The sequence below is a fragment of the Raphanus sativus genome, chromosome 2, assembly GCF_000801105.2.
Source record: "Raphanus sativus cultivar WK10039 chromosome 2, ASM80110v3, whole genome shotgun sequence".
NCBI lineage: Eukaryota > Viridiplantae > Streptophyta > Magnoliopsida > Brassicales > Brassicaceae > Raphanus > Raphanus sativus.
Window position 1 is genome coordinate 3,661,415 of NC_079512.1, and position 144,179 is coordinate 3,805,593.

General features: G+C 31.2%; 17 protein-coding genes, 1 long non-coding RNA gene and 2 pseudogenes across 22 annotated transcripts in view; 8 read left to right on the top strand and 12 right to left on the bottom strand.

Annotated features, from left to right (window-relative positions):
- LOC108820614 (uncharacterized) overlaps positions 1-1,166 on the top strand; it is a 3,967-nt gene extending 2,801 nt beyond the window's left edge. The window contains exons 5-7 of one of the 2 annotated variants that reach the window (XM_018593605.2): positions 1-75; positions 180-261; positions 344-1,166. The exon at positions 1-75 is cut by the window's left edge and continues 235 nt beyond it. In XM_018593605.2, coding sequence (XP_018449107.1) covers positions 1-65 — 65 coding nt within the window. In that variant the 3' untranslated portion in view covers positions 66-75; positions 180-261; positions 344-1,166. The remainder of the gene's footprint in view (positions 76-179; positions 262-343) is intronic. The other variant, XM_018593597.2, reaches the window with a different exon arrangement.
- Positions 1,167-3,472: 2,306 nt separating this feature from the next.
- Positions 3,473-4,878, bottom strand: LOC108840915 (uncharacterized). The gene has a single exon (XM_018613717.2). It carries the CDS (start codon positions 4,815-4,817, stop codon positions 4,200-4,202), a length of 618 nt encoding a protein of 205 aa, XP_018469219.1. The 5' UTR covers positions 4,818-4,878; the 3' UTR covers positions 3,473-4,199.
- A 951-nt stretch (positions 4,879-5,829) lies between these two features.
- LOC130508466 (glutathione S-transferase T3-like) lies at positions 5,830-6,729 on the bottom strand. Its single transcript, XM_057003992.1, has one exon. It carries the CDS (start codon positions 6,727-6,729, stop codon positions 5,830-5,832), a length of 900 nt encoding a protein of 299 aa, XP_056859972.1.
- Positions 6,730-13,120: 6,391 nt separating this feature from the next.
- On the bottom strand, positions 13,121-13,963 carry LOC130508749 (kunitz trypsin inhibitor 2-like). Its single transcript, XM_057004409.1, has one exon. The coding sequence runs from the start codon at positions 13,898-13,900 to the stop codon at positions 13,253-13,255; it is 648 nt and encodes a 215-aa protein (XP_056860389.1). The 5' UTR covers positions 13,901-13,963; the 3' UTR covers positions 13,121-13,252.
- A 7,810-nt stretch (positions 13,964-21,773) lies between these two features.
- On the bottom strand, positions 21,774-22,598 carry LOC130499179 (kunitz trypsin inhibitor 2-like). The gene has a single exon (XM_056993147.1). The coding sequence runs from the start codon at positions 22,579-22,581 to the stop codon at positions 21,901-21,903; it is 681 nt and encodes a 226-aa protein (XP_056849127.1). The 5' UTR covers positions 22,582-22,598; the 3' UTR covers positions 21,774-21,900.
- A 3,986-nt stretch (positions 22,599-26,584) lies between these two features.
- On the bottom strand, positions 26,585-28,163 carry LOC130500294 (kinesin-like protein KIN-14Q). Its single transcript, XM_056995156.1, has 3 exons — positions 27,812-28,163; positions 27,597-27,722; positions 26,585-27,519 (listed from the first exon to the last, which is right to left on the bottom strand). The coding sequence occupies exons 1-3, from the start codon at positions 27,812-27,814 to the stop codon at positions 26,761-26,763; spliced, it is 888 nt and encodes a 295-aa protein (XP_056851136.1). The 5' UTR covers positions 27,815-28,163; the 3' UTR covers positions 26,585-26,760.
- Positions 28,164-31,075: 2,912 nt separating this feature from the next.
- Positions 31,076-31,914, bottom strand: LOC108842286 (kunitz trypsin inhibitor 2). Its single transcript, XM_018615152.2, has one exon. It carries the CDS (start codon positions 31,854-31,856, stop codon positions 31,209-31,211), a length of 648 nt encoding a protein of 215 aa, XP_018470654.1. The 5' UTR covers positions 31,857-31,914; the 3' UTR covers positions 31,076-31,208.
- A 3,975-nt stretch (positions 31,915-35,889) lies between these two features.
- LOC108850534 (protein POLLENLESS 3-LIKE 2-like) lies at positions 35,890-37,613 on the top strand (annotated as a pseudogene).
- Positions 37,614-41,947: 4,334 nt separating this feature from the next.
- LOC108842284 (kunitz trypsin inhibitor 2) lies at positions 41,948-42,761 on the bottom strand. Its single transcript, XM_018615151.2, has one exon. It carries the CDS (start codon positions 42,742-42,744, stop codon positions 42,064-42,066), a length of 681 nt encoding a protein of 226 aa, XP_018470653.1. The 5' UTR covers positions 42,745-42,761; the 3' UTR covers positions 41,948-42,063.
- A 3,985-nt stretch (positions 42,762-46,746) lies between these two features.
- Positions 46,747-52,069, bottom strand: LOC108843576 (kinesin-like protein KIN-14Q). The gene is made up of 18 exons (XM_018616805.2): positions 51,909-52,069; positions 51,763-51,825; positions 51,568-51,696; positions 50,926-51,482; positions 50,650-50,821; positions 50,446-50,513; positions 50,150-50,360; positions 49,997-50,073; positions 49,822-49,921; positions 49,632-49,730; positions 49,363-49,539; positions 49,005-49,290; positions 48,661-48,822; positions 48,366-48,581; positions 48,232-48,269; positions 47,974-48,137; positions 47,759-47,884; positions 46,747-47,681 (listed from the first exon to the last, which is right to left on the bottom strand). Exons 1-18 carry the CDS (start codon positions 51,970-51,972, stop codon positions 46,923-46,925), a joined length of 3,468 nt encoding a protein of 1,155 aa, XP_018472307.1. The 5' UTR covers positions 51,973-52,069; the 3' UTR covers positions 46,747-46,922.
- A 3,801-nt stretch (positions 52,070-55,870) lies between these two features.
- On the bottom strand, positions 55,871-56,567 carry LOC108840845 (uncharacterized). Its single transcript, XM_018613658.2, has one exon. The coding sequence runs from the start codon at positions 56,524-56,526 to the stop codon at positions 56,116-56,118; it is 411 nt and encodes a 136-aa protein (XP_018469160.1). The 5' UTR covers positions 56,527-56,567; the 3' UTR covers positions 55,871-56,115.
- Positions 56,568-63,460: 6,893 nt separating this feature from the next.
- LOC130508467 (defensin-like protein 7) lies at positions 63,461-63,633 on the top strand. Its single transcript, XM_057003993.1, is given in 2 exon segments — positions 63,461-63,560; positions 63,563-63,633. Coding segments are annotated over 2 exon segments (171 nt in total).
- A 4,118-nt stretch (positions 63,634-67,751) lies between these two features.
- Positions 67,752-68,874, top strand: LOC108840735 (uncharacterized). The gene is made up of 3 exons (XR_001947968.2): positions 67,752-68,186; positions 68,274-68,480; positions 68,577-68,874. It is a non-coding gene; the product is annotated as an uncharacterized LOC108840735 (long non-coding RNA).
- Positions 68,875-69,163: 289 nt separating this feature from the next.
- LOC108841728 (blue copper protein) lies at positions 69,164-70,447 on the bottom strand. The gene is made up of 2 exons (XM_018614484.2): positions 70,177-70,447; positions 69,164-69,673 (listed from the first exon to the last, which is right to left on the bottom strand). Exons 1-2 carry the CDS (start codon positions 70,328-70,330, stop codon positions 69,291-69,293), a joined length of 537 nt encoding a protein of 178 aa, XP_018469986.1. The 5' UTR covers positions 70,331-70,447; the 3' UTR covers positions 69,164-69,290.
- Positions 70,448-79,586: 9,139 nt separating this feature from the next.
- On the bottom strand, positions 79,587-80,369 carry LOC108841729 (uncharacterized). The gene is made up of 2 exons (XM_018614485.2): positions 80,244-80,369; positions 79,587-80,136 (listed from the first exon to the last, which is right to left on the bottom strand). Exons 1-2 carry the CDS (start codon positions 80,261-80,263, stop codon positions 79,743-79,745), a joined length of 414 nt encoding a protein of 137 aa, XP_018469987.1. The 5' UTR covers positions 80,264-80,369; the 3' UTR covers positions 79,587-79,742.
- Positions 80,370-83,107: 2,738 nt separating this feature from the next.
- On the top strand, positions 83,108-84,068 carry LOC130507854 (uncharacterized). Of its 3 annotated transcripts, none has more exons than XR_008942468.1 (3): positions 83,108-83,347; positions 83,436-83,596; positions 83,751-84,068. XR_008942468.1 is itself a non-coding variant. In XM_057002515.1 (3 exons), the coding sequence occupies exons 1-3, from the start codon at positions 83,181-83,183 to the stop codon at positions 83,821-83,823; spliced, it is 339 nt and encodes a 112-aa protein (XP_056858495.1). In that variant the 5' UTR covers positions 83,108-83,180; the 3' UTR covers positions 83,824-84,068. The 3 variants fall into 3 exon arrangements, 1 of the variants encoding a protein (XP_056858495.1); XM_057002515.1 differs by having other exon boundaries at positions 83,436-83,534; XR_008942467.1 differs by having other exon boundaries at positions 83,108-83,596.
- Positions 84,069-85,402: 1,334 nt separating this feature from the next.
- LOC108840357 (RING-H2 finger protein ATL54-like) lies at positions 85,403-86,797 on the top strand. The gene has a single exon (XM_018613190.2). The coding sequence runs from the start codon at positions 85,599-85,601 to the stop codon at positions 86,676-86,678; it is 1,080 nt and encodes a 359-aa protein (XP_018468692.2). The 5' UTR covers positions 85,403-85,598; the 3' UTR covers positions 86,679-86,797.
- Positions 86,798-98,899: 12,102 nt separating this feature from the next.
- On the bottom strand, positions 98,900-102,962 carry LOC108842283 (transcription factor bHLH96). 2 transcript variants are annotated; one of them, XM_018615148.2, is made up of 3 exons: positions 102,003-102,959; positions 99,894-100,295; positions 98,900-99,163 (listed from the first exon to the last, which is right to left on the bottom strand). In XM_018615148.2, the coding sequence occupies exons 1-3, from the start codon at positions 102,465-102,467 to the stop codon at positions 99,074-99,076; spliced, it is 957 nt and encodes a 318-aa protein (XP_018470650.2). In that variant the 5' UTR covers positions 102,468-102,959; the 3' UTR covers positions 98,900-99,073. The 2 variants fall into 2 exon arrangements, with proteins under 2 accessions (XP_018470650.2, XP_018470651.2); XM_018615149.2 differs by lacking the exon at positions 98,900-99,163 and adding an exon at positions 99,180-99,379 and having other exon boundaries at positions 102,003-102,962.
- A 25,075-nt stretch (positions 102,963-128,037) lies between these two features.
- On the top strand, positions 128,038-129,651 carry LOC108840559 (RING-H2 finger protein ATL11-like). Its single transcript, XM_018613398.2, has one exon. It carries the CDS (start codon positions 128,224-128,226, stop codon positions 129,433-129,435), a length of 1,212 nt encoding a protein of 403 aa, XP_018468900.2. The 5' UTR covers positions 128,038-128,223; the 3' UTR covers positions 129,436-129,651.
- A 2,585-nt stretch (positions 129,652-132,236) lies between these two features.
- On the top strand, positions 132,237-133,521 carry LOC108841348 (RING-H2 finger protein ATL11-like; annotated as a pseudogene).
- The last annotated feature ends 10,658 nt before the right edge of the window (positions 133,522-144,179 follow it).

A 144,179-nucleotide genomic window follows, 5' to 3' on the forward strand; every position in this document is an offset into this window, starting at 1 on the left:
TTTTTACTGCTTATTCCGACCCTGATTTGGTAATGTCCAAATATACCAAGCTCCTCGGTAACTAAGCAACAACTTGTAAGTTACCTCAATGCCTCTTATATGAAATATTTATAAAAATATTTAAAAACCAGGATTTCTAATACTCTATTTGTAAATATATTTTTTTCGGAACATATAAGTGTTATAAATGTTGTCGGGCATGCAGTAACTTCGAAGGACATCACGGGAATTGTAGAACTCAGCCGTTCGTTACCAGCTAGGGTATGTTGTCTTTATTTTCAGTTTAATCATCTACAGTCCCTGGATATACATTGTGAATCCATTTTTTTTTTTTGAAATACAGATTATTGATATCTTGGTGAGGTTTGTCCGCACCACATACAACAGGGCACCTAATTCTAGCTGTGAAAGGAGTCCCAAGTTTCTTGACACCAGATATGTTGTCTTGTTGCTGAAGCATTATCCAAAGTTTGAGCGTTCAAAATCACCAGATTCCTATAAATTCCCGAAAGATCTTGTTCAGTACCTTGGTCATGAGGACCCGACAATTCCTCATTTCACTCATTACTATTTTTCGTTTGATCTAGGAAACAAAGAATGGGTTGTTGTGTGTTTCGCCCGCTCCAAGTGGAAGTTAACTGTTCTTAACTGCAATATGCCGCTCCGTTCTGATGGTGAAATGGCCAAACTACTGCACTCCTTTACCCAGATGATCCTCTCACTTTTGAAGCGTACCGGACAGCTCTCTACTACTGCTTCTTATCCGGTGGTTGTGATAGATAAGCCTAAAGTGGTTCATCATAACAGCAACCGATCACATTCCGCTCTAACATCCATATGCAAACGCATGCAATGTTTGGGATTGACATGTGTAGGTATATCACTCCCACTCGTCTCAAGGAAGAAGCACAAAGACTTGTAGTGATGTTCTATGAAATACATGAGAAGCTCTAGACGAACACTCGAGTGAAGAGAGAACAACATCTGAACTGTCTCCGTTTTTCAAACTTTCCATCTAAGCTATGTTTATTTATCTACTTTTTATCTATGTCGTTGAATTCCACCAACTACGTTCGAAACCTGTGTTGTATTTGGAATATCAAACGTTTAATCGGTTTATTTAGTATTTTATTTAAAAAGCTGTTAATTTCTATGGCTTTTTCACACAGATGTGTAATGTTCTTTCTCTTTATGTAGTATGTAGTAGTAAGTCGTAAAGTGAAACACAATATAATCCCCCCTCTATTATTCTTTATAACTAGATGTTGTTTTATTTTTTCAGTAATGCTAAACGGAAAAAGCCGGTTTTTCATTTTTGGGACCGGGTATCAGTGAAAATTATCCAGTATCAAATTATATTCAAATAATATAAGTTCTCGATTATATATATAGGCTTAAGTAGGCCTAACAACTACAACATCAGTTTCAAATACTTCCAGTCTATTATATTTCGATTCTTCTAAGTGGTAAAGTGAAAGACAATACAATTCCAATCTATTATTTTTCATAACTTAGTGGGGTAATATCATGTCGGCATTTAAAAACGAAAAATCCGGTTTTAAATATTTTGTGCCGGATATCATCGACTATCATCCAGTTACAAATAGTTCTTCACATAATATAAGTTTAGATTATGTAAAAAATCCTTTTATAATCACGATATTTTGTGCCGGATATCGCAGATGAAACCCATAGAGCAGCTGTTATTATTTACGAGTTTTATTCCAAGCTATAGAAGGCCTTGTATTTTTTAACTGAGTAAACCTTATTGCTTGCTTCATTACCGGATTTAGTTATATCATCTGCAATGTTGAGGATTTACTTAACTACTAGATTTTGACCCGCGCTTTTGAAGCGCGGGATATTTTACGATGAAAAATTTTACTAATAATTTAAGAAATATTTTGGTTATTTTTAAAGAGTGTGTATTTAAAATATTTTTGCATTTAAATCAGTATTTTTAAATTCAACCTGATTGTGATTATACCGGTTAATCCGGAGATCTGACAATTCAATTTATGTTTTTAAAATATTCATATTAAAAAATAACTAAAACCCGAGACTAACCGATTGAACTGATGGATGACTGATATGTAATCTAATTAGATTTAAATTGTAATAGTTTCATAATTTGTAATCTTATAATTGAAATTTTAAAGTTCACTATTTTGCAATTTATGAAATTATGACGTTTTTACAAAATTTTAAAGAGAAAATGATAGATATAAAATAACTAAGATTAATTATTGTATTATTTGGAAACATTGATAGTAGTATAAAAATATATTGTTTGGAAACATTGATAGTAGTATAAAGAAATAAGTATATTGTTTGGAAACATGGATAGTAGTATAAAGAAAGGAACATTAGTGACTTAATGTATGTTTAACTATAAAGTATAAAGGTGTATTTAATTTAAAAACTTACAAAATAAATGTTAGGTCCAACAGAATGTTTCTGTTTTAATAAGATAGATTATCGTTTAATTTTCAGGTATGAACTCTTATATGTTATATATTGCTACCTAATGCTTATTTATAGGTCTATCTACTATGATTGCTTATTTACCTTTTTAATTTTATGAGTTATACCATTATTCCCGGTAATCATCGTTACTTTATTACACTTGATTTGTGTTTGTTTGGCTAAATTTATAATATGGTACTTAAAATGGTTTGAAACAGAGCAGTGTTCAGTTTTGATTTATGCTGGTAAAATAATTTTATTTGTTTCTTTTACTTTAAGTTATGAATGATCATGTTTCATTTACGTATTTTTTTTCTTGTTGTTGTATTTTACCGAGTTCCTCCCAACTATGCAAATAGTAATCTTTTTACTTCCATTTTTATAAAATAATTATGATAGAGTACTTTTTCCCAGTTATTATATTGTATAGATAAATGTCAACGTCATACAAAATTTATTGATGCTTGGCGAGATATTGTAGCTACATGTCCGCGTTGTTATAATGTTTAGTTACTCTAATTATTTTCTTTTTTCTTTTTTTTTTGCTAAAAAAGTTACTCTTATTTTCTTGCTATAGGTTGTGTTTATTTTGCTTAATAGGTTGTAGTAACTAAGCTAGTTATATTGCTTAACCTACTATATATTTATTTTACATTTCATTCACTATGTTTGTGTACTTAACAATGATTTAGGGTGTGGGACTGTGGGTTGTCAGTTGTTCTTTGACGGAGTGTTAGTAATTAATAACTTTTGCATATTTAAATTTGATAATAAATTGTTTCAAAAACTTGCACCTAAGAGCATCCTCAAAGGGGGAGCAATTAGGTGTGTGCTTAGAGTGAAAATAGTAGTATAATATTGTATTTAGGCTAGGAACATGGGACATCCTCAAAGGGAGATCACTTTTAAGGGTGTGCTTAACCAAATAAAATTAATTAAATAATGTAACAAAAAACTTATTTTAAAATTGATTCCAAAGAAAAAAAAAACAAAATACAATTGGAAATTTGTATGAAACAAACATATTATTTAATTAAACAAAGAAACATTATATTTAATTAATACAAAGTTTAATATCCAAATTTATTCCATATATTCTCAATCAAATCCTCTTTCAATTGGTGATGTGCTTGTCTATCACGAATCCTTGTATGACCATCACCAAAACCCTCGAGATTTGAAGCCATACTTACTGAAAACGATCGACCCGGAGTAGTTCCGGTTCCATTTTCTTGTTCCAATTCTTGTTCAAGAGTGGATGAATCTCGTTCATCTTCAACAATCATATTATGGAGTATGAGACATGCTCGCATAATATATGCTATTTTACCTTTCGACCATAAAAAAGATGGATTTTTAATTATCGCGAATCTAGATTGGAGGACTCCGAATGCACGCTCAACATCTTTTCGCACACCTTCTTGATGTTCTGCAAACAAACGATGTTTCGGGTGTTGTGGTCGTGGGATGGATTTAACAAATGTCGCCCATTCGGGGTAAATGCCATCCGTCAGGTAGTAAGCCAAATTATACTCCCTTCCGTTGACATTGTACTTCAGTTCGGGAGCTCGACCGTAAATAACGTCATTAAATACTGGTGATTGGTCAAGTACATTTAAATCGTTACAAGTACCTGGCGCTCCAAAAAATGCGTGCCATATCCATAAATCTTCTGAAGCCACCGCCTCCAAAACAATTGTTGGTTTATCGGTGCCTCGTGAATACATTCCTTTTCAAGCGGTTGGGCAATTTTTCCATTTCCAGTGCATACAGTCGATGCTGCCAACCATCCCGGGAAAACCCCGTCGTTCTCCATAAAAGAGTAGCCTTTGGAGATCATCTTCTGTGGGTCGGCGTAGGTATTCATCGCCAAACAAGTCAACTATTCCGACGACGAAGTGTTCCAAACATTCACGAGCCGTTGTTTCGCCAATACGTATATATTCGTCAACACCATCCGCCGCACCCCCATATGCTAATAGTCGAATAGCTGCAGTACATTGTTGTAACGGTGATACACCATCCCGGAAGGTTGCATCCTTTTTTGGTCGAAAATATGGAACTTCTGCAGTGAGACGATTGACAATACGCAAGAACAATGATTTATTCATTCGAAATCGTCTACGAAATAACTTCTCCGGGTAAGTCGGATTATCACTAAAATAATCGTTCCATAACCGATTGTGACCTTCTTCCCGCTTTCTATCGATATAGATACGCTTATTCTTTGGGGCCGGCATTTCCTCTGCAGCAGCTTCTAATTCTTTATCAAATTGCTCTTGAAAAATTTGATCTAAACTATCATCATTTGCATCATAATGATAGTGAAAATTGTTGGAAGAAGATGCCATCAAAGATAAATGAGAGAAAGAAAATAAATGAGAGAAGAGAATTGCTTTGGTTTCTAGAAAATGAGAGAATTGCTTTGGTTTGTAGAAAATATGAGAAGAGAATTGTATTTATAGAAGCTTATTTCGTTTATAAACTAGAATCCAATGGCATGTGACTCTGTCATTTTTTATCTTCTGAAACACAAAATACATGTGACTCTTGCTTTATAACTACAATCCAAGACAACTAGAATACCAAATTCATGTGACTATTGCTTCCAAAACAACCAACATAGCAGTTCACAAAACACAAAATACCAGTTCACAATATAAAACAACATACCATACACGTTCACAAAACACAAAATACCATACACGTCCACGTCCTGAGAGAAGCCATACAACATACCAGTTCACAAAATAAAACAACAAAGCAGTTCACTCAGCAACAAGCCTCTCGAGGTTCACCAACCTCTGCACATGATCAGGCTTTGGTTTCTTCTCACATAACTCAGCAACAAGCCTCTCGAGGTTCACCAACCTCTGCTCATGATCAGCATTTGGTTTCTTCTCACCTAACTCAGCAACAACCCTCTCGAGGTTCACCAACCTCTGCTCATGATCAGCATTTGGTTCAGCTTGCGCCTCCTCTTCAGAGCCGGTGTATCCAACCTCAGCAAGACCAAGTTGCAGAGCATAGTAACCGCTATCAGCCTCGTCTTCAGAACTATAGTCTAAAGGGCTGTTTATTCCGTAGTCGTAGATAGAGTCAAGTCCCATGTCTTCTTGAACCTGAAACCAAAAAAACAGATATTCTAATTAGTTTTTTATTTAGGATGTGCAAGACTGAAACAAAGCAATTAAAAAGAACCAGACTGAATTAATTATAACATACGGATTCATTAAAAACATAGGCGAACAAGGGTTACATAACTGATTCACTAAAACATACTGATTCATTAAAAACAAGGATTAAAACATAGTAAACACAGACTTAAACAAACTTAGTTTCTACTAAGTTAAAATAGACAGATCAAAGTTCCTTAAATAGTTCACGAATTAGGCTCTTTTTAATGAGTTTTTCATCTTCATCAAGAGTGTCTTTGCGGCCAATGAGAGTGTCAAGAAGTGACATTTTTTGGAGTTCTTTCTTCGCCTCCAAATCCTTCTGTTTGACCTCCCAGATCTCACTAATGTTTGCAGATGGTGCAACCTTGTCTTTCCCTTTGTTCCTTAATCTTTTCATTGCCTTTATACCCGGAGGCCTGCTCTCATGCTCACCAACAACAGATTCTGTAGATGGTGCTGCATCATCAGCTTTTCTCTTGTTAGAGCTGGTTGTCTTCGGAGTAGGGTTCATAGGAGTGTGGTCGCACCATTTCTGTTCAAAGCGCAGCACATTCCATGCATACTCCAAACCAAACTTCTTCTTGTACAGCATAGTGAAGAGTCGGTGAGCATTCTGCAGAATGTCCAAATCATTCATGCCACTAGCCTTCTCACTCTTTGCATCTGCATAAGTTCCACAGAACCTGCTCACTTCCCGGGAAATCTTTTGCCACCTATGTCTACAATGGTCCGGGTTTCTTGGCTGAGCACCATCAAGTACATGAGTACTCGATGCATAATAGTCTCCTATACGCTTCCAAAAGCTCCCAGCCCTTTGGTCATTCCCAACTATGGAATCCTTCGATGTGTTTAACCAGCCACTTATTAGGACTAAGTCATCTTCTGTGGACCATATCCTTCTCTCCCTACGCTCTTCTGGTGTGTCTTCTGGTTGACTCGGTTGGGAACTCGGTTGTGGACTAAGAAAAGGGGTTTCGGTTTGGGAAGAGGAGAAGTTTACACTGGGAGAGAATCTATCATAAGGGAAGTTAAGAAGACTAAAGTAAGGTTGAGACTGACTATTAGGATTATTGTTTGAATCCATAGGAAACAGATTCATACAAAGAAGAAGATGATGAAGAGAGATTGAGTATTGGTGTCGGGTATAAATGGGAGTAGTTGTAGTTAATTCTTACCTAATAACCATTACCTACTTCCATCAACTCATACACTTATTACAGACATTAGAGTGTTTTATAGCATTTACAATATCAGTAAAGTCAAAGTGTTGTTGCTAAGCTTTCATATCAATTTATAGTTTGATAACTAAACCATGTAACTAGGAAACAAAAAGTAAACCAGTAGTTAACTAAATCCAAACTGATATTTGAGAACTAAACCAATAGTGACTAACCAAAATACACTACTCAACTAAAAAAAAAATGACTAACCTTTTACTTTGGATAAAGGCTTGTTTGTTGTTGCTTATCCGGTTGAACTCTCGGCCTGGTTATCCTCAACTTCAATCCTCAGAAACAAAGGAAAAGAGAAAGTTAAGGTTATGTTCATGAGCAAAGCGCAAAGCAAGGGTTATGTTCATGAGCAAAGCGCAAAGCAAGGGTTATGTTCATGAGCAAAGCGCAAAGCAAACATAACACATTGTAAAGCAAGGGTTATGTTCATGAGCAAAGCGCAAAGCAAACATAACACATAGTAAAGAGACAAACCAAAGCAAAGCGCAGTATAATCAAACAGCAATGGATAACACATAGTAAAGAGCAAAGCAAAGCAAAGCGCAGTATAATCAAACCTTAAGAATCGACATCCTATTTTCCAAATAACCTAAACCAAGTGAAAATTGCATCGACTTCCTATTTTCTTAAGAACCTTAACCTAAATCTACGAACCTACATCGATGAGAACTATACACAAAAGAGACGAGGAAACAAGAGATGATGAGAACTATACACAAAGTAGACGAGGAAACAAGAGATGATGAGAACTATACACAAAGGAGACGAGGAAACAAGAGATGATGAGAACTATACACAAAGGAGACGAGGAAACAAAAGATCGGTGATACCTTGTTGTGTTTGCCGGAGATCTGAATCGATTTACTGTGTCCTTTGCTCGGAAATCGAACCGAACTCGGTTATGGTGATGGTCGCCGTTCGTGGAGTCGCGAGAGAGAAGAAGAAGAACAAAACCCTACTTCGATTTGGGATTTTCCAAAAAATGATATTCTTTTGATTTTCATCCACTTACGACGTGCCACGTGCTCAGCACTTCGACTTAGCACTGATCTTATTCAAGCAATATCGAACTGATCTTAGCCCACTTTACCATTTTATTCTATTATTAAAAGCCCAAGCACATCCTATTTGAGCCCCCTTTGAGGATGGCCTAACGAAATCTATGGGTTTTTAATGAACATAGAACTGTAAAAAAACTTCGGAGAAAATGACGTGAAAAGTAATAGTTTGAGAACTCAGACCTTGCTAAAATAACTATTTGCATTTAGGAATAGTTTGAAAATGACGTGAAAAGTAATAGATTGATTGAACGGGCCTTGTGGTCAAGTGGCAGTGGACGGGCCTGGGACGCTAACACGTTTCAGGTTCGATCATCCTGCTATGCGAAATTAAGTCACATTGTTCTGTTCACCTAACGCGGATATGGGTCCATGCTTTAGACCCATTTGAATGCCCAGGAGAAGGAGTCCATCCGCGGGCTTGCAACTCCCCCGGGGGTTAGGTCATGTTCCAATAGTGACCCGGGTTTAACCCCTTTTTACAAAAAAAAAAAAGTAATAGATTGATATTTACATTCTTGGCTAAAAATAATAATAGATTGAGAACTCAAACTTTTATTTTGTTGCTTGAAGTGGGTTGTTTCTTTGTTTCTTTCAATTTCCAGCTGTAATAAGTTGCTTGCAACATTCAAAAGTTCAAAAATGGTATAAATTTTAACATTTTACAAAAAAAAAAACACTCGAACATTGCTAGAAACTCTTGTTTAGCTACTTGGCTGTCTTTCTTTTGATGTTCGGCGAGAAGTTCCTTTTTTTTTTGTTTTGGACTTTGTAGTTAACCAAACAGCTATTAAGTCTACAAACTTGTATATCCCGTTATGGGCCTTTTCACCTTTTTCAGGTGATGATTAATGAAACTTGAATTTCAGAAAACCAAAAATTTCCATTTAACAAAGTAAAAGAATTTGTCTAGCTATCCGGTTTTCAGAAGTTTGGACACTACAACTTTGGGAAACAAAAATTTCCCCTTTTTCCTAGCTGCAACTGCAACCCAATGAGGTGATTGCACTGGTGAATTTGCTAAACCCTCTCTCTGAGTCGGTTAATGGAGGATCAGATAAACAAGGATTTGGGATTCAGCTGCCTCCTTCTACTGATAACAACGAACTGTCCAGCTTCTTTTTCATTCATGATTAATCATCACTGTAAAAAAAAATCATTATAGAGAAACTCATACAAAAGATTCAATAGACAAAGTAATGAACCTACACAGATACAGAAGCATGTCAAAAGTAGTTTATAGTTTTTAATACTTGCTTGCCCCCAAAACAAAGATTGTAGTCGTCGTGCATATTAGACTTCAATGCTCTGTTTCTTCTCGCCTAATCTGACATAATCAATAACATAGTCCCTGTTCCTGAAAAGATTCCAACAGAACTGACCAAAACATAGTCTGAATGAAAATAAACTAGACTCCCAAGAAAATCATTTCCAATATGTTAAGCTCAACAAGGCACAATCAAATCCATCTATACAGTAGGGATCAAATCAAATCAAATCACAAACGCACACATGAGGTTGATAAATTATCAATCATCCTCGAATAATTCTAACTGGATGAGAAGCTATCTCTAAGGTCAGATCCATCTCTCTTTCTCCTTCTGTATCTGTTTCAGTGGTGTCTCCTTTAATCCAGCCTTACGAGCATTGGTTAGCAAAACTCTGTGAGCTAACCTTCCTCTGCTTCCTATAGATAACCTAACTTTCTCCATCCCTACATTAATACCAACTCTTCTCAACGGCTGCTGTCTCTGGCAAGGTTTCATTTGCATTCTCTTTTGCATGCTCCGTCTCAGTATGCTGCTCAGCATCTTCCCGTTACTCTTAAGCAGCTTGGGGCTGGTGCGTAGCACCTGGCTAGTGCCGCTCTTTTCATGAGGTCTTGACGGTGAAGTTGATGTGATTGGGATGTATGGCGTTGGGGCAAGAGTACTCCTTCTTGGAGCTGGAGGTGGTAGAATACGTTTTGGACAAACGGAGAATCTCCTTGTGCTCTTGGATATTTGCAACCTCTCAGCCATTTCTGGATTGTTGTTCTCCTTCTCCGTGAGGTCGTTGTGCTCGACGCTACCGTTAGGTAAAGTAGGTAGGTCATGGCTGCTGCTGGTGGTACGTCACCAAGAGCTGATAATGATTTGTTGATGCTTTGGGTCTCCTTGAGCCTTTCTCCTTGCACTTCTGTCTTCGCAACCCGTTCACTTCCTGCTAAATCAACTAACCATAGTTTGCTTTTTGTGCATTCTCCAGTCAACAAATTCTCCCCTTTTACCATCACCAGAAACATTTTCTGAAAAAGGAGACTTGAGCTACAAACCAGTGAGATCGGCTGCTGTGCTCATTAACGTCGTTTGTCACAGTAACTAGAAAATATTAATCTTTTATTCGTGTTAAATAAACCCTTACATTTAATCAACTTTAACAATTTTTTGTTTGGTTTTTTTTCTTAGTCAAGTCACATTAGGATCATTCTCGTGATTGGTTAGTTTTGGCCGTGGGGGTTGAAATAAGGGCTCTTATCAATTCAAATTTTGATTTTCTGCACGAGGAACATGCAAACTTGATAATGTTAACAAACATATAAAGGATGGTCAAATAATTAATGGGAAGAAGAGAATACTTCTGATAGGGATGGGGGAACCAACGTACGAATGATTTAAACATCTCTGTGTCGTTATAGCCAGAGCCATTCTTTTGTAAGTAACTGTAAAGCCAGAAGAATAAGAAGAAGAAAGGGATTGATGTAAAAGTTGTCTCAGTGAATTATAGAGAAGTAGAGAGCAACACGCCGAAACACTTAGCCATAATATCTGATCATATTCTGTTTGGAACGAAAAATCCTAACACATATGGCCTCAAGAATTTAGAATTATAAAAACACGGACGTGTCCCCTACTATGATCTTCATTGGTCGAGTTAAAATCAAGAAGAAACACATAATTTTTCGTCAAATGGATGATTATATCCAGTTCTTAATTTGTAACATAAGATTATATTTATTTACTAAAAAAAACATAAGATTATATTTTTATGGCTGGACTGATTTACCCTAACCTTAGTCAAAGGTTTTATTTTCTATGTAAGGATACTACCGCAAGAATAGAAAATAAACTCTTCATCGCCTGTCCCTCTTTCAACTGATTCCCAAACTTCTGTATACCCGCAGTAACACCTCCATTTTCATCGCCCATACCGTGTAGTTCGTTGAAGATAACATCGGAAAGATCACTGTGGATGGCATGGCTTCTCTTGTCTTCGATGTTGATTTTGACTCACTCATCCTTCGGTGAAACTTCTTCGATGAATCAAACCTGGAGCTCTGATACCAAATAAAGTGATTTGAGAACCAGGAAGTATCCAAGCGAGTATTGCATTGAACACGCGATAGCTTTAACAAATAGTTCTTCCTTTATTAATGTTTAGAAAACTTCTCAAAAACTAAACAAGCTATTGTTCTTTTTATGATTAATATTATATGTTATGGTTTCATCACACACGATAACCATATATATAAGAACTAAATTTCTAGATTTCTTTTTCTATTCCTACTACACAATATATTAGGTATTTTTTTCCTAATATCAATAGCTTTTAGTTAATTATCCCAATTTCTTTGAGAATAATTTTATTTTCTATTTTCTAGTTACAATCATAATTCCTTTAAAGATAACTTTTCTTTTCATGACTTCTTTTTAGTGATGTTGTTGAAGTTTATCTCCACCATCTACGACGCCGTTAGACGTGCCCGACATGTGTTTGATCACGAAGCTGAACTGCTGGAGATATCAGATCCATGGAGCATGTCGAGAGGAAAGATTGCCTTGAGTACGCAGATGATTTAGTGCATCATTTTCAACATATATTACAAATAAGAAAGAAAAAAATTTTACTTTCTTATTTATTTTTAAAAGGAGAAAAATATTTAATATTTTCTATGGAAATCTAATTTTACAATGTGAAGTTTTATTTTAACTTCTTGGCTAAAAAATTTAAGTTTAATTAGTTTTGTAAAATAGTGTATTAAATAAAAGAGAAGATTAATTTATTAGGAACAAGAAAAGAAATCCAAAACCTCTTGTGTAATTAGAAAGAGAAGCAGTATATTTAGAAGGAGATTACTTTGGTGTTCAATTAAACTTTGATTATATATGTTCTACTAAAATATTGATTTAATGTATAGCTGTGTCTTACATATAAAACGTTGGCAAACATAATTTTATTTGATTTTTGTTTGAAAGAAAGAGCCGGCGGCTTAAAAAAAATTTTAGGTTAGGTATGGGAACTCTGATACCATATAGATTAGGGAATTAATTGATCTTATTAGAATGAGAGATTACAATATATATAGTGTACAAGAGAGTTTAGGTCTTAAGTATTTACTAATATATCCTTATATATACTTAGTCTCTGCACACTCCACGTTCCTCTCTGCGAATATCGTTTATCCGGTTACGAACAGTTCGATCCATGAAGGTGATGATAGTCGACTGGTTTTTTGGAGGTTCACCGTGTCTCCTACCTTTCTTTCTTGCAATAAGTGTGAATGAGAGATTGAAACACATATCGAAACAAGAAGGTTGTTGTCTTATCCTGAATGTCGACTTGAAACAGAGCTAAAACCTTATCCAAGCGATGTTAAATTAAACTTCGATTAGTTATGCTTATCAAAAAATGATTTGGAATCTTCGATGTTGTTTAGTTTTATTTTTGTATATATAATCAAATTCATTTCTAGATTCCTTCCCTTACATGACTAAAATTGATCTACATAAATCAATTTACGTAAATATTTTATCTTCTGTTCCACATTAAAATTTGTCTTACCAAAGATTAATTTTGGTGTCACTGAGATAGATGGATATGATGTGTTTGAACTTTGAGTTGAATCCAGAGATCTCAAACGTCGAGACAGAGATTTGGCTAAAGCAATTTTGGTATCTACCAATAAAGCAGTTTTTAACACAATTCGTTATTTATTTCAATCGACTAGTTTAACGTAAACTTTTGAATTTAGTACTTTTCACAGTTTTTGTATTTTTTTCTTCTGTAACTGAAGTTGTTGTATTTTTTCTTCACAAGACCGATATGATTGTGGAATAGATCAAAAAAAAACAACAACCATAATTTAAATTTTATAATTAAATTGGCAATAACTCAAAATCAAAGTTGTGTGTGTCCTCATAAAGCATTATAAAACATATATAATTTAATTTTATATATTCATGAGGAAAGTAAAGAAACATGCGTGCGGGTATTTTCTCAACCCCTTATTTTTGGCCATGGACGAGTCTTTAGGCTTAACATTACATTATCTTGATTATTAGAATGGGAACATTCTTAGACCGGACTTCTCAACACGAGAAGCAGATGTAGTAGCTTCATTATATTTGTTGAATTTGACGAATATGGTCTTAGCATCATCATTGGTGAGAACTAGTTTTGGTGCCCCAAAAAAACCCGGGACGCTTCCAACGGTCCCGTCTAAGCTGGTCAGCTTATAAGTGTTTTCTCCTAATCCTTCTCCGGCTTTCTCTATCTTAAACCGGCTATTTTGGCTCCCCGCTATACCACCGAGGAGAATTGCTGGCTCGGAAGCCGATGAGGACTCAACTTCCCATATAAAGGAAAATTCGTTGCAGAGTGGTAGCGGCTTGCTAGCGTTGAACTCGATGGTTACATCAGTAGATGTCTTAACGATGGGTTCTGTGACGGAGTCAGCAAACTGGAAGCTAAGCGGTTGGCCCGGTAGGAACGGAAAGAGTGCTTGGTTGATGCCAAGTGGACAAGGGGGAAATTTAATGGCGGCTGGAACAAGACCACCACCATTGAGGCTCGCAGTCTTGATCGGCCGGATGAAGTATTGCTGACCTGTCTCAAGAGAATTCCCGGCAGTGTCTTTCACCGGTTCTTGTCCGTGGGTGCAGGCCACTGTCGCCAAGAGGAGAGTGATGAGAAAAGAGATCTTCATTGTGATGATGATCTTGTGTTTTTTAGGTTTGGTCTTTGAGGTGTTTTGAGTGAGTTGAGTTATGGAGAGCAAAGACGTATATATAGGAAGCCTTTGCGGTTAAAAGTAAAACAACGTGTGACAGTAGAAAGAAAAGATAAACCTCTGTTTTTGTAAATAGAACCTAAATTTATTAGCTTTCAAAATGTTTATTGGCTCTTTCCTCACGTCACATCCTGATACTTATCGTGATGGGAGAGTACTTTTTTTCACTGGTTTCAAACTTTCTAGTACAGCCATGGTTGAAAATAGTGGATTAGACTTTAAACTCTATGGTAATCGGATTAAACTTCGATTTATAGCACGAGGAACATGCAACATGTTCATAGTAACTAACATATAAAGGAAGGCCAAATAATCCAAGGGAATAATTCAAGGGAACCCTAGTCAAAGGTTTTATTTTCTATGTAAAGATACTACCGCAAGAATAGAAAATAAACTCTTCATCGTCTGTCCCTCTTTCAACTGATTCCCAAATTTCGTGTATCCGCAGTAACACCTTCATTTTCATCACTCATACCGTGTAGTTCGTTGAAGATAACATCGGGAAGATCACTGTGGATGGCACGGCTTCTCTTGTCACTACAAGAAAAACAGGGAAATTCTGACGACCACTCCGACGGAAAGCGAAGTCGTCGGACCATTCCGACCACATTCCGACGACATACCGACGAAACCCAAAAACACGGGTTCGTCGGTATTTCGTCGGAACAGTCCGACGAACTTCCGACGAAGGGCGGTCGTCGGTATATTCCGACGACAATTCCGACGAAAGCCCGACAAAAATTATAACCGTTACGGTCGTCGGAATTCCGTCGGAATATACCGACGCCGTTCCGACGGAAGCTCTCGACCGTTGGCGAGAAAGAATATGCCCGTTTATAGCCGTTAGCCATTTTAAAAAAACCGACGGAATTCCGACGGATTTTTTATAATTTGTCGGAATTACGTCGGAATGGCGTCGGATTGCCGTAAGCATTTTCCTATAAATGCAACCTCTCCTCATTCATCTCATTCACTCCTCATTCTCTCTTCATTCTCTCTTATCATAAGAAATTCGAAAAAATCATGTCTTCTGGAGATTATTTTCGTTCGTGGATGGATAGACCTCATTTGGATCCCAACACCAATTTGCTTACAGAAGAATACGTTCGAGGTATTGGAGAATTCATGAAGCTTGTTCAACAGCACCCGGATGCAAATACTGGTATGGTAAGATGTCCCTGCTCTACTTGTAATAACAATAGAATTATAAAAGAATGGGAAGTTTGGAAACATTTGTATAGAAAAGGGTTTGCACGGAATTATAAAGTTTGGTATCTTCATGGGGAAACTGGTTTTGAATATGGTAGTAGTAGCGAACCTCAGCCTGTTAGCGAACAACCTCAGTCTTATGGTTGGTTAGAAGAACCGAGAATGGATGTAGATTATGGTGTAGGTACTGAGCAGATGGTACATGATCATTATAGAGGGGAAGAACCAAATCTCGAATCGGGGAGATATTTTGACATGTTGGATGCAGGAAAACAACCTTTGTATAAAGGTTGTAGAGATGGTCATTCACCTTTATCATCTGCAAGTAGATTGATGGGTATTAAGACAGATTATAATTTGGCGGAAGAATGCGTAGATGCGATAGCTGATTATGTTAAAGGTGTTCTGCCAGAGGATAATCTTGCACCGGGTTCATACTACGAGGTTCAGAAACTTGTTGCGGGTCTTCGATTACCGTACGAAGTGATAGATGTATGTATCGACAACTGCATGATCTACTGGGGAGCGGATAAGGATCGGGATAAATGCAAATTTTGTTGGAAACCTCGTCATCAGGAAACGAGGGGAAGAGTTCCGGTACCATTCAAAAGAATGTGGTATTTGCCTTTGACGGAAAGATTGAAGAGGTTGTATCAGTGTGAGCGCACGGCGAAGGCAATGAGATGGCATGCAGAGCATTCTACAAATGGTGAGATTAGACATCCTTCAGATGCGAAGGCTTGGAAACATTTCCAATCAACATATCCAGAATTTGCTGAACAGAGAAGAAATGTTTATCTGGGATTATGCACTGATGGTTTCAGCCCATTTGGAAAGCATGGAAGACAATATTCTCTATGGCCGGTGATTGTGACACCATACAACTTGCCGCCAAATTTGTGCATGCGACGAGAGTTTTTGTTCCTCTCCATTCTCGTCCCCGGGCCAGCTCATCCTAAGAGATCACTAGATGTGTTTCTTCAACCACTAATATATGAGTTACAACAACTATGGGCGGTTGGTGCTGAGACATACGATGTTTCGTGCAGAGAAAACTTTCATATGCGGGCAGTACTTATGTGGACAATAAGTGACTTTCCAGCATATGGTATGTTATCCGGATGGACAACACATGGCAGGCTTTCATGTCCATATTGTCAAGATAGCACAGATGCTTTCCAACTAAAGCACGGAAGGAAAACATGTTGGTTTGATTGTCACAGAAGATTTCTACCACCTGATCATCCATACCGTAGGAGTAAGACTTTGTTTACGAAGAACAAGCAGGTGTTTGATGATCCACCTACGGAAGTTAGTGGGAAAGATTTGGCGACACAGTTTAGGGATTTTGGTGCACAAAGGACGCCAGACGTAGGTGGACATGAAAACATTCCAGTCGATGCTGTTGGAGAGCTACATAACTGGCATAAAAAGAGTATTTTCTGGGATCTGCCATATTGGGAGAGTCATCTATTGCGTCACAACTTAGATGTCATGCATATTGAGAAGAACTTTTTCGACAATCTGATGAACACAATCCTCAACATCCAAGGTAAAACGAAGGATAATCTGAAGTCAAGGTTGGATTTAGTCGATATCTGTGATCGTTCTGAACTTCACGTTGATGAGAACGGTACGGCACCTTTTCCCATTTATCGGCTGGATGGTGCTGGCAAAGAAGCGTTCTTTGATTGGATTACAGATAAAGTGAAATTTCCAGACGGTTATGCATCAAATTTGGGTAATTGCGTTGACAGAAGCGAAGGAAAGTTTACTGGCTTGAAGAGTCACGATTGTCATGTGATTATGCAGCGGCTCCTTCCGTTTGCTTTTTCCGCACTATTACCACGTAATGTTCATGAAGCAGTTGCAGGGATAAGTGTTTTCTTCCGTGATTTATGCACCAGAGTAGTGACTGAGGAGGGTATTAGTACTTTGAAGGAAAACGTACCCGTTAGTCTTTGCAACCTCGAGAAGATATTTCCTCCATCATTCTTTGATGTAATGGAACATCTTGCTATTCATCTCGCAAGAGAATTGGAGCTTGGTGGTCCTGTGCAATACCGATGGATGTATCTTTTTGAGCGTTATATGCATCATCTGAAGAAGAAGATCAAAAATTTATATCATAATATATCTATATTTGGATACCGAAACTACTTTAATAACACATATTAGATGTTTAATATAATATTACATATCAACCGTTCGATTTTTACAAATTATTTAAATAATTATATATTTATATCATTGTTTTCATAACATCTCATCTTAATACTCATATACTTTCATTCATATTAATATAAACTTACACTACAAAACACAATTGTGTGTAAAAATTGGATTTGAAAACCTTATTATAGTTAATCTTTTTTAAATAGTCTATTTATTATCAAAGTTTTGGATTTGATCAGTAAGAAACTTGTTTTTAAACCCTAAACCCTAAGTCGTCGGAATTCGGTCAGAATATACCGATGGAATTCCGACGACCTGCCCCATTCCGACGGATCTATGTTCGTCGGAATTCCGTCGGTTTGTTAGTTTCCCGAAATTACAAACCGCGTGAAAATTTCGAGTGGACCGCGTGAATATTTCATTAAACCGCGCATTTAATATTTTATTCTTTTTCCGACGACATACCGACGGACACGGGTCCGTCGGTTCCTTTAAATAAAAACCAATCCTTCTTCCTTCTTCACCATTTTCGCCTCTCTCTCTCTAAATCTTCTCCGTTTTCTCTCTCTTCTCCGGCGATTCTCACCGCGAATCCGGCGTCCCCACCTCCGTGAATCCATCCCACCGGCGTCCCCACCTCCGTGAATCCATCCCACCATGTAAGTATCATCTCAATCTCTATCTTTTTCATTTTTTTTTGAGTTTAGGATGTTAGATTTTAGGATTTGAGGTTTGATTGATTTGCATGTTCGAAATTGAATGGATAGTTTAGGATTTAGGGTGTTTGATTTTAGGATTTGTTGTTTTTTCTTTTGGTTTATATATTGGATTTGTTGATTTTTTAAAAACGTTTTTCCTATTTTTAATATTTCTAACAACTTTTTTCTATATTTATAAAAGTTTATAAAAACGTTTTTATGCAGATAAAATATTTTTATGAAGATAAAAAACTTTTAATATTTTATATAGATAAAAACGATTTTTAATATTTTATATAGATAAAAACGATTTTTAATTATTTTTATGTATATAAAAACTATTTTTGATATTTTATATATATAAAAACGATTTTTAATTAATTTTATGTAGATAAAAACTATTTTTAATATTTTTATATAGCTAAAAACGATTTTTAATTAATTTTGTGTAGATAAAAATATTTTTAATATTTTTTATAGATAAAAACGATTTTTAATTATTTTTATGTATTTATAAAACCATTTTTAATTTTTTTATAGATAAAAAAGAATTTTAATTTTTTATATATATGTTTTGACTAATATATTAATTTTATTTTCTAGGTCTGATGATTCGAGTGTTCGTCGGCGTGTCCGACCTCGTCGTTCCGCACCCCGTGGCCGAGCTAGTTCGGTGAGCAGTTCCCGTGCATCGGGTTCGTCGTCTCACGAACAAAACTCGGTTCCTTTCGCTCCGGCTCCCGCTCCGGCTCCCGCTCCAGCTCCTGCAGCCGCTCCACATGACCCGGGGGTCATGCCAGTTGAAATATTGGTTCAACAACCAGGTCGAGAGCATCTCCCGGTTCTCGAACAATACCCACGAATGGGACACTCGACTTGGTTAGTATTTTTATTTCATTTGTACAATTATTTTTTTCCCTTTTAATCTAACATTTTTTTTTAAAGGTTCAACAAGTCGACCAGTGGGATTAGCGGGAGCATCACCCAGATGATGTATTCGATGCTCCAGACGGGATATGACAAGTGGACTTCGATCCCTTCCGCGGAACGCGAGCTGTGGTTTCGTCAGTTCGCGGTAACTATTAAGTTTTTTTTTAAAACATTTTTAATTTTTTTATATTTTATATGTACTAATCAAATTGTGTGTTTTTTGTAGCAAGAATTTACTTGGGACTCCGGCCTGACGGAAACAGTCCGTCAGGCATTCAGCCGCAAAGCCCAGACCGTCTACACGAAGCAGATCTACGAGTGGAAGCAAGTATGGCTGGATGAGAGGAAGCCCCGGTTACTTAGCGGGACGGTGTGGACCCAATTGATCCAGCACTGGGAGAAGGAAGAGACTATAGAGAAGTCTCTACAGAACTCCGCCAACCGGAACAGCGATCGTGGCGGGAAAGGTATTTACGTGCACAACCTCGGCGCTTGCAGTATGTCCTCTAAGGAGGATCAACTGGTAAGTTTTTTTTTTATTTGTCTTTCTAGTTACTTAAATAATTTTTTATATGCATTACCTAACACTTTTTTTTTTAGATTCAAGAAAACGATGGTAATCCCGTCGATCATCTCGTCGTCATTAAGGAGGCGTACACCAACAAAGGGACGGGTGAAATTCAGGATCCGGTGATCAGAGAGGTCATTGAGATGGTGGAATCTCAAAAAGAAGCTTTTCTAGCTTCTCAGCAGCCTCTTTCTGACGACGATTCTACGGGTGCTTCGAACAACATGTCCCGACTGCAAATCAACGAGCTGGTTGAAAAGGTAATTTTTTTTTTCTATTCTTATATTTGTTTTTAATACTTTATTTATTAATTTTATATTTTTTTCTATTACTATATTTTACTAACTTAAATTTTTTCTAGGCGGTCCCTAAAAAAAAGGGTCGTTTGGTAGGATTGGCCCGTCGTGCTTCTTCGTGTCCGACTTCTTCATCTCAAGTCCCGTACGCCGATCCATTGATTCTAGAGCAGCTACAGAACAAGGATCAACGGATTGGAGCATTGGAGGAGCAGAATGCTACAATCCTTGCTGAGTTGGCGGATCAGAAGAAGTCCAACCTCGAGATAATGCAGAAGTTGGATCGTTTGTTCCCGGATCAGTAGTTTTTTTTGTTTTTTAATTTAAAACTTTCTAAATGTTTTTTTTTTCAGATTGTATTAAAACTTATTTTCTATAATATTATTATTAGTTTCTTAATTTCAGTTTTTGTTTAAATTAATTTTAATATTTTTAAAAATTAAAAAATAATAATAAAATAAATTTAATTAATAAAATATATATATCAGAAATTCCGACGAAATTAGTCCGTCGGTATATTCCGACGACCCTTTCCGTCGGTATATTCCGATGAAACATGTCGTCGGATTATTCCGACGGATCCTTTCGTCGGAATATCCCGACGACGTTTTTCGTCGGAATATACCGACGACATGTTTCGTCGGAATATACCGACAACTCTTTTCGTCGGAATTTCCGACGACTATGTTCGTCGGAATATTCTGATGCATTTTGTCGTCGTCGGAATCATGAGTTTCCGATGAATACAGTGATCGGAATACTCCGACGGATTCCGAGGGAATTCCTTATCGGAAGGGCGTCGGAACTCCGTCAGAATCGGGTTCATCGCTATCCGTCAGATAATCGTCGGACTGTCTGATGGATTTCCGACGAACTTTTTTTTTCCGACCAACTGAAACCGACGACCACTTTCGTCGGAATGTCGTCGGAATAGCCCTATTCCGACGACATTCCGACGGTTTTGTCCGTCGGTATACGTCTGTTTTCTTGTAGTGTGTCTTCGATATTGATTTTGACTCACTCATCCTTTGGCGAAACTTCTTCAATGAATTAAACCTGGAGTTCTGATACCAAATAAAGTGATTTGAAAATACGAAAGTGTTCAAGCGATTATTGCATTGAACATGCGATAGCTTTAATAAAGAGTTCTTCCTTTATTAATATTTAGAAAACTTCTCAAAAACTAAACAAACTATTGTTCTTTTTATGATTAATATTATATGTTATGGTTTCATCACACACGATAACCATATATATAAGAACTAGATTTCTTTTTCCATTCCTATTGCACAATATATTAGATATTTTTTTTTCCTAATATCAATAGATTTTAGTTAATTATCCCAATTTCTTTGAGAATAATTTCATTTTCTAGTTATCTTAATTCCTTTAAAGATAACTTTTTTCATGACTTCTTCTTTAGTGATATTGTTGAAGCTTATCTCCACCATCTACGACGCCGTTAGACGTGCCCGACATGTGTTTGATCACGAAGCTGAACTGCTGGAGATATCAGATCCATGAAGCATGTCGAGAGAAAAGATTGCCCTGAGTACGCAGATGTTTTAGTGCATCATTTTCAACATATATTACAAATAAGAAAAAAAAAATTACTTTCTTATTTATTTTTAAAAGGATAAAAATATTTGATATTTTCTATGGAAATCTAATTTTACAATGTGAAGTTTTATTTTTCAACTTCTTGAATAAAAAAATTTAAGTTTAATTAATTTTGTAAAATAGTGTATTAAATACTGAGAAGATTAATTTATTAGGAACAAGAAAAGAAATCCAAAACCTCTTGTGTAATTAGAAAGAGAAGCAGTATATTTAGAAGGAGATTACTTTGGTGTTCAATTAAACTTTGATTATATATGTTCTACTAAAATATTGATTTAATGTATAGCTGTGTCTTATATATAAAACGTTGGCAAACATAATTTTATTTGATTATGGAAATTCAGGTACATGCACGAGGGTATTATCTCAACCCATCATTTTAGCTGGGCCAGGTACATTCCAGGATTATCAGATTGTTGACTAGTAGAATGGGAACATCCTTAGACCTAATTTCTCCTGACGTGAAGTAGAAGTAACAGCCGTAGTATCACCATTAACCTTGTGGAATTTGACGAGAAAGGTCTTCGCAGTATCATTGGTGAGAACTAGTTGTGGTGCTTTGTCCCAATGCCCTGGGGCGGTTCCAATGGTTCCGGTTAAGGTAGTCAACTTGTAAGCATTTCCTCCGTACAAAGGTTCTTTTCTCTCAATTTTAAACCAGCTGTTTCGTTCGCGCTTCTTACCACCGGTGAGTATCGCAGGCTCCTTGGAAGCCGATGAGGATTCATCGACTTTCCATAACTTGGAAAACTCCTCGCAGCCTGGCCATTCGTACCACTTAAACTCGATGTTTAATGCTATCTTTTCTTCAACACGGTGTTCCATGAGCGCGTATGGATGTGAGAAGCTAACCGGTAGGCCTGGTAAGGCTGTAATCGAGGATTGGCTGACGCCCAGTGGACAAAGGGGAAATAGTTTAACGGGGACTGGGAGAAGACCACCTCCGTTACTACTGTGGGAGTACGGTTGGATCTGGTATTGTGCTGTCGTTAGAACTATATTGTTGTCGGTGTCCAGCACAAATTCTTGTCCGTGGGTGCATACAGCTGCAGCCAACATGAGAGTGATGAGAAAGGAGACCAATGGGAATGATGACATCATTAATATTTGTGTTTCCTTTTGAGCTGAGTTGTAGAGAGCAGAAACGTTGCACCAGTATTTATAGGAAACTTCCGCAGTTAAATTCGCGTGTGACGGTAAAAAGAAAAGGTTGTCTCTCATTTCTATATTTTACTGAAAATTTACTACATAGGTTAACCGATTCAAACTTTGATTTTCAGCACGAGGAACATGCAAATTTTTTCATTGTAACTAACTTATAAAGGATGATCAAGGAATTCAAGGGAACTAGGCAAGATTTCAAACAGAAAGAGACGAAGGACTGAGCAACCAATGAATGTATAGATAAATTGTTTTTCTTCAAATTGTGTAAAATTATTTTATGGTTTTAAGATAGACTAAAATTATATCAATAATTTATTAAATATAGTGTTTTCAATTTTATGTTCAGTTTTCATGCAGCTAGAAATGTTTAATTTTCAATATTAAAATGATAGAAACTAAAATCTTATTTAAAGGGTTAGATCTATTCATTTTAGGGTTATAAATAATTCTCAAGACAAACATAAAAATTTATTCATTTGTTATGTTAAGCTTTAACCCGTATTAAAATGTCATATTCATCTAATAAAATAACCCTTATAATGTTATACATATATCATTTGTTTTTAATATTTTTTAGTTTACATTATAATATATTAATGTAAATATAACTTAACTAAAAATAAAACAGGGTAATCTATGTAATTAACTGTTTTGTAGTTGTTTTTATTTTGTCAAAATAAATAAAATGGATCGATCCATTTTAATGTACTTAGTTGAAATTTATTTTAATATTTTATAATAAAACGAACTCATATATTCGCTTAACTTGTCCCATATTCAATAAATATTTTGAATATATCTTCTATATACTATAAAAATAGAAGTCAGTTAGCGGTAGTGTGATTCACACTTGTTTTCTTTCCAAACATGTTTGCTTTCACAAACGTATTTTAAAACAACTGACCAAATCATGTAGTGTATATTTGAAAAGTGATTATTAATTTTGAAAAAAAATGATGACATAACACACTAACATTGATGACTAGCTTAAAGCAAATTATGATATGGACATTAAATATTTATTGTTGATTTTTATTTTAGATAAGTTTTTCAAAATATGGTAATAACTTATATATCATCATATAATAATAATAAATAATATAATAATAAAAATAGAAATATAATAATAACTAAAGTTTTGAAATATTATTTAGTTATATTTTTATAATTATATAAATTTTTATTACTAAAATAATTCTTCAAAAACGATGCATTTAAAAAAATACTAGATTCGAACCCGCATATCCGTGTGGATGTTTGTATCAATTGAGTAATAAATTTAAATTTGTATGAAAATAAATAATTTTGTTATGTAAACTAAAGTTAATATTTAGATTTGAGTAACACAGAACCGAAACTTACTTTTAGAGCATTTTATTTTATATTTATATTTGCATAAAATTTTATAAATATTTTCATGTTTGGTGATATATACTTATTAGTTGATATTAATATCAATTAAATATTAATTTTATTAATATTGAGATAATTAACAATGAAGTAAACATAGAGGTGCAAAGTATATGAGGTCAATGAGACTAAATAAAGTTATAGAGATATTTTTATTTCACTTTTATATGTGTTTAAATAAAGTTATATATATATATATATAATAAATCAATTATCAAATCTAGTAAATATATTTTAGAATCAAATTAAATAACAATTAATTAACTTTCATTAAATATGATCAATAAGGGAAGTTGTTTAGATTTGTTAGCCACATAAGGTGGTTTCATTGTTAATAGGAAGGATATGTTAATATTAATTCATTTTATTAGGCTACTAATTAGATGGTCTACCTATGATTTTTTTATAGTCGATAAAATTGTACTTCTCTTTTCAAATTATAACATGTACATTTACATTTAATGTTGATTTGTATTTTTGATAAGTTTCTAAACTATGGTAATAACTCATAGATCATCATTAATATAGCAATACATAATATAATAGTATAAATAGAAATATAATATTATTTAATTTTTTAAAATTTAATACTATTTTATAATTATATAATTATTATTAGTAAAAAATTCTTCAAAATTATACAGTTTTTCTAAATATAATTTTCTAATCCCAATACTATTAGTTTATTTTTAATATCAATAAATTTTAGAAATTTTATAGTTTTATATTTTGATAATTAAATACCTAAAAAAAATCTATTAAATTTACAGAATTTGATTTAATATATTTTTGAACAACTTGATTTAATATATTTAAACCAAAAGATATACATAAAGGAATATTTTCAAAATTGTAATTTTAAATATATACATATATTACTAAATATACATTTAATAAAAACTATTTATTTAATCTTAAGTTTTATATATGATTAAATTAAGATTATGTATTGTAAACAAATAAGAAAATAAAAATTAACAAATTTTTTATTTTAAAATAAATTTTAAATTTTAAAACTTTTATTTCTGTATATGGTGCAAGAAAACACCTAGTTATAAAAAAAAATTGTTTTAACTTATTTCGGATAATTAGTTGTGGAGGGTGGTCCCTGCAAACATAATTGTGTTTATCTAAATGATCATCAATCCATATAAATACAAATGTTCTACAATTATTAAAGTTATTCAGAAATAACTAATTATCCCAAATAAGTTAAAACAAATATTTATCAGAGATAAGTTAATATTTATATGGACTAGTAATAGATGATTTTTTAGCTGACCCAGGTCTCTATTGTTTCCTTATTTTTGAATCTCTTACTAAGCAGTAAGTAAAGAGCGTGAATCTATGTCCTATGGTCAGTAATGTAGGACTAGGTCCAGAGAGATATTGCCTCTCTTTTGGTGAAAGTTTCATATATTCATTACATCATTTAAAAGAAAAAATTGAAGAATCAAAGTAAAAGTCGTTTGATAAGAAATAGAGCCCTTAAACAAAGAACTACATGTAGAAAGCCTCCGAGAAGCATGCACACTTATGTATAAAAATGATGTTAGGATTTCTTTCAGGTTTGTAGACAATAAAAGAGCACATGCCATTGATCTTCTTGTTTCTATATTTAATTTGAACAAAAAAGCTTTTTGATTTACTGCTCAATTTAGTCTTTCAAAACCACTTGTACATATATAAAATGCTTTCATCTTCCCTAAGAGGGAAACAGTTCGGTGCTTATGGTTTTGTCCTTGAGTAACCAGCTAACAACAGAGGAGAAATCTTTCCTGTCTGTATTAAAGATCCGTACATGATCGTGGCATCCATCAATGAGGATTTACTTGATAATAACAATATGAAAATGCTTTTACAAAAAAAAAAACAATATGAAAATGAACGTCTATAAGCAGGGCTGACTGATAATAACAATATTAAAATGTACATTTTAATAATAAATGTTTAATTTAAATCAATTATATTTTAAAGCATTTTTGCAAACATAAAATAGTTGGAATTAATTGGTAACTTTTATAAATATAAGATATTATTAACAATTATTAACTGTTTTGGAGTAAAAATGAAGAAAAACCTTACCCTATTTTGGAGTAAAATTTGGAGTAATACATTGGAGATTCTTTAAAATTCTCTAAACTGACACAGTATTTCAGAGTATGGGACCTGACGTGGAGGATCAGATAAACAAGGTAGTAGCAGATTGACAAGGATTTGGGATTCAGCTGTCTCCTTCTAGTGATAACAACGAAGTGTTAAGCTTCTTATTCATTCATGATGAATCCTCACTGTAACGACAACGAAAGGTCATTACAGAGAAACTCATACAAGAGATTCAATAGACAAAGAAGTAATGAGTCTATACAGACACAGAAGCATGTCAAAAGTAGCTTATGGTTTTTGACATAGCTTGTAGTTTTCGTGCATATTAGACTTCAACGCTCTGTTTCTTCTCGCCTAATCTGACATAAGCAATAACATAGCCCCTGCTCCTGTAAAGATTCCAACAGAACTGACCAAAACATAGTAATGAAAATCAACTAGACTCCCAAGAAAATCATTTCCAATATGTTAAGCTCATAAGGGCCAATCAAATCCATCTATACAGTAGGATCAAATCAAATCAACAAACGCACACATGAGGATTATAAAATATAATCATCCTCGAATAATTCTAACTGGATGAGAAGCTATCTCATAAGATCAAATCCATCTCTCTTTCTCCTTCTGTATCTGCTTCACTGGTGTCTCCTTTAAACCAGCCTTACGAACATTGGTTAGCAAAACTCTGTGAGCTAACCTTCCTCTGCTTCCTATAGATAACCTAACTTTCTCCATCCCTACATTAATACCAACTCTTCTCAACGGCTGCTGTCTCTGGCAAGGTTTCATTTGCATTCTCTTTTGCATGCTCCGTCTCAGTATGCTGCTCAGCATCTTCCCGTTACTCTTAAGCAGCTTGGGGCTGGTGCGTAGCACCTGGCTAGTGCCGCTCTTTTCATGAGGTCTTGACGGTGAAGTTGATGTGATTGGAAAGTATGGCGTTGGGGCAAGAGTACTCCTTCTTGGAGCTGGAGGTGGTAGAATACGTTTTGGACAAACGGAGAATCTCCTTGTGCTCTTGGATATTTGCAACCGCTCAGCCATTTCTGGATTGTTGTTCTCCTTCTCCATGAGGTCGTTGTGCTTGACGCTACCGTTAGGTAAAGTAGGTAGGTCATGGCTGCTGCTGGTGGTACTCGCTGAGAGTGGTGGTCGGGATAGATTCACGGTTTCTTTCGAAGTTGAGGTTTCGTTTGAGCTCTTGATGCTTCCCAACGGTATGGTTGCAAGTGGTGGTCTCTTTGATGGGTTGTTTTCATCTCCGTAAGGTTGTTTCATCTGCTGCTCAGCAATCTTGGTCTCTACATGTTGACGAGCCAGCTTTCTCTCTACCAGCAGTTGCAATTCGAGTTCTTTAACCTAGCAAAGTGATATATGATGGTTTCAACCAAAATGAAAATGTTTGTTCGTGTGGTTATGTTGAGTATTGTTTTTACCTTGTCTTGAAGGGCTTTGTTCTTTGTGTCTCGTTCCCTAACCTTTGCTTCTAAACCGAGCATCGTTTCCTCCATTTTCCTCATCTGTTCGTCTTTTACTTTCATATCTTGCTTCCATTTTTCAGCCTAAAAGGTTAACACAACCCATTTCAACACTTGAATGATTCGATATACATGAACACATGTGGATATGCCAACTTGAATGTCTAGCTTACCATTTGCTTGTATTTCAAGAGTTCAGTATTGTCTAGCTGCTTCTTTGCAGGCCCCAACTCTATACCTCTAACTCTGCTAGCAAAATTCAATGAGCATAGTGTTTCTGGATTGTTGTTCTCCTTCTCCGTGAGGTCGTTGTGCTCGACGCTACCGTTAGGTAAAGTAGGTAGGTCATGGCTGCTGCTGGTGGTACGTCACCAAGAGCTGATAATGATTTGTTGATGCTTTGGGTCTCCTTGAGCCTTTCTCCTTGCACTTCTGTCTTCGCAACCCGTTCACTTCCTGCTAAATCAACTAACCATAGTTTGCTTTTTGTGCATTCTCCAGTCAACAAATTCTCCCCTTTTACCATCACCAGAAACATTTTCTGAAAAAGGAGACTTGAGCTACAAACCAGTGAGATCGGCTGCTGTGCTCATTAACGTCGTTTGTCACAGTAACTAGAAAATATTAATCTTTTATTCGTGTTAAATAAACCCTTACATTTAATCAACTTTAACAATTTTTTGTTTGGTTTTTTTTCTTAGTCAAGTCACATTAGGATCATTCTCGTGATTGGTTAGTTTTGGCCGTGGGGGTTGAAATAAGGGCTCTTATCAATTCAAATTTTGATTTTCTGCACGAGGAACATGCAAACTTGATAATGTTAACAAACATATAAAGGATGGTCAAATAATTAATGGGAAGAAGAGAATACTTCTGATAGGGATGGGGGAACCAACGTACGAATGATTTAAACATCTCTGTGTCGTTATAGCCAGAGCCATTCTTTTGTAAGTAACTGTAAAGCCAGAAGAATAAGAAGAAGAAAGGGATTGATGTAAAAGTTGTCTCAGTGAATTATAGAGAAGTAGAGAGCAACACGCCGAAACACTTAGCCATAATATCTGATCATATTCTGTTTGGAACGAAAAATCCTAACACATATGGCCTCAAGAATTTAGAATTATAAAAACACGGACGTGTCCCCTACTATGATCTTCATTGGTCGAGTTAAAATCAAGAAGAAACACATAATTTTTCGTCAAATGGATGATTATATCCAGTTCTTAATTTGTAACATAAGATTATATTTATTTACTAAAAAAAACATAAGATTATATTTTTATGGCTGGACTGATTTACCCTAACCTTAGTCAAAGGTTTTATTTTCTATGTAAGGATACTACCGCAAGAATAGAAAATAAACTCTTCATCGCCTGTCCCTCTTTCAACTGATTCCCAAACTTCTGTATACCCGCAGTAACACCTCCATTTTCATCGTCCATACCGTGTAGTTCGTTGAAGATAACATCGGAAAGATCACTGTGGATGGCACGGCTTCTCTTGTCTTCGATGTTGATTTTGACTCACTCATCCTTCGGTAAAACTTCTTCGATGAATCAAACCTGGAGCTCTGATACCAAATAAAGTGATCTGAGAACCAGGAAGTATCCAAGCGAGTATTGCATTGAACACGGGATAGCTTTAACAAATAGTTCTTCCTTTATTAATGTTTAAAAAACTTCTCAAAAACTAAACAAGCTATTGTTCTTTTTATGATTAATATTATATGTTATGGTTTCATCACACACGATAACCATATATATAAGAACTAAATTTCTAGATTTCTTTTTCTATTCTTACTACACACTATATTAGGTATTTTTTTCCTAATATCAATAGCTTTTAGTTAATTATCCCAATTTCTTTGAGAATAATTTTATTTTCTATTTTCTAGTTACAATCATAATTCCTTTAAAGATAACTTTTCTTTTCATAACTTCTTTTTTTAGTGATGTTGTTGAAGTTTATCTCCACCATCTACGACGCCGTTAGACGTGCCCGACATGTGTTTGATCACGAAGCTGAACTGCTGGAGATATCAGATCCATGGAGCATGTCGAGAGGAAAGATTGCCTTGAGTACGCAGATGATTTAGTGCATCATTTTCAACATATATTACAAATAAGAAAGAAAAAAAATTTACTTTCTTATTTATTTTTAAAAGGAGAAAAATATTTAATATTTTCTATGGAAATCTAATTTTACAATGTGAAGTTTTATTTTAACTTCTTGGCTAAAAAAATTAAGTTTAATTAGTATTGTAAAATAGTGTATTAAATAAAAGAGAAGATTAATTTATTAGGAACAAGAAAAGAAATCCAAAACCTCTTGTGTAATTAGAAAGAGAAGCAGTATATTTAGAAGGAGATTACTTTGGTGTTCAATTAAACTTTGATTATATATGTTCTACTAAAATATTGATTTAATGTATAGCTGTGTCTTACATATAAAACGTTGGCAAACATAATTTTATTTGATTTTTGTTTGAAAGAAAGAGCCGGCGGCTTAAAAAAAATTTTAGGTTAGGTATCGGAACTCTGATATCATATAGATTAGGGAATGAATTGATCTTATTAGAATGAAAGATTACAATATATATAGTGTACAAGAGAGTTTAGGTTTTAAGTATTTACTAATATATCCTTATATATACTTAGTCTCTGCACACTCCACGTTCCTCTCTGCGAATATCGTTTATCCGGTTACGAACAGTTCGATCCATGAAGGTGATGATAGTCGACTGGTTTTTTGGAGGTTCACCGTGTCTCCTACCTTTCTTTCTTGCCATAAGTGTGAATGAGAGATTGAAACACATATCGAAACAAGAAGGTTGTTGTCTTATCCTGAATGTCGACTTGAAACAGAGCTAAAACCTTATCCAAGCGATGTTAAATTAAACTTCGATTAGTTATGCTTATCAAAAAATGATTTGGAATCTTCGATGTTGTTTAGTTTTATTTTTGTATATATAATCAAATTCATTTCTAGATTCCTTCCCTTACATGACTAAAATTGATCTACATAAATCAATTTACGTAAATATTTTATCTTCTGTTCCACATTAAAATTTGTCCTACCAAAGATTAATTTTGGTGTCACTGAGATAGATGGATATGATGTGTTTGAACTTTGAGTTGAATCCAGAGATCTCAAACGTCGAGACAGAGATTTAGCTAAAGCAATTTTGGTATCTACCAATAAAGCAGTTTTTAACACAATTCGTTATTTATTTCAATCGACTAGTTTAACGTAAACTTTTGAATTTAGTACTTTTCACAGTTTTTGTATTTTTTTCTTCTGTAACTGAAATTGTTGTATTTTTTCTTCACAAGACCGATATGATTGTGGAATAGATAAAAAAAAAAACAACAACCATAATTTAAATTTTATAATTAAATTGGCAATAACTCAAAATCAAAGTTGTGTGAGTCCTCATAAAGCATTATAAAACATAATTTAATTTTATACATTCATGAGGAAAGTAAAGAAACATGCGTGCGGGTATTTTCTCAACCCCTTATTTTTGGCCATGGACGAGTCTTTAGGCTTAACATTACATTATCTTGATTATTAGAATGGGAACATTCTTAGACCGGACTTCTCAACACGAGAAGCAGATGTAGTAGCTTCATTATATTTGTTGAATTTGACGAATATGGTCTTAGCATCATCATTGGTGAGAACTAGTTTTGGTGCCCCAAAAAAACCCGGGACGCTTCCAACGGTCCCGTCTAAGCTGGTCAGCCTATAAGTGTTTTCTCCTAATCCTTCTCCGGCTTTCTCTATCTTAAACCGGCTATTTTGGCTCCCCGCTATACCACCGAGGAGAATTGCTGGCTCGGAAGCCGATGAGGACTCAACTTCCCATATAAAGGAAAATTCGTTGCAGAGTGGTAGCGGCTTGCTAGCGTTGAACTCGATGGTTACATCAGTAGATGTCTTAACGATGGGTTCTGTGACGGAGTCAGCAAACTGGAAACTCAGCGGTTGGCCCGGTAGGAACGGAAAGAGTGCTTGGTTGATGCCAAGTGGACAAGGGGGAAATTTAATGGCGGCTGGAACAAGACCACCACCATTGAGGCTCGCAGTCTTGATTGGCCGGATGAAGTATTGCTGACCTGTCTCAAGAGAATTCCCGGCAGTGTCTTTCACCGGTTCTTGTCCGTGGGTGCAGGCCACTGTCGCCAAGAGGAGAGTGATGAGAAAAGAGATCTTCATTGTGATGATGTTCTTGTGTTTTTAGGTTTGGTGTTTGGGGTGTTTGAGTGAGTTGAGTTATGGAGAGCAAAGACGTATATATAGGAAGCCTTTGCGGTTAAAAGTAAAACAGCGTGTGACAGTAGAAAGAAAAGATAAACCTCTGTTTTTGTAAATAAAACCTAAATTTATTAGCTTTCAAAATGTTTATTGGCTCTTTCCTCACGTCACATCCTGATACTTATCGTGATGGGAGAGTACATTTTTCACTGGTTTCAAATTTTAATCTAGTACAGCCAGGGTTGAAAATAGTGGATTAGACTTTAAACTCTATGGTAATCGGATCAAACTTCGATTTATAGGCTATAGCACGAGGAACATGCAAAATGTTCATAGTAACTAACATATAAAGGAAGGCCAAATAATCCAAGGGAATAATTCAAGGGAACACATTGTCGTGTATAAGCAGTGGGATACAAAAGTTGTATCAAAATATTTTCTAATCTATTCATTATATCTTTCACACACTTATATTCGAGTTTCAAGAAAAAAGTAAGATTTTGTGTTCGAGACTTTGGCTTTTCTGAAAATCATTAGTTTCTCTAGTTTATATTAGCTTATTTTAATCGGTAGTTGATAGCTCAAGAGTTTTGATCTTTTAATCACAATATAGTAGTATAGAAAATGTCAAATCCACGGAGATCAAGGTTACACAACAAATTTATGAGAATAGAGTCAAGATAAGACAAAGAGATTGGTTTTGTTTTCCGCTAAGCAGAAAATAAATATTCAATATGAACAATTCAATAAAAGCTATAACTTACAAACAAATATTATTAAGTATTAGAGATATCACATGAAAACAAATCATACATGTCGACGATTAATCAGAGAATCAATTAAGCACCATTCTAGAACTCCAAAAACGCAACTGCATAATCTTTACACACTTGTGACTCCACCAATCACTATAGTTAACAACCTAGAGAACTGACTCCCACTGAATCTAGGGGGGGGAGGGGGGGGGGGAGAGGGGTTATTGGTTTAAGAATTTTAAAGGAATTATAAAATTTTGAAAATCCATTGTTATTGGTATATGAATTTATAAAATATTACTAAAATCTATTGTTATTAGTTTGAAGACTTTTAAATTCTATTCAAATCCTTTGTTATTGGAAAAATTTAGTTATTATTGATTTTGTAAATCTATTAAATTCTTTTGTTATTGGGTTATTGGTTTAAGAATTTTAAAGGAATTATAAAATTTTGAAAATCCATTGTTATTGGTATATGGATTTATAAAATATTACTAAAATCCATTGTTATTAGTTTGAAGACTTTTAAATTCTATTCAAATCCTTTGTTATTGGAAAAAATTAGTTATTATTGATTTTGTAAATCTATTAAATTCTTTTGTTATTGGGAGTTAATTTTTTATATTTTCACTCATAATACTAAACTTTGAAAATAACATGTCTACTCATAAGATCGTTGAAATCTATGTCATAAAAACATACACATACAAACTCAAATAACTCAAAAACATACACATATGTATACAAACTCAAAAACATAAGATTGTTGTTTCAAAACTATTACATGAACACACTCCATTATATTATTATAAAGAAGAGACGATAAAAATAAATGATCCCATGATTATTATAACAAAATTAGAAAAATCTGTCTCACCATGACACAAAGAACACACTATCATTGTCGTGTTACGTGAAGCAACAAGATAAGTTTCTAGGATCAGAGGTATCACCATAACAAAACTGATAAAAATCCCAGATAAATGAAGACACCATAGCAAAGAACAAATACCAATAAAAAAAGCCTCACCATCATCGTTGACTTCCATTTCCTATTGCATCCCAAACATTTTTTTTCTTCTTTTCAGCTTCATGTTGCTCAGCTTCCAATTTCTCCTCTCTTGTTTCAGCTTCTTTTGGTTGTCTCTCTTCTCTTTGTTGTATGATGCTAAGAATCTTATTGCTCACAGTGACCATGAAATCATTGTTATCATTCTTCAGCTCTTCTATATGGGGTGTACTTTGAGATTTTTCTGGAAAAATTATAGAAAGATTAGTATTCATGATCATTACATTATAAGGAGAATTCTTTTTGAAAAATTATATTATGCAAATCCATAGTAATCAATAAAAATCTATAGAAATTAATACAAAACTAGATTCTGACCCGTCCTTAAAAGGCGGATATTTTTTTGTTGTTTTTTCAATATAAAATTGATAATTCTTCGTTTTAATTATATAAATTGTGACATGATCAAGTCTCAATTATGCGGGTTTGTTACAGTGTGTACAGTATGACGAAATTTAAAATGCGTCACAACCATTTTATGTTTGTAAATAAATTAAATAATAGTTTTATCCAGTGTTTTGAAATCCGACCCGGACCCGCGGTTGAACCGGAAAACCCGGTGACCGAAAAAAAATTCGGGTTGGGTTTTGTAAAAAACCCAAAATTTAAAAACCCGCAAAAACCCGCTCAAACCAACTAAAACTCAAAACCCGGTACCGGTTGAACTATCGGTTGAACCAGTAGATAAATTTTTTTTAGTTGTATATCAAATGAAAATAAAAATATAAAAAGTTAAGTTATTCTAAATGTTTATTAAACATAAAATATATACATATCCAAATTATTATTTTATGTTTTAAAGATATTTAGAAAGTAGTAACTTTAGTTTTATATATTTTTATTTTTATTTTATTTTATTAGCTAATATATTATTATATAATAAAACTAATTTATTTATTAATCTGCGGTTCACCCACGGTTTACCTGCGGTCTACTCAATGACCCAGTAACCCGGTAAATCGTCCGGTTCAGTGTCCGGGTCGGTTTTCAAAACATTGGTTTTATCCGAAATATTTACTTGGGCTATTATATAATTTTAAAGATTTATAATTTATATAAAATATTGCTAAACATATAAACTGGCCAATAATATTTTTGACTAAATCTCATCCTCATGTAGAATTTCAATCTCTAATATCAACTTATTAAAATTATTGCAGACTTTAATTTGTGGTATTGATATTAAAAAGTTTATGGAATTTGAATTTGATTATATAAAAACATAACTCATTTAATTAGTTAGCAAGCCCATCTAAATGTTGAAATAGGCCCACAAAATCGAAAGACCATAATGCCATTAATGAATTTTTTAGTTTGTTCATATCATTAAGAACATTTTTGGAAAATTTAAAATATTCATTAAGGGTATAATTCAGGAATGATCTTGTTTTAATGGTATTGATAAATGATAAGAATTTAGAGAATATTTGCTAACTCTAGTTAGCTTCTAAAAATATGTCAACTTTTAAAATTTGTAAACTTCTTCCAAATTCTGTTTCCAATAACCCCCCTTAAGAGATTATACACACATTATGTTCGATTTTTGATAGGTTCACAGAAGGCAATAAATGAATGATTAAGGGCTCTAATCAATTCAAATTTTGATTTTCAGCACGAGGAACATGCAAACTTGATAGTGTTAACAAACATATAAAGGAGTTTAACATCTCTGTGTCGTTATAGCCAGAGCCAGAGGCGGACCTACATTGGTCAAAGAGGTGTCACATGACACAGGTTAAAAATATATTCTACCATTTTTGTACCAAGAAACCGAAAGATACATAGTTCAGTTGGTCTGATTATTCCCTTCCTGACACCCCATTAATCAAGTAACCCAGGTTCAACTCTTATATTTGCTGTTTTTATCTTTTTATTTTAGTTTTAAGTTGGGCCAAACCCGATAATAACACCCCTAAAAACCAATCCTAGGTCCGCCACTGGCCAGAGCCATTCTTTTGTAAGTAACTGTAAAGCCAGAAGGATAAGAAGAAGAAAGGGATTGATGTAAAAGTTGTCTCAGTGAATTATAGAGAAGTAGAGAGCAACACGCCGAAACACTTAAGCCATAATATCTGATCATATTCTGTTTGGAAAGAAAAATCCTAACACATATGGCATCAAGAATCTATTACTATAAAGAAAGGTTGGATCTCTCCTGGTGACACATCAGATGTCAGGTCACAAATTCGTTTCTTTAGGAATCGCCACGTGTCCTACTTAGTGAAACGCTGCGTCTGGCTTATTCTCATCGTTGTCTCGAATCGATTGATCTTCTGGCGACTATCTCGATTTCTTTGAACCCACTTTCTCCTTCGATGAAACGCCTCATGTTTCTGTAACGACTTCCCGAGCATCCTATATATAGAGGTCGGCTATGGTGAGTTCTCCGACTTTTCTTCGTTAGTCTCAACACCCACCGTCGCTTACTCCACTTTCAACTCTCTCCCGCAAGGCCACTAGGTCTCTCCCGCATACGGTCTCAATCATTCCATGACATCCACAAGGTTCCCATCAGAGACGGTCCTTACATCAGAGCCAAAAACGTTCAGGTGATTAAAAATCATCCTTTTTTTGAGATATTGTAATCAGGACTTTTCATCTGATTGGTTGTTTTAGCGATTGATTATTGGATTTAGTTGGTAGAGAAGGATCTTGAGAGAGAAATTCAGCTGTTCTGGTCTCCCATTAACGACAGAGACAGAGTTGACAGTGCTCTGAAAGATATGGCTAAGATTGGGCAGAAAAAGCTATCAAAGCTGTCAAGTCTCTTAGAGTCAGGTGTTCAGATCAAGCACAGGAATGGCTTGACAACATCCTCTTAGATCTCTACAAGGTACTCACTTTACAACAAAAAAAGAACATCCTCTGTTGTTTCTCTGTTTCCTTCTGTAATTCTTGAGTGTGTTGTTGTTGTTTACAGAGATTTGGGAGATAAGATGACCAGATTGCACTGTTGAAACACAAATTCTTCTTGATACATAAAGGACTCGCCTTTAAGTCTCTGTTGGATCTCAGGGGCAGAAGTTTCAAGTCTCCGTGGAGCAAGAAGCGACTCGGGTACTGGGGAACTTAGGATGGGATTTGATGCAAAGAGACAACTTTGTGCAAGCGGAAGACGCATATAGGAGAGCTCTATCTATCGCACCTGACAACAACAAGATGTGGAACCTTGGAATCTGTCTTATGAAACAAGGCAGGATCGTTGAAACCAAAGAGACGTTACGGCGTGTGAAGCCAGTGGTCGTGGACGGTCCTATAGGAATGGATTCGCATGTAAAAGCTTACGAGAAAGCGCAGCAGCTGCTTATAACGATCTTAGCTCCGAGATGATGAGAAGAGGAGGGGATGATAGGGTTGAGCAGAGAAGGCTTTTCGACCATGTTTGTTTCTTCCTCTATATGGCAGCCTCAGCCTTTTAGAGAACAGAGCGTGAAGCCTAAGGCGAAGCCGGATTTGAGCAATGGTGGGTACGGTGACGAGAACATGAAGACCAATGTGAATGCGAATGTAGTAGTATACTACCCATAACGGGTTGATGCAAAACCGTTCTTCTCTTCGAAGTTGATCAGCAATAACGAGAAGCTGAAGATGACAAGATGGTCGAGTCAAACCATGGGAATGTTGAGTTGTGGTGGTGGTGATGAGGGAGAGACAAGCACGAAGAGAAGATTTTCGATGGAGAAGGTAGCGATAGACTCTGGATTACCAGACCGCAAGGAGTTCGAAGAATCATGGCTGTTTTGGGGACAGAGACGAAAGTGTTGGAGAAGAAGAGGCTCAAGGTTTTTCAGGACATCACATTGTCCTCCCTAAGCCCAAAAGAGTCCGAGTGTTATCTCAAATAAGATCCTCTGGTAACAATGGCTGTTATAAATGGGAAAAGGATAAAGAATCTTGGGAAATGTTCTTGATTATCTACAGACCATTAAGGTACCAGTTTGAACAATCTTATCGATCTCATGCTTACTGAACGTTGAGTACGAGGTTGTTTGCCTTTGAGAGCTTGTAGCTTTCCCATGTTACTGCGTTGTCCATGTTATTCACTGACGGGGAGTTAGACCGAGCAAATTTCTGAAGCAGTTCTCTTTGATCCTATAAAGAAGAAGAAAACAGGTTTCAGACGAGAGAACCTGTGGGCTGCCTCAGGTTCATAGGATCAAAGAAATTATGAGATTCTGAAACAAGCAACCAATTAGAAATCAGATACAAGAAATTATGTCACTTGTGGCAAAAGAGCATTTTACCCTGTAACATGTGTCTTTGAAGTATAGAGCAGCTTCGTCAGTGGCTCCACCAAATCTAGGACAAATAGTTAATAAACCTGGTGCAAAGTTTAACAGTCTCAAAGACTGTTGGACAGGCAAAGAAAATTGATATGTTTGAGGTGTGGAATAGAAGTTGACTGAACTGAGACAAGATTTGAGACAAGGTCTTTGCCTGCTCTTGCTGTTACAATGGTGTTGTGAGCACCGGAGACGCCTGGAACATGATGAGCACACAGCATGATGCATGTATAATTCAAAAGTTGCAGAGACCAGAGTAAATATCACTACACAATATATATTTTATGAGCTGATAACATTTTATTTATTAAAATAGAAGTTATAACTTCTTTTATGTGTGATATTTTTATTGGTCATTTAGAAATTTTGTTAAATGTATTTCTTTAATGCTAATAAATAATAATATATAATCTTTTTAACTACTTAAATCATAATATCTTTTAATTTAAAACATAAATATATATATTTAAAAATTCTAACAAATCAGTTGAAAAAGATTTTTACAAGATATTAATTTGTCAACATTGAGTATAAATATTTTCACTAATTTTGTAATTAGTAATGAAATGTTATTATATATATTATATATATTCAGTTATCTTTTATAAAATAAAAATATCCTATTCTATCTATTTATAATAATACCTATCATTTTAAAAGAAAACCATTATATTTAACTAACTAGGATAAAATTATTTTAAATTGATAATTTCTTATATTTTATTTTTATAAATATAAATATAAAAAGTATGCTAAAACTATAATATATAGATAGACTGGATTAACATTATTAAACTATATAATACATGTATAAAAACTAACTTATCTTCAATTTTATATATACAGTAATTTATCATCTATAATGAATAAACATAAGAAAAATTGCTACAAAAGATTTTAGCGCTTTGAATTACGGATCAAAATCATAATAAATTAAATAAAAACAATTTTTAAATATGTTGTTTCGTACATAAAAATAGTTAATAATCAAATGCAAATTCAATTAAAAAAATTAATAAAAAAATGTTTTTGATAATGTTAGGAATTTAAGGCAGTATAATGTTACTTTTGCAACGGATTGCTCGCAATTGGTGAAGATGGTTTCGGAACCAGATGAATGGCCAGCCTTTGCAACCTACTTAGAAGACATAAGAAGTTTGAGGAGTAGTTTCAATACTACGGAGATCATTCATGTACCAAGGACGAATAACAAAAAGGCGGACAGTCTAGCACGCAGTGCAAGAAAGCAACCGTCTCACGTCGTTCACATGGATGCGGATCCCCCGGTTTGGTTAACAGAGTCAATATGAGTCTGTAATGTTGCTGACAAAAAAAAAAAAAAAAAAAAAAAAAAAGATAATGTTAGAGGGTTTGCACGACTTAGGAAAGAAGAGAATAAGATTTAAGTGGTAACAATGGCTGTTATGAACTGGAAAACGATAAAAAATCTTGGGAAATATTATTGATTATCTACAGAGAATTTACAAAGCTATATTATTTGAAACATTCTCTAAGTTTCTTTCTTTAAAGTTAAAACTCATCAAATTATAAAATTAGATGGGTTTTCTAATTGATGAACGTTTGATCATTTTAGATTATGTTATTATATTGTTATATGATAAATCAAGATATTTTTTTTTTTGAACTTAAATCAAGAGAAATATTACCTTTTTAATATATCATGTGTCTAACATAGAAGATTATATATTTCAATAATAAATTCAAATTGTATTATTGTCATTATATTTTGGCCAGTTAAGTTCCAACAATGCTATACATTTTACAAACTCGTTATCCTAAGTTAAAAATTACAACAAAAAAACAGAAAAATCTAATATTATACAATCATTGTTGTTCTTTTAAAAAGTCCTTCAACAATGTTAAATACTCTACATACACAACATATACACAACACCAACCGCTAAAAGAAATTAGAACAGTTCACACTATATCTCAAACATATTACAGTGTTAGCAAGTCTTCTCCCCCGATGTTCATTGACTCTCTTTGTCGTGTTCCTCTTGGTATCGCTGGCTGAGGTGGACTGGAGTTTTTTCGTGGTACAATACAAATCTTGAAAATCAGCAACACTTTAACTACACAAATAAGGCATCACATGTACACATAGAGGTGAAGCAACAACCACGTCTATTGAATGTTACTACTTTTTCAAAGTATATTGCTCATACTTTAGCTGTTGAAATTATTTTATAATTCGCATCCCGCCCGTAGGGCGGACCGATCCTAGTTTAGAATTATAAAAACACGTACGTGTCCAGGGGCGAAGCTAGGTAGAGTGATATGGGTGCGTGCACCCAGTAGACTTTAAGGATTTAATGTTTTACATTGGACATCTAAAATGTAAGTGGCTAAAATGGTTATGTTGCACCCACAGTTTCTCAACAACCTAGGTTCGACACCCACCAACACTAATTTTATAAATAATTTTGCACCCAGTTAAAAAAAAGTCTAGCTTCGCCACTGTACGTTTCCCCTACTATCATCTTCATTGGTCCAGTTAAAATCAAGAAGAAACACATAATTTTTCTTCAAATGGATGAATATATCCAGTTCTTAATTTGTAACATAAGATTATATTTTTATGGCTGGACTGATTACCCAGTGGCGGTCCCAGGAAAAAAAATTAGTGGGTTCAGTTTGTCACTGGGGGTATTGAACACAAGTTCTGTGGGTTCAACGAGGGGCTTTATACCAATTCTGCAAAGTGATATTAATGATTTTAGCTTAAAAATTTTTATTTATATAATTTTTGTGGTGTCAATTGAATCCACTCTCTGAGTGGGTCCTCCCCTGGATTACCCTAACCCTAGTCAAAGGTTTTATTTTCTATGTAAGGATACTACCGCAAGAATAGAAAATAAACTCTTCATCATCTGTCCCTCTTTCAACTGACTCCCAAACTTCGTGTATCCGCAGTAACACCTTCATTTTCATCACCCATCCGTGTAGTTCGTTGAAGATAACATCGGGAAGATCACTGTGGATGGCACGGCTTCTCTTGTCTTCGATGTTGATTTTGACTCACTCATCCTTTGGTGAAACTTCTTCAATGAATTAAACCTGGAGTTCTGATACCAAATAAAGTGATTTGAAAATACGAAAATGTTCAAGCGAGTATTGCATTGAACACGCGATAGCTTTAATAAAGAGTTCTTCCTTTACTAATATTTAGAAAATTTCTCAAAAACTAAACAAACTATTGTTCTTTTTATGATTAATATTATATGTTATGGTTTCATCACACACGATAACCATATATATAAGAACTAGATTTCTTTTTCCATTCCTATTGCACAATATATTAGATATTTTTTTTCCTAAAATCAATAGATTTTAGTTAATTATCCCAATTTCTTTGAGAATAATTTCATTTTCTAGTTATCTTAATTCCTTTAAAGATAACTTTTTTTCATGACTTCTTCTTTAGTGATAATGTTGAAGCTTATCTCCACCATCTACGACGCCGTTAGACGTGCCCGACATGTGTTTGATCACGAAGCTGAACTGCTGGAGATATCAGATCCATGAAGCATATCGAGAGAAAAGATTGCCCTGAGTACGCAGATGTTTTAGTGCATCATTTTCAACATATATTACAAATAAGAAAAAAAAATTTACTTTCTTATTTATTTTTAAAAGGATAAAAATATTTGATATTTTCTATGGAAATCTAATTTTACAATGTGAAGTTTTATTTTTCAACTTCTTGAATAAAAAAATTTAAGTTTAATTAATTTTGTAAAATAGTGTATTAAATACTGAGAAGATTAATTTATTAGGAACAAGAAAAGAAATCCAAAACCTCTTGTGTAATTAGAAAGAGAAGCAGTATATTTAGAAGGAGATTACTTTGGTGTTCAATTAAACTTTGATTACATATGTTCTACTAAAATATTGATTTAATGTATAGCTGTGTCTTATATATAAAACGTTGCCAAACATAATTTTATTTGATTATGGAAATTCAGGTACATGCACGAGGGTATTATCTCAACCCATCATTTTAGGCCAGGTACATTCCAGGATTATCAGATTGTTGACTAGTAGAATGGGAACATCCTTAGACCTAATTTCTCCTGACGTGAAGTAGAAGTAACAGCCGTAGTATCACCATTAACCTTGTGGAATTTGACGAGAAAGGTCTTCGCAGTATCATTGGTGAGAACTAGTTGTGGTGCTTTGTCCCAATGCCCTGGGGCGGTTCCAATGGTTCCGGTTAAGGTAGTCAACTTGTAAGCATTTCCTCCGTACAAAGGTTCTTTTCTCTCAATTTTAAACCAGCTGTTTCGTTCGCGCTTCTTACCACCGGTGAGTATCGCAGGCTCCTTGGAAGCCGATGAGGATTCATCGACTTTCCATAACTTGGAAAACTCCTCGCAGCCTGGCCATTCGTACCACTTAAACTCGATGTTTAATGCTATCTTTTCTTCAACACGGTGTTCCATGAGCGCGTATGGATGTGAGAAGCTAACCGGTAGGCCTGGTAAGGCTGTAATCGAGGATTGGCTGACGCCCAGTGGACAAAGGGGAAATAGTTTAACGGGGACTGGGAGAAGACCACCTCCGTTACTACTGTGGGAGTACGGTTGGATCTGGTATTGTGCTGTCGTTAGAACTATATTGTTGTCGGTGTCCAGCACAAATTCTTGTCCGTGGGTGCATACAGCTGCAGCCAACATGAGAGTGATGAGAAAGGAGACCAATGGGAATGATGACATCATTAATATTTGTGTTTCCTTTTGAGCTGAGTTGTAGAGAGCAGAAACGTTGCACCAGTATTTATAGGAAACTTCCGCAGTTAAATTCGCGTGTGACGGTAAAAAGAAAAGGTTGTCTCTCATTTCTATATTTTACTGAAAATTTACTACATAGGTTAACCGATTCAAACTTTGATTTTCAGCACGAGGAACATGCAAATTTTTTCATTGTAACTAACTTATAAAGGATGATCAAGGAATTCAAGGGAACTAGGCAAGATTTCAAACAGAAAGAGACGAAGGACTGAGCAACCAATGAATGTATAGATAAATTGTTTTTCTTCAAATTGTGTAAAATTATTTTATGGTTTTAAGATAGACTAAAATTATATCAATAATTTATTAAATATAGTGTTTTCAATTTTATGTTCAGTTTTCGTGCAGCTAGAAATGTTTAATTTTCAATATTAAAATGATAGAAACTAAAATCTTATTTAAAGGGTTAGATCTATTCATTTTAGGGTTATAAATAATTCTCAAGACAAACATAAAAATTTATTCATTTGTTATGTTAAGCTTTAACCCGTATTAAAATGTCATATTCATCTAATAAAATAACCCTTATAATGTTATACATATATCATTTGTTTTTAATATTTTTTAGTTTACATTATAATATATTAATGTAAATATAACTTAACTAAAAATAAAACAGGGTAATCTATGTAATTAACTGTTTTGTAGTTGTTTTTATTTTGTCAAAATAAATAAAATGGATCGATCCATTTTAATGTACTTAGTTGGAATTTATTTTAATATTTTATAATAAAACGAACTCATATATTCGCTTAACTTGTCCCATATTCAATAAATATTTTGAATATATCTTCTATACTATAAAAATAGAAGTCAGTTAGCGGTAGTGTGATTAACACTTGTTTTCTTTCCAAACATGTTTGCTTTCACAAACGTATTTTAAAACAACTGACCAAATCATGTAATCTATATTTGAAAAGTGATTATTAATTTTGAAAAAAAATGATGACATAACATACTAATATTGATGACTGGCTTAAAGTAAATTATGACATAGACATTAAATATTTATTGTTGATTTTTATTTTAGATAAGTTTTTCAAAATATGGTAATAACTTATATATCATCATATAATAATAATAAATAATATAACAACAAAAATAGAAATATAATAATAACTAAACTTTTGAAATATTATTTAGTTATATTTTTATAATTATATAAACTTTTATTACTAAAACAATTCTTCAAAAAACGATGCATTTAAAAAAATACTAGATTCGAACCCGCATATCCGTGCGGATGTTTGTATCAATTTAGTAATAAATTTAAATTTGTATGAAAATAAATAATTTTGTTATGTAAACTAAAGTTAATATTTAGATTTGAGTAACACAGAACCGAAACTTACTTTTAGAGCATTTTATTTTATATTTATATTTGCATAAAATTTTATTAATATTTTCATGTTTGGTGATATATACTTATTAGTTGATATTAATATTAATTAAATATTAATTTTTATTTAATATTGAGATAATTAACAATGAAGTAAACATAGAGGTGCAAAGTATATGAGGTCAATGAGACTAAATAAAGTTATAGAGATATCTTTATTTCACTTTTATATGTGTTTAAATAAAGTTATATATATATATATAATAAATCAATTATCAAATCTAGTAAATATATTTTAGAATCAAATTAAATAACAATTTATAAACTTTTCATTAAATATGATCAATAAGGGAAGTTGTTTAGATTTGTTAGCCACATAAGATGGTTTCATTGTTAATAGGAAGGATATGTTAATATTAATTCAGTTTATTAGGCTACTAATTAGATGGTCTACCTATGATTTTTTTATAGTAGATAAAATTGTACTTCTCTTTTCAAATTATAACATGTACATTTACATTTAATGTTGATTTGTATTTTTGATAAGTTTCTAAACTATGTTAATAACTCATAGATCATCATTAATATAGCAATACATAATATAATAGTATAAATAGAAATATAATATTATTTAGTTTTTTAAAATTTAATACTATTTTATAATTATATAATTATTATTAGTAAAAAATTCTTCAAAATTATACAGTTTTTCTAAATATAATTTTCTAATCCCAATACTATTAGTTTATTTTTAATATCAATAAATTTTAGAAATTTTATAGTTTTATATTTTGATAATTAAATACCTAAAAAAAATCTATAAATTTACAGAATTTGATTTAATATATTTTTTGAACAACTTGATTTAATATATTTAAACCAAAAGATATACATAAAGGAATATTTTCAAAATTGTAATTTTAAATATATACATATATTACTAAATATACATTTAATAAAAACTATTTATTTAATCTTAAGTTTTATATATGATTAAATTAAGATTATGTATTGTAAGCAAATAAGAAAATAAAAATTAACAAATTTTTTATTTTAAAATAAATTTTAAATTTTAAAACTTTTATTTCTGTATATGGTACAAGAAAACACCTAGTTATAAAAAAAATTGTTTTAACTTATTTCGGATAATTAGTTGTGGAGGGTGGTCCCTGCAAACATAATTGTGTTTATCTAAATGATCATCAATCCATATAAATACAAATGTTCTACAATTATTAAAGTTATTCAGAAATAACTAATTATCCCAAATAAGTTAAAACAAATATTTATCAGAGATAAGTTAATATTTATATGGACTAGTAATAGATGATTTTTTAGCTGACCCAGGTCTCTATTGTTTCCTTATTTTTGAATCTCTTACTAAGCAGTAAGTAAAGAGCGTGAATCTATGTCCTATGGTCAGTAATGTAGGACTAGGTCCAGAGAGATATTGCCTCTCTTTTGGTGAAAGTTTCATATATTCATTACATCATTTAAAAGAAAAAATTGAAGAATCAAAGTAAAAGTCGTTTGATAAGAAATAGAGCCCTTAAACAAAGAACTACATGTAGAAAGCCTCCGAGAAGCATGCACACTTATGTATAAAAATGATGTTAGGATTTCTTTCAGGTTTGTAGACAATAAAAGAGCACATGCCATTGATCTTCTTGTTTCTATATTTAATTTGAACAAAAAAGCTTTTTGATTTACTGCTCAATTTAGTCTTTCAAAACCACTTGTACATATATAAAATGCTTTCATCTTCCCTAAGAGGGAAACAGTTCGGTGCTTATGGTTTTGTCCTTGAGTAACCAGCTAACAACAGAGGAGAAATCTTTCCTGTCTGTATTAAAGATCCGTACATGATCGTGGCATCCATCAATGAGGATTTACTTGATAATAACAATATGAAAATGCTTTTACAAAAAAAAAAACAATATGAAAATGAACGTCTATAAGCAGGGCTGACTGATAATAACAATATTAAAATGTACATTTTAATAATAAATGTTTAATTTAAATCAATTATATTTTAAAGCATTTTTGCAAACATAAAATAGTTGGAATTAATTGGTAACTTTTATAAATATAAGATATTATTAACAATTATTAACTGTTTTGGAGTAAAAATGAAGAAAAACCTTACCCTATTTTGGAGTAAAATTTGGAGTAATACATTGGAGATTCTTTAAAATTCTCTAAACTGACACAGTATTTCAGAGTATGGGACCTGACGTGGAGGATCAGATAAACAAGGTAGTAGCAGATTGACAAGGATTTGGGATTCAGCTGTCTCCTTCTAGTGATAACAACGAAGTGTTAAGCTTCTTATTCATTCATGATGAATCCTCACTGTAACGACAACGAAAGGTCATTACAGAGAAACTCATACAAGAGATTCAATAGACAAAGAAGTAATGAGTCTATACAGACACAGAAGCATGTCAAAAGTAGCTTATGGTTTTTGACATAGCTTGTAGTTTTCGTGCATATTAGACTTCAACGCTCTGTTTCTTCTCGCCTAATCTGACATAAGCAATAACATAGCCCCTGCTCCTGTAAAGATTCCAACAGAACTGACCAAAACATAGTAATGAAAATCAACTAGACTCCCAAGAAAATCATTTCCAATATGTTAAGCTCATAAGGGCCAATCAAATCCATCTATACAGTAGGATCAAATCAAATCAACAAACGCACACATGAGGATTATAAAATATAATCATCCTCGAATAATTCTAACTGGATGAGAAGCTATCTCATAAGATCAAATCCATCTCTCTTTCTCCTTCTGTATCTGCTTCACTGGTGTCTCCTTTAAACCAGCCTTACGAACATTGGTTAGCAAAACTCTGTGAGCTAACCTTCCTCTGCTTCCTATAGATAACCTAACTTTCTCCATCCCTACATTAATACCAACTCTTCTCAACGGCTGCTGTCTCTGGCAAGGTTTCATTTGCATTCTCTTTTGCATGCTCCGTCTCAGTATGCTGCTCAGCATCTTCCCGTTACTCTTAAGCAGCTTGGGGCTGGTGCGTAGCACCTGGCTAGTGCCGCTCTTTTCATGAGGTCTTGACGGTGAAGTTGATGTGATTGGAAAGTATGGCGTTGGGGCAAGAGTACTCCTTCTTGGAGCTGGAGGTGGTAGAATACGTTTTGGACAAACGGAGAATCTCCTTGTGCTCTTGGATATTTGCAACCGCTCAGCCATTTCTGGATTGTTGTTCTCCTTCTCCATGAGGTCGTTGTGCTTGACGCTACCGTTAGGTAAAGTAGGTAGGTCATGGCTGCTGCTGGTGGTACTCGCTGAGAGTGGTGGTCGGGATAGATTCACGGTTTCTTTCGAAGTTGAGGTTTCGTTTGAGCTCTTGATGCTTCCCAACGGTATGGTTGCAAGTGGTGGTCTCTTTGATGGGTTGTTTTCATCTCCGTAAGGTTGTTTCATCTGCTGCTCAGCAATCTTGGTCTCTACATGTTGACGAGCCAGCTTTCTCTCTACCAGCAGTTGCAATTCGAGTTCTTTAACCTAGCAAAGTGATATATGATGGTTTCAACCAAAATGAAAATGTTTGTTCGTGTGGTTATGTTGAGTATTGTTTTTACCTTGTCTTGAAGGGCTTTGTTCTTTGTGTCTCGTTCCCTAACCTTTGCTTCTAAACCGAGCATCGTTTCCTCCATTTTCCTCATCTGTTCGTCTTTTACTTTCATATCTTGCTTCCATTTTTCAGCCTAAAAGGTTAACACAACCCATTTCAACACTTGAATGATTCGATATACATGAACACATGTGGATATGCCAACTTGAATGTCTAGCTTACCATTTGCTTGTATTTCAAGAGTTCAGTATTGTCTAGCTGCTTCTTTGCAGGCCCCAACTCTATACCTCTAACTCTGCTAGCAAAATTCAATGAGCATAGTGTTTCGCTGTTGTCTTTCTCATTGGGACTGATTTGTACAAACATGAGGGTCTTCGAATCTCCTCCTGTTACATTCCAGTCAAAAGAAATTATCATAAGCACGATAACATTTGTAAGCAAAGAAAGTGCTGCAGCTTTGAAAAAAAAAGTTAAAAGTACCTAAAGAATCCTGAAGTAAGTGAGTGAGTTTTGAATTTCTGCACAGGCAATGCAAACAAAACGTCAAGTTAGATGGAAGAAAATGGTGACTGTAGTAACCTTGTTCAATAAAAAAAAAGATGTATCATATTGACCTGAAAGGAATGTGAGAGCTTTTATTGGCAAGAGCATATATCACGTCACCAAGAGCTGATAATGATTTGTTGATGCTTTGGGTCTCCTTGAGCCGTTCTCCTTGCACTTCTGTCTTCGCAACCCGTTCACTTCCTGCTAAATCAACTAACCATAGTTTGCTTTTTGTGCATTCTCCAGTTAACAAATTCTCCCCTTTTACCATCACGCAGTGAATACTGTGCAAAGAAAAGAAACTATACTTAGATAGCTGATCACCAGAAACATTTTCTGAAAAAGGAGACTTGAGCTACAAACCAGTGAGATCGGCTGCTGTGCTCATTAGCCGTCGTTTTCCCAACAGCCCTTGCACTACTTCCTGTTTTCAACACGTCCCATACCTCCTCTATGCTTGTCACGCGTGCTTCAACCAATCCTGGTACGTGGTGGTTTCCTTCATTCACTTGCCTAATCTCAAATCTGCAAAGAACAAGATTTGAATTTCTGTAAAAAAGCTGTCGAACCAAACAAAAACCATTCAGCCAAGTTTTAGTTCAAACACAGTATAAAAAATTACTTGTAATCCTTACAGAAACACCAAGTTATAATCAACGAGTCTAAAGAACTATGGAGCTTGCATGCTATCTACAAATCTTGTTTACCTTTTTGCTGCAGATGCATTTTGTGAAGCAGGGACCAACAAATCTCTTATTTGCTCGTTGTAAACTTCCAAGACACTGACCGAAATCTCATAACTGTAGCGGTTTTCTCGTTCTTTAGTTATCTCAAACAGATTCTTTAGTGTTCTATAATTCACACCACGGTTGTCTGGAGTTCCTTCCATGGTAAAGGTTTTCCCAGTACCAGTCTGGCCATAGGCGAAGATGCAAACGTTATATCCATCAATAACTGACGTAGCAAAAGGAGCAGTATCTTCGAAAACATCAGCTGTAAAAAGAACAAGAAATAACAGGTTGTTAGATGATGCAAGGGAAGTAGGAAAGGGTGTGATGGGATCACCTTGGGAAGCGTTAGGACCAAAAACAGAATCGAACTTGAAGCTTTTTTTGGGAAACCCATTTGACATGACTATGACCTCTCCATTCTTGGTAGACTCAACATCAATTCCCATTGATGCTCCTGCTTCAATTTCTTCAAAGTTTAGGGGCCGACACCTGCAAAAGACTCTGATGTTTCCTGGAGAAAAAAAATGATCACTGTAAGATGTTAGGCTGCCATTGGTAGCCAATGAAGTCCCTCTAGAAGTTATATTGGATACAAACACAAACCTTTAAGCTCTAGTATCTTGTTGTATAGTTCCTTCCTCTCTTTTTCTCCAGCTACAAATTTGGCTTTGAGATTTTCATGCAATTCTGCGTCCTGCATTACTGTTGAGAACAAATTGCAACTGATCGATTTCCCAGAAACACAAAATCTTTGCAGTGCTAGTGGTATGTACAAATGAAGACCAGGACTCACCTCTGGACTGAATGTGAGAGCTGAACTCGTTTATATCTTGGACTAGCAATTTGTAGGTTGATGCCTCCTCCAACAGCTTAATTTGCTCCATTTTCATAATCTATGAATCCAAATTCGGTTATATGAGGCGTAAGAGTTTCCAGTTTCTGATAGTATCTTAAGTTGCTGATGGTACCTTCAGTTTTCTTGTTAAATCTCTTAGTGAAGAGAACCATCTGCTCTTTTCTTTGACTTGTCCCTCCACAGCAAAGGCTAGATATAAAAAAGTACTGAAATGTTTTCACGCTTGCAATGAAAGATTTAAGCAAAAGGAGAGGCATGTACATACCCAACGAACCAACATGCATTGACTTGCGCATTAGCTCATTTTGAAGCTCACGGAGAGAATTCAATGCTTCTTTGCATTCTCTACTCTTTCTTTCATTCTCTTGTTTAAGTTGGTCAACCATTCTCTTCATATCTGCAATCTCTTTCTTCTGCTGCTCGCAGTCATTACTCATCTCGTGGATCTCTTCTTCCGTCCTGCAGTCTACATTTTCCTGAAAAACAGTATGACACTTTAATAATCTGCAAACTATATTAAACTAAACTAGAAACATCAAGCTTGTGCAAGATATCTCTCACTTGAGGTGGCAGAAACATAACAGTGTCAGTTTTTCCTTTCATTGCTAGCATTCCAGTGTCTTCAACATCTGAAAAAGAAAAAAAAAATTAGTTCACTAATTTTAAACCACCATATAGAAACCATATATTTCACATGAGAGATGAAGAAACCAAAAAAAAAGTAAAAATTCTTGTAGAAGACACAGAGGTTAGAAAGCAACATACAAGTACTTGTTGCCTCCTTCCTAATAGAAATGCCAGATAGAATTGCTGTTCCTGTCACTCCTTCTAACCGTATAGATAGCTCTCCTTCAAGACCAACGAGCATCCTTATATCAGCTATCACAAGAGGTGTATTTGCTCCTACATGCGAAAACAAATCAAGACCAGATATAACCTGCACATTTTCCAGTCAAACACAACCAAATCATTATCAATAAATAATGTGATGAAATCAGAACACAAAGAAACACTCAACGCAGCAACGATGGGTGGCCTTGCCTTTGCTTCTTGAATAAATACATCGAAAACTCTAACTCCGGCAGGACCGTCAGTGAACTCGATTTCAGCAAAACACAGGTCGATGAAGTAGTCTCCAGGAACCAAGGACTGGAACTTGTAAGCGAAATTACCAACCCGAGCTGTCTGATACAAGAAAACCCCATCTTCATTGCCAACGACAGCATCAGTGGTGAAAGTTTCACCTCCCCTGAAAAACTCATCCTTCAAGAAAGTCACATCATCCAAAGTCACATCCATTGTTGTAGAACCCGAGTTAATACTCATCACAGGTGTTGTACTCTCCCTGTAGTCCCCAGGCGGTGAAGGTAACTCAAAGGAAGACGCAGGAGACAACTCAAATCCAAAGGTTTGATTAATAGCTGAGAACTTCACAGACGGAGTTCTACGGCGGCCGATTCCATTCTCTAGAGAAAGCTCAGTGGAGAATCTGAGTTTCTTAGCAACGTCTGGAGAATCTTGATAGCTAGGTATATCAGGTGAACCGCCGCAGTTGACTAGATCTGGAGATGCTAGAGGAAACGCTAACACGAGTTTTCCTGAATGAAACACACAACACAGTCATATATATTAGACTCCGATGAGTTTATTGATAATGAAAATTGAAAAAAAGGTTTTCAGTACCATCTAAACCTATGAGATCACTAGATTGCTCCGATCCAATCAATCCTGGGCTTGATTGCTCAACATTTAACACTATGGGATCACTAGATTGATCCGATTCCATCAATCCTGGGCTTGATTGCTCAACATCTAGAAACCAAATCCAGATTCAGTAAATCTTTGATTGAGAGAGATTCCGTATAGATAAGGAGGTACCGTTTTCAACGAGATCCGCCATTGTCATAGTCAGTGAGTTCGATACTGTAGCAGCTTCCTCAGCTGCTTATGAAACAAAATCACGAATCAAGCAGAGTGAGCGAAACTCTTCAATTGAGATCGAAAAAATAAAAAAAAAAACTCACCGCGAGAGAAGCTAGCATCGGTTGCGAGAAGTGGATCGTGACATTGATCGTAGCAATCCTCCATCGAGATCAGCAGAGAGAGTGAAGAAGAGCAAAGAGTTTTCAAATCGTCGAAGAGGGAGAGGAATGTTTTTGTTGTGGTTTAGGAAAGAATCTTTTTCTCGTCCTTACGGTTATCTTTAACGTTATTTTATTAGACGACCGTTTGATTCGTTTTACCACTTTGAAATTTTGAAATTGTTTCTCGGGCAGACGGGCAGTGGTTGACCTCTTTTTACGGGCTGACACGTGGCTTTTTTAACGGAGTCATTTTTTCTTTGTGCACCACAGAATCCAAAGCCAAAAAATTTAGATAACAACGAGTAAAGACAATATTAGCAGTTTGAGCACCAACACGCAGTACATCTAGTTTTATTTGCTTTTCAGTCATTCTTCTAAAACTAATAAATTGAACACGGAGTACATCTGGTTTTATGATGGTCACTGGTTGGACTCTATTACTTCCGGAAAGAGCAACCAAATTGCCTCCCCACTTCACGGCATATCTCAGGATCTGACTGGTGACTAATATAAAACATTAGGAAAAATAGAAAAGAAATGAAAAGAAATAAAATTGCAGGAATTGTGAGAAATGATTATTCCTAATCAAATTTAAAAAAAGAACAAATTTGTTCTATTTTTCAACAATAAAAGGAATGAGAAGGAATAAAAAGAAAAATATATTCCTTATAAATGGTAATATTTTTTAAAAATGTAATCTTGATTCTTTTGATCACCAGTTAGATCCACTGTTTTGGGCAATGTACAATTTCTTACATGTATTTCAAATCAAATTGTCTTCAAACTGTAAAGATAATTGATGATGAAGAATTTTGGGCATTTTTTAATTTTAGAATGGGATGAAATTAATCATATCACTTCCTTGTTTACTACTTCTTTTCTTTCTTTCTTTCAAGTTTTTAATAGTCAGATGGATCTCTTTGCAAAAAGAGTTTGTAGGCAGCTTTATATTTTTCTCATGTAAACATTATAATCTCCCATGGCTTGCTCTTCAGGCTAACTTATGCTGAGTTGGCCAAAATAATAATAACTAGATTTTGACCCGCGCTTTGAAAGCGCGGAATATTTTACGATAAAAAATTTCACTAATAACCTAACAAATATTTTGGTAATTTTTAAAGAGTGTGTATTTAAAATATTTTTGCATTTAAATCAATGTTTTTAAATTCAACCTGATTGTGATTATATCCGTTAATCCGGATATCTGACAATTCAATTTTGGTTTTTAAAATATTCATATTAAAAAAATCACTAAACCTCGAGACTAACCGATTGAACTGATGGATGACTGATGGATGACCGATATGTAATCTTATAATCCAAATTTTAAAGTTCATTATTTTGCAATTTATGAAATTATGACGTTTCTACAAAATTTTAAAGAGAAAATGATAGATATAAAATAACTAAGATTAATTATTGTATTATCTGGAAACATTGATAGTATTATAAAAATATATATTGTTTGGAACATTGATAATAGTATAAAAAATAAGTATATTGTTTGGAAACATGGATAGTAGTATAAAGAAAATAACATTAGTGATTTAATGTAGGTTTAATTATAAAATATAAAGGTGTATAAAGAAAATAACATTCGTGAAGAACCTCAAGCCCAAATGCATATATAATAGTTTCTTTTCTTTAACAAAAAGTAAAGTATAAAATCATTTTACAAAATAGACTTTGCTTTTGAAGGATTTTCATAATTGTTAAGATTAATTTTGTTCTCTTTTAATCAATATAAAAGAGTGAATGAGAAGGAATTTTATATATTAGTACTAATTAAATCTTAGAAGCCATAATAGCAAGGGACATCAAGAATCTGAGAACGGTTATTGAAAGTCGTAAACCGAAGTGGCAAGGAGAGTATAAACCAAAATTAGATTGGTCATATTGAAACAAATGCCTTCTACAAATCGCAAATCTCACGGCATATCTTACACTAGTGAAGAAAAAGTTATATTGTAGAAATTGTGATTTCTTTATTATTAAAAAGGCTAAATGTACCGTTACAACGTTGAAAAGTGTTAAAATTTTGAGATGATCCATTTCTAGAAATTGAAAAGCATTTGCTTTGTCTTTCTTTAGTCGACAATGCCATATAAGCTCCAGTAAATGCACTGATTCTCTTAGCATGAGGGTCGCACCTAGGTTGTTTAAGTAGTTTTCAGCCACGACCAAAGCCTTTAGTCATGCCAAAAGGATGTATAGATGTCGGGAGAAGTGAATTATACAACAACTGCAAACATACCAGTAATGTTACCAATGTATCTGAGTATCCCATGAAACAAGACTAGACAAGGCTGGTCTCCTTAATAGACTAGTAGGTATATTTTGAGTTTCATTTGTTTTGAAAAAAGATTCGTTTATCTTATTTTATATGCATATTCTATTAAACGCACTTGGTTGGCTCAAATTTATTGTGTTTGAATCTGTACGTACTTGATTGACAATGCTAAACTATAGTTTAATGGGGATTATAGTTCTGCAGTTGAATATAATATAACCATAAAGCTAACTAATGATCGCCGATGAGTTGAATAAATATATACTAATGTTCAAAGAATTTTCACGGGACTGCATCGGTGATCAATATAGTATCTTCAAAGTTCCAAGACGGGCAATGCGTAGACATCTATCTGTAAATGATTGCATGCATCAAACATTACTGGTACGGCTTAATCAAAATTTTGAACAGCTGTATGTAATATGAAGTGAATCATATGGTAATGGTATAGAACACGTCTTCGTCCTCTTACCGTACATTCTCTCTGGCTATCATATCATGGCTCTTAATTATTTATTGGGCATTCTTTTATTGTTCTTAATTAAAACATATCATACATTATACATATGCGCATTAAAAAAAATGAAACGTGAAAATAATAATAAAAAGTTCAACTGTTGTCCTGACATTTACCTACCTAATTGCCTAAGTGTTTTGATCATAAGATGGCATCCAAATATATATAGACTAAATTGATGCTTTATTGACCAAGAACGTCTGGCTCAAATTTCGTACAGTGTAATTCAATAACAAGAGCATCTTTTTTTTTGGTTTTTAAAACCAAAAAAATTAAATTCGGATCAATGATGATACAAGCCTAACTCCCGAGTGGAGGTACAGCCCACGGATAGATCTTCTCCTGGGCATTCAAATGAGTCGAAATAAATAACTCATATCTTTGTGGCCGGTGGGGTTTGAACCCAGGTTCGTCTTATTGGATTTCTCAATTCCCTTAAATACTACTAGGCCACTACTATTGGTTAATAACAAAAGCATCTTCAACCCTATATATGGAGTAATAATTTTATTTATTTATTCATGACTATATTTTCTATTTTATTTTGTATTGAATTTGGAGATGCTCTTAAACTTAAACTTCAAAAAGACATTGAATCACACTACATACAAAAATTGTTACGGTTTTCTTTTCGTTATTTTTTTTGTAACAACAAAAAAGCTTGTTGTCGGGTGTTTTCTTTTTATTATTACATTAAACGTTGGCAAAAATAACCAACTTTCTATATATTTCGAGAATTAATTTAGGTTTCGAACTAACAGCTATCTTGGTTTTAAAAAATTTGATGTGTGAGTGAGATACACAAACTATATACTATTCAGTAATGTATTTTGAAAAAAAAAATGATTCTATTAAAATTGGTGGAAAAGTGCAGAAAATCTTTTTTTTTTATTAAAAGTTTGGAGCCGTGTTTCCTTTTTCGGGTTTCTATCTCCGAAAAGCTACCGGCTTTGGATTCCAGTTTGTATCTCATTTCGATAATAGTGAGATTTAATCGAACTCCTAAACAAAAATAAAACTATTCTTGCTTGTGGGATTACATAATCTGGTGAAAACATATGCACAATCACCACCGACGTAGATTACAACCGAGACTTGTGAATTGTGATGTATCATTAATAAAGAAACAAATGATCTTTCACTTCCTTTATATTGGTTACAACAAATATTTTAAAATATATAATTTTTTTTTTTTGGTCTAAAAAAATATAATTTTGTAGGTAGAAAAAATCTTATGCAATTTGACTGCTTTTCTGCATGTCCTGAGTGACCAAGAACGAATGCATAAAAGGAATTATATATTCAGTAGTGTGAATAAAAAGCTTCCAGATATTAAAGAACTAATCTACGATGGATCCGAGCAATAATCTGAACAAAAAGCTATGTTTCTTCCCATCCTTCTTCTTCTCTCTGTACCGATATTGCAATGGAGACGAACAAGAGACCGAAGAAGAAGAATAATAAGACAAGACCGATGTGGAAGATGATGTTGATGAGCAGTAAGAAGACGCCGTTGGAGCTGCGTTCTTAGTGTAGCTGTTGTACTCTAGAGATACCTTAGATAGCCTCTCAGCGAGACATAAGGAACAGATTCCAGGAGACTGTCTATGTTTCGTGTGCTTCTTGCATGAGAACTTATTGTCTGAAATGGAATTGGGATTGGAATTTGATCTCTTTTCTTGAGGGTTCTTTGATTTCATTGCTCTTCTTGTTCTTCTTGATCCACCGGCGATGAGGAAGATGTTTTCCATTTTATTTTATTTTTTCTTGTCATTTATGTTTTGCCGTCTCGTAATTGTATTTATAGGTGCTTTGTGTAGTTAATGCAAAGCTGGTTTTGATATTCCATGATGGTTCCGAGATGCTTCTCTCTTTTTTTTTCTTAAATCTTTCACATTTTTAAAGAGGCAACAAAACTAAAGATTAAAAAGATATGTTTTTGCAAAATAAATGTAGAATGGGCCTTCATCTTATAAATCTCTCTTTCATAATATAAATTTTTTAAAATCATTAATTTTCACTAAGTATTTATTATAGATTAAAAATAAATCGATAGTATAAAAAGGACATAATTTAGTTTTTGTTTCTAAATGGTAAATATCATAAAAATGAAAATTGAGATTTACAGACAAAGTAGATCTAAGTTATGTTATTACCTTGTCAACAAAAGATAAAAAAACAAGGGAATAACAAAACAGCAGATGAAGAGATCCTTGAATCAGTGCATCCACTTAGCCAATAAACAAAGTAGTTCTATGTTTTCTTTTTGCTAAATGATAAATATCATAAATATGCATTCACTTAGACATAATTTAGTTAGTTATACATTTTGGATGTTAATCACACATTATCCAATATAATTTTTTGTAGAAATACAAAATAGCTTATATTATTTTGATTGCTTACATTATAAAACAGTAAAGTACTTTTCTTTGCTTTTGTCTAAAATTCATATAAACAGTAATGCCATTAATACAAAACCGATCAGACGCTCTCTGATATTTGTTTTTAACTAGTGACAAAATAGTAACGATACACTAATACAATGCTTATAATCAAAATTAATTAACACATCATCAGTGTTTAGAATTTATTCAAACTTAGGATAAGTAGAGTTTTTGTTAGTATATGTGAATGAAAAAAGGTTTTGGTTAAGCAGAAGATGCAAACATTATTAATTCTGACCAAACTTTTTGTTATATTGATGATAATATTTGATATTAGTTAGTTTGGTTTAGTAATGAGATGGACGGCTTAGATACATTAAGAGATCCGGTGGGTCCATGAAAGTTGGTGAGTCGGTGTGCCGATTATCTCGGGGGCCTTTATAGGTTATAGCTAAAAATGTGTTCCGATGTCAAAGTATCTATCTGTCTGTGTCTCTTTCGCCGTGTCGAGACTGTCAACTCGTGACACTTGTCAGTCCATTATTCTTCAGACGATCGTTCGTGATATCAAGCCCATGTTAATTTTATTTCAAGTATTCACACTCCTAAATATGTTACTAGAAAAGTCGTCTCCAAAAGTTACAATATATTAAAGACCGATTGATTACAGACAGATCTGTGAGATAGCAATGGTATTAGATCTTAAATGCGTAAAATTGCATATTTTCATCTGATGAGAATAATGATTCAAGATATACAAAATAAAATACATAATCTCTGAACTAGCGGAAAAACTGTAAATTTCGAGAATACATAATTTCAAAAAAAAAAAAGCTAAAACAACTTTCAATTGTATAAACGTGAATATACTGTCCCGTAATCGGCATGCTCCACCGATCCCTCCAGAATCAGTTCATAACTGTCAATTGTGTAAACGTGAATATATTGGGCCACCTCACAAGAACAGATAATTTGTAATAAGAGCATCCACATTGAAAAAATAGAAAGAGCAGCTCTCAAAATTATGATATTAATATTTTGTTATACAAATTAGTTATTGAATTATTTTTAATGAATAAATAAAAATGATCTAATAGATTTATCATTTATGACATCTAGACACTGCACATTAGAGGTTTGGGCGTTCGGGTCTTCGGGTCGGGTTCGGGTCTAAACATTTTTAGACCCAACAGGTATTTCTAAATTTTCGGTTCGGGTCGATTCTTGATTGAGTCCGGGTCGGTTTGTGTCTATAACTAAAATACTTATAAAATAGCCATAATTTTTCGGACCGGTTATTTAAGATCTAAAAGACAAAAAAATACACAAATTTAATCAAAAGTCAAAATATGTCATATATATCTAAAATCTTTCAAAATAACTTAAAATAAACTATTAAAACTAAAAATAAAAATAAAATTTTGAATCTATTTTTTATACTCTACTGAACATTATATATCTTATGTTTCTTACACGTTTTGTATCTCACAAACATAAATATACAATTCTCAAATATTGTTCATAACAGTCATGGCATGGCATGAACATTAAAACTACAATTACATAATATTTTCATATTCCTATGTTACTAATACTATTCATAATCATAGCCAAAAAATAATGTGTTCATTTTATCAAGTAATTATTTTTAAATTTCAACAAACTTATATTTTTAATATTTTATCTTTCTTGCAAATAAAAGTCTAAGCACTTTGAGAATATAGATACTTTAAATTTGTAATATTACCTTTTTAGAATTTAATATCTTTTACCATTATATAAATTAAATTAAAATATTTAATGTTTTAACGGATTTTCATTGAAACCATTTATTACATGCGACTTTACTGCGGATATTCTATTAATATGTTTACATAAACATATTTAATTAAATATACAAAAACTATTGAGAATACTAATATTTTTCAAACATTTTTTCAGTTTTTTTTGCTTTCCAACTTTTAAAATAACTTTTAGCAAACAAGTTTTAAGAAATTAAATTAATAGCTTTAAGAAAAATATATTTCAAATATATTTTCTAAATTTGAAGTGAGTTTTGTAATTTTCATTCAAAATATTTTTAAAAATATCTAAATGGGTCTAAATAGAAAAATATAACTACCGTGGATCTAAATAGGCGATAATAAAATCTTAAAATTAAATGGATGTAAATGGTTTGAGATTTAAATAGAATGGATCTGATGAAAAAAATAGAAAGGATCCTAAATGAGACGGAATCACCTATTTTAACATCACTAACAAAGCATTTTCTGTTTTTATTAGATATTTATCAAGTAAAATTTCCAGCTTTAACCTCATATCCAAATCTAATGTAGCCTAGGGTACAATTAAGTAGAAGATATATATTAGGAACATAAATCACACAAATATGGATTATCACATATATGTTCCAAAAAAATTGGATTTTATTCCACATTTTTTATTGTTCATTACTCCACATAAATAATATTGTGCATGTTGATATTATACCAATTAAAATTATACTTATGTTTACTATAAAATTCTAGCTGTTCATACTAATTTTACAAGTTATTTCTGATATCAATAGTTCATTTTTCCCTCTAAATTATATTTCTTGCGCTAAACTAGTTGCTAGTATGAAGAACTTTATGCAGTTAATCTCTAAGGTTTTCTTTTTATTCGTACTGCTGGCCGGGCCAGGTAAGTTTCATATTACTAATTTATATATATGTAACCAAATCTAGTAATATATATATATAATATATATATATATATATATATATATATATATATATATACACTAATATATATGCTATACTATTATATTTTTTATTCTTTTGTTTGATATAGTACAATGGCTTGCATGCATATACTAAATGTAAAATTGTAACTAAATGTTATTAATATAATTTCATTTACAGCTTCATTTAATACTTTATAATATATTTATGTGTACAAAAAATATACGATAGAATATTTAAATTCCATCTTTTACATAAAAGCGTAATATATAATAAAATTGTAGTCATAAAATTGAACACTTGTGATGAACACATAGCTTTTGGTTATAAAAGTTATTAGGTTAGTTAAAATATATTTTTTGTAGTTATCATTTTTTTTGTAGTTCATGATTACATTTATGGCTATTAATTTGTATTCTTACTAAATATTTTTTATAGGTATGAAAATGGTTCAAGGACAACAAATGTGCGAAGCAAATAGCGCAGATTTAGGGGAATGTGTTTGAGATGGAGGAATTGCAAACAAGTATGTATCAGTGAAATTTTCCTGATGGTCGATGCGAGGGATTTATCCGAAAATGCGTTTGCAGAAAGCCTTGCTTTTTGAATTAAAAGTTATTTTAATTAGTTAAAGAAAAAGCTAATAAATAAAGTCACTATTAGTTTGATTTATAAAATATCAGAATGCATGTCATGTACCAAAATCTGAATTCTAAGATATGATTAGTTGCCTTGATCAATAATCGCATATATATTTATTTTCTCCAATTATAAATTATTAGAAATAATATAATTTAAAAAATCTAACACGAGAATCTTTCTTCATCATCAGTTAAGATATTCACATGATTTTTATTCATTATAAAGAAAATAAGAGAAACTGAGAGATGGTTGATAAGATTGTACAACAAAATGGTAGTTGAGGGGATGTTAGCACACCAAATTAGATATATGTAAAAATGCATCAATATCTATACCATTAAAACAAGATATTCCAGTTTTTTTTCATTTTAGTGAAAAATTCAAATTTACTAAAACTCATGCTCAGACTTCCAAAAGGTATAAATCATCCTCTGATTTTTTTGGACATTATTTTCATTATTACTAGATTAGGACCCGCCCTAAAGGGCGGAAATTGATTTGTCAAATTTCAATTAATAATATATGGTATATATAATATGTGTATATAATATTATATATATTTGTGTAACATTTATATTTATACATATTAGACATATATATAATATTTTATTAAATATATATATAATTTAATAGTGTTATATTTGTGTTGTACTTGTTATTAGTTTGTATTTAATCTTCTTTCATTTTTAGGATAATAATTTGCCTTGTCATAATTTTTACCTTTTAACTTATACACATAGTTATGCCTTTTTCAAAAAAAAACTTATACACATAGTCTCGTAAAATATAATATATAAAAAACATATTTAAAAAATCTACTGACCATATGCTACCATTATTTGGTTGTTTGAACAAAAAAAATCATGTTCTTGCATAACTGTGTATGTTGTGATATGATGTAGGTAAAGAGTAAATATATGGAAGTAAAGTTAGTGATACGAACATGAGCCTATGTTGGTCTATGCCACAATTATTTGGTTTTTGGAAGATCAATGAGCATAAGCATACACGGTCTTTGTATGCTTACGTTGTAAATGAGTCGAATATTTTTTCTCTTATGTCTGGAATGATATGGAACTCGTTGATTTAAGAGTGGTTCAGTTTTATATGATCTAATTATATTAAGAGATTAACCAAAAATATTATAAAAGTGTTATTGGTTAGGTTTAACTAATCTATGTTGGTTAAGATTTGGTTTAATTTAAGTTGGTAGGTTGCATTGTATATAGGAGACATGATATATTCTAGCAACAACTATGAAAGAGTCCAAAATTTAAATGAGAACTTCAAATAGTAGATAATCCCTAAATTAATATATTAGATGGCTATTAATTTGTATTCTTACTGAATATTTTTTATAGGTATGAAAATGGTTCAAGGACAACAAATGTGCGAAGCAAATAGCGCAGATTTTAGGGAAATGTGTTTGAGATGGAGGAATTGCAAACAAGTATGTATCAGTGAAAATTTCCTGATGGTCGATGCGAGGGATTTATCCGAAAATGCGTTTGCAGGAAGCCTTGCTTTTTGAATTAAAAGTTATTTTAATTAGTTAAAGAAAAAGCTAATAAATAAAGTCACTATTAGTTTGATTTATAAAATAGCAGAATGCATGTCATGTACCAAAATCTGAATTCTAAGATATGATTAGTTGCCTTGATCAATAATCGCATATATTTATTTTCTCCAATTATAAATTATTAGAAATAATATAATTTAAAAAATCTAACACGAGAATCTTTCTTCATTATCAGTTAAGATATTCACATGATTTTTATTCATTATAAAGAAAATAAGAGAAACTGAGAGATGGTTGATAAGATTGTACAACAAAATGGTAGTTGAGGGGATGTTAGCACACCAAATTAGATATATGTAAAAATGCATCAATATCTATACCATTAAAACAAGATATTCCAGTTTTTTTTCATTTTAGTGAAAAAATTCAAATTTACTAAAACTCATGCTCGGACTTCCAAAAGGTATAAATCATCCTCTGATTTTTTTGGACATTATTTTCATTATTACTAGATTAGGACCCGCCCTAAAGGGCGGAAATTGATTTGTCAAATTTCAATTAATAATATATGGTATATATAATATGTGTATATAATATTATATATATTTATATAACATTTATATATTTATACATATTAGACATATATATAATATTTTATTAAATATATATAAAATTTAATAGTGTTATAATTTGTGTTGTACTTGTTATTAGTTTGTATTTAATCTTCTTTCATTTTTAGTATAATAATTTGCCTTGTCATAATTTTTACCTTTTAACTTATACACATAGTTATGCCCTTTTTCAAAAAAAAAACTTATACACATAGTCTCGTAAAATATAATATATAAAAAACATATTTAAAAAATCTACTGACCATATGCTACCATTATTTGGTTGTTTGAACAAAAAAAATCATGTTCTTGCATAACTGTGTATGTTGTGATATGATGTAGGTAAAGAGTAAATATATGGAAGTAAAGTTAGTGATACGAACATGAGCCTATGTTGGTCTATGCCATAATTATTTGGTTTTTGGAAGATCAATGAGCATAAGCATACACGGTCTTTGTATGCTTACGTTGTAAATGAGTCGAATATTTTTTCTCTTATGTCTGGAATGATATGGAACTCGTTGATTTAAGAGTGGTTCAGTTTTATATGATCTAATTATATTAAGAGATTAACCAAAAATATTATAAAAGTGTTATTGGTTAGGTTTAACTAATCTATGTTGGTTAAGATTTGGTTTAATTTAAGTTGGTAGGTTGCATTGTATATAGGAGACATGATATATTCTAGCAACAACTATGAAAGAGTCCAAAATTTAAATGAGAACTTCAAATAGTAGATAATCCCTAAATTAATATATTAGATGGCTATTAATTTGTATTCTTACTGAATATTTTTTATAGGTATGAAAATGGTTCAAGGACAACAAATGTGCGAAGCAAATAGCGCAGATTTTAGGGGAATGTGTTTGAGATGGAGGAATTGCAAACAAGTATGTATCAGTGAAAATTTCCTGATGGTCGATGCGAGGGATTTATCCGAAAATGCGTTTGCAGGAAGCCTTGCTTTTTGAATTAAAAGTTATTTTAATTAGTTAAAGAAAAAGCTAATAAATAAAGTCACTATTAGTTTGATTTATAAAATAGCAGAATGCATGTCATGTACCAAAATCTGAATTCTAAGATATGATTAGTTGCCTTGATCAATAATCGCATATATATTTATTTTCTCCAATTATAAATTATTAGAAATAATATAATTTAAAAAATCTAACACGAGAATCTTTCTTCATCATCAGTTAAGATATTCACATGATTTTTATTCATTATAAAGAAAATAAGAGAAAACTGAGAGATGGTTGATAAGATTGTACAACAAAATGGTAGTTGAGGGGATGTTAGCACACCAAATTAGATATATGTAAAAATGCATCAATATCTATACCATTAAAACAAGATATTCCAGTTTTTTTTCATTTTAGTGAAAAAATTCAAATTTACTAAAACTCATGCTCGGACTTCCAAAAGGTATAAATCATCCTCTGATTTTTTTGGACATTATTTTCATTATTACTAGATTAGGACCCGCCCTAAAGGACGGAAATTGATTTGTCAAATTTCAATTAATATATATGGTATATATAATATGTGTATATAATATTATATATATTTGTATAACATTTATATATTTATACATATTAGACATATATATAATATTTTATTAAATATATATATATAATTTAATAGTGTTATAATTTGTGTTGTACTTGTTATTAGTTTGTATTTAATCTTCTTTCATTTTTAGTATAATAATTTGCCTTGTCATAATTTTTACCTTTTAACTTATACACATAGTTATGCCCTTTTTCAAAAAAAAAACTTATACACATAGTCTCGTAAAATATAATATATAAAAAACATATTTAAAAAATCTACTGACCATATGCTACCATTATTTGGTTGTTTGAACAAAAAAAATCATGTTCTTGCATAACTGTGTATGTTGTGATATGATGTAGGTAAAGAGTAAATATATGGAAGTAAAGTTAGTGATACGAACATGAGCCTATGTTGGTCTATGCCATAATTATTTGGTTTTTGGAAGATCAATGAGCATAAGCATACACGGTCTTTGTATGCTTACGTTGTAAATGAGTCGAATATTTTTTCTCTTATGTCTGGAATGATATGGAACTCGTTGATTTAAGAGTGGTTCAGTTTTATATGATCTAATTATATTAAGAGATTAACCAAAAATATTATAAAAGTGTTATTGGTTAGGTTTAACTAATCTATGTTGGTTAAGATTTAGTTTAATTTAAGTTGGTAGGTTGCATTGTATATAGGAGACATGATATATTCTAGCAACAACTATGAAAGAGTCCAAAATTTAAATGAGAACTTCAAATAGTAGATAATCCCTAAATTAATATATTAGATTGATATATATTGTGGGCCAGAAATGAATGAGCAATGTGAGAATTGGTTCGTATTTTAAATTTCAGAAATTTGGTAAGCATGTAAACCACATTATGAACAAATACTATCTCCAGGGTTAAAAACACTGGCCCAGAGTCTTCCATGCTCCACTGATGCCTCCATGATCAGTTCACATCCGTCAATTGTGTAACTAGGGATATTTTGGATCACCTCACAAGAACAAATAATTTGTAACTTATGAACCATGCGAGGGGTCAATCCATATTCCATAGTGTGCTAGAAATTGAATTTAGTGAATTATTTGAAGAATAAAAAAATTTCCCTCTCTAGATTGAAATCCTCTCCCTTCCCTCTATAAGCTCCACTTTGTCGCTTCCCTTCCTCTGGTGTGGCCACGTTGCCGCCGGCAGAGGTATTTCTCTCCTCTCTTCTGTGTTTTCCTTTGCCTTCTCATGCTTCTCTTCATATGCAAGCTGATATGTTGAGGCTCTAGTTCTATTGAAGGATTCTAGGTTAACATATATGTGGCTACAGATTTAGATCTAGTTGAATCCGTCTCGAGCTGGAGTCTAGATGAGGTATGTATGGTGGTTTTGCAGAGGAGGTCGGCTTTTTTGGAGGCAAGTATGGGGTTTCTCGATTTTTCAGATATCTTTTGACAAATACTTGCTTGTTGGACATGGCGGTGGTGCGTGTTTGTGGAAGGTGTTTCTCACAGCTTGGTTCAATTGTCGTGGCCTCTGTCGGTGTGGTTCAGTGGTCGTGGTCTGTCTCTTCCGTCTTGGCATCTTGATGGCGGTGTTGATCTTAACCCCTTTTGTAACATCCCGAGTTGTGATATGTGAAAAGGCTTAAGAGAATTGATTTGGCTACCTATGTCACCAAAGTTGACTTACCTTTTCCGTCACACATCCGTTTAGAACTCCAGAGTTAAGCGTGCTTGAGCTGGAGTAGTGAAAGGATGGGTGACCTATCGGGAAGTGATTCGCGATACCGTGTGAGTGAGGCCAAAACACGGGGAAAGGTCGAGTGGTGATTGCAGGGTCAGTAAACAATGATTTCGATCCTTGAAAAATTAACGACCGACCGTCGGATGGGATGGGGCCCACGGGCCGAGAGAGCGGGCGTGGGTGGCCCATTAGCCGTGGGCGGTCGGGGCGTTACAAGTGGTATCAGAGTTGGTTAGCCGTCTCAGTTCTGACCTGAGAGGCGTCTTGAGACCTGTCGTGGGGCGCAACGAGGGCGTTGCGTTCTTTGAGAGGGGGTGAATTGTAACATCCCGAGTTGTGATATGTGAAAAGGCTTAAGAGAATTGATTTGGCTACCTATGTCACCAAAGTTGACTTACCTTTTCCCTCACACATCCGTTTAAAACTCCAGAGTTAAGCGTGCTTGAGCTGGAGTAGTGAAAGGATGGGTGACCTATCGGGAAGTGATTCGCGATACCGTGTGAGTGAGGCCAAAACACGGGGAAATGTCGAGTGGTGATTGCAGGGTCAGTAAACAATGATTTCGATCCTTGAAAAATTAACGACCGACCGTCGGATGGGATGGGGCCTACGGGCCGAGAGAGCGGGCGTGGGTGGCCCATTAGCCGTGGACGGTCGAGGCGTTACACCTTTTAAGAAAGACTTCAAAGACTTTGATCTTCAAGGCGTGCATATGTTGGCTCTCCCTCTGGCGGAGTCAGTTGGATCCTTTGGACAGCTTGTGTGGCTGCTTGATCTCGTCCTGGCACGTGGAGTTGTCTGTGCTTTGTTACCGGAAAATCCAGCAAACATCTCTCTTCTTTAGCCTTTTTCGCTCACGGCCTCGCTCGGTGAGAGTTTTGATATGGATTTGCGCATTCCGGTGATAGGTATTTTGGAACCTCGTAGATTGTTCAGAGGCATCTTAATCCATCGGTAGTAATGGCAGCAGGGTTTTATCGCGCACATTTGACTCGCCCCGTCGCGGGATCGGTTTCATGCGAGTCTTGGAGTTTCGGATCCACGCAGGAGGCGGTCTTGAGGAGGGTTGACCAGTCCCGGCCCCCTAGTGTATGATCATTTGGTTGGCCCACAGGACGTTGATTCATCATATATGTGCACACGTTAAACAACATGATCAAAACGCGACAACATGGTTACGATACTTACATTTTGACATAGAAACAGACACCAGCAATTCTAGTACCATGCATGAATCATGTGTCAGAAACTGGTTTGTTCAGTTTGTATTAGAAATTCTAAACGTTTGCATCAGATCCGAAAACTATAATAATATACAACATATAAAATTGAATAATATATGACTAAATACATAAATAGACATTAAGATTGGTTCAATTTGAGTATTTGAGCGGAGAACAAGTAGAAATTTAGCTTATTTTGGTGCTTTAAGTAAGTTATAACTATTTCCATATGTTTCTTTTTGTTATTTTGGATTTATTCAACTATTTTGAACAATTCTGAAAGTAACTTAAATATATTTTGAATTATTTAAATATTTTTGATATCATATAACAAAAATTAATTAATATATTTAACTAATAAGTATTTTGAGTATAAATATTTTAGATTGGATCTGATTTTTGTATTTCAAAATTTTTAAATCTATTCGAATATTTTTTTTCTGTTACAGTTTGAATTTGATACAACATTTTTGTGCCAGGTTCGGGTGTTTTTCCCAGCTTTACTTATAACTAAGAGCATATTTATTCCGGTGTTTAAGTATGGTTCTTAGGATAATTATAAATTTTTAAAAATAGCTAATTACCTAAGGAACGGTTCCTAATGTGTGGAAGAAGCGGCTCTTGTTATACACGTGTAGCTAGGGTATTGGTTTTGTGATAGCGAGACGAGAAGAAAATTCCAAGTCGACGAACGATGAACTCGGTGCCCTCAGGCGACGCTGAGATCGGAGGCAAAGGATGGGAGATCGCCGTTGGCTACTCCGATGACGATTCCGACGCCGGTTCCGGCTAAAGACTTGATGATAGTGGGATCGGCGCCGTATAGCCTCACTTTTTGAATGGAGGTGGATCGGAGGAGCTTGGCTGCATCAGAGGGTGACGGGAGGTTGTCGGCAACTAAGCCGTAGTTTACTGTGCATTTGCCGGCGAGATGGAGAAGAGAAAGGAGGAGAGAGAAGAAGAAGATGAAGAAAGCCATGAAAGAAGATGAATGTAGAACAAGCGAGGTTTTGACCAAGGTAATAATACGTTAATGATTTTTGCAAGCAATCACTAACAAGTATGCAGAACAACTCACATTCTTTTTCTCTACTTGTTGTGGACAGGATGATGATGAGGCAGACAGACACTGTGTTTGTTTTCATGAAAGTGTTGATGCTGGCTTCATGTGGTTTGATTCTTGACAGACTTTGTGTTTGTTTTCATTTCCAATGTGTGTTTAGTTTGACTTTCTTGGTAAAGATTCAATCAGATATGAGAATACGGTTGAAGTTGAGTCTCCTGTTTACAAGCCATTGGACAGTTCAAGGCTGGTGAGTTATACATGGATTTGAGTTTGTGTTAAATCATTTCACATGATTGTCTACTAAATAGTTGGTTTACCTTTTCTATCATCATCATGCATGCAGGTAAATCAAATTCAGACGATCTTTTTGATGACATAGGTCAAGCAAACTAAGCGATCATCTTAAGGAGCTTATGCCTGGACTCACAGCTAAAGTATTCCGTACATACAATGCATCCATCACTCTGGACAAAACGGTATGATTGAAACCATGTGCCCCTCTGTTGTTGTTTAACTTCCAAAGTTTCTTAATCTGATTGTTCTACCAATTTATGTTTTTATGTTTATATTTTAAAATTTATGTTTAAAATGTTATTTTTGACTATGTTTTATTTAATAAATAAATTTTATTTTTAATAAAACAGTATTTAGTAAAAGAAATTTAAGAACCTTTAACTTAAAAAGCTACCATTGGAGGACTAAAATTAGGTGTTTCTTTGCATAAACTCTTAACTTAATTTTAATACTTAAATATTGACTAAGAACCACTTAAGGGTTACCCCAATAAACATACTCTAGTAAGCTATAGAGAGATAAAAAAAAGAAATCTAAAGAAATACCTTAAGTATTGGTGTCCTTTTCAGTAAAAAACTGTAAAAGGCTTGTAACAATAAAGAAATACCTTAGTAAAAAAAGATGTAAATACGAACAGAGCAAAATTAAATATCATAGAATAATTAACCACAACAAGAAGCATACAGTGTAATAGGGTTCATAGCACTGCCTCTAGCCTGGACTTTCAAAGGAGCCAAACCAAACCAAAAGAAATTAAAGAAAACTAAGAAAGAACCAAAGCATATAATAATACAACAACACAAGTCACAACCAAAGCCTTGAACGGCTCCAACACAGCAGTGGCAGAAGCGGTAGGAGCAGCCTTCCTGCTCTCTGTGGTTGGAGAAGGTGTAGTTTTCGGGGTGGTACTGCCACCACTGTCACTGCCACCGTCTGAAGAGGATGCTGCACCTACATTGACAGAGAGCTTCATGCCGCCGGTACAGTGGCCGGGGATAGCGCAAATGAAGTAGTGAGAGCCAGCTGTCTTGAGAGCTATGCTTGTGGTTCCGCTACTGTCGGAAGAAATTGAGTTCCCCAATGTGCAACTTTTGTAGTCACTTTCACTCACTTCGTCCACCGTGTGACCCGCACCGTAGTTGAACACTTTATGCAACACAATGGTATATATACATATATTACAACTTTTGACCAAAAAAAAACATATATTACAACTAAAAATATGATCATTGTTTTTTATAATGGTTATGAAGTTCTAGGACCGAGGGTCAGTACTCTCCATAGGACATGATCTAAACCATGTTAATTTAACTCTCTTTAAGAGTGTAGATTCCTCCTAACAAAAATCGAATATGCAACCCTTTATACTTTTTTTTTTTTGAAACTGGCCTTTATACTTTTTTTGTCAGTGGATCAACTCTTCGTTGGTATTTTTGTTCTCGTTTGCAAGTAAACTTTTCCAAATGAAACACAGTGTAGGGTGTTCATCAAACTTTAGTTTTTTCTTTTGTTAATTGTAAATGCAAACATTAAGAAAAAAAACATTGGTTATCCTCTTAGTGGGATAATTTCACATGTAAATGCAAATGCATATATTAGGGTTTGACAAAAAAGAAAAATATGCATACGAGAGGCTATATTGTTCATACCGATGGTATCGCCAATGGCATAAGGTTTCCCGGTAGCCAAGGAGCTATAGTCCTCCCCAAGCGACCATTCGACAGAATGAGTGGCTGAGGAGGCAGGTGCAGCAACGGTGAAGAAGATGATGGCAAGGCAACCAACAATACTCAAGTTTGCCATCTTTGTGTGTGAGTGTAACAGTATATTTAATTAAAAATGATATTACTAGTCTAAGGAAACAATCCTTGTGAGTTATTTAAAAAGAGAATGGAACCGAAGGGTATGTTGGAGTTAGTAGAGCATTAGGTCCACTTACCTTCCAACTAATGTTTTCATCATTTCAGTTTTGAAATTATTTTCATATTTTGAGATAAAGACTTGTTCCTCCTCTCTTCTAGCTTTAAACATACTCAACAAAGGAAATTATAGCTAGACCCCAAGAATATGGGTCATGGGGTTTGGTGACAGATCATAAAGTCACTCAAGGGTTCTTTGTAAGAAGATAAATGATGATGGACACCAAAGTAGTCGCGATGTGTCATCAAATCCCCTTGATGATTCAATACAATTGACCAAACCAAAGATGAACTAAACTTTTCTTAAAAAAAAAAAAAAAAAAAAACTTTTCTTACGAACAATCACTGAGGCTTTGCAACAACTAAAATCGAGTACGTGACGTAAGTATTATCTTTAAATATTTTTAAATGATAGCGGATACGCATACGTGACTCACTATGTCGAAGGACGGGTAGGAGCCCGAGACTTCTATGTAATTAATAGAACGCTTGCTCTACTATAGCTGATTTCTTATAACATTGTGTCGCTAAGACCATGATTATCCCCGAGATCCTTAATACTCCCTCAGTTTCACTGCATTTTACGGTTTGGTTTAGAATTTAGGATTTACAGCATCTTTATCGCAAGAAAGCAAAAAAATATTTCTTAAATTTATTTATTTTTTATTTTATTTTTGTCTGATTTTAAAACAAAAGATTAAAATATAACCAATCGCAAATTGCCACGTGTCGGTAGGATCCGCAAATAGTACAAAAATTGTCTCTTTGGAAGGAGAGAGAGGAAAGTTTTTAATTTTTTTGTGGATTTCACCTGGACCCCACTAAAAATTGCGATGAAGATGCTTTTATCGTATATGGTTTGAGTTTAGGGTTTACATTTACAATTTAAGGTTTAAAATTTAGAACTTATGGTTCTGTTAATGGCGTCAACGTCCTTACAATTGACATCATTCTTTTTCTAAATATTTTAGAGTTTTTAAATAAAATTTAATTTTTTTTTATTATTTATCTAGATGACATTTTAATAGATGATAAGAGATGTGGTGAATTTAAAGATTCACTTTAAGAGGCGAGTCCAAGTTTTGTTCGTATTTAATTAGCATGACAAAAAAAAAAACTAGACTTCTCCTTTCAAAATCAGTTATATGCAAAATGTATACTTTCTTGAAAGTATTTATAATAATGCTTCAGTCTTACTAAATTTAATATCTAAGTTACTAAAAAGGTGTTTGGAAAACGAAATTAATCTCAACGAAAGGTGCAAGACAAAGCATGAATATGATATGATAGGGACCGTGCAACTAATTACACTGGTCATAACTCATAAGACTGCCCACATAATAGCAATATATCAACTAGATTACTAGACCATGATTCATGACGACTTATCCTCGCTTTTACCACAAAACTCAATTTTTTTTTTAGATATCTCCAACTCACCCTTTATGTTTACGTTTAAATGTTATTGTAGAGTACACTTTTCTAATTGACCTCTATTTCTACTATTTATATTTCAAAATTAAAAACAGCATTCACGTATTCTAAAGAAAAATATTGGAATAAAATTCACATATATGTTCTAAAATTCTATTTTTAAGTAAAACCAAAAGAATTCATTGAAAATAGTTATAGTAGCCTATGGGCTTGCTTTTCTTTCGTTTTTAACACCATACAATAGAAGAACTATAGGCCTGTTTAGACTGTGAAACACTGAAACGGGTGTAGTCTGATGAAACTTGTTCAATAGTATGCAATTGTTAAGCGTCTTGAAAAGAAACGTAAAGAAAAGAAAATGAAATACGCATCTCAGCAATTTCAAAGTGTAACCACATGATTGTAGTCTAATGGTAGACGAATTTTGGATTACTATCAATTTGAAGTTGAGGTATCACACAATACTCTATTATGTGGCCATGTAGATATTGATCTATTACTTATGGTCTACTTATGATTTTCATATATTCTTGCAATTGTATAAATATGTATAGATGCGAATCAATAGAAATAGAATAGTAGGAAGGGGAAATCGACAAACAATAAAAAGAAGAAGACTAAGAAAGAAATAAGAAAATGCTTATGAAACTTTAAATTGTAAAAACAAAAGAGGAAGAGAATCGAAGAAGAATGAAAAATTGAAGAAAGATTTAGAGCCTATCTAGAAATAATAACTACCAGAAGTTGATCCACACGTCCGTGTGGATATTTATTTTTATTTTTATAAATATATATTTGTTTTGTGTATAACATATATTTTTTTAACTTTTAACCGAATTAAATAATTGTTTAATATAATATTATTAAACAAAATAATTTTATAGTTTATATTAAATAATTTTATGCTATTTTTGAACAATCAATTATCACCCACATTTTTATCATGTATTTATTGTATTGGATTCACTTTGGATTATTATTTATATGATAATAATAATAAAACAAATATTTAAAAAATAGTTTTCATTTTATTAAGATATTATATATTGACTATTTTCATTTGGCTCTTATTTTTTAGTTATTAATAATAAATAATGAAAAATATAACTACATAGCTTTATAACATTATTTTACTCTAAAATTACTAAATGGGTAAAATTTTCAAAACAGCATTTTTAAATGTCAATGAAGTTTTTTATAGCATATGAATTTAAGATATATTTCTCAGAGTTTTGTACATGTTCTTAGTGATTAAGAACGTTTATGATATTTAAACATTTGTTATTAGTTTTTAAATAGAATATAAACATAGATTACTGAATTAAATAGCAAAAGAAATCAAATCAAATCTTTGGCTTCTAATTTTTTTTTATTCTATGGACAAATCAAATCAATCTTTGGCATCAAATTGTATAGATTTAAATTCATGTAAATAATTTAGATGTTTCGTATATTAAGGGCCTGACTGGATTAACCGCAGCAGTTGCGGTTGCGGTTGCGGGAGTTTGCAGGTGCGGATGGTTGCGGTTTTAAGCGTTTTCTAGAGATTTGTACGACTGGTATAAAGGTTAGAAATTGTTGTGTTTGCGGGACTCTTATGACTGGTAAACTACCAAACACAACATTTGTTAAATAATAAATTAACAATATCTACATTTTATATAATTATAAAAATACTAAAAAAATAATAATATAATAAATATAAAATTTATATTTATAAAATCATATTATTAAATTTTAAAAATTATAGAAAATATTTTGGTTTTAAAATTTTATAATATAAATTAAAATATAATATATATACATTTTATAATTTCTATTATTTCAATTTAAAATTTTTATTGGATATTTTTAGTATTATTTATATTTATTTTGTTTTTAAAGAAAAAATTACCCTCCCGCAACAGCCCGCAACTGCAAACGCTAGTTGGAACCAGCTTTTGATTTTAAGAGGTTCGGAGCGGTTTAAAGCAATTTGTAGCGTTTTCTGTGATTGTTTCGAAACGCCAACAATTGCTACGAACCGCAAAAGCTGCGTTTGCGGGTGGTAGCGGGGAAACCAGTCATGCCCGCTTGAATGGCCAAATGGTTTAATGTTTATTTTAGTTTAGTTTACTATCATTAATAAATGGCTTGAATTGATACACGTACGAATTTTATGGTAACTAATATTTATTATGTTTATTCCATGTTCTTATTAAGGTTAGTTATGATTATAGAGAAACATGGAATGACATTAGACGTAATAGAACGGTTAATTTAAAGGTTAACTAGATTTTGACTCGGGCTTTAAAAGCGTGGAATTTGTTCTTTCACAACAACGGATTTGAAAATAATATAACAATGTTAATTTAAACAAATCGAAGTAATCATTATTCTTATTTAACCGAATCCAAATTGAGGTAATAATCAGATTTGAATTAAACCATCCAAACCGGTTAAAATGTTATGACGACACTGGTCAACCATAACATCTAGTTCAAATAAATACAAAACATAATTGGTTTAATTTGAATATATAAATAAAGCAAATAATTTAGAATTTATTTGGACTGCTTACGTAAACATTCTGATGTTTTTATTAATGAACTTTTGTAGTGTTTTGAAACTCGACGCAGACCCACGGTCGTACTGGTAAATTCGGTGATCCGATATGTAATCCGGTTTAAATATTAGGAGAAACCAATTTTTAAAACCAGATTTAAACCATAAAGAATCGTTCAAACCGGAACCCGGTTTACAGTTGAAACAGGTTAACCCAATAGATGATTTATTTATTTTATTATATTTTTAAATAATTTATTAAAAATTCAAGATAAAATTCATTAGTATTTAAATATGTAATGTGAATAATAAAACTTATATTTAAATCTAAAATAACTTCTTATTTATAATACAAATCGTATTTCAATAAATTAAATAAAATCTAATAGAAATAAATATAAATTATCTAATGGATATAAAATCGATATCATTTATTATTAATATTGTTATTACCATTTTAAAAGCTCCAATATATTCGGTGGGTGATGGTAACATTAATATTATTAGTTAATCCTTTGCACAGTGATATTAGGTAACTTGTATAATCTTCTATCAAATCTTTTCTTTATTAGAATGAGTTAAGCTATATTCGGGGAATAGATTTGGTTTGGCATGGAAATTTTAATTAAATAGCTGTTTAAAGTTCAATTCAATTAAAACATACATTTTTATTATAAATCCATTAATTGATTGATAATTTGTTAATATCCTGTAGTACCTTTTGTTCAAGATCGATATTTAAATTAGGGGCGTCACTAAAGTTGCATTATAATGTAAATACTATATTTTGTCAAATTCTTAAAACAAAAATTTCAAGTTTTATGTTATTAGGAGATAGGGTTTGAACTGACTTTTAACCCACAAACCGTAAATATTAGGGTATTGAGTTTGACTATTAACAAAGAATCAATTGGGTAAATTTTTGGTAGGTTTATGAAATATCCGAAATGGGCTTAGTTAGATTAGGCTTATAGAAGTAAATTGGTCCAGAAGTTAGTGTTTAAGGTTGCTGACAGGTTTTTCCGCTACCACCCGCAAACGCAGTTTTTGCGGTTCATAGCGGTTGTTGGCGTTTCGAAACAATCACAGAAAACGCTACAAATCACTTCAAACCGCTCTGAACCTCTTAAAATCAAAAGCTGGTTCCATCTAGCGTTTGCGGTTGCGGGCGGTTGTGGGAGGGTGAATTTTTTTTCTTTTAAAACAGAATAAATAAAAATAATACTAAAAATATCCAATAAAATTTTTCAATTGAAATAATAGAAATTGTAAAATGTATTCATATTATATTTCAATTTATATTATAAAAATTCAAAACTAAAATATTTTCTATAAATTTTTAAAATTGAATAATATGATTTTATAAATATAAATTTTATATTTATCATATTATTATGATTTTTAATATTTTTATAATTACATAAAATGTAAATATTGTTAAATTATTATTTAACAGATGTTGTGTTTGGTAATTTACCAGTCATAAGAGTCCCACAAACGCAACAATTTCTAACGTTATACCAGTCGTACAAATCTCTAGAAAACGCTTAAAACCGCAACCACCCGCACCCGCAAACTCCCGCAACCGCAACCGCAACCGCTGCGGTTACACCAGTTATTGTTGTGATTGGCTTTTAAAATAGAGGGTTCTGATTGGTCATTATTATGGATTATTTTCATTTAAATTAAAAGAAGAAAAGGTAGTGGCAGACATTTGTAAATATTTTGGAAAAACAGGGGCAAAATCCTATGAGGGTTCTGCTTTAATAGTATACTAGAGTTTGAGCCGCCCTTTCAAAGAGCGGATAAGATTTTTTTTTGGTCATCATCCTATGTATTGATCTTTTTCATTTGTTAAATGTTTGAGATTGGTTTAGTCAACAAATTTTTTAACCCGTTTTTTTATTCATCAATATGTTTAAATATAATGTTTAGTTTTTTGGTTTTAGGTTGTTTTTCTTTTTGGATTTCGGTTTCAGTTTTGATTATAGTTTTTTCTTTTTTGGTTCAAGAGATATATAAACCGTTCAGTTATTTATGAAAATAACTTAATATAATCATACTTGTGTTTACCCGACCCGGATCTATGGGCTTAGTTTTTTTTTTCCAAAAATTTATTTACTGAAAATTAGAAATTTCATACATGTATTTTTATTAAAAATTGTTTTTATAGATACATAAATTAAAATTAATAAATATAACTTTTTAAAATAAGATAATTCATTTATAAAACCAGTCATTATTAATTTTACTTATATTTAAAACTGTAAATTATAGTAAAAAAATATTTTTAGTTTTTATATTGGTCAAAATTTATTTTATTATTATATAAATAAAATATACTTCATTCAACCCGTATCATACTATATCGAATTATTTTAATACTCAAATTTAAATATGTAATTATTTCTTATTTTATATATCTTACTTTAATATTTTATTTTAATACGTTGAAGTATGTGGTAAAATTCATAAATGTATGTTATTCTTTAATTTTATGATTATAAAATATTTAATAAATTAATTAAGTTACTTTATATTTATTAGTTGATGTATTAATTTAATTATGAATATAAACATTATGGGAATATTATTTTTTATTCTATAATGAAAGAATTAATACTTGTTAATAATTTATTTAATATTAATTACGAATTTTATTATTGAAAAATAAATATTAAAAATAATTTATGTTTACATCTTAAATAAAAGAAATTAAAATATATTTTTATAATAAAAACTTAGAAAAGGATACTTGACAATATCTTTTTAGATATCTTATTTTGAAAATATTATTAAGTTAGTTGTAAGAGAAAAAATAGGAAGTTAAATTAATTCTATTTTACAAATCTTGAAATATTAATAGATATTTGTTAGATTAGAAAAACATTATATGATAATAATAACTAATGAAATTATTTTAGTTGGGCTGTTATGACTTTTTTGATAGTCCAAAACATAGTCGATAAAAAGTTCTCCTGTTTTAATAGTATTGATAGGTTTTTTTGTACTTCTTTTTTTAATAGATTAGATAATTCAATATTTTGTGCTGCTTACAAATAGGCATGTGGAATATTTGTTTTTAAGAAAATTGTAATTAATGAAAAAAATCGACACATTTCTAATTTGTTTGATAGTATATTGAGAAGTAATATTCAATAAATTAGGTAATTGGATATCTATATTATTTCAAAGATTGATATCGAAGATGATTCCTTAAATATAGGATTTGTGATTTGAGAGAAAAATCAATTAGGTTTAAAATGTACACTAGATTTTAATCCGTACGTCCGTGTGGATATTTTTCTATTTTATAAATGTATTTAATATTATTACAAATGTTTTAAAAATATAATTTATATTTTAGTGTTATATATTTGTGTAACTCTATCACATTATTGTTTATATTTCTTATTTTGTATTATTAATATATAATAAAAAATTTAAAACATTTTTACCTTTTTATTAATTTTTATTACTTACTAATATGTTTTCGAGTTATGTACAATAAAATAAAAATATGAAATACTCAAATAGAGAACCTCATTCAAAATATGTTGTTTTCTTTAATTTATACATTTTTCATATAATACATTTTTAAAATTTTATTTATTTATATTATAGAAAAGAAATATGATTAAGATATTTATATTTACATTTTTTAAGAAAATATACTTTAACATATCTCATTTTAGTATTTTACGGGATTTATAAGTAAAAACATTGTTTTTAAATAATATAGTTCTATTGTTCAGTAAATTTAATACATAATAGTATATATCATATTATTTTATTAAATTTTATTATATAGAATATTTTTTTGATGTTTTAATATTAAGTTCTATTTTTTTTAAATTAAGACGTCAAAATATTAGGTTGCTTTAATTTTACAACATATATAATTAGTTTTTTCCTGGTACATTTCAAAAATTAATCTTTATTATCTATGATTTTGTTTTTTGTTCTTTTGTAAAATTTGAAATATTACCATTTTGAGTTTGAATATTTATTTTCAAAATTTTATATTTTGTTAAGAAAACTTTGAAAAATTACACAATTATTTTGAGTTTGGAATAATACATGAATTTTTTAATTTTTTTGTTACTACATTAATGTATTATTTTATAAAATATTTGAATTTTTGGTAATATTTTTAATTCTTTTATCAACAGATTTTGTTGTAATTAAGACAAAAATAAATTTATAATTCAAATTTGATTTATGTCATTCATATTTTAGATGATATAAGATGTAAATAGATAATTTTTTAAGGGAGTTTAGATTTATATCATATTCTAATTTGTGTTTGTTACGTGTTTATATCACGTGTTTACCTAAATGGCTACAATACATATCATATGTATAATTGCCATTCTTTCTTTCAAACAACTGACGCCAATTTATTCTCAGCTACCGTTGCCACACATTATCAAGAAAGGGTTGAAAACCATGAACCATAAGACTATACCGTAAATCAGTAAAGACTGTACTATTTATTGAATAGATTGTTTCCAGAATAATGGAATAGGATACACCCGACTATAATTGGTCTTTTATGTTATACTATCACATAGTATACTCTGTCCTATTCCATTTTTGTATTCAATGGATTATGTCAACTTTATATGCATATTACTTACCGAGTACAGCAAACGTTGATTAACATACTTCTAAATGTCAACGTAAACTATAATGGCACATAGAGCAACAATGAATAAGTTGTCTACTTCACATGATGTGATGTCAAATAGTCCAGAATCCAGAGTTATTCTATAGTATTGTCTTCGCTGGAGAATGATCTTCTTGGTCTTTGGTGGGCTATCGATTCAGTTAGTTATTTGAGATATGATGCTGTTATATTTGAATCGTCCTCGAGAGAGTTGAGAGAGGCTTTCTTAGATCAGGATAGGTTCCCTGAGGTTCTCTCTGGTTCAGGCAGTCTTGCAGAGGCTGGAATGTTTTCATCTTTGGAGCATAGACTGGAGTCATTGAGCGGACCCACTCGGGTGCTCCTTAGGGCCTTCTGAATCCCTGCACCATCTTCAGTCGCCTTCATTTCGGTTGTTGGCTCATTTTACTCTTTTTATGGTACCTACTGGTATACTCTCTTTTCTCTGTTTCGTAATGGGTATTTCCCTCAACAATTTTCATACGTTCAGGAGTCTATCAATAAAGTTCTCAGTGTTAAAAAAAAAAAGTCTGACATGACTAAAATAAAAAATAAAAAGCTAAGGTAAACCAAATCAAAGAAAACGTTGTGTGTATGGATGTCTCGGATCACACTGGTAGACTGACTTTGGTTTGGTTGCAAATCATCACTAGTTATACTGCCAGATGTAAACTGTAGCGGCTATGAAGTACACTGCAGCGGGTATTCCAAGACAAAGTGCGAGTTTGGGAGAAATAATAGAAAGGAGAAAGACAAGGAGAGCCAGCCCGAAGCCATGACTTAGACATTCAGCTATGAAGAAAATTGAACCCTGTGGTTCACGTTCCTCTGGGAAGTCCGAGGAATTCGAATCTGGCTCACGGCCGGCTACCGCAAATGCTGCACAGGCCAAATTGACGTACAAGTATAAGAAAAGAAATCCCGGAAGGTTTTGGTATCGATGCAAGTGGATCTTGTTGTGTTTAATGAACAAGAGGGCTGCAAAACTGGACGAGACTATGAGTGTGTGCATGATGATCACGTATAATGTTTGCTTCCATGACCTGCCATTCAATTTCAGTAAACAAATCATGAGCCATCAATTAGAAATCAAATAGTCATCGAAACCACACACCAAAAATAATAATAAGTAAAACACCGATCCACTTACAACTTAAAATTACAGACCATTTTTTTGCTCGTCTCCTTGATGATGAATAGCGTATCTGTAATTTGTTAATGAGTCAATCCTTCTATTATATATATATATATATATATATATATAGATTATTAGGTTCACAATCCTATTTTGAAATATGTTTTATGCTTTAATCCCATTGGATCATGGAACCTTCGTTCCTTCTTTTTAGAATTTATATTTATCTAATTATCTTCTTCTTCTTTTTCGGAGATTGTTTATCAAACACTATTATTCTTATTTATCTTCTTTTGGTTAATTATTCTCTTTATAAATTCTCCGGAATCGAACGCGGTACATACATATGAATTTTTGATTCCAAATCGAATTTGATTGACAGGGAAACTCTCACAAAAAATTTTGAGGTTTCTTTTGATTTTTTTATTTTTTTACTTGGGTGGGGGAGGGGGGGAGGAGGAGAGAGGGAGGGGCACAAAATCTATTCTATTAACCGGCAAGTGAAACCACAGCCACAATAATATCAGGGATGGAGCTATTCACAAGATAATGGGGTCAGCTGACCCACCAAATTTATAAAATTGCTTTGTATTTATTCAAATATTATGAATTGACCCTACTAAATTTTACATTCGACCCCTTTTGTTTTCGGTTTAAGTCATTAATCTTTGATTTTCTTTCTTTTTCAGTTTTCTAATATATATGATCCCACTAAAATAATTTTCTGACTCTGTCACATCGGTCAATGTCGGCGCATATCCACACCATATTTACATCTTATAATCATATAATACTCTGATACTCATATAATAATCGTATAATTTTGTTCACATCTCATACTATATAATCATATAATCATATAAATTTTGTTCAAAAAAAGAAAAAAATCTATATTATTATAAAGAATAGTTTGTTTCTCACCTCCTTCTGCCACCTCGCCAAATCGCATATTCTCCAAGGACACGTATCTTTTATTCTCAATCCGCTGCTATTCAATTGTGTCTGCTGTGCACCCGTTTGGGCTTCTTTTAGCCTTCGTGTTTCAGTCTTATGTGCAAATCAGATGGGCTTTTAGGCAAATCCGGCCCTTTGTTATTCCATGTATATGAGGTGTGGTGTTTCACTTAGGGTTAACACCCTATTCTTCTTCGCCTCTCCAGAACTGATGTTGCTTGGGTCTTATCGATCGCTCTTTCAACTCTTCCAAAGATGACGAAATGATACCAGTTACCGACCGGGGAAATGGATATTTTATTTCCCAAATGTTTGAAATTGACAGTTTAAATACTCAAGTATTGCTAGTGCAAAATTATTCTCTATTTAATAGTTGACTGCATGAAATTGAGAATGAAATAGTCAAGTGGACGAAAAAATAACGGTTTCGTTAACGGTTTAATTTTCAAATAGTAATTTTCCACATTCAGTGATTAGTTGAGAAATAAATATGAGCATATAATAGTTAAGTGTTTAATTTGCCGATTGAAAACACTCGAGGAATTAAAAGGAGCATCAATTATACAGAATTTTTATCTTTTGAAATTTAAAAAAAAATTATATAGTGCATATAAAATAATACAAATAACTATAGTTGCATAATTGCATCACAGTGTTGATGTACTTTATGTTTATAAAATAACATAACTTATGGATGATTTTGTATTGCTTATACAATCATATTTTGTACATTGAATCTATACATTAGACAATTATATTTAATTATCTCTGCTATAGATAAGTATATATTGTAAGTTAAAAATACAGTGCAAACATAGTTATCTTATATCATTTTATATGCTTTTAACTACTACTTGATCCAAATATGCTAGACACGCATGAGTGGATTTTATCAATTTTGTTAACCGCTAAATGTTTGGGTTACTCTGATATTAACTAACATTCTCATATAAATTAGCTACCACAGTCCACATAATTGTGTAGTAGTTAAAAAATTCACCAACCGCTACATTATACATTCACAAATTACCTTTACAATAGCATTTGCGACTCATCTTTTCATCTTTGATACATTATATTGACCATTGGAATAACTAAAAATCATAGCAGTGTGTTAGTATTTCTTAACTAAGTTAATAATCTGAACCATGACACATCATTATTTCTCTAAATTTTGATCATGAGAAATCGAGTAGTAAGAAGTTCACTAACTATGCGCTAATACAATCATTTGTACATTATCTTTACAATTGTGTTAACCACTAAATTTCTGGTGGACTCCTATATTAGCTAATATCCTCATTCAAATTAACTGCCACCTAAATTTTTGATGTATGTTTCATATTTTCAGTCTATTTTTTGTCAACTAATAATGCAAAAAATGTGTGTTTCAAAAATATTAATTATATTCCTTGAAATCTTATTGGTTTAAAAATATAGAAAATACAAAATTACAAAAAAACTATGCATTAATAAGTAAGTTTTAATGTGTTTTTTAATAAGTATGAAAATACTAAAATATAGATTAATTTGAAACAGATGGAGTATGAATTTTCATTGGACACACGTATATCTACTTCACATCTCCCCTTGCCAAGCTGTAGGGGTATAATCCCAAGATGAAGCCAAAATGGTAATGAAAGATAGATTATTGTCTAATCAAGTATATCAACCGAATTTTTCCCGCTTCTATTGGTATTAAGCAAAATCTCTCTATTTTTAAGAGAATTATCATTTTGTTTTTTTTTCTCTTTCATGAAATATGAATCAATACTATTAAAACAGAAGGCACTTTCTTGAGGTATCCTTCTGTTTCAGCAATATTTACAAATCTGTGCCACTGGAATATTTTAAACCTATGAGTTTTATTAAATTCTGTTTTTCTAATTTTTCTTTTATTTTTCTCGCAACGACAATTAGGTTTCTCCGTTATGATCTGAATTCCAAGGATCGTATGTTTGAGAAAGATGCGATCGATTTGTCTTCTTTTACAAATCGATGAAAGGAAATAACATCAAGAATCAAAAACGGCTGTTTCCAAGGAAAGGAGTGATACAGATCAAGATGTTGATTTCGATTTCAGGGCATCTTACTATGGATTCATGCATTGTTGCCATAGAACCATCAAGGAAGTTTTCATTGTTTGATGTTATGGATCCAGAAAGGTTTTGATTGGATTTTCAAACTTTGGTTTACATTTTGACTGGTTTTTATTGCCTCATTATGCAGATATTGGGGATTTGATCTTCGCAGGATTTGGTTATTTTCGAAGTTCTGTATTTGGAACAGAGGTCTTCACACTCTGTATTTGCCAGAAACGGCCAAAGCCGCAGGTCTCAACTATCTGCAAAAGTCTGTGCTTCTTCCTCGATCATCAGTTATGATGAACTTTTTTTTTCAGTCCGTGGTTTAAGGTTACCTTTGACTTTGCTATTCATAATTTATTTGAACAAGATGTTATTGAGTATTTTTCAAGTTGGTGAGGGGTGAAAGTTCATGTTCTTCATTTTCTAGGTTGAGATCGTTTGCAAAGTTTTTATAAATTGTATTCTGTTTTGGTGGTGATAGTAACAGAGCTACTGAAACTACGTTACGGAAACATTCAGAGTTCACTACTGGAACAAGAAAGGTACACATTTAATTGCTAGAAGTCATAAAGATTGGGTTTCTTTGATACAAAGTCAAAATCCATGAGCTTTAGTTTGGATCTCGCTATTTTTGGGAAAGAATGATGTAGATTTGACGATGTATCAGGATTGTACTCTGGTAAAACACAAATGGTGTTTAAATGTTTCAATACGAGTCTGGGTTCTCTAAAGGAATCATACAAGGTCGGTTATGGTTATGGGTTGTTGTTTTAGAATGGAACATATGTATATTGTAGTTGCTCGGAATAATATAGTTCTGGAGCGGTTTATCTGTAGGGAATCTCAGTATGTAAGTTATTGGAGTTGTCACGTTAAGGTCTGCTCTAGGTTACGGCCTTTTGGCCTTTATTTATCAAACTATACACTTGGTCTTTTTGAGTGCTCATATATGGTTCTGGATGGGTTTAAAAAGCTTCCAGTTTCATTCATTCTGTCAAGTTAAATACACTCTAAGAAGTGCTTAAGCCAAAACCACCACAGGAAAGAAGGAGTTCATTGAGATGGGAAATGAGTCGGTTGCTCTCTGGTCTACTTTAAAAAATTTCAAGCAATTTGGTAAATGGTGGTTGCAGAGTACTATAATAGCTATCTGATGCTATAGCTCACTCTAATCTAATCTTATTTTTTTCATTGTAGTCAAGTAGTTATCTTTTCACTGGAGTCAAGTCGCTTTTTGATTGGTACTGAAATTACATATTTAAATTATTGGTTTGTTTTGACCAAAACGAAAAAAACAAACTAAAATTATGATCCGACTTCAACTTTCAAACCATATCTTATTTAAGTTTCAAATATTATTTTATTCAAATTAAAATATATAACTGTATATAAATTTTGATAATATATAAAAAAATTATTATAAATATATTTTATATATTTTATAATAACTAAATTAAAGAATTATGGTTTAAAAAATATAATCTGCGGATAACCGCAAAATTAAGTAGAGCGGGTACAAAATTATTTGTTTGCGGGTTGTACAGGTCAAATTTTTTGACCAAAACAAAATTGAAATCCGCGGGTTGGCGGGTCAGCGGGCCGGGTTCGATCCACGACCCATCCCTAACCGAACATATACCAGATCAATTTTTAAATTGCCATTATTTAATAAAATATATTTTAATTAAGATTTACAAACAAATATGATTACAAAAAACATATGAATATAATTACAAAGAAAACATAAATATGAAACCTAATTTTTTTAAAAATATACCCGTCCTTTTAAGGACGGGTCAGAATCTAGTTCCACTATGAAAATTAAGGCTGGGCAAAAATACCAAACCGAATCAAACTGACTCAACCGAACTCGAACCGATCCAATTCACTACTAATGTGTGATAATTAAAAAATTAAATAAAAAATCTTTTTAAATTAGATAAAAGTTCAAAGTATTACTTAATTACATTTCTATATTAAACTCTGCCGAAGGCCACTAAAAAGAATAAACATTACTTAAAATTAAATCTTCAAAAGCCAAAGAGTCAAAAGCTCAAAGGTAATATATGGCTTTCATGACTAAGACTCACCACCAATTAAACAATTAAAAGATGCTTCATCTTGTCACAGAACAAGTCAATACCTAAGATGAGAAGACATTTTCATCTTCCTTTCTCTTGAATGTGAAAGAAACACAAAGATAAAACCAATTCATCTTCTAAATTGTCAAAAACCTAAATTCTATGAACATTTCAGTTCTCACTTGCCCTTACAAATTTCTCTTGATCTTAGTTCCTTGTACTCCAAGCAACAATACCATTTTTCATTAATGGCCAAGAAGAAACATAGAAAGCTCTACCCTATGTTAGCATCAGAGACAAACAAAACATTAGATTGCTCAATAGGAATCTGCGACCCGATTTGCCCTTATAACTGCTACCAAGAACCAGATTACTACACCATATCTCCACAGCTACCTCCATGGTCATCTCAACAGCCCATCAGATCACCATCTCCATCAATCTCAGCCGTGTACCAACCATCTCATGACTCTTCATCTTCCTTAGGCGCTATAACCATCGTCACCGTCACAGGTGCGGTCTTAGCCATCCTTCTAACCGGTTTCTTTCTTGTAGCCAAATACGTTACAAAGAGCGTAACCCGAGTCAACCTTGAGAGCTATCAGTCCCAGAGAGATGGCCACGACGGTGCAATAGATGAAGAGTTCCAAGACACGGGACAAGTAGACCACCCGATCTGGTTGATCAGGACAACAGGGCTGCAACAATCTATCATAAACTCGATCACGATCTGTAGTTACAAGAGAGGAGATGGGTTGATAGAGAGAACAGACTGCCCTGTCTGTTTAAACGAGTTTGAAGAAGACGAGAGTCTTAGGTTGTTGCCTAAATGCAACCACGCGTTTCACATCTCTTGTATCGACACGTGGCTTACGTCTCATACGAACTGTCCTCTGTGTCGAGCTGGTATAGCTATCATCAGTACTCCACGGTGTTCTGGTCCGGTGGATGTAACTCCCGGAGGGTCAGGGTCTCGGGATGTGGTTGATGAAGAACGTGGAGAGGTCGAGGATGATGAATCTGGATCTAAAGAGACGTTGAGTTCAAGTTACACGGATCAGGATTCAGATGTAAGGATTGAAATATATGGAGGTGTGAACGAGGTTAACGACGGTGGTGGGCTCGAAACAGAGGAGAGTGAGCAAGTTTTGGTTCCGGGAAAAGAGAACAGAGACATGGGAGAAGAAGCAAGCTGCTCTGTAGAAAACAATGGTGACAATGAGGAGCCAAACGGAGAAGAAACGGAAGATACAGTGAAGAGCATGTCGTTGAAGACAGCAGGAAGCTCATGCTTCAGTTCAAACAAGAGTTCGGTCTTCCCTGTGTAGGAAAGTCTCATACTACCAAACCATTTTTCGAATACATAAAGACGAGAACATAAACAACAATGCGCAAGTGTATATGTAAGTCCATGTAGAAAAAGGCAAATAAACAGACTTGTTTTCTTCTCTTGTGGTCATATTCGTTGTTTGCTATATGCTTAGTATATTTTTTATTTAACAACGATATAATATGATTTTTTGCAATGCTAACATGATTAGTTCGATAATCTAAGTAACATACATGCAAAATTGTAAATAATAATTTACATATTTTAGTTTCTTATTAGCGAAAAAGTCTAAAAATTGATTGTTTCTCACCAAAATTTTTTATACAAATTATATTAATATTTAATTTTAATTATTTATATATAAACAAATAAATCTTTAGTACGAGTTTCAAATCCGTTGGAATATCATCAAATAAATATTAGCTAGGTGGAAGTTGTTCAAAAAAAAATATTAGCTAGGTAGTTCATCTCCGTCTTCGTAAGAATAAATATTTACGATAAACTAAATTTTGATAGTTTTTTTTTTGCAACTTACTAAATTTTGATAGTTTAGAGATGTTTTTCTTGTTTTGTGTATTTTCATATTTTATATTATTTTAGTTAAGGTTGATATTTATGAGTTATTGATGTTTTAATGTATTTCATTTTAATAACATTCAACTTTGTATTGATTCTAAAATTCTAATTTGGTTTTAATTTTTAATTTATTATAGAGGTTTTGAATTTTAGAACACACACAATCACTTATAAAATTTATAAAATCAAAAATCAAAAAATTGAAAAAGGGATCATGTTTAAGCCTAATTTGTTATTGTATAATTTAAAATATAACATTACACTAAAAATATCAAACTATGTGAAGTTTTATCATTTGAATCAAAGTTATTAATCTAAAATACTCAAATATTTTTTATACAAAAATTTAAGGGATAATTTGAAATATACATTGTTTATCATTTAAAATTTGAAAAATACATTTATCTTTTTGTTTTTTGAAAACTACACTTTCTCATATATGATAAGACATATTTATCCTGATTCTTATATTTCTTATACATTAAATAACTAAAATGTAAATATAAAAATATTATTATTATTTTTGTGTGTGAAAAATTATGTTTAAGATAAATACATAATGTTGTTGGGGTTCAGTTTTTCACGAAATAGATTGAATTGTTTTTATGTGTCAATATGCGCAGAGTTCATAAACAGGGAAAAGGGTCTTTTTCAACCCAAACAATATCAGTCGTACCAAATACTACCTAAACTATTGATCAGTGCTAAATACGACCCCAATTCAATTATAATTCAAAAATATTACCTAGACTTATTAAAATATGCCAAAATCTACATGAACAACTGATCAGTGCTAAATACGACCCCAACTCATTATAATTCAAAAATACTGCCTAACTTCTTAAAACGTGCCAAAATCTAAATTGACCGTAAAATAATTTAGTCAACCGTTAAAAAATAAAATAACTTCGTTTTGGTTTACTCTTTAAAAAAAAATATGTTCATTCTGAGATTCGGATCCGTGCATTGATACACTTTAAAAGAGACACTCTAACCACTGAACTATAAAGTAAAATTTTGATATATACTTCTTCATATTCCCTGAATAAAACTTTGGTGATAATTGTTTCTCATTTTTATGAATACATTAACATATTTTTTAACTACCATATATTTAATATACTTATATTATACTAAAATATAAATATAATAAAATATTTTAAATTGCACAAATTAAATATAATTAAAAATTTGAAACTGTTTATAAAGTTTTCTTATATAAATTATTGTAATTTTAAAAATTTATGATATTACTCCATTACTATAAATATATTATATTAATTTGTAAAAATAAAAATTACCATTCAAATTTTTAAAATTACAATAATTTATATAAGAAAACTTTATAAATAGTATCAAAATTTTAAGTATATTTAATTTTGTATTATTGAAAATATTTTATTATTTATATTTTAGTATAATATAATTGTATCAAAGATATGATAATTATTAAACATTTTAATATATTTATAGAAATGAGAAAAAATTATCACCAAAAATTTATTTGGAGAAGATAAAGAAATATAGTAGTATATATACTTTCGAATTCGTAATAATATATAAAACATTTACTTTAGTTCAGTGGTTAGTGTCTATTTTAAAGTGTATCAATACACGAATTCGAATCCTACAATGAATATGTTTTTTTAGAAAAAGATTAAACCAAAACGTCGTCGTTTTGTTTTTTTTTAATGGTTGACAAACTTATATTACGGATTCTGTAGATTTTGGCACGTTTTAAAAAGTTTAGGTAATATTTTTGAATTGTAATTGAATTAAGGTTGTATTTGACACTGATCAATTGTTCAGGTAGTATTTGGCACGATCGTAATTGCTCGGGTTGAAAAAGGCCATTTTCCCTTCATAAACATACTATTTTCCCTGTAATCATGCTAATCAAAGTACAAAGTTACAGTAATTAATAAACTGAAACAAAAAGAAAAGAGATACATTAATGCACCGTTTGTTTTTTATATATCCTAGATTGTGTTCATGAGTGTCTGATCTTATATCAAGACAAAAAAAATCTTCAAGGGATCATTGGTATTTTCTAAAGAAGTTTGTATTGTTGATTGATTGGTTTTTGTTTCTGAAAAGATCATAAGAACAACAATATATTGAATAATAGTGATGAGTTAAAAGCATTTTTCTGGGGAAGCAACAATGGAGCTAGTCGAGCTTTTGATGCTTTTCAATTTTTGGAAATTGATTTCTTTTCTTTAAATTCAAAATTTGGTTATATAGATATCAAGATTATTATTTAGAAAAGAAAAATATAAAACCTGGTTGTTGTTGGATTAATTTTTTAAACATTTTAAAAATAAATATTAAAATACATATAAACATTTAAATTGGGTATATTAGTCATTTTATCTGTAAATAAGTGTAGTTATCAAAAAACAATAAAAAGTAGTGTAATTTTCAAAATATAAACTCATATGAAGGTATTTTTCCAAATTTCCCCAAAATTTAAACATAAATTTACTCAAAATTATTCTTTAAAGAAAAATTCATTATAAACAATATATTTGGTTTAATTTTGGGCCTTAATTTTTTCCTCATTGATAAAAGTTTTCACACCTGATCTTGTTTTGACTCTTAAAAATGATTTTTACAATTGTATGTGAGAGAAAACATATCTTACCACAAAAATCCCACTTCCTATAGTGATTGATCTTTTTTTTCTAATGATCTTGGAGAAGATAATACTAAATCCCTAATCAACTTTGTATTTGATGCAGCATTTAGATGTAGCATCTGAATGTAACATCTTTATATTGTATCCAAATGTTATTAGTTTTATAGTCAGTTTTTCATCCAGATGCAATATTTGGATGTTAAATTGTTCTTTTTATTTTAGAATAGCATTTGAATACTAGTAATTAAATGACCAAAAAGAAATAATTTTTACTTTTAATGATGAACTTATTACTATATTCAATAAATTATTTTGCATTTTTACGGAAACATGATTTTGCAGATTTTAGTGTGAATATTAATTTTGCGATTTTGACGAAAACAGAAAATTGCGGTGTTCGTAGGAAAGAAGTGTTTTTGAGTTTTGATAAGATAACATATTTTTAATTTTTGGCAGAAAAACACATTTTCGTGGTTCGGTGGAAAATGCATTTTTAGTTTTGACGAAAACGTGTTTTTCGGGTTTCAGCGGGAAAATTCGTTTCGAGTTTTTGCGGGAAAAATCGTTTTCTGGATTTTTGCGGGAAACTCGTTTTCTGGATTTTTTGCGAGAAAACTCATTTTCTGGATTTTTGCGGGAAAACTCTTTTTCCAATTTTGGCAGGAAAACTCTTTTCCAGTTTTGGCGGAAAACCACGTTTTCGGATTTTGACTAAAAACATATATATTGGTTTACAGCGGAAAAACGTATTTTCGGGTCAGCGAGAAAACATGTTCGGGAAAACATGTTTGGAAAAATGCATTTTTTGGTTTTGGAGATAAAACGTGCTTTCGGGTTTCGACTGAAAACACATTTTTTATTTTTGGCGGGCAACATGTTTTCAATTTTTGGCAAGAACTCGCTTTTTTGTTTTGGTTGAGAACACATTTTCGGGTTTTGGTGAAAAATGTGTTTTCAGGTTAATGCGGAAAAACATGTTTTTCAGTTTTGGCAGAAAAATGCGTTTATTTTTTGTTTTTGCGAAAAATGCATTTTCGAGTTTTGACGGAAAAACGAGTTTTGTGATTTTGGCGAGAAAATGCATTTTCGGTTTTGGCGAGAAAACGAACTTTCTGGTTTTAGCGGAAAAACGAGTTTTTCGGTTTTGGCGGAAAAACGCGTTTTTCGGTTTTGGCAAAAAGAACGTGTTTTCTTGTTTTGGCGGGAAAACACATTTTCTGGTTTTGATAAGAAAATACATTTTCTGGTTAAAAATATTATAATAATTATAATAACTAATTTAATTAATTCTTATATTTATATGAAGGTATGTAGGTCTTTTGGATTTTTAGATGAAAATATAGCATCCAACCTCTAATTTTTTAAATTCTGAATTTAGATGCTGATGCAATAGTGTACAAACGAACATCAAGATCCAGCGTGTGGATACACAAACGAACGTGGTATAAGTGAAAATTGTATATGTTTCATTATAAATGGAAATCTTGTTTTTGAAGAAGACAAACATCATAAATACAATACATTTTAATCAAGAGAAATTTCCTTACATAACTCTTTTTAGTTTATTTTTACAAAATTGCTTTTCAAAAAAGAAAATGACCAAAATAAGTTTTATTAAAGGGTAAATATGTGTATTTATATCCTTAGGGTTAACTAATCTAAGATTTAGAGTTTAAAGTTAAGGGGTGGAGTTTATGGGATAAATTCAAAATTTTAAAATAAAAATTAAAAATAAAAAATTTCAAAATAAAAAGGCTATTTTGATCATTTTATTTTTAAAGCTATTTTGTGATAAAAACTTAAAATTTGCTATTTGAGAGAATTGACCTTTAATCAATCTTGTTACATGTTATAACTGTTTCCTCGATAGTGTCGATCAAAAATATTGTTACCACGATAGAATGTGTAGCTAAATGAGTTATTTTAGGTTTTATTCTATTACTTATGATGGAACTAGTCATGTATAATACATTTGCCTTTTGATACATAAAATAAATTTTATTTTTATTAAATAAAGATATTTCATTTTTAAAATTAAACTCCTTTTATATAAAACAAAAAATTTGCTTTTACTAAATTACATGTTTTAATTATAAAAATAATATATTAGAGATATTTTATTTTATATTAAGGTGATTTGGAAAAGAATATTAACAAAAATGAAAGTTAAATATAAAAAATAATAATGACTTTTTAGTAAGGATATAATTGCAGTTAACTATCATAAGAATCAACGTGAGATCGATGCATAGAAAACTGACTTCTCTAATATTGTTATTCTCTAATAATGTTATAGAGATTATAAACATTTTGTTTTTGATAATAAAGTGACTTAGAAAAGAATATTAACAAAAACAAAAGTCAAATTATTAAATAATGACACTTTAATAATAAACTTAATTTATAAGGATATCATTCTAATCTATACTATTACAGAATCCTTCACAGGATTCTGGCCTTATAGTTCTATCAATATTACTACTTTTGTCATTCCTATATTTAAGTAACAACATTAATTTTTTGCTTAAAAACTATATATCGTTTTGTTGCCAAATCTAATTATAATATTTCATATATACTTGCTAAAGGAAGATTTTGTTACCATAAATTTTAAAAGATTTTATACACGATTTTTGTATTTTTAAATGGGTAGAATATTTATATTCAAAACAAATTATATGATACTATATAATGTTTATCCATACATTCATTTCATAACATAATTATTTTCTACTCCCAAACGTTATTAATTTTTCAACAGTTCGTTTACATATTTGCCAAAATATATATCAAAGAAACCATTCACGTCTTTATTAAAAAAAACATTTACTATCTACATATACAATGTTAACACTAATAAAATATTTGTTTTCTATTTATTACAAAAATCTAACTTTAGGTATGTTTAAAATAATGAATTTGTTCCAATTTGTTATATTAAGATTTTGAGGATTAGTAGTGATATACTGACTTAATTATAATAAATAAGATCAGTAATTCTTGATTTTGTTTGTTAAATTAATAAATATATAGACAAAAAAATTTAGTGCATACAGAGAAAAATTATATAGATTACAAAATGGACAAAAAATAGGTAACAGAACATTCTCCAAGATATCAAATGATTTAAATCTATTAACTACAAAAATATACATCCGAATTTTTAACAAAATATATTCATATTTAATCATTTTGGGCTACTTTGGTATTTTACAATTTTGAATAAAACATTAATATTTACACTATGCTGTTATAAAACATTTCTAAAAAATAATAATGGTATATTATTATAGGCATAAAAATAGTAACCATCAATAAAATAAATGATAATAATTCTATCTAAATGGTAACAAACACATATTTATATATGACAAATGGTAAAATACGGGCCACCCATTTAGTTAACTAATCAAAATTGAGTTATAATAGTTTAAATTAATTCACAAGTTGAATATAACTAAAATAATATTATATAATTAAAAAACTAAATAGTAGTCAACCCACATATAAATAAAAATATAAAATATGAAACTTATAATATTTTCAATTTAGATTTTTAAACTGAAAAAATCCCGCGCTTTAAAAGCGCGGGTCAAAATCTAGTTAACCATTATATGTGAAAGTCAATTTAGTTCATTAGTTTGACTAATGGTTCATAGAGATGGTAAAGTCGAACCTGAACCGTGGGCTTGGCCCGCAAAAGCTTTTAGGAGGGCAGTATTAGGCCAAGGTGTTCCAGATCTATAATTTAGTGAACCTCGTGGAACGGGATATTACGAAACTAGGCTTTTTGGGATGGACTGAAGCGGATCAAGCGGAATCACAAGAACCTGCGTCTCTTTCTTTATTTCTTGTTATACCTTAAAAAAACAAGAGAGAAAATGAGAAGAAAACGGTATCAAACCGTACTGATCATATTCTCTTCATCTTCAAAATACCATAAAATATGTCTTTTGTTATATCAATAAATTAAACATCACTGATTATGCTAGTTTCATCACTTGGTTATGCAGGTAGTAGAAGATCAGATGTCTTGAGGGCCGGTCTGCAAAGGCCTACATTTTTTGCGGGGTTGGTTTGGTCAGCTATTCCGCAGCCTGCATGGACCTGACCTACTGTGATCCGCTTAAAGACGAACCCGCTACGATACAAGACTGGATGGGAAACTTATTTGCTATCTCTAATGGTTCATTAATATTTTTATATCATGAGGACTGGGTTTCAAATTCTAGAGAATGTGGAATTAGGCAAATTAGTGGAAAGGAAAAACTTATAATTATCGATTATGGAATTGTATGTAATATTTTTTAAATTATATAATAACATAATTATCCATCGTTTAAAAAAATAACCAGTTCAACGTGAAATCGATACATGACATATACGGGGTTTTTGTGGGTCGACAAATTATATCTACACGCAAAAAATATCCTTATTAAATTAATAGAACGAAATAGTAAAATGTAAAGGGCAACTTGGAATACATACCAATTCCACAAATGGCTCTCATTTGAACCCAAATGAATTATCAAACCCGCCGCTTTCAGTGGGATTTAGGGCCTGACTGGTTCAAATACAGCGATTGCGAGTGTGGGAGTTTGCAGATGTGGGTAGTTACGGTTTCAAGCGTTATATAGTGTTTTATATGATTGGCATAACGTTTGAAAATTATTGCGTTTTGCGTAATATTTGTGACTAGTTTATTATGAGATACTACAGCGACTTAATAATAAATGACCAATACAAACATATTATAACATTATAAATATATAAAAATCATATTATTGTGAAAAATATAATAATTATTAATATGATTAGTAATATTATGTTTATTTATTTAATTTTTCAATTAGTTGAAGTTATAATTTAATATATTTTTTAAGATTTATATTAAAACTTTTAAAAGAATATTTGTTTCGTTTTATATATGTGTATATCTTTATATATGTATGTATATTAGTTTTTTTAAATTCTAATGAATAGCTAGTTTAAAGTTTTATAAAACAAATTATGATACTGTTTTGTGAACTTAAATTAATATATAAAATGTGTATGTATTTTTATTTATAATATTTCCATTTTTTAATTTTTAATTTTAAAATATTTAGAAAAAAATTTATATTTTTATCCATCCGCAACCGCAAACGCTAGCTGAAACTAACTTTTGATTTTAAAAGGTTCAGAGCGGTTTGCATGATTGCAAAAGATGCGTCTGCAGGTGATAACGGGGAAACCAGTCCGAACCTTAAACGTGTTACTCCTATTGGAATAAATAAACTCTTGATGAAACGACATTTATAATAGGAGAAAATGGATTAAACATTCCAAAGCTTATCTAACAAAATCGATATTCATATCTTGATTGTTAGTCATTTTAATCTAACCGGTATTATGTCCATAGCGGCTATAACAAAATTATGGTTGTTGTTTCTTGTTGGTTAAAACAAAAACAAAGAAATATATAGTATATATTATATAAAACAATAATTATATTTTTTTTCTTATTTAGTTTAGTCAAATATAAATATTTCAAGAGTATAATTTTCAAGAAATCATAATATCTTAAAATTAATAATAATTCGTAGAAAAATAATGCAAAAGATTAAACTTTTAGTATAGCGTTTTATTTATAAATAAATAAACAAAAAGCAAGAAGTTTTTTTTTGGGTCAACCGCAAGAAGTTAATATATAAATAGTACAATTATATTAAATTGCATCAAGATATTTTTTTAATATAATGTTATGTACAAATAAAAAAAATTATTGTCAAACATCTATATTATAAAATAATATATTCTAAACTAAATGTAATTTATAGAACGTAAAAATATACATGAACATTTTATAAAATAAGCAGTTTATGAGTTTATGTTGAACACAAGTTAAATCAAACAAGTACTGAAGACGCGGATCAAGTTCAAAGTATATACTCCCTCTGTTTTTTAAATATGTATGTTTTAGAGTTTTCACACATATTAAGAAAACACATTAATCATGCATTGTTTTTAGAAATTATCAAATTTCCATGCATTTTAACCAATAGTCTTTCAATAAATTCAATTAATTTTATTGAAAATTGCAATTTTAATATAGAAAACATAAAAAAATACATCTTTTTGAAACAAATATTTTTTCCAAAACATGCATCTTTTAAAAACAGACGGATTAGTTAATTGTGACATCCAAAACAAATATTTACTCATTTTTTGGTCAACAAACAAATATTTACTCTACGAAAAGTTGTTGATTCTAAGTCTCAATCATGAAAAGAGATTCTAAAACAGAGAACACGCATCAACTATACAATAGAAAGAATAAATTTTTATTTTGTGTAATCACATCGGTAGGTTTTACTCTTATTTTGTGTAATCACATCGGTAGGTTTTACTCTTTTACTATTTATGGCTTTTGCTTTTTCAACTCCGAAAGTAAAAAAACATAGATTCTAAAGATTTTGATAGGTCTTCGTGATAAGACAATCATCATCATCTTGTTCCATGAATACCACGTACTATTAATTCTGCGCATCTACGGTTTTTTTTTTCCGTCTGATAAAATTTCATTCCAAAAAAAACATAAATTCTTACACAAGTTGACGGATAACAAGACATCCCCAAAAAACAAAAGCCTAGACAACCCACACCGGGATGACTTACGGATACAAAGCAAAGGATTTAAGACCGCAACAACAACCAGAAATACAATGAACTACTACACAAGTGCTTGAACCAAATCAACGCAGCAGACTAGAGAAATAATAAACACATATCACTGATCGGGGTTTACCGCTGCTGCCCATAGCTCGCCACACGATAACCTCACCTCTAACATTCATACCATGACTTATCGATGCACACGATAACGTCCAAGAAACAAGAACCTGGGATTTCATAGCCCGCAAGAGGGACCATTACTAGATCCACCCTTCGGATATAGATACGACGTAATCAAACGTCCACTTACTCCAACATAGAAGCCCATATCGCATCTACGGTTTAGAAAAACAAATAAATAATATCAATATCATTATTTGAAGAGTTTTTTTGGGGAAGGGGGGGGGAAAGGGGGGGGAGGGGGAGGATGGGGCGGAAGAGAGTCAAGAATAACACCATCATAATTATTTAAGATCTTAAGTTTTCAACTTAAACATTTTCTCAAGGACAAACTGTGAAAAAACGGCCGGCGTGCTTCTACTCTATAACTCTTCAAACTCTTCAAACTTGTGAAAAAACGGTCGAGAGGCTCATCCTTTTCTCTACTCTATAACTCTTCAAACTTATGAAACAAAACAAAAGTTAGAGAGAGGAGAGAGAATCTTTCTCTCCTTCGTCTCTCTCCCACAAATCTTTCGCCAAACTTCGTCGTCTCGTGCAGCTCACCTCCGGCGGTCGGCGCGCCTCTCTTTGCCGTCGACCTCCCATCTCCATCGCCGCGTAAGCTTCAGTCTCAAACCTCGTCTTCCTCTGCCCTCACTACCTCCTCTTTGCCTCTTCTCTCTGGATTTCCACGACGGTGGACCTAAACAGCAGATTAGGGTGTCCTAACCCTCTCTGGAGAGTAGGCAAGGCGGTGTGTTGCAGTTCGAAGCGTGGGTCCTCGTTTTCTCCGTTTAGCTCAGAGCACTGTGACCAGATCTAGGTCAGATCCGGTATTCCAAGATGTGGAAAAGCAGATCCCGAGCGTCGCTGCCTCTCGTCTGCTCCGTTCCCATCCTGCCTCTTCAGTGCCTCTTATCTCTCGGTGATTCTAGGATTTGTAGAACCTCTCCTCGAAGACTCCGTTCTTCTGAGTACAGCGGAGCTGAGACACTCTGCCGAGGGCCTCTTTGTCAAGCTCTCTCTCAACTTACCATGGTAACAGCCGTTGGTTGTCTTCCTCCGTTTGTTGGTGTGCTCGGGTTTGGGGACTTCCCGGTCTGCCGCTAGAGCGTCTGAGGACCTTCAACACTTCGGCTGCCTCACCTGTTTTGTGGCCTCCCATGAGTCTGCCTGAGCTTCCAAAGACCAGAAGGAGACCATCGTTGGTATGTATCTGCCTCTCTCCTTCATTATCTCTGGTAATTTTTGAGCTCTTCTTCTGTGTGGAGTGGCCGGTTTCAGCCATCAACCTACCGCCTGCTTCGTCGTTGAACCTCCTGTGCTTTCATGACCGAGTTTGTGTTTGGGGTTTGGACTTCCGGATCTATCAGCGTGTGATTCTCTGGATTTTGTTTGTCCGGAGCAAACTCATCGATGCTAAATAGCCGGGGCCGGAGTTGTCAACCGCCTTCGTCTGTTCTGCTCTGAGTAAACCTCTGTATTCTCATTATCCTCTAGTCCATCTTCGATGTTGACCTACCGGTTCTTTCAATAGTTGTTTAGAGACCTTGTAAATATAGTTCTAGCGTAACTAGTTTCTTTAAGAACTAGCTAGAACTCTTCAGTTTCCTAAGTGTTTTTTTATCTTTTTGCACACTTAGCAAACCTTCTTGGTTTAATAGCAGAATGGGATCCAAGCTAAAAACTTGTATCAAATGTTCATTTTCATTAATGATATTCACATTCTTAGCAAAAAAAAAACTGTGAAAAAACACTTCCAAATATAATGTATACTCTTCTGTTTCATAATGATCCATGTTTTAGAAAAAAAAAATTGTTTCAAAAAGATCTATATTTTATATTTTCAATGTACGTAATAATGTAATAATAGCATATTGCAAATTTCAAAAACATTAATTGTGTTTCCTAAATTTTGATTGATTAAAATCATAGGAAATAGTTAATCACAGAAAATAATGTATTTACTGTCAAAATTTTATATATAGTTTTTTAAGACGTGTGAAAATTCTAGAATATATATCTTTTGAAATAGGGGGAGTTTTATGCAATAGCATTTTCAATCAGTAACAACCTGCCATACCAATTTCATCTGATTAAATAAAGCATTATCTTTAATTTTAACTTAGTCTATATTAGTAACAAAATGAAAACGAAGTCGTTTCAATAATGGGAGAAATAAAAGAAAATGAGGCATGAAGCATCAGCATACATTTAAAAGTGAAGCAGTAAGAAAACAAAAGACACAAAGACCAATCAAATTTATTTTTATCTATTTTAATATGAAAAAGGATATGAAAGACAACACATGAAAAATTAGAGTTCCTCTAAATGTGTCATAACTAAAACCCAACTATATTAGCTCAAGACGACTCTTCTTCAATCCTCCTTAGGATTTGATTCATGCCTGCTGCAATATCTTCCACTGTGTTCAACTGGCTCCCTTCTTCAACCTGAATCAACCCAATTTTTTAAATAAAAAGAATCAATGAAATATTTAAATATAAGTTGCATAAAAAGTGTTGATACATACCTAAAGAAAAACCAGAGCAAAAAAAAATGATAAAAGGAAATGTATATTATTTCGAGGAAGAAGCTTATGAATGTATCCTGAAACGAGTGGTGTCATTTCGTTCTGCCGTGTACAGTTCTGTGACCACCAAAAACTTCTACAGTACACATATAACACACATACACACATGTATAAACATATGTCATCTTTTTAGTCCCTGATCAGGAATCATTACCCATTTTTTTGTTTTTTGGTTAAATAAATATGCTGAATTTGACCCATTCCCCAATAATTGAGGCCAGCCTAACCAAGTAAAAAAACGAAAAACGATTTAAAATTGTTCTTCAAAACATTTTGGCCCAGAAAAATGAATCACAAGACACACAAATAGGAGACAAACTAAATGCGTAAACAAAAAAAGACACATTAAATGAATAAAACTTTATGATGAGAGAAAGAAGAGAAATCAGTGAGTCATTGACCCAAAACAAAGTATCAGAACAGTGATTATATAGTGCTCCACTAAGACCACTTTTATGTGGATAATACCACTTTAATTTGGATTTGCAACACAATATAAAACCCTAAATACGGTATTATATGTCACTTTAGCTCTGATTTCGTTAAGAAACTATAAAAGACAAAATAAAGTGTGAGAGGGATAAATGTACCTTTAGGCTGATGGAATAGAGGACGGAGTCGTCACGAGTGGTGACGTTGAGATGAAGAACAGTCAGCTTTAGGCTCTGTATCGATGCCGCCAGTTTAAGAAGCTGTTTCGGTCTCTTCTTGGCGAGTATCTTCACACTCGCATGGCTCTCCACCATCGTCACCTCTATCTCAGCCATCCCTTCAGCCACAGACGATGAAGAAGGTCGGCTAGAGTATTGAGGAAAAGCAAAGAACTCTGAGAACGGTCCAACCGAGCTGGCGGTCTGTTCGTCGGCGGCGGCTGCTGCTCCGGTGTCTACTGGAACGGTGGTTCTCTTTAACGGGGGCTCAATTGATTGTAAATGATGCTCAAGCTCCTTTAAGTAGTTAATGGCTCCGCCAACTATTGACGCTTGATCTCCCTTTAACCACCACAAACCATAGGTTAAGCCCATAGATATTGCAAAAGGTTTTCCAAAAAACAATCAAAATTTTATATTTAGTACATTGTTTTGATATTAAAGTATTCACAGTTTTATATGATGTCTATAGTCCTTTTTAGTGCAATGATGGTCAGGACTTTATTCGTGCTCCCACAAACCCACTACCCATAGTTTCCATCTAAAGAGAGTACATTGGCTTATACTATGAAGGGAAAAGGGTCTTTTTCAACCCAAACAATATCAGTCGTACCAAATACTACATGAATTATTGATCAGTGCTAAATACGACCTCAACTCAATTATAATTCAAAAATACTACCTACACTTATTAAAATATGCCAAAATCTACATGAACAATTGATCAGTGCTAAATACGACCCCAACTCAATTATAATTCAAAAATACTGCATAACTTCTTAAAACGTGCCAAAATCTAAATTGACCGTAAAGTAATTTAGTCAACCGTTAAAAAAACAAAATAACTTCGTTTTGGTTTAATCTTTAAAAAAAAAATATTCATTCTGGATTCGGATCCGGGCATTGATACACTTTAAAAGAGACACTCTAACCACTGAACTATAAGGTAAATTTTTGATATATACTTCTTCATATTCCCTGAATAAAACTTTGGTGATAATTGTTTCTCATTTTTATGAATACATTAACATATTTTTTAACTACCATATATTTAATATACTTATATTATACTAAAATATAAATATAATAAAATATTTTAAATTGCACAAATTAAATATAATTAAAATTTTGAAACTATTTATAAAGTTTTCTTATATAAATTATTGTAATTTTAAAAATTTATGATATTACTCCATTACTATAAATATATTATATTAATTTGTAAAAATAAAAAATTACCATTCAAATTTTTAAAATTACAATAATTTATATAAGAGAACTTTATAAATAGTATCAAAATTTTAAGTATATTTAATTTTGTATCATTTAAAATATTTTATTATTTATATTTTAGTATAATATAAGTGTATTAAAGATATGATAATTATTAAACATTTTAATATATTTATAGAAATGAGAAAATATTATCACCAAAATTTATTTGGAGAAGATGAAGAAATATAGTAGTATATATACTTTCGAATTCGTAATAATATATCAAATATTTACTTTAGTTCAGTGGTTAGTGTCTATTTTAAAGTGTATCAATACACGAATTCGAATCCTAGAATGAATATGTTTTTTTAGAAAAAGATTAAACCAAAACGTCGTCGTTTTGTTTTTTTTTTAACGGTTGACTAACTTATATTACGGATTCTGTAGATTTTGGTACGTTTTAAAAAGTTTAGGTAATATTTTTGAATTGTAATTGAGTTGATGTTCTATTTGATACTGATCAATTGTTCAGGTAGTATTTGTCACAATCGTAATTGTTCGGGTTGAAAAAGGCCATTTTCCTATACTATGAAAGCAATAACGTCATTCATTCGTTATATCAATTTTTTTTTTGTCAACCTTCATTCATCATTTTTATCAAACTTATGTTCAAACATATACACATATAGTCTACATATACTCCTATGTCCTAATGAAACTAAAATTCTAGAACATAGGCTTTGTCTTTGTCTTTATTTTCTTCACGCGTTAAGATAAGACTTCACGCGCTCAAACGAACATATACATATATAGCTATTGTATATAGAGACTAACCCTTTGAGCATAAGAAGGCGGCATGAGAGAACGGAGAACGGCGAGGTACTCGTTCATTTGTTTCCGGCGATTTCTCTCGACGGCGATGTGAGTCATCCTCTGGTTCTCGATTTCTTCCTTGTTCTTGCTACTCTTCAACCTTCTTCTCTTCCTCCTCCCCCCTCCCGCCGCCACATCCGACGACGGAGGTTGGTCCAAGGCAGATCCACAAAGAAGGTCGTCTTTTGGCAATTGAAGATGCTCCTGATCGTTTTTGTTATAGTCATCATTGGTGTCTTCGCTTTTACCGTTATAATTAATACTCGGAAACCCTTGTCTCTGTTCTTGCCCTAGCTTAATGTTGTTCTTGGTGTCTAGTAGATCTTGATTGTCTTCTTGTTGAAAGTAGAAGTCGTGAAACTGAAAATCTTTGCAAGAGATGAAGGAGAATTGATCTTGCGGGTAAACAACAGCCTCTAAGGCCATAATTAGCTACAAAGTTCGTCGAAAAAATAATATGCTCTCAGAAAATATGAAAAGGGTTCGAGCGAGAGAGAGAGAGGGAGGAAAAACAGACAGAAAGTGTTTGTCTTTCTCTTTTTGTCTCGAGAGTAAGACAATGCAAAAGGCAAATTAAACTTGTAATACTACCTCTAGGTTTACAATATAAAAAAGACAAAATAAAATATTTTCTCTAAAATAACTCAGCCAATTTGAATAAGAAATGAAACAAGAAGAAGGTCAAAGAAAGTTGTGGTTTTGATCTATGGAAGAGTGGAGATGCTTGTGAGCTTATAAAGCTGATGTTTTTGTTCTAACAACAGAAGATGTCCCGAAGAAAATCTAAAACAGTTGGGTTATGAAAAGTAGAAGATATAGAGAGAGACGTTGAATGTGTTTCTTTTGCACGTGAGACTATAGACCGGTCCACAGAACCAGAGAAAAGATTCTGTGTGTTTCTGCAGGCTTTGGGGTTTGTCTAGTTACGCTCATGTTAGAGGAGAGAGATATATATGTTGAAGTCTCAACTTCATACCACTACAAGAAAACATCGGTATTCTGAGGGACATTCCGAGGGAAAATGATTTCTTCGGAATTTTCTGACGAAAAACCGAGGAGATTCCGAAGAAACCCAGAAATGTGGTTTCCTCGGAATTTCCTCGGAATTTTCTGAGGAAATTCCGAGGAAAACACATTTCCTCGGAATATTCCAAAGGAATACCGAGGAAACCATGTCCGTCGACAGATATTTCTAAAATTCCGAGGACATTTCGTAGCCGTTAGAGAGCCGTTGGGATAGCCGTTGGACGATTTTAAAAATTCCTCGGAAATTTCGAGGAAAAGTAGTTTTTCCTCGGAAATTCCTCAGTATATCGGCTAGATTTCATGTATAAATACAGCCACCCCTCTTCCTCTTCATTCACTCTATTTCTTCTTCTTCTCTCCTACTATCACGAAATTGATATAAAAAAACATGTCTTCTTTAAATTATTTTCGTTCTTGGATCGATCAACCTCATTTGGATCCGGAGACGAGATTGCTTACGAAAGAATACCAACGAGGTATAACCGAATTCATGGGGTTAGTTCGCCGACAACCGGAAGCAGAAACATGTAAGTTAAGATGTCTTTACTCTAATTGTAAAATAGAAAAGTTATTAAAAAGTGAGATGTTTTGACTCATCTATATTTGAGTGGGTTTACACGAAGTTATAAAATTTGGTACCATCATGGGGAAACTGGTTATGAACTTGGTAGTACTAGCGAACCTCAGTCGGCGGTTAGATTAGAAGAACCAATTAGAACGGATGTAGATTATGGTGTATGTACTGAGCAGATGGTAAATGATCATTTTAGAGGGGAAGATTTACCCAATGCAGAAACTAGGAGATTTTATGATATGTTGGATGCTGGAAAGCAACCATTGTACGAAGGTTGCAGAGATGGTCACTTCTCCCTCACAAAACATAAAAAAAAGAAGCCATTGACTCGGAATCAGAGTAGCTTTATTTTTTTATTTTTGTTTTGCTGAAATACCGAGGAAATTCCGAGGGACTTGAGGGTTTCCTCGGAATTTACTTTCTCGATTTAGGAATTTGATTATAAAGTATTGTTCCTCGAAATTTTTTCGGAATTTTCTTAGGAAATTCCGAGGAACATGTGGGTTCTCGGTTTAAAACCCCTAGTCCCTCGAAATTTCCTCAGAAAATTCTGAGGAAATTCCGAGGAACTTGGGATTTTAAACCGAAAACAATGTTTTGCGGATTGAATAACACGTATATAACATTCGTTAAGTAACCATATTATGAAGTCAAACTTTGGGATTTTGGAATTAATGTTTTTTCCCGTATTATGAAGTCAAACTTACGTTGCAACGAATTAATGTTTTTTTCCGTATATCATGTGAGTCGCTATTATCAAATGGAGCTTAAACTAAAATTTGAAGATGTTTGGTACGTCAACTTGTAGGTGTTCAATTAATATTCTGCTTCTATATATTGTTTATCATAATGCGTAAGAGCATCATTAACCCCCATTGCTTAAAATGGGGTGCTTAACATTTTCTTTTTGGTTTTTTCGGATTTAAAAAAAAAAAAAATTAATAGATGAACCATTTGCGGCCACCACGTGTCAGTGGGGCCCGCAGAACAGTGCAAACAACAGCAAAACTGAACGCTTATGTAAGCTACTCTTCGTCTTCTGCTCTTTCTCTTTCCTTCTTTTTTGACTAAAATAATAACAAGCACCCTCTAGAATCTGGGGTTAATGATGCTCTAATAGGATAGTACCGGCGTTGCAACGCGGGTTAATGTTTCTTCACCGAACCGATAAAATTATGTACATGAATACAGTAAGTTATAGCTAGTTATTCATTTTGTTTCATCTTAAATTCAGAAGTTGTTCAATAATTATCATACAACATGAAATATATTCAGGTAAGTTTACTTCTTGTAAAAATAAATTATTTTCCCTTTCTAAATTTTCATATTATTAGAAAAAATCTCATATTGCTTGTCAGGAGCGGATGTAGCTTAACTGGTACGGGGTCACGTGCCCCCAACTAATTTTTATTTTGTTTAAATATTCAGTTCAAATCTTGAGTTTTTTGAAACAATTAGCTCAAATCTTATGACAATGCCCCCGTCTAGTTTAAAAGTTGTAGTTGTGCCCCCAATTAACTTGTCTTCTAGATCTGCCACTGTTGCTTGTATGATCATTCAAACTTTGTGGAAATATATAAATAATATTGTGGTAAAAAAAATTAAAGAGTCATATCTTCTTTTGACTTGTGAAACTATATTTTTTATTTATCTTTTAATCTATATATATAAAAATATGTTTTCTCACTCTTTAGCGTACCATCTAGGATTCCACGTCACAAAGTCATCTTCTGACATTGTGATATGTGTGTCCCACTAAAATGCAGTGTTTCATTAACTCAAGTCTACAATCGATGTGGGCTTCACGGTTTAAATTATTAGATTTTGATATTTATTATTTGGGCTGTTAAAAATAATATCATACCCATATTCATTGTCTTAAGTCGACCATCAACCTCTAGATTTCATTGTGTTCTTCAAGCTCTAATTACATCAACGACAATGGAGTTTTGGGAAGGTTGTGTGGGACGAATCTCTGGATTACGCAACATTCTTGTCTTTTCGTATGAGCTTCTTCACCTTGGAACCATAAACCATTATGGGATGCATTGATTAATTGCATTAAAAACATTTTAAACTCCTTCGACACACTTAAGTAGAATTCTTCATTCAATGCATCTTTTCTCTTTTTGAGACGGTGGATTTTAGATATTAAAAGATTCATCTCGTGATCATCATCTTCACAAATCCTAGTAACCCTTTCAAAGTTATCTGGTTTTTAATTATAATTGTATATATTTATATATTTAAATATATATTATTAATAAACTAAAAATATCTTTTTGATCAAAAAGTTAAACAAATATTTGGTTTAATAAATTTATATTCCTAATATTTAAAATAAGAATTTACTTTTGTAAACAAATATAATTTCAGTAATTAACGTCATCGTCATCTACATATAGATCTATATGTATGCTAAATTATTTTAATTTAAATTTGTGTATAAAAAGTTTAAAATATATAAATCTATAATAAAAAAGAAATAATTGTATTCAATAACAAATACAATCAAATATATAAAAATATGTGCTCTCACTCCTTAGCGCACCATCTAGGATTCCACGTCACAAAGTCTTCTCCTGACGTTGACACGTGTCCCTTATTAAAATGCAGCATTTCATTAGCTTAAGTCTACAATCGATATGGGATTCACGGTTTAAATTGTTGGATTTTGATATTTGTTATTTGTGTCCATATTCATTGTCTTTAAGAAAGTCGACCATCAACCTCTAGATTTCATCGTGTTCTTCAAGCTCTACATCAACGACAATATTAATCCCACATTAATCCCTAAATACTAAACCCTAAACCTTAATCAATAAACCATAAACCCAATTATGAATCATAAACATGAAATAGAAATCTAAACCCAAACCCAAATTTGAAATACAAAACTCTAAATGGTTATCACTAAACCCTAACCATAAAATGTCAACACACATCCGAGATATAAATAGTTTCCCCCGTTTTCAAATAATGACATTCACCAAGTTCATAATACTATACTACATGATGGATATAGTATAGTCCTTTTAGAGTGTACGGAGAACTTAACTTTAGTTCTCGTTCAATAATCCAGAGGATTTTAGTAGCAAGGTTATATGGATGTTGTAATACTATATTAATAGAATAGACTGACATTACGACATAGATGGGGTCATATCGCTAATACAAGTAACAAAGTAAGAGGATGAGTTAGTGAAACTCAACCCAGATGATAAAACTATACCCTAATCTGAAAATGTCAACCCACACCCGAGATACAAACAGTTGCTCCCGTCTTCAAATAATGATATTTACCAGGTTCATAATACTATACTACATGGTGGATATAGTATAGTACTTTTAGAGTGTACGGGAAACTAAACTTTAGTTCTCGTTCAATAATTCAGGGGACTTTAGTAGTAAGGTTATATGAATGTTGCACTACTATATTATTGAATAGAATAGACTGACATTACGACATATATGTGGTCATATCACTAATACAAGTAACAGAGTAACAAGGGTGACTTAGTGAAACTCAACTCAGATGATAAAACTAAACCCTAACCTGGAAATGTCAACCCACATCCAAGATATAAACAATTTTCCCTGTTTTAAGAAATAATATAGAAATATATCTCAAATAGTATGGTAACCTTACATAAATAACAACACTAAAAAATATATATTATACTATTTCGTTCACCGAATATAGTATAGACGGCGAGTTCATCTTCTTCAATTCTTCTTTTTTTCAAACGTGCTGATACACCTTCATTTAGTTCACCGTCTTTATTCTTCACCATCATATAAAGATCATCTTTATCTCCTCTTCTTTTTTCCGACACAGCAACGCTTCTACCGGTCTGCCGTCGTTATTCTTCACCATTGGATCACTAAAACAAAAAGAGAAACAGAGTATAAAAACAAAAAACATAAACATAGTATAAAAGTGCGATGTCACTCATTCTATACGATACCATCTTCTCTTCCAAACTCAATTTCGTAAGTCCATAATCTTTGTTTCTTCTTTGCTTTGAGATGAAATGGCGTGTGTTTGTACGTATGAAGAAGAAACAGAGATTTGGTGAAAGGAGTAAAAAAAAAGAGAAGAGATGTGCATCAATGGTAGGCACAATTTATTATATTGTTTATTTAATATTTATTTTGATAAATAATTCTCACCATATCACATGGGTCGCAACTGATGAGCAATTTGGCAATCCCTATACATTATTTGCCAAGTGATTTTGACACATGTTCTCTCCATAATCATTTTGACCAAATAAATGTGACATCACATGTTAAAATGATGACATGGCTTAAAGATTAAATGTGACATGGACAATTACACTTAATGTTTATTTACATTTTTGATAAACTTTTTATAATATGGAAATAAATTATATATCATCATTAAAGTAAATCTATTCGAATATGACAATAAAAATTGAAAAATATTTTAAAATTTTCGAAATGTTATTTATAATTATACAATTTTACTACTAAAAAAAATTTCAAATTGTTTTACGATTTTTCAAAATATAATGTTTAACCGTAATATTATTATTTTCTTTTATATATCTAAAGATTCTAAAAATATTCATTTGTACTTTTTGATAATTATACAGATTTTATATCAAATTTTAATTAATTTTATACTAATTAATTTAATATATTTTATCCAAAAGAAATAGATAAAAATCTATCTAAGATTATAATTTTAAATATATACATATCTATTCTTAAGTATAATTTAAAATTTAAACAAAATTTTTAATTTTAACTTAATTTTATGTTTAATTAAATCTAATGTTTAACCGTAACATTATTAACTTCTTTTATATATATAAAGATTCCAAAAATAATGTTCATTTGTACTTTTTGATAATTATACAGCTTTTATATGAATGTTTCTTAAATTTATACAAATTAATTGAATATATTTTATCCAAAGTAAATATATATAAAATATCTAAGATTATAGTTTAAATATATACATATCTATTCTTAAATATAATTTAAAATAAATATTTTTTTATATTTTATCTTAATTTTATATTTAATTAAATAAAAATTTATATTACAATATTGGTAAAAATAATAAAATCTAGAATATAATTATAATTTTTAAAACATATTCTTTAAATTTAAAATTTTATTACTTCACATGGTGCAATAAAACACCTACTTATTTATATTGTGGAAGTTGTGTATATGTGAATTAGGAGTTTTAGATAGTGGGTGAATTATAATTTGTTTGACGGTGGTTGATGCAATTTCCCTTTAAATAACCTACTTGTATATTAACTATGAGAAAAATATGGAATCAAATGAAACTTGCCTTTTTGGCGTTTTCGACTTCCTACTTCTGGCCGCTTCATGCATTTAATTTTAATCTATATTATTAAAATAAAAATACAAAACTGAATTAGCCATAAGTTTTTCATTTTATTTAAAATGACATGCCACTGAAGTATTAAATGAAGTTATATCTAAGAAATTTTTGTCGTTTTCTTATTTTAAATAATAGATTTAAGTATTTAATATATTTTCATAATTTAAATAATAGAGTTCTTTAATCGAGTCTTAACCAAAATAGATTTCATAATATATTTTTTATGAACATATTAATATTTTTAATATTTATTAATAAGAAATAATAAAATAATAATTACACGTCAAAATCAATTTATAGAACATATAAATAAAATAATTTATTCATAAATTATTAGTATAACACTTTAATATAAGTCCAATTAGTTATAATATTGGATTTTTATATGATAAATTGTGATATAATAGATGATTTAAATCACAAAATATAATTATTCAAAGTAATAAATAAAATTGTTGTTTTAAAATGTTATATTAACAATTATTTAATACATTTTAATTTATATATTATCATTAGTACAAAGAAAAATTTAAAGTGGAAGAAAATATTATACGGCCACGGATCAAGCTATAGAAATAAACAACAAAAGTGCACGATTACTTTTCTTTAACAAATTTATTTTAATTCCAAATATATTTATATATTTTATGTATTTATAAATTTATTTTATTTGTTTTAAGGGATGTTAAGCTTTTGGAATTGAAAAAAATTATGACCTACATCTATATTATTTTAATTAGGAAATTTAAAGTTTATATCAAAATATTTTATTAAAATTTTAATTATAACTACATAGATTAGTTTTAAATTTAAATTTATGTTTAAATATTACATATATATATATATATATATATATATGTATATAGTATAAATAAAAAAATAAAAAACATAAAATTAATATCCGCCCAGTCGGATGGATCAATGTCTAGTTTACTTTAAATACTAAACTGATTGGAGGTTTAGATTTCTGACTTGAGATTTAACAATCTGAGTTCTTATACCAAAATTAATTTACTATAAAAAATATCCATGATCCATCTAAAATTTTCAAATTAAAAACCTGATTTCCCAATAAAAAGTGACAAGAGTTAACAGTCACATTCGCTTTCCAATTACACGGTCAAAATTAATCACAAAACAAAATTCACGGATTAGTATAAGAATAACATTTCGGCGTGTGGGGTAACTACTTTATTAATGTAATCATGTCACGTTTATGCAAAGTAATTTCTGATGTTGACATATATGTGACGACTAGTAAGATGATAGGCCAACTTAATGTGTACATTTACTGGCTAGGTGTCATCTTTCCATTAGGCTGTACATTTAAGCACTGTGCTCTTTAGGACATCTTCGATCATATTCTAATCATATTCTGTTTTTCACTATAAAATAGAGTTTATAGTAAATAATCGACTGATATTTCATTTTTCTTTTTATAATAAAGTGAAAAATAAATTTATTTTAAATATAGAATAAGTAACTTTTTTTGTTTATCATTCTATTTTTTACTTTTAAATAGAGTATTATTGGAATAAACTCTAATTTTATTAATAAATCACTCTATTTTAAATAAAAATAGAGTAAATCATTGGAAATGGTCTAACGGTCTAACTTTAATCAAAAAAAATGTGAAAAATGGATGGCTAAGAGCATACGGATACGACTCAGAGTATGCTTATCCGTAAAAATCAATGCGTGAGTATTTTATCTATATAAAAATATAACATAAATTTATTATTAAACTTTAAAAGTTTCTCATACCAAAAACAACGATTCTTGTTTTTTCCATCACGAATGTTAAAGATTAATCCAACGAGATATTGCAACCGGGTACGTGAAACCCAATATAAAGGCACCGCTAAGTAGCCAATGCTACTTGAACCCAAGGTGGTAGCTTCAACTGAAGCTCTTCTATCACTAGGTAAAAATGACTTGGCTTAATCTTAGAAATTCTATAAGACTATACATTGCATATGCCTTTAAGATTGTTATGTAACAAAACTGGTTGTCTTTTTTTTGACTGAAAATAACTAAATTGGTTGTCGCTTGAAGCCTTGAACCAAACGAGGGAAAAAAACTTAAATGATCCACAAAAAACCTTAGAAAAAAGACAAACCATTTCAGTGAAGCCTATTTAAAAACACTATGTAATACAAATCTTAAGCTATGATTCTCTTGTCTCCTGTGAGTCCGTGTACCTATAGTTTTCTTTTTGTTTTCATTAGACATAAAAAGATGCCAAATTTCAAAACCATCTAAGCAAGTACCCTAGTGGGAAAATAATACCACGATTAAAAGCCCGACAAAACATTTGATATTTTTCAAGGGTCGTGAAAACTCTAATTGATATATATAAATAAAGGAGTCTCACGCGTGGTCAAGTTTTGCAACGGAACTAGAGGCTACAGGAACGCTACTGATTTGCTTTTCAAATTTCAGAATATCTCATATTCCGAGAACTCAAAATGCTATTTCCGATTCTTTAGCTAAGTCTGCGAGGATTTTTCATAGAAATTTTTGTTACATTGGTTGTTCTATTCCGGTCTAATTATCCAAAACATCTCAAACTTGAGTAATAAATAGCGTTTGACGTAAAAGAAATACAAGAGTTAATACAACTTAAATTTGAAAGAGAAAAAATTGAACGTCAATGCTTTTCTTTTACTTGCATAACAATTTAAACAAAGAGAAAACATGCAGATACAATAACAATTTCTGGTAACCGAAGAACAAACTGAACAGTTGGGTTTATCAGTGTTAAAAGACTTCCACTACAAAGTATATACCAAAAAAAACATCTTACACATAAAATAGTATTTGTTTTAGCATAATTTAGTCAACTACGTAAATTCAAGAGCTTATTTGTGAAATGACTAAGAAAAAATGAGAACTATTTTTGTAGAGAGAAGTTAGAGAGAGATAGGAAGAGAAAAGAGGAGAGGGTATGATTTTAGTTAGATAATGAGTTATTGTTTTTTTGTTAGTTATATCACCTAATTTCCCTAAATTCAATTTGTTTTTGTAGTTTGAATATACGTAATTGATTAAATTATGCTAAAACATATACTTTTGTGTCTCAAAAACAATAATAATTTTTAATTTACAAATCCATGACACACAAATAAAATTTTAGGATATGAGACCTGTCAGGAACATGAACATAACCTATATATATATATGATTTTTTCTAATTTTTATATTGAGGAATCTATCTAATTTCTGTTTATGCATAAATACTCTCAATATGAACAACATTAACTTATGATAAAAGAAATTGACGTTAGAAAATTTCCATTGCATTGAAAAGTTTAAATATGAGTATTTAAGGAAATTAGTAAAAATCATTATTATGATGAATTTATATATTAAATATGTCTATTTGCAAAATTGATTCAAAACTCAAAGTCAAATAAAAAATCAACCTATGATTATTTTAGAAAATTTATTTGCCATATTCATCCTAAAAATTCAGATTATTCACGAAAATTTGTTATTTTTCTTCCGAAAAATACTTTTTATTCTCTCAACCTCATCATCTTCAAATATTTACAAGATTGTCACTGCCATCAATACACCAACAACAGTGAACAACCAGTTTGAAACTCTTAATGCACATAAAATTGCTTTACACTTATTATTTCTCATTTCTTATGAACTAAAAACACCTCTTTCACTTTCTTTCTATATTCATCCAAAAAATCCAAGAGACTTTCTCTCTATATTCATCCAAAAAAATTTAAGATTTTGATTCTAAAATTTTATGGTTCATAAAGCCATTCAATCTTACGATTCTTGGTCGGTCGCTTTTGTGTGCTTGGAGATATAAAAGAAAATTTAAAATTTAAACAATAAATATGATATGTGATTAAAATTTAAAATTTAAAATTTAAAATTTAAACAATAAAAGATTTAAAATTTGAACAATAAACGAAAAAATATTTGAGAATAATAAATGTGATGTGTGAGTAATTGTAAGAATTTAACTGCAAAAAAGATGAAGTTTTGAAACTCTAAATTTAAAGTTTTGAAGTTTATTTTCAGAGTGTAAAAAATTATATTTGAAAATAGTTTTTTGGAGATACTTTGAATAAATAGAAAATTCAGATTCCAATAAGAATGAGGAGAGTGAGACATGTCAAACACAACACACTCTCTCTCATAATACTCTCAAACATTGGCTTCTCTATCTTTTTACGAGGCGAGTTCCCAAGTAACACAATCCAAACCTCTCTCTCTCTCTCTCTCTCTCTTTCTCTCACTCACTCTCCATTTCCCATCAAAAGGTTGAATAGCTTTCTGCAACAGTCCATTTTCAATGCCTTTATTTCCACCTAGCTTGATCTAATCCTTTGGTACACTTGATCTAATCCATTACTCCACAATATAAGTTTTTTTAACTTGAAAATGGAAACTAAAAAAAAAATTACACTTCAAAATATATTATAGGCAGCAACAATCATTTTTAAAAAAAAAATATATCCTTTATTTATTCTTTCTTCTCCACCTCCAATCATGCTTTGATATTTACACATAATATACAACTATAGGCAGCAACAATCATGCTTTTTAAGTAGTAACGAAAATTTAAATGTTTAATACTGTAATTGTTCTATTCATATATATTCCACTCGTACATTATGCTCTGCTCATGGTCCAGCTCTTGCCTCTTCTCTCTCCAGTTAGCTAGGGTTATTTACTTATTTGTATACTGTCTTCCAGGTCATTGGGTTCCTTTCTCAATTTTCTTGAGCGTTGTTTAGATTTATTTTCCTGTTTCTGCTACTTGTTCATCCTTGTAACTTCTGTAAAAGAAAAAGAAATTTGGTATAAATTTACCATATACACCAAACAATAATAATAATTATTATAATAGCATAATGTACACCAAAACCAATAATATATCTAGCCTGACAGCATGAAATACATATACTGAGCACTTCATATATAATTCGAACTCTATCGGCTCGATGAAATTTAAAATGTCAATAATTACTCTAATTTACAGCAAGACATTCCATACGGTTTTGTGGTTTCTGATGGTTACTACTTATTTAAGCATTTAATTCCATACGGTTATGTGGTTTCATCATGTAAATAAATATTACTACTTATTTAAGCAATTTAATTTATTACATCCGGGTCCAACTTGAATTAAACAATGACTAGGATAAAACCTGCGCTTTGCGCAGGGTGAATTTTATGATAAATATTTAAAATATATAATATTGACAGATTATATCAAATCAGCAATATCTTGGTTTTATTAAGAATAAATATGTCGGTCTAATTACATATTTAGATTTTGTTAAAAAAATACGGGTTTATGTTTGATTTGGTTTATTAAAGTCTAAGAAAGCCTTAACCAAAGTAAATTCAAATTAGTTTGATTTGATTTGTGTTCGGTTTTATTTCGATTTAGATTGTGTTCGATTCAGTTTTAATTTAGTTTGGTTTGTGTTTGGTTCGTTTTATTTTGGTTTTGTTTGTATTTGTTTAATTCAATCGAATTGATTTTTCTAGTATTGTTTTAGTTACAAAAATATAATTTATAAGAACATAAACAAATCATCATTTGACACTAAAACATTATTTTCTTCATTAATATTAGTATACATTTTTAGTGGAACCTTCGAATAATTCATATATTGATAAATTAATTGCATGATTTTAAATTTTAATTATTTTATACCTTCTTCGCTTATTCACCAATCTTTATAATTAATACAAACTTTCCTTTTACTGAAACTTATGAAAATTATATACTGCATATATCAATTGCACGCATCATATTGTGCAATATTTTATATTTACTACTTATTTTCTGTTTTTCGACAAATTATGAAATTATAAAATAATAATTATATATATTAAATAACTAAAAATAAATTACTATATATAATAAATTGGTGTGCGCATATAAATCAAACGATCACTTTTTTGCAATCATTTTAGGGTAAATAAATCAAAACAATCACTTTTATTTTCGTATATAATATGTAATTAAATTTAAATGATATTAGCATAGATATTATTTTTAATATTGATTTTATTAAATGAGGTTTCTACTCATATGATTTTATGATTATTTGCATATTTGTGAAACAAAATTTTACAACAAAGATTTTTTTTTAATGTGGATGTTTAGTAGTTTCAATGATTTATAATCATTTAAAAAACAATGAAGATTTCAAAATTAAAATATTAACTTTTCAATATATGTTCAATGCAAATATCAAAATATTAGTATGTATTTTCATACGATGTATAGTTTAATTTATACGATATGAATATATATATATAAACCTATTAAAATGAAATTATTTATTCATACGGTCTTATAATCATTGTATCCTAATATATAAAAAATAAACTTTGATCACAAAAGTTTATATAAGATTTTTAAGTTTTCGTAATTTATACTCGTTTTGAAAAATTCAAAATACAACCAACATATACAAAAATCTAATTTTTTATTATATCACTATTGTAATTGTGTAATTTATTTTAATAATAAAGAATTAAACAAAAATGATAGAAAGTATACAAATTGTTATCAAATCTTAATTATTTAAAATTATTAATTGCCGTATATATATTTTAATCACATTAGATAATTCCGTAGGTTTTATTTAAAAAAAAATATATGTGATCAATGTAATGTTAGAGAATATATTTTTTAGACTATGGTTTATATAAGGTGCTTTAGAATTCTTTGAAATAGGATATGGAAGGCATACACAAGTGCCATATAGGATGAAGTCTTTTTTTAATTCTTATAAAACAAAGGTTCATATTTTTAAATAATTCTCAAATAATATATAGGGGATACCGTAACACTAAAAGACTTTTTTTCAAAATAACACATGCAAGATATTATTCTATTAAAATAAACTAAGTAAAAATAAAATAAGCATAGACAATAATAATTTTTTGTAAATTATTTTTCTATGTAGAACTTTGTATAATCCGTAGAACCGTGCATGTGAGTTTTATATTGAAACAAACGTAAAATAGTATATAGTGTGAACGCATTTATGTAGAGTTTGACCGAGAACCCTCTGGACATGACACGTAAGCGTATTTGTTCGCAAATCGTTGTAAAGCTGCCACATGGCAAACTTAATGTAAACGCATTAAATGACAATGCATCTCCTTTAATATATAGAGGATTATTGAACCAAAAAGAATCTAGGGCACTACAAGTGGTCCCTTAAAGCATTCCTTAAGCGGAAGACCACCGAAATACAAGGATAAAAGAAAAAACAGAGAAAATCTTTTATATAAAAGATATTCCTTATATTATCCCCAAACAAAAAAAAGAAAAAAAAATTAAGGAACTTCCCTAATTAAAAGATTTGTGCAAATTCCACCAATGCTCATGCCCTAACAACGATTTTGTAGTTCTACTTCTTAGATTACTGTTGGACAATCAAATAACACGTTAGCAAGTTTTACATTGTCGTATATAGTTAGATGCACGCTCTTCTACATTTATCATGTCCTTATTAGTTATTAGTTACAACTTACAAGTCTTTTATATTTTCCTTTATCAATTAAGAAAACATTTCTTACATTATTCGTGATGCCCTGGCCATATGGTCCATATCTTCGTCGGATTAAAGCACACATATATTAACTATTATTTATTGATTACTCAGTTTGATAATACCTTTTTCCTTTCCATAAAATTATCTGCATAAAGACTTAATCCTATTATATCAATTTTAAATTTTCTAATTACATGGAAATTCGTATCGATATGTAAGCCTTGGTGAAATATGAACCACTAATAGGCATGGCCTACCAACTCCGAACAAGATTTGAGTTTAATACTTTGAAAATGGAGATAGTTTTACCGTTAAATTAATACTACTAACAATTAGCAAGGAAAACAAATAGGTTCTATGACTGCCACCCCGCCCCATACCTATTACTAATTCTGTTTCGAATTAATTCTCGTTATAGACTGTAATTTTATGATTTCAATTATATTTTTGTTCATTTATTTTTAATTTTAGCTATTAATAAACAATGAATATTAAAGAAACTAACATTTGAACATATAGTTTTTTCTTAAGTTATGTAAAAAAACTTTAAATATTATTTAATTTAAAGCAGATAAGATATTCACTATTGATGCCTGGTGATATTCTTGGCATAATCTCCCATATAACCACTAATATGGACCGAGGGTTTCTATACAAAATGTTACTTTCTTCGTCTATTCCAGTATGTTATATATATATATATATAATTAGGGATAATATATTACTAGTTTTTATAGATGAGAAAATGGATGAAAGTTGGATCTCAGAACTAATGCGAAAAATGTGTCCAGTGCATGCTAAAACTTTAAAGAATGAGGTAAAATTCCAAATTCAAAATCAATAGAATTCTACAATAATTAAGTTGCTAATCAGATTCTGTAGTGAACAAAAACATTAACATGTGCTTAGCGTTTATCCAGTGCATGCTAAAATGTTTGACTAGTGAACAGCGATTCATTTTAAATGGCTGGTCTATTTATTCTACAGATCTTGAAAATCACCACACAATATGAATATTTAGATCTTGATTTATAGAATACTAGAATCTTACAATAAAAATGAGATTTTTACATTTTAAAACCGCCGATAACACATGAACTACAAGTCTACAACAGCTTTATTGGTTGCTGATACACAAATCTTTAGTTACTGGTATCTTCTTGTTAATTTTTTCTATTTTCTCATCATCATTTAAAATTATATCTAATAAACAAATAATTAACAAACAGTCAAAATATATAATCAAATAATCACATCATGCGAAAATCGATAGATGACTCGTATCTCAAATGATCTCTAACACACATCATATTTACAAGTATGCGTACAACAAATTCAGATCCAGGAAATTAGTCTGACTAAAAATCAAAATAACATTTTAGCAAAAAAAAATCAGAATAACATTGTTTGATGATGTAAATATGGACATTTTGTAATTACGTTTGATACACAAATGTGATTGCTAACGTAGATCGGAATATCAAATCAAAGTTTTGTTTTCTATTTATAGCAGAGAACCGTGGACACGTCGTAGGCACGAAAATGCATGAAGTTTGCAACTTTCTGTTATTAAATTCAGAACATCCAAAAACTATATATCTATGGTGCCATTTTAAAAAAAAAATGCATAGGCTACAACTAAGCATCACGGCAACACACACCCTAATCTACGTTTTAAAATAAATCTGCGAGATTAGCATGTGGGTTCAAGCGGAAACCCCGCTATCTGAAATTCCAACCCGAGGACTGTACTTGTTCGAATCAAGTGTTCTGTTCATAATATTCTATCTTTAATTTTTGTCTTACGAATATAAATCATTGGGTGGATGACTGGATGCTATATATGTCAATATGTATAGAACACAACCGTACATATTCTTGGGTTCAAATGAATGACTAATCTTATCAGGCATCACATGCTATTATAAATCCAATGATTTGTTGGTGGACTAATATTGATCTTTGTTCCATTCAAAATTATAGAAAATTAGGAGTTGTAGAGGTTTTTAAAAATCTTTATATGCTATACATAGATAGTAGGAGCACAGATCATAGTTAGCATGGGAGTTTAGCTTAGCTGTAAAAAGAATGAAAGTTATTCTTTATATTATATATTTTCCTTAGAAACTATACATATGTAATTAACTATACAAATATATTGGCAGGTATGGGTTTTCTTTAGGTGAACAGCGAGCAGGCCATACTTGAATTAGATGTTTTTAAACATAGTTGTATCAGATAGTTGTATTAGTCGTATTAGATGTTCTTGTTTGCTTCTGATATTATTAATCAAATAGATGATATATGTCGTAAACTAGACATTATTACCAAGAATACATTGTCATGTAAAAAGAAAAAAACTCATATTCATTAGCTTTTTTACTAAAATTTCATTAAAAACTAAACTTTGACCTGCTTTCAAAACGTGTAATTATTTTGGGTTTGAAAAAATTCTATAATGAAAATTATAATATGTGTACATAGTTTATGAGCTTTTATTTGTATATAAGTTATGCTAAAATTAATGCAAATGGGATTTTGTTTACTAAAACTTATATTAGAATAAACAGTAAAAACTGTAAAAATGAAAACATTAAATGTATCAGATTCATCATATAATTAAATAATGTAAATAGTTAATATTTTATTTAAAATTATAAAATATTTGGTATATTAAAATTAAATATATTTATTAAGCGTGCTAATGTGATTATGTATATATACTTAGAACTTGGTACTTAATTATTTAAATTATAGCAATTTATAACAATACTTTAAAATTAATTACGAAATTATATTTTTATAAAATTAAATATTTTTTATTAATTTAAAATGAACTAGTCATAAATTTGAAATAAAATATAGTGATAGATTTTTTGATATGCAATCTTTATATACATATTTTGTGACAAATAAACAATGAGGAAGTTTATCTATAATAAAACCTAGTTTTTTGACAATGTAATAAAACCTAGTAATACTTTAAAATTTTACTGACATAATTTGTAATATACCACAAAACATTAATGTTATTTTCATATTGTACTTCTGTTTCTATAAGACAAATAGATGAAACTTTTAGTACAAAACATGTCCCCATAAAATTAAAAACAAATGCTCCAATAAGTCGTGCAAATATACATCCGTGATCGTAATCATTGTAGCACAAGAAGCAAACTCTGGTTGAGTGTAGTCACAATAGTATATGTTGGTGATGATTAGTTGGACTGTAATTGTAAATTTGTTTTTAGAATTTAGTTTGTAATTTTTTTATTTAGTTGTATTTGTTTAGTTTTAAAATTTAAATAAAAGAAGAAAATAATATATATTGCTATAGTAATATTTTAAAAACTTAAATTATGGTATTGGTTTAATATATATTTTTCTTAATATTTTTTTCCAGAAAAATTGGGTTGGTTAGTATCTGCAATAGGGCTGAGAAAAATACATTAACCCGAAAAATCAAACCGAATCCGACCCAAAAAAGTTAATCCAAATCTAAGATATCTGAACGAGTCTAAAATTTTTGATATTCGAAGAACTGATTTCCAGATCCAAATCTAACTGAACCAAAATATTTTGGATATTCTAAAATACTTGAATTGCAATTTTATATTTAAATATATTAATTAATTTAGATCTGATATCCAAAAATATCAAAATACTTAACAATATTGTGAATTATCCAAAATACTTGAAGAAAAGCTAAATATTCAAAATTAAAAAACTACCTAAAACCCTAAATAGCCATTGGTTATCTATCCAAATATCTAAACTGAAACAAATTTAATGCAAATCAAAGATATCATATATTGTTCATATTTATATGTAGAACATTACTTTTAGTTTTGGGTTTAAGGTTTATTGGAATTTTTTTAATATGTTTACATAATTTAGATGGATATTCATACTCGTAAATATTCGAACTGAATCCGAACCACGATTTGAAAATAACCGAACAAAACTTAAATCTCTAACTCCAAAAATAAATAAAAACTTGAATAGACTCGAATTGTACTTGAACGGATACACGGATCCTCACCCCTAATCCACAATTTAAATCGTATTAACCTGCACTGAAGAAAAAAAATCCAATTTGGATTGAGTGAACCTTGTTCCTACATGATCTGATCAATTTGAGTTCACTAAGAGACCGATGGCAAGTAATTTGACTCATTTAGATTAAGATCATGAATGTTTGGAATCCTTTGCTCCCCATAAAACAAAATCAACTCATACCACACACACATTTCAAATATTCAGAATTAATGTTGTAAGATGAAAGCAGCGCTTACATAATAAATTGGTCATAACCAAAATGATTTTCTTAAAATATGATAAAGCAACTCAACCCAGTTTAAATTATTCTAAACTGATTTAAATCATTCTTAACTGATCTTAATTGATCTAAATTTATAAAATCAAACAACATTAAAATGAATTATGACTAATTTAATTATATTAGTATCACTATCCATTTTCTATAAAAAGTGATATTATTTTTTTCTCCAATTTTCTTTTTAGTTTATCGATTTTAAACATTTCATCAAAAACTTCTAGTTAAACACAAACAATTTTAAAATATATGATATATAGTTAATAGTTAACTCGTTAACGTTAGGTTTCATCTAGATCTTAAGTAACTGTTTACCACTAGTATTTTACCGAGAGCTTAAGTATATATTAGATATTGGCATGCGCTTTGAAAGCGCGGGTTTTTGGATTATAAACAAATTTTAATATGAATTAGTATTTTTTAAATTACTTTACATTTCTATTTTACAAAATCATATTATATCGAAAAAGAATCTGTTTAAATTACATAATTTATGAATTAGTTTATTTGAGATTTTTGTGTACATTTCTACTTAAGTCTCTCTTTTAACCTAGGAATTTACTCGAATCCAAAAAAAGGAAAAAAAAAACTGATCGGATCCGGGTCCAGGAAAATGTATATATTGTGTATTTTTTAGACCAGTGAATTTCGATTCGGTATGGATCATACCATGGTCGGGTACCCAATGTACATGAAATGTTTGTGTATATTAGATATATTTGAGTATTTCAAATATATTGGCGGTATTATGAATATTTTTTGTTTGAGTTTTCAGTTATACTTTCAGGTAAAATTTAAATTTTAAAAAATATATTTTGATTTTTCAGATAAAAGTTTGGGTATTTTTGGTTTCTTGGGTTATATTTCTAGAAGCATTTCAGATCTATTATGTTTATTTGAAATATATTTTTCGATATTTTTTGTGTTTTTGGATATTTTTCAAGTTTCAGATACCTTTCATACCATTAGGGAGGTGGGAAAGAGCGATTCTCTTTAGTCAAAGAAGCCTTCTAGTGGATTTCATCTTTTTGGGGGGCTAACTCGTGCCTCTCAATTCTGAATCTTTTTCAGATTTTAATATCTAAACTGGCACATATCTGCTACGTACCTAAATATTACATATATTTTATATGTATTTAAATTTTGATTCCTAATGAACCTGACATGAAAGTAACCGACCTAACCCCGAATAAAAAAATTTAAATATCTATTTGAGTCCAAATGTTTAGGATCAAAAGAATTCAAATAGAAAGGAACCGACCCGAATATCCAAACCTATTCTCTTATTATATTTCGTGTGTATTTTATAAAAGTTACATTTGTTGAATTAATATGGCTTAAGATTTAATTGGTAGTTTTTAGCTACTTCTTCTATTTGTAGGGATTTAATAGTTTTTAAACTTTCTTAATAATTTCATTATTTTATATATATAATTTTTTAACATATGATTTGCGAAAATGTTTTTATCAAACTTGATTTTGTAAATTTTTGAAACTATATACTGTAAGATGACATGGTACAATATATTTTATTGATTTATTGAAAAATAATTTTATTTAATGATATATGCTAACTTATTTTAATAATTAATATCTAAATATTGTAGATCATGAGAAAAAATATAGTGTAAAACATTATTGATTAACAATCACTATTAACATTTATATATATATATATATATATTCTAAATCGGATATGCATTTCATTTTAATCAAAAAGTATTAATAGTAAACAATAAATAATATATATGGACGATTGCATGCATATGCGGAGCAGAGTTTCTATAATTTGATTGTTTCTTCCTTCGGTAGAAATCTATATTAATACTATCGTATTGTTAGAGAAAGGAGTAATCATAAATCATATCATCGGGTAAATATATGTTACTTGTTGCATCTGTGTGTCTTAAATCTCTATTGTACCAGTAAAATGCCCAGCACTCGTGGGTCGGACGTAGGTTATCAAGGTTGACATCTGGGGGTGCGGGGGCCGCAGGCCCCCGCGGTACGGTATGCCTTTTTGGTTTAGGAAAGTTACTATTTCTATTGGAAAAAGGAAATCGGGTTTTTTGAGGCTGTATAAATATGGGTCTAAGGGTTTGTAAATTATTATCACATCATTAATAAGAAACCCTAAACAGGTATTTGCCTCAATAAGTTTTCTTCTCTATTCTTCTTCTAACCTAAACGACGACTGTTCACAACAGTACTATTGAGTAATGTATTGTTACAAACATATAAGGTTAGACCAAAAAGTTAAATTTAATGAAATGGTGCAAAAACTTTGTTTGATAAAAAATTTCAGAATGATTCTCTTTTAATAGTATAGATTTAAAGAAGCAGATCCTATAGGTTTTAAGTCAAAATTTCAGCCCTAATTGTCCATAAATACACATTCCATATGATTGCTAGACGCTCACTGAGGCTCACTGTTAAGAAATGGGCTTACAGTGATATATAAACTTAGGAGTAAACAGGTTTTTCACGTTTTTATCCAGATAGATTTTACCTTTGTTCTCTCTTATACTCATTCATTGCTGATGAATATCAACAATTTAGTTTTTTTTTATATAACTAATTTGGTCCAAAAAACAGTTTTTTTCCTTTCTTTAGAGCATCTCCAACAGCCCTTCATCCCTTCATTTTTTAAAAACTTTTGCACTCCAATAGTCCTTTATTTCTTCAAATTTTAAAGGGGTGAACAGTACACCTCCAAATATAAAGGGGCACTGTAGAGGCTTTTAAAATATTGTTTACATTTCATTTTAGTTCTTCTATTTATATATATTTAATGATTGTGTATTTACTATTTCTTATTTGGCATTCTACTATTATAATTACATTGAAACTTAAATATTATGATTTTGGTCTTATAAAATTATTTTTAAATAATTATAATATATTAATAAATATTATATACCAATATATACTAATATTCAATAAAAGCAAAATATAAACATATTATTTCACACATTATATTTTGGAAAATTTTACACAAATACAAAATTATATTACAATCATAATATTTTACATCAAACAAAAGTTACATAAACTGAAATATATCTTACAATACTAATATTCAGATAAATCCATAAGCTGAAAGATTACACGTTGAATATATATTACTAATATTAAGGTAAATTTGGTCTTGAATCTCCAAAATCACTAAAGTATTTTCGCAGGATCCTCACGTTATTGGAAGAAAGAGGTATTGCATGATATAATGACTTCATGTATTATAATGCACAACATGATAATTGAAGATGAACGAAATATCAATGCACCGATTCGAGATGCAAGACCGGCTCCGCCAATAAATGTTGAATAAAAATAAGGATGCTCATTTAGCACTTAAAAATGCCTTGATTGAGCATATTTGGGAGCATTACGGAAATAATCGTATTGATTAGTTTTGTATTTTTAATATATATATATATATATATATATATATATATATATATATATATATTGTAATTTGAATTGTTTATGTTTATTATTATATGTAATTTTATGTTTTTATGTTTTTTATCTTTTATTATAAGTAATTTGATGTTATAATTAAATATTTACTAATTATGTCATTAATAAATATTAATATGTTTATTGTTAATTTATAAAAATTAATGACTATAATGAACTATTACTGAAATTGAGGACTAAAGTGTAAAATATAAGCTTTCAAGAAAAAAAATTTGAAGATTAAATAAATATTTTTTATTAAATGTATATTTAGTAATATATGTATATATTTAAATTACAAATTTTAAATATTATTTTTGTATATCTTTTGGTTAAAATATATTAAATCAAATTCTGTAAATTTAAGAAAAACTTTTTTTAGGTATTTAGTTATCAAAACGTAAAAATAAATAACATTTCTAAAATTTATGGATATAAAATAAACTAATAGTATTGAGATTAGAAAATTACATTTTAAAACTGTATAATTTTGAAGAATTGTCTTACTAATAATAATTATTAATTATAAAATAGTATTAAATTTTGAAATTTTAAAAATAATATTATATTTCTATTTATACTATATTATGTATTGATGTATTAATGACGATCTATGAGTTATTACCATATTTTAAAAACTTTTCAAAAAAAAACAATCAACATTAAATGTAAATGTCCATGTTACAATTCAAAAAAAAAAATTTAATGCATAGTATTTCGAAGAATTGTTTTAATAATAAAATTTATATACTTATAAAAATATAGCTAAATAATATTTCGAAAGTTTAGTTGTTGTTATATTTCTATTTTTATTATATTATTTATTGTTATTATATGATGATCTATAAGTTATTACCATATTTTAAAAATTTTATCTAAAATATAAATCAACAATAAATATAAATGTCCATGTCATAATTTGTTTTAAGCCATGTCATCAATTTAGTGTGACATGTCATCATTTTTCTTTCAAAATTGATATGGTGATGACACATGGCAAATCACTTCTCAAATATAAACTAGGAGACCTAATTATTTATTAAGAGTATGAACGACTTTACCCATTTTTATCATGAAAGTTTAGAGGCGAAAAAATATTTCACAAAATAATAGTATATATTCGGTATTATACTATGTGAGAATTGTTGTTTATGTGATTTTTCTTTATTTCCCTATCATCTTTTTTTTTGTTGAAATTATTTTAGATAATGAAATTCAGATAAGCATAATTGCGGTTGACTAAATTTATTAATATGATTTTTTTAATAGTATGTTCAGTTTTCATTTTAGCCGTGAAAATTTTTAATGTGTATTTTATTTTATGTCATCTAGTGATACTTTTTCTAAGTTTTTACAAGTCAGGGATTTTTTATATTGCATTTCTTGTTCGAATGGTGTAAAATATCTTTATATTTGTAACTTCTTTTTGGAAAAAAAAAATCTAAATTTATTTAGTAAATAACTTAAGACGTCAGAAAACAACAATAATTACTTATTTATAGTATCTATACATCTGTTTACATATTATGTGTTTATTTTACCTCTTAATCTGCTTAAATTTCTTTTTTCGCCTTTTTCAATTTTATTTCATTTTTACTTTGTTAGTAATAGAATGAAATTGTGATATTTTTTTTTCAATGGTTTTAAAATTTTAGTTAATTAGATTTTTAAATTGACTATTGATTACCAAATACTTATAACGACTATTATATATTGCATTAATATACTTATGATTAAAATTATATTTGTTTAAATTAAACATGAAAGACGGTATTAAAAATTTAGTAGTCTAAGGAATTTCTCCTTAATAAACCATTGGACCAAATATACTAATATACTCGTTCGGTCAATTAACAGTTTATACTCATTGTATCTGAAGGTTTGTAAATATTCCTTCCCTTCTATTTCAATTGTCTATTTAGATTGTATACACATATTAAGAATACATCTTGTTTTGTTTTTAAAAAGTATCATTATCAGTATACATTTAACAATATTTTAACCAACAAAAATTAAATAAAAAAATAAAATAAATAAATTTTGTATTGAAAATTTAAAACAACATCTATTTTTAACTAAAATTTTATTTTACGACAACACTTCAATATGACACAGAAAGAATATATGCCTATAATAGTAGGTCACCCGCTCGTCAATTACCATCTTTTTGCAATTATTATTCCATTCAGCAATGATCAGATAAGAGGCTCTTAAAAAAAACTTTTCTAATTGTTTTTTATAAGATAATCATATCAAGAGCATGGATCAACCTATAACTATAGGCTTATTCCGTAAAAACATAACCTATAATTGGAAAACGACGTGATGACGACATGGGATTAAGCACGATGCAAAGCCAGATTGTTAATTTTATTTTGCTAGTCAACTTGAAACCTTCATGCGTAATTGCATTAGAAGCCCATATAGCGAAAATTACAAATCCCTTTTAACTATTGTTTGACCCATAAACCACCATCTCATGTTCTTCTAGAGTTTACCATTATGATTATGTAATACATCAAAATCTTTGTAAGAGATCACTGTGATTTAAATTATGTATATCGAAAATGGATTACTTTCTGATGACATAACTAAAATAACTGAAAAATCGCAGAAAGTGGTATTTACTATTATTTTAAACATTAAAATTATTTCACTCGTATATTAATCATTCAAATTGGTTTTATATCATAAAAACTCTTAAATCTGGCTTATTTGTTCATCAAATCGAAAATGTAACATGTTAAGCTGTAAATAAACTGACGTGTCAATTTTTTTTTATAATATTTTTTAAAACTCATATAAGTACTTAGTAAAAAATAAAATAGGAAACCTAACTAAAATTACAAAAACAACAAAAATATTTAAAACAATTTTAAAAATAATTCTAAAATAAAAAAAAATCATTTTTTAAAATGAAATGTTTGCCAAAATAACATTTTTTAAGTTTTTTAAGAAATATGATAGCTCTAATTTTTTAAAAAAAATTGAACATATCAACATTAACAGTAACACTTTCTGTCATATCAAGACTAAGAATAACATTTTCTAATTTTATATATTTGAAATTTAATTTTCTAATTTAAATATTTTAATTTTGTATGTTAGAAATGGTCATATGTTTGTAATCAATTTTTGAAAAAACTAGAGCTTTATATGATTTTTTTTAACAATTTTTAAAAACTCTTAATTTTGCAAAAATTTCATTTTTAAAAAGGGAAAAGATAATTTTATGATTTTTTTAAAATGAAATTTTAAAAAAAATCTGTAGTTTTTCTAATTTCTCATTTTTATTTTTTATTTATGTTTCAAATTTTATATCTTATTAATTGCTTATATTAATTAAAAATTAAGTAAAGTAAGTCAGATTGAAATAGTAAAGTTTTAAATGTGAAAGTACATTAACATAGCGGAATTGGCTTGAATTTAATCTGACATTAACAATTATTTAGGATATTTTCACTAGCCGGTTGTTTCACTGATAAAGGCGACATCTCAACTTCTTGACGGAAAAATCACGATCATGTCATATAGTTTATACAAAATGATATATAACATTTATTTGGTAAAAAATTGATAAATAACATATCAATTAGTTATGATGCAAACATCTTTTAAATAGTGCCATTGTTCAACCTTCAAAGTCAAACTACCAACCACAAAAGGCCTATTGTAACCATTGAGCAGCCTCAAATCACAGTATCTCTCTTAATGTTCATCTTGTTCTTATCGTATATCTCCTTCGATCATCATCCCAATATTTTTTATTTCTTAAAACACAAAAAAGAAAAAGTTATATATATAGGATTGGTGCATGGACCGGAGACCAAACCGGCTAAAGCTTTGTTCTCATGAACCCTAAAGGTAGAATAAGTCTCAACCGTTCAACCACCGGTCACCATGGTTCAATCTTACGGCTACACCTCTTTCTCCTACTCTTCTCCGGCCAAGTTTCGGCTCAAGCCACTCACGGCGGTTCAGACATGTATGGACAAAGCTCCCGGTTCGACCCGACCATGGCAATACTCATGATCGTCCTGGTCAGCGTCTTCTTCGCTCTAGGGTTCTTCTCCGTATATATCCGTAGGTGTCTCGAGCGAGTCATGGGGATCGACTACGCACATGGTGCCGACGCCGGCGGAAACTGGCTTTCTCTGAGCCGCCCTCAGGCGCGTGGGCTTGACGCGTCGGTCATTGAGACCTTTCCTACGTTCAGATACTCAACGGTAAAGACGCTCAGGATAGGCAAAGAGGCCCTTGAATGTCCCGTCTGCTTAAACGAGTTCGAAGACGATGAAACGCTGCGTTTGATTCCTAAATGTTGCCACGTGTTCCATCCGGGTTGTATAGACGCTTGGCTTCGGTCTCACGCAACCTGTCCTCTTTGCCGCGCTAACCTCGTCCCCGTACCGGGAGAATCGGTTGCTTCTGTCCAGATACCCGGTTTAGCTGATGAAGCTCCCCGTTCTGAATTAACCGATGATCGGATCATGGTTTTGGGTTCTCCTGATGCGAGATTGATTGACTCGGTGGCGTTGACCGGTAACCAGAGTAAGCCACGTAGGTCTTTGTCTACCGGATGGAATTTAGCCGGAATTTTCACCAATTCTGATTGGACCGGTCAACATGGGGAGAATCTAGACCGGTTCACGCTTAGGTTGCCGCAAGACATTCACAATAAGCTAGTGAACCCAAGTCTTTCAAATGGCCACCTATCGTTACCTCAGGTGATGAGTTCAGCGAGAGGATACCGAACCGGAAGCCTAGAGACTGATGCAAACTATTTCTACTATGAACGGTTTGAGCAAAGTGGTCGGTTAGACCGTAGACCGTTCTCCATGACTCCTCCGTACCGGACAGGATCGACCAATACGTCTCCGGGTTGTAGTGGTGATCAGCTGCGTGCTGGTACATCAAAGGGGTTGCTTCTAGCGATGAAGTCACCGTTCGATCGATTGTTTCTTGGAAAGAACAACATTGGTGAACGTTCATCAAACAACAACATCGGTGAACGTTCGTCGGATCACCTTCGTACCGGCGACGCGAGCCATGTGGCTGTGTAGATCAAGTCGTGTAATTGGGTGTTTAAGAAAGTCTTACTCTGTACATATTTTTTTTTTTTTTTCTCATTCTGTATTTTCAGTTTAATGTTGCGGAACGAGGTCCGCTCTTTGATTTTTTTTTTCTGCGGGTCTATTAAACCTTAGAGATTTCAGATGTGAAAGATGGTATCTGAAGGTGAAAAGTTTATATAAAGTCTTCAAATGAGAATTGGTACCTTTTTCAAAAAAAAAATAATCTTCAATTTATTTTTCAATGTGTTAGATACTCTACTCTCTCTTTCCTAGCAATGAAAATGTTCTAATAATTGTGGTGGTTTGTTCGAATGCATTATGATATTCCTAGATAGGAACACTGGCTGCATATAAGACTTCTTGCAAGTAAATTATGTCCCCCCAAATCAGTACAATAAAATGCGGTTAAGCTTTGGACCAATATAAAAATGCTCGAATTTTATTGTTTCGAGTAATAGTTTGGATTTGGCATCAAACTCTTTTTTTAGTCCCAAAATGGAATTTATTTGGTCCAGTGATCAATTTTTTACATCAGATCGAGTATTTTAATTCTTTAAAAATAAAGTCTAATAATTTATGAATGATTCTAAATTGATGTAGAAAAATGTTTGTAAATGATTTTGAATGAGAGAACATGTAATTGGTGGTTTATGCTAATACCATCGTTATGATACCATCAGTAAGCGAACTAGTTATTGAGACGACTAATAAACCAAGATGTATTATACTGAGACTATAATTCTTTATTTCATTACTTGGATATATAACTAGGATTTACTGATTAGGTCAAATTATATATCTTACAAGTAAATGCGTGACTGGTCTAATAAAATAAACACCGCCATGTTCATGGACGGTTAAGGTTATTTTCATTTGAAGTTAATAATAGAACCATTATATATAATGTTTTAATTTAGAACTTCTTTTTATGGTGTTTGTGGTAGTGGTCGGCAGCTGCAGGCTTTTCTATCATCCCTTGATAAAATATTATCATATCATTATGTTATGTGTTCATTACAAATATTAGTGAAATTAACAAATAGTAACTATTAACTTTCAGAACTCTATTCTAGTTCACATTTTCTGCATTTACACCTTTCGATTAACATAAGACTAGTAAAACATGTCGTTTATAATTTAAACAAGAATCATGATTTATAGGTACCTAGTCAATAAATAATAATAGTTTGATAAAATAAAATTAAATAGGGAAATGACCTCTGAGATGGTATGATGTAGATACTAAGTTATTTATTAAGAAAAAATAAATTAGTTTTGTCCTTAACTCTCATTGTATTATTTATTGTAAATGATAAAGTAATTATATAGATGTTTCTACAATGGATATTTCATATTTGAACATGTCTATTAAAATGTATAGTATACATTTTTCCATACACAATATAATCATATATATATGCGTTTAAAATTTAACATAAGATCATGATAAACAGATCTATTTAAATTATGCTGTTTTTTGTCATTTTACCTTCACTGATACACATAAAGAATATTCTTTAGGAATTAAACCGTATTATATAGTGGAAAATATTAATCAACCTTTAGACCAGCGGTACTAAATTCACTTCTTTTGTTTGTTAAGAATTTATATTCATTGTATTAGTTAGAGCTTTGTAAAATTATGTAAAGATTTGTAAATACATCTCTATCGGATCTCTATTCCATACGGAAATGTTAAGATAGAAACTCTTAAAAGGCCTTTCTATTCTTTTGTTTGTTAAGATAATAACAAGAGCATGCATCAAGCAATAGACATTTTAGGAACATAAACCTATAATTGGAAAACGACGTGATGACAAGTCCAGGAGCAGACCAAGGTGGGGCAAGTCTCACACACATAAGTTTCACTTTCATTCGTATTATTGTCTATTGAATATCAAGAAACTAGGTCATATTTTTAAGAGCTTTTTAGTACCTCTTACATTTTTGGTTGAAAATTTTGTTATTTATTAGTGTGCTCCAAGTTGTTATATTTTTTAGATCCGCCTCTGAGAACATGGGATGAAACACGATGCAGAGCCATATTAGTGATGGCTTATTAATCTAATTTTGCCAGTCAACGTGAAATTTTCATGCCTAATGCGTTATATTTCTGTGACACATGAAATATTTGTATAAGATCATTGTAATTTTAACTTTGGTAATATCAAAGTTGCTGGACTATACTGTCTACTGACATAACGAAAATAATTAAAACTTTAAATGTGAAAATACATTAACATGAAAAAACTTGGTCGAAAAGGAAAAAGAAAATCTTTGATCAAAAAAAGGGGAAAAAGAAAATCATTAACTTATAAAGTGGGATAGGCTTGAAATCCTTTGGAAAATAGAAAGGAACTGAAACTGGTTGTTCTCATTGATAAAAAACATCTCAACTTCTAGTTGGAAAATCACGATCATTCCGTATAGTATATACAATTTTATACTCTATTCGTTTTAAAAACAAAAGTATTAGACGTTTTTAGAATTTTTTTTTAAATTCATATTAGGAATTTTTGTTCAAATTTAATAAATAAATTTTATGTTATATGAAATTTTATGTTATACCTTTTATTGATTGAATAACGGTAAAATAAATAATTAATATAATTTTTTGGTTTAAAAATTAAATGGTTTTAAATTTATATGCATGATCCTAAACATCATCTATTAGAAATTGGATAGTGTATATAACATATTAATTAGTTATGATGCAAACATCTTTTAAATAGTGACATTGTTCAAACATCAAAGCCAACCTACCACAAAGGCCCATTGTAACGCAGCCTCAAATCTCAGCAATGTTTCTCTTGTTCTTATCGTATCATCTCCTCTGATAATCATACCAGTATTGGTAATTTTCTTTTCTTCAAAAATCAAAAGCAGATACGGTAGTTGCATAGACTGAAGTCTCACGCCGGGCTAAAGCTTGGCCCTCATGAACCCCAGAGGTCTCACTCGTTCAACCACTGGTCATCATGGTTCGATATTACAGCTACACCTCTTTCTGCTAGTCTTCTTCGGCCACGCTTTGGCTCAAGACACTTATGACGATTCAGATATGTATGGAGAAAGCTATCGGTTGGACCCAAACATGATAATACTCATGTTTGTCCTAGTCAGCGTTTTCGTCACCCTTGGGGTTTTCTCCATATATCTCCGTAAGTGGCTCGAGCGATTCATTGGGATGAACAACTCACACTACCTCGGCGCGGGGGATACCAGACTTTCCCTGAGCGGCCCGCGGGCGCGTGGAATTGACGAATCAGTCATTGAGACTTTTCCAACGTTCCGATACTCAACGGTGAAGATGATCATGATAAGCAAAGAGGCCCTTGAGTGTTCTATTTGCCTAAACGAGTTCGAAGACGACGAAACGCTGCGTTTGGTTCCTAAATGTTGCCACGTGTTCCATCCTGATTGTATAGATGGTTGGCTCCATTCTCACGCCACATGTCCTCTATGCCGTGCCAATCTCGTCCCCATACCGGGAGAATCGTTTGTTTGTATCCAGATACCCGGTTTAGCTGATGTTGCTCCTGGTTCTGAATCAACCGGTGATAGGATTACTGTTTTGGGTTCTCCGGATGCAAGATTGATTGATTCGGTTGCATTGACCTGTAATAACCAGACTATGCCACGTAGATCTATGTCTAGCGGATGGAGCTTAGCCGGAATTTTCACCGCCGGTCAACATGAGGGGAATCTCGACCGGTTCACGCTTAGGTTACCGCAAGACATTCACAAAAAGCTCGTGGACCCAAGCTTTTCAAAATGCCACGTGACGTTTCCTCAGATGATGAGTTCAGCGAGAGGGTACAGAAACCTAGAGACTGATGCAAAGTATTTCTACCATGAACGTACGGTTTGACCAAGATGGTCGGTTAGACCGTAGACCATTCTCCATAACTCCTCCGTACCGGATGTTCGATAAAATCACCGTTCGATTGGTTGTTTATTGAAAAGAACACGGTGGACGTTCCGATCACCTTCGCTCCGGCCATGATAGCCCGTCAGTAGACCAAGTTGTGTAATTGTTTATCTGAGGAAGTCTTACATATTTGTTTGAATTCTTCATCTTCAGTTTTAATGTTGTGGAACGAGGTCACTTTGTTTTTTTTTCTATACTTTTCGTCTAAACTTCCTTATATCTCACCTAGATAATGCTACTTGCAAAAGGAAATATCACTAACCAAACTAGTTTTTCTGAGACTATTGATTATACTGACTATAGATTATACTGAGACTATAGATTTACATAAGAAGTTTTTGATATCTGTGTTCAAAGACTTTTCTGAGACTATAGATTATACTGAGACTAGATTACATTTTATACAAGAAACCGTTTATTTGTTCACATTCACCGCATTTACACAATCCGAGTTCTAAATTAACATAAGATTAGTAAATCTTATAGATTACAGTTTAAACTAGAAACCCTTTTATTTATTCAACGTCACAATCTTGTCAACGCCAACGGGATCAATACTATCAATTTTGGATCATGCTCCATTGATAGATAAATGTATGATCTAATTATTAATATTATTAAAACAAAATAATCATCATTTTTATCTCTAACCACGTTCTATTAGTTTCTGACAAAAACAGTTACTTTTTTTAAATCATCAGTTACGTTTCTTTTTTTTACTATACGGTTATTTTTTTTCCTTCAAAATCTAATTCATTGATTTGCCTTTTATACATAATCTTTCAGGAATGTGGGTGGTTTCTGATATAGTCATGTGTTAACGGCAATCTGTATTCTTAATAGGCTACCTAACTGCCATGAGTTGAACTGTTCCTAAGGAGTGTGATGGTTGTTTCTGAAAATCAATGGTCAAATTTGCGGTGCAAGAACATACGGATTCTGAAACTTATAGTGGTGTTGCGGCGGTGATGACGTCATTTGGTATATGACAACCATTGTTTCTCAGCTTATTATGGTTGTAATGAATTACTTCAAAGCCACTTTGTAAAGCTTTTTGGGCTTAAGCAATGAATCAAATATAGGATAAAAAAATATTTTCTCTAAATAGTCAAACGAATGTAGATAGTTGAAAACTGTAAAGTTAAGATATCTTAAATAATATTTTGTTTTTGGTCAATTATTATAAAGTATATAGAATTCTGCCAAAACTCTCGAACATCAAAATTTAAATACATAAATATGATTGGTCACAAAAATATTACATACAAACAATTCTCAAATATCAATATAATCAACGAAATGTCATAAATATAATTTTTTTTACTTTAAATATAAATATTAATAGGTCATAATCCAAAATTAATAGTATTGATATATTAATATATCAAATAAAAATTTATCTATTGGTTCTCTATGTCATAATTCTTTTCGAGTTATATAGTAAAAGTGTGATTAAAATTTAAAAATTACAAATCAAGTTAATTCGTTGTTATGTACAATTAAAAATATATTATAAAGTCAACTTATTTTTTTACTAAAATACTATCGGTTTTACTGGATTTTACTGGCTAATCAATAAAAGTTAATAGGTTGATGGCATGATTTTCTGGATTTAATTAGCGTTTTAATCAAATTCAAAACAAATGCGCACACGTTTACTGATACGACTGCGGATCCGACTCGGGTATTTTGACATTGATTTCATATGATTTCTAAAACTCTAATTAAACATAATAACTATCCTAATCACTGTTTAAAAGATAAAATGAAATTTAAAACAAGTGAAAACAAATAATCAAAACAGTTAGATATATATGATTATATATATGTTCTATTAAATTAGAAACATAAGATATTGATATAAGTTTAGCCTAGTTATTTTAATAGAATAGATTAAAATCTTTTACTAATCATTTAAGAAAAATATTTTACATAAATATGATTACAAAGAAAACACACAAATATGATTAAGAAGTACAAATATAAAAATTAAATTCCTAAAAAAATATAAAACCAAAAATATACCTGAGAGGCGGGTCAGAATCTAGTTATAATATTAAATTATTAACAATAAATTTTGTTAAAATATTAGTACGTAAAAGGATCCAGTTGGATCATTTTTAACTGATTCTGGAACATTTAAAACTATATTGACTTTTGTCCTTGAAATCAATTATACTATTTATCCTCTATATACTAAAGCGCAAGTCGCTTGGCAAATGAAAAAATGATATGTGGACAAAAATTAATAAAAGTTAATAAAATTAGGGGAAAAAATCATTTAAACAAAATAATGAAACAAAGTTAAAAAAAAACAGGAACCGTATAACAGTTTTATTTAGGACAACCAATGATTCTTTTCTTTGCCCACGATCCTTTTTTCATACTCTATAACCTCTCATATTCGTTAAACAGACAATAGAGAAATTCCCAACTGATTTGAAACAGAGAATATCAAACTCATTTGATCCTTCTTTCATCTGAAAACCCTAATTGATAGTTGGGTCCGTACATATCAAATGTCCCGAGCCAATGCAGGGTTCGATTTCTATTTAATTGGATCTTCTTCTTTTTAATATTTTGTAACTGGATCTTAACAACCCATATTTTCCAGTGACACTATCTCCCTTCTTTGTACATATTTTTTAGCTTCAACGGAGCACTACATGGCGAAGAAGATTTCTCAAAAAAAAAATTTTTTTGTTAAACTGTAAATATCATTAGATGAAAAGTAAGATTATACAAAAAATCTTAAAACCGAAACCATCTTGGCAAAAAACAAACTAAAAAACAAGATGGAACAGAACATCAACAAAGGGTGATTACACAACGCTGGAAGTTCAACCAGATAAAGAGACTATATGACGAAAAAGAGAGAAAGAAGAGGAAGACAGAAAACATACGAAACATGCAAACGTTGCAATCAAAAAAGGTAGATGCGTTTCTTTTAATTCACACGAAAGGATCAGATTGTTAAATTGTTTTCCTATTGGTTTATGCATGGTCATAGGGTAGAGAGGAATATGAAGTCTTGGAGATGGAAAAACCGCTGACATGGGAAGGTTAAATCAATTCTAAAACAAAATTAACAGAGGTATATATTATATGGCAACTATATTTTTGTTATCTTACCATTTAGACAAAAAATATTTTTTTTTTATTATTGCAGTGTTTTTTTTGCTTAATATTACTGCAGTCTTGCAATACAATTTTTTTTATGTTATAACAATACACATGCAATGATAAAGACATTATTTTCCCACTCTATTGCATCAACGAGACAATCAAATTCGTCAACGATTTTGTTGAAGACTTTGTTCTTGAAATATATATACATGACACTTTTTAGTTATATAAAACAGAAATTTGGTGTTATTAAATTTGTAAGCCAAAAAATAATTTCCATGCGAAGCATGGGATCAATACTAGTTACAGTATAAATTATGACATGGCTATATGGATGACTCTAAAGTAGGCAGTTGTGTTTTTCTTTTGGTAAAAAGGGCAGTTTTTTTTTTTTTACAATAGCCCTTTGTGATTGGTAGGTTATACCAGGAACTATAATAGACGGTTTTATATAAATTATATTTAGAGTTGTCAATTTTAATTTTAACACATAAAATTACAAGGAATATTTATACTATTAAAACACTAACCATTTCACATGATTTTTTGAAGGTACCGATGTTTCATCAAATGAAGAAGATTATGAGAACATAGCAAATCCTGGTGATAGAAGAAGTGCACTAGATGATGGAGTGAAGAACAGATATGAAAAGACAGTTTCTGTTACACAGGTTAAAAGTTTAAAATTGGGGAAGAAAATGAGTTGAATATGTATAATTATTCAAGGGTACAATGGTATTTTGCATATTAAAATTTAGTGGTAAAATTGGTTAAGGTACAGTTAAAAATTGGTACAAAGAAAATGATATTTTTGGCAATTTCCCATGTTTATGTTATATGATATTGAAAATATTAAGAATAACATATATTATACATAAGTTGATGTTATAAATAATTGTGAATGTCCACATATTATCTTAAAACACCAAGATAAATATGCCACTTCATCATTTTATTTATTATTATTTTTCAAATCAAGATTTTCAAAAACTATTACTTTCGAAATAAAAAGATATATTAAATTTAGCCAACAAAAGAAGCAAAATCATTAAAGGTATCAGTTGGATATAGAAACTAAGGCTATATGTTATTTAATTTTAAAGTGTTAACATATAATTTACGAATAACATTATAAATATAAAAAATCAGCATCTTAATTTGATATTCTACATTTCAATTTCGAAACTTTATTTCACTAACAAAATGAAAGTAAAATTTATTAAAAATAACTAAGTTTGTACATAAACTAAATATTTGAAAATCAAATATAGATTTTTAACTAACAAAAAGAATAAACTATTAAAAGAAATCAAATTAAAAAATATTCATGTATGTAAAAATAAAATAAAATAAAATACAAAAATATATACTGAAAATGTAAAAAGTTATCTTAAAAGTTAGATTGCTATGGATACTAACTTACTTAAAACTTAACATAAAAAGAGTTTAAAAAGAAAAAGAAAAAAAGAAAATTATGTCCACCACTTTTTACCTATATTCTATTAAAATATTTATATATAATTTGAAAATACAAACAAAATATGCCAAATAGTCATAATAGTTTAGTATTTTTATAAATCTTACAACTTATAAAAAAATCTATGAAACTAAATTTAAAAATATTAATTAAGATAAAAATAGAAAAAGTAATTAACTTGGTTTTTAATATGCTAACCTTCAAAAATTAAAATCAAAAAAATTGATAAACTTTACGTTAAAGTATGTTAAGATATACAAATAGCTTATACATCAAAATAAAATATTTTATTAAACTGAAATTAAATGGTTTATAATACATTTACAATTTTTTCTTAAAAGAAAGGTAAAAATAATCCACTTGTGTAAGACACATATTGTTAATTAAACCGTTTTAATGTGTGTTCGAAATGCTTTTTATCAGTAAAATGAAATATAGTTGTTTACTCATCGACAATTAAAATTTTAATAACAGCGACAACCAAACAGAAGAAAATTATGGAGAATATTCAATTAGAGATTATATTATCTAAGAATACAATAAACTGAAAAAATGAAATTTTAACAAACTTCTAACCATTAGAAAAAAATCTGTAAATTAATAAAACATAATATTCCTAGACTTTCATACAAAAATAAATAATAACATCTAACAACTTACTTTAAAATGGTAATTATTATAGTAAAATGGAAAATCAAATCAAAAGAGTAATACTAACCAAATATGCATATTTTAGGTATAAAAGCCAAACTACATTTATTACTAAAATAAACTGGCAAGTTAGTGTTAAAATAAAATTCATTGACAGCGCCACATAGGATATTAAACGACCGAGCATAATATGACAAGTCAACATACTAATTTATTATTTTTTAAATGTTAATATATACAAAAATAATTAAAATAAAATAAAATTATTATTCCATACATAACTTAAACCAAAAAAATAAAGTTTTTATAAGTTACTTAAAATTGCAAACTATTATACTAAAATTTTAATATTAACAAATCCAAAATTTATTTATACTAAAATAAAACTGTAAGTTAATTATATAAAATGGAAACAAATCCAAAATATGTTTTTGGATTAAATATTTTAAAATAAAATGAAATTTCTATTACACATATAAGTTAAATAAATATTAAAAATTAAAAAATTACTTAAAATGGTAACTATTATAGTAAAATTAAAAATGCATATTTTAGGAGTAATAAATCTAAATTACATTTTATACTAAAATGGTAAAATAATGTTAAAATAATTAAAGTAACAAAAATATAAACATCTAAAAACATGCACAATAAAATCAGAAACTATATTTCCAGAAAATATATTTTAAAATTAAACTAAATTACCATTACATATATAAGTTAAACTATGAAAATTAATATAAAATTTAACAACTTAATTTAAAACTGTAATTATTATAGTGGAATGGAAAATCAAAGCAAAATAGTAATATTAACCAAAAATACATATTTTTGGTATAAAATCTAAATTACATTTAGGGTTTAGGATTTAGGGGGTTGAGTTTATAAATTTCTATAAATAATTTAAAGATTCATAAATGATTTGGACGAGCTAGTTTAGTATTTTTCTTCAGAAATTTAAGGTATTTATAAAAAAAAACCATTTTAACAGTAAATTTTAAAAGTGGTATCACAATTTGTGGTAAAACTAGAATTTCTCCTTAATTAATTGGTATTGTGTTCCACAAACTTGTATTCAGTGAGAACAATCTATCTATTTTCACATTAAAATATAAGTTGTGGTTATAATTTTTTTTATAATTTAAAATATGTTTTTAAGTTATCAATAAAAATATGTTATATTATTATTATTCTAATTTTTTAAAATTCTTGGAAATTTTTCATTTAATATAAAATGATAAATTATATCAAGATTACAATGAATTGTTTATCTATGGGACCTATTAAATTTTGGTTGGGTGTATCAATTACAAAAACAATTATTAAATTATGTTATAGTTTTGAAAAGTATTAAACTTGTTTATATGACAAATCAAACTTACATTATTTATTTTACCATATATCAAATCTATTTTAATTATACAATTACACGAGCTTTAGTACTATAATAATAGTTAACTAGATCAAGTAGAAAATAAAATACTATAGATTCTTTATATTATTATTTTAGCAGATAAAAATCATTTAGAATTAGTAAAAATTCACTATATTTATTTTCACTATAACATCTAACAGAAACTATTTAATATTAGTTAAACTTCATCAAAATAATGATAAATTTTTTAAACTAAATTTTATAATATATCATATATATATAAATAACTAAATAAAAGTTTCTCAAGTACGTTTGTACACACAATATATATTAGTGTAGTGAATTAAAAATTTGGCAGAAATTGTATTGCACATTCGCCATTAGTGTCTATCGCATGTTGGCTGTTGCATATACTTGCCAGAAAGTCATTTAACATGATAATAAGTTTACTAATTAAATTGTAATAATAAATAAAGAGGCATGCACATGAGCTTTTGTTTTCCATGCAGCTTGGTTAGAGCTCATTAAATTTGCCTAATTATATCAAAACCGAATGTATGCTTTTATTGTTTCTTTTCTAAACAAATTGAAGATCCTAATGAATCAGTCTAATCCTAGGAAATATAATGGAACAAAAAAAAACAGAAAAAAATAGAGCATATTGCAAGAATTCGCTGTTAAAAGTGCAAGCTGTAATTATATGTTTCAGAATCCAACTTAATAATTTTCTATATGAATGTACACATTAATGAAAAAGTTCAAACTGATTTTGTGATTTTTCAAAAGTTAGGTTGATGATAGTAGGTATTGTACTAGTAGTATGTAACACTGCAAAATAATAAAACCATAAATCATTTATATAAAATCTATAGAGTTACAATATCATTGAGGGAAACAATTCTTCACAATTTATGAAGTTTTTTAAAAACTGTAATTTTCTAATCCCAATACCATAAGTTTTTTTTTTAATTTATGAATTTTAGAAGTATTAATTAGTTTTATGTTTTGATATTTATATCCTAACAAAATTTTCTCTTAATTATATAGAGTTTGATTTAATATATTTCATCAAAAGAAATAGATGAAAAATAAAATTAATTTTAAATATATATAAATATATTATTAAATAAATATTTTAAAAAATTATAATTTAATTTAATTTTAAATTAAACATTGTAAGCAAATAACAAAATCTAAAAACTACCAAAAATTTATTTTAAAATATAATTTAAATTTTAAAACTTTTATCTTTGCAAATGATGTAGGAAAACATCTAATCTCTTATGAAATGGTAATTAATTCCAACATGCTGCGTCTTTTTATGGAAAATGGGATTAGCTGCCCATATTAATCGCTCAAATGTTATCACAATGAACCGGAATTCGTTTGTCAAAGAAGACGCCAAATATAGTCAGTAGATTCTTCAAACAAGTCAACTCTTTGATTGTATCCGACATTGCTTTGTATTCTGCCTTCGTTGACGAGCCAGAGTACGTCTTGTTTGAATGTTTTCCAAGAAACCGGTGACCCACCCAACTGAATAAACCAGGCCGTTAAAGATATTTATGTGATGAGACATGCTCCCCAATCTGCATCACACCAAGCACTTAAGTCAAAGCCTGCCTTGCCTTAAGTAATATTATATGTCATGGGTTCCATTTCAGATATCGTACCACAAAAGTGACTATATCCCTCCTGTTTCGGAGCTTGCATAAATTGGGAAAGAGTATGAATTCCATATGGCAACTCAGGTCCCGTTACTCTCAAGTAAATCAATCTTCCAACTAAATGTCAATATCTAGTGGGTTCTGAAATCGTTTCATCTTCAACAAACGCAAGTTGGTAATTCTGATCCATCGGAGACGATGCAGGCTTTCCACCAAAAAGTCATGCTTCAGTGATATTGTCAAGAGCAAATTCTGTTGGCATAAGTAGATCCCTGAAGTCCGGACTGAACACATTGAAAACATATAAAGCAGTGAGAATCAACTCATGTGAAATAGAGCATAAAGAATATCTCTCTCATGGATCTAGCTCACGAGGCACTACTGCATAGCATCTCTATTTTAACCGACTGTTCCAGCCACAACCAACCTTGTGTCAGTCAGTTGCTGGAGTTTACTGGGAAAGAAGTTATAAGAGATGTATTTGCTACTGATCATGCAATAATACTATACAACTTGTTCTGGTTAAATTTGAGGAATTGCCACTGCAGGGACAGCAGGTATGTGTGACTTCTATTGATTGTAATCTTGTCAGTTTTGCCATTGCTTAAGTTTCTGTTATGTTTCCCATTTATCTGAGTGACAATTAAATTAATGGGCTAAAGTCTGTGAACTGGGTCATAAGTATTTACCCCAATCTAAGCAGTAACTAGTATATAAGGAAGTGTAAGAATTAGAGAGAGCTTTATCTAGAAGTTAGATCACTCATGATCATGGAGAGGTGAGATTACTCTCTAGTAATTATCTCAAGTTTGTAAACACTTTTATTATCAATATAATAAAACCATAAATCATTTATGTTTCATACTATAGAATTACAATATCATTAAGCGAAACAAAACTTGAATGAAAACTAATGAAAAGACATAATTAATTGGTAACAAAACAGTTATGCATCGTTCACAAATCATTTGATAAGTCGTGGGGCCCAAAACAAGCAAGCTATAAGAGCCGAGATGATGATGAGCATCAGAACGACGATGGTTACGATGGAACGTTCCATTTTCTTGTTTTTCTTCGTTCACCAAACTTTTCAGTCTTTATAAGTTTTCCTCTTTTTTTCTTTTAGCGTACCAATCAATTGTACATATATATACATGTATTGTTGATTCTGAATTTACATTTTTGTGGGTAAGTCACAGAGTTTTGGAAAGTCTAGATTTCCTATTAAGAACTAGTAAAAATTGGAAATGTTTTGTCAGAAAACAAACTACATGGAAAAATGTTTTTGTTTTCTTTATTGATTCTTAGGTCCAAGACCCTTCTATCTATACAAATTTTTCTATCCTAAAACATAGATACACAGAATATACGATCATATCTAATCATAACTAATATAGATATGTACATATCTCAATACCCTCTCTAGATTTGGAGAGTGTAGATTTCGAACTCCAACTTGATAAGAAATACCATAAATTCCTTCTTACCAAGTGCCTTCGTCAAAATATCAGCACATTGCATCTTTGTCGAAACATGTTTTGTTGTAACAAAACCTCTCACGATCTCATCCCTTAGACATTGTTTGAGAAGTGATATGCCATGTATCATCACCACATCGATTTTGAAAGAAAAACGATGACATGACATACTAACAATGATATGGCATGACTTGAAGTCAATTGTGATATGAACATTTACTTTTGATGTTGATTTATATTTGGGTGATTTTGCTCTATATTCATAGCAGAAAAAAATGAAAGATATAGCCATGCTACAGTTAAGAGTAGCAGATGGGACAATTTGTACACAAATATGACCAAACTCTCCTTTATGGCGCGTGAGTATGATATTGATATTCTAATACGAAAACTGTGATACTATACTATACACGATATAATATAGTCAGTCTCGCAAAAGAAGTTAACTAGTTATGAGATTGGGTTTCATCAATTACGTGACTATGCTATACAGATTATGGTATGGAATATTCGACACATCCAAACTCTAAACTCAAGTCCTAGTTTCCTAAACCTAAACCCTAAAAAAAAACCATATACCCTAAACCCAAACTCTAAACCCAAAATCCTAATTCCCTAAACCCAAATCATATATCCTAAACAAAAATCATTATATCATAAACTAAATATCATATAATATAGGCAAAAACAAACAAATAAACACAAATCTATATACCCTAAACTAAATTTTAAACTCTAAACCCAAATTCTAAACCGTAAACCCAAATTCTAAATCCTAAACCCAAACCATATACCCTAAACCCAAACCATATACCCTAAACCCAAACTATAAATCCTAAACCCAAACTCTAAACCCAAATCCTAAATCTTAAACCCAAACCTTAAACCCTAAACCCAAACCATATACCATAAACCCAAATCCTAAACCCTAAATCCAAACCCTAAACCCAAACCATATACCCTAAACCCAAACTCTAAACCCAAATCCTAAATTCTAACCCAAACCTTAAACCCTAAACCCAAACCA

Excerpts from the sequence above, each read along its gene's own strand:
- LOC108840915 (XM_018613717.2), bottom strand. The coding sequence starts at position 4,817 with ATGGCATCTTCTTCCAACAATTTTCACTATCATTATGATGCAAATGAT.
- LOC130508466 (XM_057003992.1), bottom strand. The coding sequence starts at position 6,729 with ATGGATTCAAACAATAATCCTAATAGTCAGTCTCAACCTTACTTTAGT.
- LOC130508749 (XM_057004409.1), bottom strand. The coding sequence starts at position 13,900 with ATGAAGATCTCTTTTCTCATCACTCTCCTCTTGGCGACAGTGGCCTGC.
- LOC130499179 (XM_056993147.1), bottom strand. The coding sequence starts at position 22,581 with ATGATGTCATCATTCCCATTGGTCTCCTTTCTCATCACTCTCATGTTG.
- LOC130500294 (XM_056995156.1), bottom strand. Across the intron at positions 27,520-27,596 it reads ACAAAGCCCTTCAAGACAAG|GTTAAAGAACTCGAATTGCA; the intron begins GTAAAAACAATA and ends TCACTTTGCTAG.
- LOC108842286 (XM_018615152.2), bottom strand. The coding sequence starts at position 31,856 with ATGAAGATCTCTTTTCTCATCACTCTCCTCTTGGCGACAGTGGCCTGC.
- LOC108842284 (XM_018615151.2), bottom strand. The coding sequence starts at position 42,744 with ATGATGTCATCATTCCCATTGGTCTCCTTTCTCATCACTCTCATGTTG.
- LOC108843576 (XM_018616805.2), bottom strand. The coding sequence starts at position 51,972 with ATGGAGGATTGCTACGATCAATGTCACGATCCACTTCTCGCAACCGAT. Across the intron at positions 50,074-50,149 it reads AATGCATGTTGGTTCGTTGG|CCTTTGCTGTGGAGGGACAA; the intron begins GTATGTACATGC and ends TTTTATATCTAG. Across the intron at positions 48,823-49,004 it reads AATGCATCTGCAGCAAAAAG|ATTTGAGATTAGGCAAGTGA; the intron begins GTAAACAAGATT and ends TGTTCTTTGCAG.
- LOC108840845 (XM_018613658.2), bottom strand. The coding sequence starts at position 56,526 with ATGGAAAACATCTTCCTCATCGCCGGTGGATCAAGAAGAACAAGAAGA.
- LOC108841728 (XM_018614484.2), bottom strand. The coding sequence starts at position 70,330 with ATGGCAAACTTGAGTATTGTTGGTTGCCTTGCCATCATCTTCTTCACC. Across the intron at positions 69,674-70,176 it reads TGCCATTGGCGATACCATCG|TGTTCAACTACGGTGCGGGT; the intron begins GTATGAACAATA and ends TGTTGCATAAAG.
- LOC108841729 (XM_018614485.2), bottom strand. The coding sequence starts at position 80,263 with ATGGTCTGTAATTTTAAGTT. Across the intron at positions 80,137-80,243 it reads ATGGTCTGTAATTTTAAGTT|GTCATGGAAGCAAACATTAT; the intron begins GTAAGTGGATCG and ends ATTGAATGGCAG.
- LOC130507854 (XM_057002515.1), top strand. The coding sequence starts at position 83,181 with ATGAAAGGAAATAACATCAAGAATCAAAAACGGCTGTTTCCAAGGAAA. Across the intron at positions 83,348-83,435 it reads GATGTTATGGATCCAGAAAG|GATTTGGTTATTTTCGAAGT; the intron begins GTTTTGATTGGA and ends TGATCTTCGCAG. Across the intron at positions 83,535-83,750 it reads GGTCTCAACTATCTGCAAAA|TAACAGAGCTACTGAAACTA; the intron begins GTCTGTGCTTCT and ends TGGTGGTGATAG.
- LOC108840357 (XM_018613190.2), top strand. The coding sequence starts at position 85,599 with ATGGCCAAGAAGAAACATAGAAAGCTCTACCCTATGTTAGCATCAGAG.
- LOC108842283 (XM_018615148.2), bottom strand. The coding sequence starts at position 102,467 with ATGGCCTTAGAGGCTGTTGTTTACCCGCAAGATCAATTCTCCTTCATC. Across the intron at positions 100,296-102,002 it reads CGCCTTCTTATGCTCAAAGG|GGAGATCAAGCGTCAATAGT; the intron begins GTTAGTCTCTAT and ends TGGTGGTTAAAG. Across the intron at positions 99,164-99,893 it reads TCTATTCCATCAGCCTAAAG|GTTGAAGAAGGGAGCCAGTT; the intron begins GTACATTTATCC and ends GGGTTGATTCAG.
- LOC108840559 (XM_018613398.2), top strand. The coding sequence starts at position 128,224 with ATGAACCCTAAAGGTAGAATAAGTCTCAACCGTTCAACCACCGGTCAC.